Source organism: Callospermophilus lateralis, chromosome X (genome assembly GCF_048772815.1).
Source record: "Callospermophilus lateralis isolate mCalLat2 chromosome X, mCalLat2.hap1, whole genome shotgun sequence".
NCBI classification, from domain to species: domain Eukaryota; kingdom Metazoa; phylum Chordata; class Mammalia; order Rodentia; family Sciuridae; genus Callospermophilus; species Callospermophilus lateralis.
In genome coordinates this window covers 39,588,236-39,732,414 of record NC_135325.1, presented here as the reverse complement: position 1 = coordinate 39,732,414, position 144,179 = coordinate 39,588,236, and the positions used below count along the sequence as shown (strand labels likewise).

The window sequence follows — 144,179 nt, the reverse complement described above, 5'->3', positions numbered from 1 at the left end:
TAAATAGTTTCTCGGAATAATATTCTTCTCATTGCAGAGATCCAACTGAATCATTTAGTTTAGGAAATGAATGAAATAGAGAGAGGTTATCTGACTATATTTCCTACCTCTGTATCCTGAAAATCCTGAAAGACAAAGTTTCTCTTAGTCCTTTTGAAATGGGAGCAGTGGTGATTGTCTTCTAAGTTGCTATCTCTTCTCCTTTTCCTGCAAATAGATTGCAAAGAATTGATCTTTCGATACCTAAATTGCAAGCCTATGCCAATACACATTTTTGATTTCTTGTCTAAGAAATTATGTCTGCATCTGCTGCTCAAATATATTTACAGTTGTAGGTACATTCACAAGCACTCAGGAAAATTACAAACAGGAACACTCTGTATAGTGATGCTCTAAGTTTATTTTCCCCAGAGAGCTTCAGAAGTCACTGACACTTGTAAATGAACACATTTTTATGGCCAAGTTTTCAAAATTTATCTAAACATGTTCATTGTCTTCATTCCCTGAAATTACAATTCCAGGTTATGTAATTTTAACTCCCTCCTTATGATAACTCTTAAGACTTGTGTAGCTTCCAGTGTCTATTTGCTCTTAAAGCCCTTATAGAGTGGTATAGAGACACTGAAGAGACATTCCTTGTGTGTTGTTAAAACATTACTGTTGGCTCTGTCAGCAAGTATTATGACATAGAGTTTATTTCAATTGATTGTCTCCATGAGATTGTGGCTGATGACATCCTTAAAATATTCTTCTCTCAACAATGTTTGTAATAATGTTAAGATTACATCTTCAGCCCCCAATCCCCTGATATCAAGTAATCAGATTGTGGTGTTTACATTATAATTCTTGTAGACACCCTGTAACCAGACATTATTCTCATCCATTTTGCTAGAGATTACTTCTACATGTATGGCACTTCTAAGGATATATAGCACAATGTAGTAATTTTATGATTTCTTTTCTCTCTGATCTTCCTATCTATGAAATTGTACACAAAGGTAATCTTAGAGATCATGTAGATCAGCAGATTTTAAATTCTTTTCTAAAGTAAAACAAACAAAAACCTCTTTTATACAAAATAATATAATTCCCCTATATTTTAAGAAAAGGGGAAGATCTTTTGTTGAGAACAGGGGTTTCTTTAACCACACCCTTCCCTGGATCTGCTTCCCTGTGCCAACCACTAGTTTGGTCTGACTTCTCTTCTAAAAATTGAGGAAATGTCATACCTAGAAAATTAAAGTGACTAGATATTAAAATAAGTAAATCTGGTAGAGTTGAGACTAAAAGGGAAGTTCTCTTGAGACCTAGATCTCTGTGGTCAATTTTTAAATAGTAAATATGCTATATTGTTACTATAACCTCACAAAGATTACTACATAATAAAGAGTTTTGAACCTGAAAAGGCCAGGGCTATGTCCTGAATCTGTTAAGAACTAGCTAAATGTCCCTCAGTAATTGAAGTGGCAAAGCTATTATAGGAAGAGAAAATTTGTGAAGAACTGGATATCCAATCAAAGAATGTCTTTATCCAAAATAAGTTGTCAATATAAATAAATGACTTCAGATTTTTTGTGTGTGCTATGCTGCTTAAAAGGAAATTTTCTTCTGTAGGAAATATGTCATATTTCCACACATGTGCAGTATGCCAAAGGAGCAGTAGAAATATTATCTGGACTATATCACTCCTTGGTATTTATCCTAAAGAATTAAAGTCATCATACTACAGTGATACATGCATGCCCTGTTTATAGCAGCACAATTCACAATAGCCAAATTATGGAACCAGCCTAGGTGTCCATCAATGGATGAGTGGATAAAAAATATGTTGTATATACACATATTGGAGCTGTAAGGAAAAAATGAAATTATGTTGTTTGCAGGAAAATAGATGTAATTAGAGACATTATATTAAGCAAAATAGGCCAAACTCTAAAGGTCATGGGTCATGTATTTTCTTTCATATGTGTAAGCAAGAGAGGAAGAAGGAAGAGAAAGGTGAAGGTGCTGGGGTCTTATAAAAACCAATGGAGAGGGCTGGGGATGTGGCTCAAGTGGTAGCGCGCTCGCCTGGTGTGCGTGCGGCCCGGGTTCGATCCTCAGCACCACATACAAACAAAGATGTTGTGTCCGCTGAGAACTAAAAAAAATAAATAAATATTAAAAAATTCTCTCTCTCTCTCTCTCTCTCTCTCTCTCCCACTCTCTCTTTAAAAAAAAAAAAAAAAAACCAATGGAGATCAGTAGAGGAAAGGGACCAAAGAGTGGGTGGGATACAGGAAGGGAAGAGAGAAGTTTTAGCCAAGTTACATTATTTTATTGTGTGCATGTATTAAAGTGTAACAAAAAATTCCATCATTATGTATAACTATAATGCACTGATAAATAATGTGGAAAGAGGGAAAAATAAAAATATTAGGTGGACTTGGGGAAAGAAAGAACATTATCATTAAGACCAGGTCACTTCAAACATACTGTTTACTGTCAAGTGACTTGTGTTCTTACTTGCAATATCATTTTGGTATCTGGGCCCCTAAATTCTTATTAACATATTCTTTTTTCACCCCCTCCCTGCACCTGACCAAAATCAATAATCCAATGCAGCAGGCTAACTATAGTTTTTCAATACTAGATCAAGTAACCTTGAGATGCTTTTCAAAATCTCAGTTCTAAGAATTAACTATTATCCAGGATAGGGTTCTTGCAGGAAGATAGTCAATCAAAACATGAAATAACAATAAAAGTGTTCCTATATATATATCAAGGAAATTCTGCAGTATCTTATTTACTAAAACCTCACAAAGATTACTATCGGATGAAAAAAAAAAAAACTTTGATCCTGAAAAGACCAGGACTATGTCCTGAGTCTGTTACCAGCCAAATAAATGACTTTCCATAAGTGAACTGACAAGCCTGAAGCCAGTAAAAATTTTCAAGAAATGTGGTTGACATAGGCAAATGCTGACTACAAAATACTTAAGTGAAAAAAATAATCAGGCAGAAAACTATTGTTTATATCATAATCCAAAGTTATGAAAACACTGATTTTATATATGTGTGTGTGTATATATAATATATGCGTTCATATACATATAAAAATGACTGGAAATGCAAATATTATTTTACTCCACAATACTTATTCAGTGCTCAGTACATTCAAGGTGCTTTTCCAGGTGCTAAGGATAGAACCGAATCATCCACCACAGTTCCTACCCTCTTAAGGGTGAATGGTGATGCTGTCTTTGGATCATGGGTTACTGTATTTTGACCTAGAGTCTTACTGAAACTTTCAACATTTTACAAAATATTTTACTTTTTAAACAAAAAAATAACTAAAAATATAAAATGATTTTTCAAAAATGGAAAAATTAATTTTAAAAGCAGGATGTTTAGGTAAGATTCAGTATGAACCTCATTTTAAAAAATCTTATTAATAAAGTCCAGGGAAACATCCCAATCTATTAAAGGTTAACTCTGCATGATGGATGCATTGGATTATTGATTTGGGTCATGTAAGCAGGGCTGGGGGTGGGGGTGGGAATCGGGAGGGGGCGGTGAAATAAGGATATAGTAAATAAGAATTTAGGGGCCCAGACACCAAAACTATATAAAACTGGCTTTCTTCATTATATATTATTTGTCTTCAACAGTGAGAATGAATGATTATCATCAAGGATGAATATACTTATAAACGCCAGGGCCAGTTGGGGAAAGGAAACAACTAGACCTTTCAGAGATGCCAAAATAAAAGGTATCTAGGCAGCCTCACAGGAGAATTGAAAATTTGAAAAACAAAAAGATTTTGTTTCCTGATGGTGAATTTTCGAAAGGGCCTCCCATAAGAGAGCAATCCAGGCCCCAAAACCCGGTTGGCCTGGACACCGGAAGAACCGGCCTTTCTCCAGGAAAAGGTTCTGAGCCGCTTTTTCTAACGCGAGGGGCGGGCCACCAGGCGGGCCACAAGGCCGGCAGGCCACAACATGGCGCAGCACTGCCATCTGCAGGTCAGGGAGTCAGAACGACACCAACCCAGGAGGAAAATCCATCTTTTCTGATGATTTTCGGTCGAAAACTCGGAGATCCAGGCTAAGGAAGCCAAGAAGAATGAGCTGGTACCAGCCAGAATGGCTCCAGCAAAGAGTACCGGCTCAGCAGCCTTCCTCAGTCAGGCCTTCGGAACCCTAACAACAGTAACCGGAAGTTCCTGTGTCACCTAAAGCATACAGACCAGTGGGCGGGACTTGCCTAGGATTGGCTAGATCTGGGCCTACCCATGTGGGCACCCTGTGAGGTTGCTGCCAGTCTCCCTCTGGGAAACACATGAACTGTCCTTCCCAATTCTGATGTTACTCAGCTAAGGGATGGGACTGATGATGTCCAGAATTTGCTGACCCCATTCTCCACATTCAAGACCTGCACCAGTTGGGTCATTCTCCTCCCACTGACCTAGCCTTTGAATGCACTTCTCACGTGTCATATTCACTGTCTTCTACTCAGTCCTCACCCCTCTGATCCTTCCTTGCGACGTCAGCGCCCACAAGGCTGAACAGGCCACAGCCCAGAGCTTCTCTGTCCTAAGGGATATTCTCCTCTGTCCTCCTAGGTTTCCCTACCCATGGTCATGCACTAGACGTCATCAGGGGAATCTAGACATGTCCATGATATCCATTTCTCACATTCCCTCCTCTGATCACGCAGAGAACTACCTCCTGTTCTTCCAGCTCCCTCTCTAATGCCCCCTTATGGACAACCTTCTTTTTTTTAATTAGTTGCTCAAGACAATACAATGATCTTGTCATATCATATATTGCCATTCACCAAGGCCCGTCCTTATCCAGATTACCCAGAGCAATTAATTCTCACCTTCATACACATCCCTTCTGCTCCTTTTTCCCTCCTTCCTAATCTCTTGGTAACATCCCTAAATGGGGCTGGGGATGTGGCTCAAGCGGTAGCGCGCTCGCCTGGCATGCGTGCGGCCCGGGTGCGATCCTCAGCACCACATACAAACAAAGATGTTGTGTATGCCGAAAACTGAAAAATAAATATTGAAATTCTCTCTTTCCTCCCTCCCTCCCTCCCTCTCTCTCTCTCTCTAAAAAAAAAAAAATCCCTAAATGGACAAACTTTCTGAATCTTCCACATCTCTATTCCCTATTTTTTTTTGTTCTAAATAGTTATATATGACAGTAGAATACATTTTGACATATCATACATAAATGGAGGATAACTTCTCATTCTTCTGATTGTATGTGATGTAGATATACACAGGTCATGTAATCAAATGCATATAGGGTCATAATGTCCAATTCATTCTACTATCCTTCCTTACCCCCATGCCCCTCCCCTCTCTTCACTCCCCTCTATCTAATCCAAAGTACCTCTATTCTTCCATAGTGCCCCCCTTATCATGAGTTAGCATTCACATATCAGAGAAAACATTAGGCCTTTGGTTCTTTGGGATTGGCTTGTTTTTCTTAGATATTCTCCAGCTCCATCCATTTGCCAGCAAATGCCATAACGTCATTCTTCTTTAAAGCTAATTAATATTCCGTTGTGTATATATACCACATTTTCTTTATTAATTCATCTGTTGAAGAACACATAGGTTGATTTCACAGTTTAGCTATTGTGAATTGAGCTGCTATAAACATTGATGTGGCTGCATCACTGTAGTATGTTTGCAAATCACATTAAAAAACATTAAAAAGATAGTGCACCATGATCAAGTGGGGTTCATCCCAGGGATGCAAAGTTGGCTCAACATACAGAAATCATTAAACATAATTCATCACATCAATAGATTTAAAAATAAGAATCATATGATCCTCTCAATCGATGCAGAAAAAGCATTTAACAAAATATAGCACACCTTTGTGTTCAAAACACTAGAGAAACTAGAGATAGTAGGAATTTACCTCAACATTGTAAAAGCTATATATGCTAAACTCAAGGCCAACATCATTCTAAATGGGGAAAAATTAGAAGCATTCCCTCTAAAAACTGGAACAAGACAAGGATGCCCTCTTTCACCACTTCTATTCAACATGGTCTTTGAAACCCTAACCAGAGCAATTAGAGAGAAGGAAGAAATTAAGGGGATATGAATAGGAAAAGAAGAACTCAAACTATCACTATTTGCTGATGACATGATTATATACTTAGACTATCAAAAAATTAACTGGAAAGCTTCTAGAACTAATAAATGAATTCAGCAAAGTAGCAGGATATAAAATCAACACCCATAAATCAAATGTGTTCCTATACAACAGTGATGAATACACTGAAAGAGAAATTAGGAAAACTACCCTATTCACAATAGCCTCAAAAATACTTGGGAATCAATCTAACAAAAGAGGTGAATGACCTCTACAATGAAAACTACAGAACACTAAAGAAAGAAATTGAAGAAGACCTTAGAAGACAGAAAGATGTCTCATGCTCTTGGATAGGCAGAATTAACATTGACAAAATGGCCATACTATCAAAAGTATTATACAGATTTAATGAAATTCCTATTAAAATAATCTCTATTGTTTATCTACAGTAAGCCCCACAAGCATCAGTACCAAATCTTCTCATGATGTTCATTGGTATTTCCTTGAGAAAACATAAGCAATCAAAGAGGAGTTCATATCACTTCCCTACACTAGATCTGTACTTGTGACCTCTGCTGACCCTGTGGAAGAAGTAAAGTGTGGGGATCCTACCTGATGCCAGGCCCTTGACAAGTATTGTTCTCCTTGACCAAATTCTGATCAGGTTCTGAACTCAACTAGATCCTGACTGACTTGACTTTCTTTCTTTTCTTTCCTTCCTTCTTTCTTGGTACTGGAGATTGAACTCGGGGGCACTTCACCACTGAGTCACATCCCCATTCCCTTTTTTTAATATTTATTTTTTAGTTGTGGTTGGACACAATATCTTTATTGATTTATTTTTATGTGGTGCTGAAGATTGAACCCAGGGCCCCACACTTGCTAGGTGAGTGCTCTACAGCTGAGCCACAACCCCAGCCCTTCTTTTTATTTTTGATGTTGAGAAGCTGGTCTTGAACTTGTAATCCTCCTGCCTCAGCCTCCCATATTGCTGGGATTATAAGCAGGCACCACGATGCCTAGATTAAGTTCTGACTTGCTGCGCCCCTCCCCTGACTCAGGCAATGGCAAGGCCCTACTGAAGTATGAAGTATGAAGTATGAAGGAAAAAACATGACTTTCCCAATTAATGCAACTACTTCTAAAGAATAAATCAATGCCGCAGCCTGGCTGGGCACAATTCAGGAGCCACTTGTCAAAAGAAACTAACTTTATTTTTAGAACCACAGACGCCAAACAAAACAGCTCCTCAGGAAAAAACCCTCAGAGCCCAACTGCCACCACCGGCTTCCCACAAGCCACACACCGAAACCCAGCCTCTTCCTCCCACAATCCTCCTGCTCTTGAGGCCGATTGGCTGGGTCGCATGGGCGGAGCCAAAAAAGTCCCCCAATGAGCAGCTCCGTGGTCTGAAAGGGCAGGGAAACAGCCCAATGAGCATCACCACAGAGGAGCCAATCAGCTAGATGTTGCTAGATGTTGCTGGGGCCGCTGTGAGCCAATCATCAGCTGGTAGTCTGAAAGGGCAGGGAAACAGCTCAATGAGCATCTCCACAGAGGAGCCAATCAGCTAGGTGTTGCTGGGGCCGCTGTGAGCCAATCATCAGCTGGCAGTCTGAAAGTTTGCTGGAGCCCCTTCGGCTGTGGCTCTCAACAAATCTGTTTGCTCTAAATGCAATTATTCAGCTGTGGAATATAAATTGTTAATGTTTAATGAAAAAACCCCTGAAGGAAAAACAGTCAAGGAAGTTTTTGAGAAATTAAATTAAAATCTAGAGAAGAAGAATTAATGTTAAGAAGACAGATTAGTGCTTAATACTGGACAACTTGTTCTTGTTCCTGTGCACAATGGTTTGGTGCTCTTGCTCTTGTTTGATTAAAATTAGTAGCCTCTCTTTTCAAGTTAACCACTTGCCATAACCGTGGCGCCGATTCCAGTCAGTAAGTCAAGAAAGAATAGTGAAGGTATAGGCCAATAGTCTGGGACATTTCTAACTATTATTAAAAGCTAACTAAGCAGAAACAGCTCAAAGCAAAATTCGAACTGAAAGTAAAAATTCTTGCTTATGCCTAAGCCAAGATACATTCTTCTTATCTAATTGTAGCTACATAATATTTTGTTTCTTTGAGTAATGACTCCTGTTTTGTAACCAAAAAGTACTGTGAGCCTGCCAAAATGAAAAGTATACATGATTAACTTCACAAGTAAAGATTGGGATTCAGCATCTTCACTTTTGTGTCTGTGTTGTTTCTCCACCCCCTTTCGCTGACTCCTCACCATTCATTGTCTCCTGAGACCCCCTGTTGGAGCTGGACTCAGACACTGACTCTTGAGCTTCTGTGTTGGTTTTTGAATTGTCTAATTTTATCAAGAATCATGAAAAGTCATTTTTGCCAGAATTGCTTATCCTTGATATCTGATCACCCTCAATATCTAATCAGGTTTCTCATTGTCAACCATCATCCAGGTGACATCTGATCACTCTGGCCTATCTTCAATAAGAATCTTGTTAGGTTGGTTTAGCCAGAATTTGCCTTACACTGATATTTCCTCTTAGTAATTTTTCATCCATTGACACCCTCCCACACTCTGTTCCTTGGCAATAAATTTCTATTTTTCCTTGTTATAGATGGAGTTGATCCCAATTACTCTCCCCTACTACAAAATGTCATTGTAGTAGTCCCTACACCTATTCCAATGGTTCAGAATCAAGTTGTGCCCTACCATTCTTTAACAAAAGAGTAAATTGTTTTTAATAGTCATGGTGTCTACAACTCATATACAATAAAATTCATAATTGGACCCCTGGACTTGTCACCCAGGACCCCAAGTGAGAAACTTTGAAGCCTGACTTCACTCCTGAGTGACTGATTAGGAATCTGTTAGTGAGTCAGACTCCTAAACATTGCTCTTGGTAAACATCGGTTGAAGCTGGCAAGAACAGATTTTGATTCTTAAGATTCTGAGTATACTCTGCAGCTCAGTAAGAAGCCCAGGTTTCTTCATTTGAAAGGCACCTACTGGGCTGGAAGTCCTTCTTCCTGACTGTTTGCAGTGGGCTGGAAAACTCTTCCTAACTCTTTTGTTTCAAATAGGGAGCTACTTCCTGATTTTTGGTCTAGAAAATTTTTCCTGGCTTTTTATGAGGCTCCTCTTTCTATTTGATATTGTTTCTCCCATGCTGAGAAGTTCCTTATTGAATTCCTGCTGACTTATCTGTTCCTATTTATTTATTTATTGTGCTAGGTATTGAACCCAGGACTTCACACATGCTAGGCAGGCACTTTACCACAAAGCTACATCTCCATCCCTGTTAACTTCCTTCTTGATGGCATGTTTTGTTGAGGATAAGTTTGAACTTCAATGGCCTCTTTGGGAAACAAGAGCTCCCCAAACTGGCTTCTTTAAGACTCTCCCTTCCCATCATCTCTGCTCCTCCCTCCTCTTATTACATTAAATCCTCTCTTAAACTTCCTGGAATCTTTTGATATGTGCCCCTTCAAACCCCTACCTCCTCCATCCCTCTGTTTATTCCCGCCAGGCTTTTCCCTTCCCAATTCTTCCCCTTAGCTTTCTATAGGCATTTGAACTTTACACACCCTCTCTCCCCAACTGAGGTCTCTCAAGAGTACCATAAAAGCAACTGCCTGAGGCTGAAAAGGCAAAAGACTATTTGAAAATAGATACAATGTTTTATCTGGTCATATCAACTTTGGAGACATCCAGAAAACTTCATAATGCCACCCCAGTCTCTCCCGTAACTGTAGTCCACAGCCTCCATAAGATTGTATGTCAGAGTAAAAGAAAATATTAAAATTCTCCACAAATATTTATAACAAAAAAATTTAGCCCTTATAGAACTGGCAACCTCCACTTGTCCAGTATTTTTTTAGAAACACAATTCAGATAAAATATAAATAAACCTCAAACCTGTTAGAATGGCTACTATCAAAAAGATAGATGACAACATGTGTTGAGAGCCACAGCCGAAGGGGCCCCAGCAAACTTTCAGACTGCCAGCTGATGAGCTGAAGGAGCCCCAGCAAACTTTCAGACTGCCAGCTGATGATTGGCTCACAGCAGCCCCAGCAACATCTAGCTGATTGGCTCCTCTGCGGTGAAGCTCATTGGGCTGTTTCCCTGCCCTTTCAGGCCACGGAGCTGCTCATTGGGGGACTTTTTGGCTCCACCCATGCGACCCAGCCAATCAGCCTCAAGAGGAAGAGGATTGTGGGAGGTGTGGAGGCTGGTGGTTGGGGAGTGTGGCTTGTGGGAAGCCGGTGGTGGCAGTTGGGCTCTGAGGGTTTTTTCCTGAGGAGCTGTTGTGTTTGGCTTGTGTGGTTCTAAAAATAAAGTTAGTTTCTTGTGACAAGTGGCTCCTGAATTGTGCCCAGCCAGACTGCGGCAAACATGGGCTATCAAGGATATTTGTAGCCCTTGCAAACTGTTGGTGAATGTAAATTATTACAAGTATTATAGAAAACAGTATAAAGTTATCTCAAAAATTTAAAAATAGAACTTCTATTTGATCAGGAAATCACACTCTGGATCTATATCCAAAGAATATGAATGAGACACCTGTGCCCTATGTTCATGGTAGCACTATTCATGATATTTAAAAAATGGAAACAATGTAAGTGTCCATCAACTGATAAAAAAAGAAATTATAGTGTATATACACAATGGAATACTATTTTGTCATTTATAATGAATTATGGACAGTATGTTAAGTGAAGTAAACCACACACACACACACACAAAACAAATACTACACCATCTCATTCATATGTATAATCTAAAATATTTGAACTCAGAAGAGAGTAGCATGGTGGTTACCAGGGGCTTAGGTATGTGCACATTAGGGACACTGGACAAAGAATACAAAATTTCAGTTTTGTATTGTATTATATTTTGTATTTGTATTGTATTTTGTATTGCATTACTTCCTGGGTAGAGGGAATTCAAGAAATCTACTGTATAACATGGTGACTATCATTAATAATGTATGGTATTTTGAAAATCACCAATATTTTAAGTGTTCTTATCACAAAAAATGCTGTGGCAATGTATATGTTAAATAGCTTGATGAAACATTCTTTAATGTATACATATTTCAAAACATGCTAGAAATGATAAATGTACAATTTTCATCAATTATAAAATAAAAGTAACCATATATATATATATTTATGCACACACAAACACACATACACATGCACACATATGTACCTAAAATGCAGAGATTAATCTGGTAAGTTTTGTAGTACCATGTTAACCGATTAATAGCTAAAATTTTAGAATAAAGCATATAAGACCAATTTTTGCATCTATTCTATATATGTATACTTGTATATAAGTATGTTATAAATACATGATATTTCTCTACTTATGGATAGTATTACCAAATTAAATTATCAAACCCCTTAATGTGGTTCTATTCAAATGGTTTAGAGATTAGTGAGTGTTTATATGAGCTAAATACTCCTAAAACTCCCAGAAATATAGAAACTAAACCAAATGTGTTTCAAGTTCACATATCTTTGAAAATTATGAGTACTTTAACACTGTTGGCTTCATAAAAATAGTTGTGTTTTCTGAATTATAATGATTAATTACAATACAAATGTAATTTTATTATAGTTGGTTTTACCTCTCAAAGTTAATACGTCAAACCATAAGAATGGCATCATAATTAGAATAAGTATGTATGTATGTATGTCAAAATACACTTTACTATTAAGTGTATCTAAAAATGAACAAATAAAAAAACTGTTAAAAAAGTTAACAGGTCAATAGTTAACAGGGAAATAACTTGAGATAATGGCTAACTTGGTATTATAATTTCTCTGTTTAAAAATTGGTTTCCAAAGTCTTTTAGGTAACTTGTACCCTAAGTACTACGCTAAGTTAAATAAAAGATATTTGTTAAATATATGTCATTCCTAAGGAAGATATATTACTGAAACATTCATTACTAAGCATAAATTTAAGTTTATGCAATTTTGGCTTATTTTTATATGATATAAAATGGCTGCATATCTTTGTGTCTTTTAATAAATATGTTCTCTTTACCACATTAAATAATTGTACTATAAAGCAACATATTTGTCAAAATTTGTGAGATGATATATTCAGAAACTTAATAGTTGGCTATAGAATTCTGGCATTGAGAGATAATTTACAATTTACTTTTCAATTTTCAAATTGAAATTTTGTACAAATCATTAGAAATTATAATTAAGATACATATGTAAACCTACTAGAATCTATAAGAATAAGTAGAAATTATACTACATGAAAAGTATGTACAGAAAGTAATATGAAATTTTGTTAAGGGTACAAGAGAGTAACTTTTTTCTTGTAATAGAATGACTATTCCAGAATGAAGAGAAAAATATGTTAAGACAAAACTTGAATGAATATTTTTAGAAATTCTAGAAAGTTTGGGAAAAGGAATCTTGGAAAATGTATTTTGTGAGTAGTCAAGTGGGCTAAGATTTTAATGGGTTTATTTAAAATTTTATTAGAAAAATGAACTTAAACATGAAAGTATACTGATGCAAAACTAGAATGACAAAGTATTCTTGTATTAGTGGCCTATTGTTTTGTTGTTGTTTGTTTCATGGGTTTTTGTTTGTTTGTGTGAAGCCCTGAGTTCTATCCTCAGCACCACATAAAAAAATAAATAAATAAAGTTACAAAAAAAATAGTCTTTCTATGTAGCCTAGGCTCATCTTGAACTCATGAGCTCAATTGATCTTCCCAACTCAGCCTCCCAATTAGCTGGGATTTATAGGCCTTTGCTATCATATTGAACTTTATAGGCCTATTCTTTTATCTTTTTTATTCAGAGTGATTTTCTTTTTATTTGTTCTTTTATGAGAGTATTTTGACATGTTATACATACTATTCTTAATAAGAGATTGTGAGGAGCCATTCTGAATGACCATGCCTTCCAGTCCTGAAGCAGGTGGCTCTGACCAATGAATACATTTCGTAGTGACTTGGGTGTTGTTCCAGCTCAGATAGCAAGGTGGATCTTCAGGTGTACCTGCTGGGGTTGAGTTACACTCATCTATTCCCTTGTAATCCTACCCCTTCTGTCCTTTATGGGTAAAACTTTCTAAGAACAGTGTCCCCCCCAATAGAAGCTCACTTCCAAATGTACTATCCTTTCTCTCATCAGCCTCTCATTACTTTCTCTTGCTCTCACTTTTGGGAAGCTTGAGGCCGAGAGCCGGGGAAAGTCATCCTGAAGCTTGTGTAAAGGAATTTGTGTCTGTGTTTTATTTTGTCGCCTCAAATTCACATGAGCGACCTTAGTTCAGCTGCCCCTGCTGGACAGGGGTAGCAAGAGATTGTAAAAGGGGTTTCCTAAAAAGTAATCTGCCTGAGAGACCCAGATTCTGTGTCCTATCAGGAAAATTTCCTGTATTTTATGCTAACATTTATCATGTTATTGATTATTTAAGAGAAACTAAGTATTGCTAGTGATATGTGACCTTATTCATCAAGTTAACATCTTTTGATCAACCTCTCCATTTGAGTCAGCTGTTTTTTGTTGCTGTGACCAAAAGACTTGACAACAATTTAAGATGAAAAAAGTTTATTTGGGGCTCACAGTTTCGGAGGTCTCATCCACTGATGGTGGGTTCTATTGTTCTGGGCCAGAGATGAGGCAGAACATCATGGCAGAGGCTGTGGTAGAGGAAAGCAGCTCAGGACATGACAATCAGGAAGTCCAAAGAGGCTGGTCCATTCACAGGAACAAAATATGTACCCCAAAGGCATGTCCCCAGTGACCTACATCTTTCAGTCACACTGTATTTGGCCTATGATTACCACCCAGTTAAATCCCTTCAACTGGATTAAAGCACTAATTAGGTTAAGGATCTAATGATCTGATCATTTCACTTCTAAATTTTCTTGCATTATCTCACACATGAGCTTTTTGGAGATACCTCATATCTAAACCATAACATCCCCCAAATCAAATCCTAAATGAAATCTTCTTGAACTGAATTGGAGATTTCCCAGAGGTTCCCTGGGCAATCTCAAAGGATTTGTTCTTTTACCCATTAAGAAATAATTAGGTACATATGTTGAATTATACAAAAAAGCATTAAAGGCATTATAAAATAATAAGAAATTCTTAACTTCCCCTAGGGTATGATTAAAATATTGTTGCTGGATTTGTATGGGTTCCTAAAAATTTGTCAATACCCTTACTGACTAAGGAATGCCCTGATACGGCTTGGGATAAAACTTAGTAGTAAAGCACTCACCTAGCATTCGTGAGGCCCTGTGTTGGATCCCCAGTAATACAAACAACAAATAAACTTGTTATGATATAAGGCTATGGGTCATAATTCTGGTGTGTGTGTGTGTGTGTGTGTGTGTGTGTGTGTGTTACAGAAACAACTAAATTTTTAACCATAGGTATTTTAAAAAATTATTTTTGTGGGGGGTGGAGCAGCGACAGGTGCTGTAGTCCATTACCCGTAAGCGCAGCAGCTTGGGAGGCTGAGGCAGGAAGATCACAAGTTTAAAGTTAGCCTCAGCAATTTAGTGAGACTCTGTCTTTAAAAAGGGGAGGGGTTAAAGATGTGACTCCATGGTTAAGTGCCCCTGGGTTCACTCTCTGGTGCCAAAAGCAAAACAAAAACAAAAACTTTTTTTTTTGTAATTCACAGATAATTATTGTTTTATTCTGATGTCTTCCAGAGAGTCCTTACAAACAAACATGAAACATCTTTTCTCCCTGCCTGATCACTCCAGGATTGGGAAATTCTAATAGAGTATTCTTATTTTCATGGCAATAAAATTATCTGTACAAACTCAATAAGAATCTGTTCTCCCTGCAAAGGGATATAATTGGAAACATAAATTATATTAGCAAGGCTTTGATTAGAATTCTATATTTGAGAATGATATATAGAATCAGATATGATTAGGTAGTTTAAAGTAACTAGAGTTAAGTTCATGGAGCCAAAGTTTACAAAGCCCCTTTGAAAAATTGGTCTTATACCTGGTGTACAGGATTCTCAAGCTTACGTGAGTAATGAAGGTCACTCTTAGGTCAGTGGCAGCCCCAGAACCTCAAGATATACTGAAAACCATGAGAAAATAATTTGCCCAAATCTATACATACTGAAAACAAAATATGGTGGCAACTGTGTGGCTCGGCTTCCTGCCTTAAGAGGTTTTCAAAAATCTACCCTGAGATTTCTTATGAAAACATCCAGGTAAGCAAGCTCAAAAAAGACTATGAATCAGTTAACATTCTCCCAGTATATATGTAAATAATCAGGCCAAATCTAATGAGACAAGAAACAAAAATATCTTAATTTCATTATATTTCATCAGTAATGGGAATGGGTTGTAGAGAGAAATTTTGTTTCTGTAGAAAGAGACTCTAATACACCCTTGTGCCTTGTGGGTTATTAGATTCTAGCTCTTTTCATTGTCTCTGAGGTTTTGTTTTCTTCCTATAAACTGGATTGAATCATGATTTCTTCTAGTTTCTTCCAACATCTGGCTACAGCCCAGAAAATTAATGTTTCCAGTATTTTTCCCACCCTCCTGTGTGGGCATCACTAAGAACTAAAATTACCCTTTCCCTAAAGCCCCCGCAAGTTGAAACTGGATGACTTGATATAAACTTCAAAGAAATCACCTTTATGCCCACTGCTGTGTGGGTCACCAAAACAGAAAGTACACTGAAACATCTGAAATTATTCCCACAGACATTCTAACTGCAAACCAGGAAATTTAACAGATTGCCACTGCCATCCTCATGGCACCATCGAAAGATGCTATGAGCTCAAGTGTGGGAATTGTTTTGACTGGCTACTTGTCAGAGTCAAACTGGGTTTCCAAATATTAATCATTGTTTTTCTATTTTTTCATAGAAATTCCCCTCATTAAATACCTGACTTCTAACACCATCCAGCAAATATCTTCTACTACTAAGCCCCAGGTTGTACCATTGTTATTGAACATAAGACAAACACACAAAATGATTTATATTGCTCAGAGAAAAGTAAAATGTCTCTTCTTCTCTGGAAGAAGAGCGGAACTGACAAAGATTTTTTTTTTTTCTTTTGACAAAACTCCACTCAGGTTCCTCTAAACTCTCTTTTCTAGTTGGTTACTTTGACTTTGGGGCATCCATGTCTATCCTTGCATTGTACAATTTTAACAAGAATACTATTTCAGTTTAGTCAGTTTACCCCATCCTCCATATCTAATCAGGTTCATCATACTCACTATCCTCCAAGTGATGTCCAATCACCCTGCTTGCCTTCAACAAGAAATCTGTCAGGTTGGTTTAGTCAGAATCTCCCTTATCCCTAATATTTCTTTTTAGTAATTATCCAGGCTCTGACCCCCCACCCTGCTTCTTCACAATAAACTTTTACTTTTCCTTGTTGTATTTGGAATTGAGCCCAATCTCTTTCCAACCACTACAAAATCCCATTGCAGTAGTTCTATTTCAATGATCCTGAATAAATTCTGCCTTGCCATTTTTTAACGAGTCATGAATAGATTTTTCCTTAATGCTCTTTACCTAAATTCCACACATCTTTCCACATTCTAAAAGAGTAGGCTTTTGTGGTGATAATTCCTTGTATTTGGATCATGTTTTCCATGGCTGCTGTATGATTTAATCAGGGGTGGATAGAATTTGAGAATTTTGCTTTCTGGAGCTGATCTTGGTTTCTTCTATGTTGTAAAACTCCACTCAGGCTCTAGTCACTCTCTGAATACTGGCAGATGTAAGATGGTTACAATTCCTTCATGGAGAAATGCCTAGGATATGGAGCTTGGAGTCATAAAATGTTTGTAGAAACAAAAAAACACACCTGGAAGAAATGCAGAATGCCACTCTTTTTTAAATAAACTTTTTTGAGAATAATTTTAGATTTACAGAAAAATTACAGAGAGTCTCCATATATAATTCACCCAGTTTCCCCTATTGTTGTATCTGATATAACTATGGAACACCTTTCAAAACTAAGAAATTAATATTGGTAAGCTAGAGACTTTATTTAGATGTTCTTACTTTTTACATTGCTATTATTTTTCTCTTTTAGTATCTCATTTAGCTATCATGACTCCTTAGTCTCTTTAATCTCTTATGGATTATAAATTTTTCAGGATTCAGGGAATTATAAGAAGGGATACATATAAATATGATTTATTCCTGATTATTTAACTTTGATTGCTTGATTAAGGTAGTGTCGTTTGCTATAAAGTTACTATTTTTCCATTCCATTCTTTGTTATTTGGAAGTGAGTGATTTTCCAGACTACACTGAAAAAAGGAAGCTCTATTTCCTATAAGGGGATAGTGTCTACATCAATCATTTGGAATTTTTCTGTAAGAAAGATTTGCAAAGACATTTTTTAATTATCAGAATTATTTTTCTTTATTATTTTATCAGCATATAAATGGTGTTAGTTCCGTAGCAAGAAGTAAGAAATATGAGAGAGAGTTCCATAAATTTCCAAGAGAGCAAGAGATCCTCCCCAAAATGCCTATCCCTCATGCTTATTCCTAAGAAAATATATTTTCAGTAGAGAAGCTCCCTCACTCCCCATACCTGTGTTAAAATGAGCACCACAGAGTTTGAGCATCCCTCTGTTAAATCTCTGATATCAAAACAAACAAACAAACAAAGTGCTTTTTGGTGTGGTGGCACTCACCTGAAATCCCAGTGACTTGGGATGCTAAGGCAGAAAGATCACAAGTTCAAGACAGGCCTCAGCAATTTAGCAAGACCCTGTTTCAAAATAAAAATGGCTGGGAATGTAGCTCAGTGGTAAAGTGCCCCTAGGCACAATCCTTCAATCCCTAACACCACAAATATGCTTTCATCTACTGGGCATTGCCCCTTTACCCTTAAAAATGGCAAAGAAATGATGACAGACAAGGAGAATAAAAGTCACTCTCTGAATACTGGCAGATTTAAGATGGTTACAATTCCTTCAAGGAGAGGTAGCATAAATATGGACTTTTCTGGAATTGCTTTGATCAAAAAAATATAGAAGCATTGACACTATGCCAGTTCCAGGCTTAGTCTTAAAGGGAACTGTCAGCTTCTGATTTAAACTTTAGGAGCCCTGAGATCCCGTATGAGATGTCTGGCATACCTGAAGGAAAGAACAGGCAGAGAGGCCCTGAGATAGTAGAGAGAGACAAAAGGGAACAGCTTATCCCATCCTTATAAGCTTTTCCTTCCAAAGTGTCAGATATGTGAATGAAATCATCTTATATAATCCCCACCAGATCAGTGACCTGTTGAGAAACACTGAGTGCTGAGAAACACTGAAAATACTATTCTACAGGCAATACCCAGTAGAATAGAAGAACTGCCCAGTCAACAAATTCATGAGATGTAATACAATTTCAGTGTTTTTAAACCACTAAGTTTTGGAGTCAGTTTGACCAAAAAATAAAAAATAAAAAACCTAAAACACAACCATACTTCTACTACCATCCTATAATTCATTCTTTCCAATGTCACGCTTTTAAAAGTGTAGGTTACACTATCTTGTTTCATTTGATCATCTCTCCATTCATCTTCAATACACAACAATCTGTCCTCTGCCTCTCCAGTCCATGGAATTTTTCCTTCACACAATCACCAATTATTTTCTTATTGCAAGAGTTAAATGCTTTACTGTTGCCCGTATTTTACTTGATTTCTTTGTATTCCTGGGCATGGTTGAAATTCTTTTCTTTGTGAAATTTTCTCATTCTTGAACCTCTGTGACAGCAGCACCTTCCACCTCTAACTGCTTCTTCTAAGTCTCCTCTTTAGGTTTCTTTTCCTCCACTTGCCTAGTAAATATTATGGTACTCTGATATATATATTCATTCTAAGGATTATACCCAAAGTTTCCAATCATTGGATACTAATCACTATTTGTGCTGATTCCTTCCTCATCTCCATCTCTAAAGAATTATAAGCTGAATCAAATACCTTGTACAGCCCGGGGCCTGAAAGGCATCTTGAACAGGCCTTGTAAATTCATCAGATTGGGGAATCTCTCTTTCTCTTCCTCAGCTTTCCTTCCCTCCTTTCTTCCCTCCCTTCCTTCTCTTCCCCAGTATTCCCTGAATCTGCTCTGGTAAAGGTCAGGTATTATGAACTCTATATTTACAAATATTTGTGTAAGTTCTCTACCTGATGAGAGATCCAAAGTTCCTGATTAGGAGTTAACATCAAATAGTGTTTCCACTATGCCTTTAATGCCTTTTTGTACAATTCAACATATGTACCAAAGGAAACACTACACCAAATCCAGAATTGCAATGTATAAGGCACAGACAGAACAGAGAAAATGATAGGGTCTGTTGGATAACGAAGAAAAGTAAAAATTCATTTCCCATAATAAATCAGGAGATGTGACTAAAATTGATAATAAGCCATATACGTTTAACATTCAGAAATACGAAAGTAAATACCCAGAAGAAAAAAACTAAAAGTTTTAGGTGAAGGATATCAGGATAAGGAAGAATGGCACCAGAAATTGCTAATTGTAATAATTGCTAATTGTAATAATATTTTACCTTAAAACTTACACACCTTTATTAACTTGTTAAAATAAACATCTTGACTAAAAAATTCAACTTAAGATAATTTGTAAAAATTTAGCCAAGAGTAGTGGTGCCCACCTGTAATTCCATCTACTCGAGAGTCTGAAGCAGGAGGATTTCATGAAATTAAGGCCAGCCTGGGCAACACAGTGAGAACCCCCCATCTAAAAATAAGATTATTAGTAAGAATTAGCACAACTAGTATTTGTCTCTATCAAGTGAATTTGGAGCAATTTCAATTTTCAGGATAACTAACATTTTAGGTCTTATGCAATTTTTTTTAAAGAGAGAGAGAGAGAATTTTAATATTTATTTTTTAGTTTTCAGCGGACACAACATCTTTGTTTGTATGTGGTGCTGAGGATTGAACCCGGGCCACACGCATGTCAGGCGAGCGCGCTACCGCCTGAGCCACATCCCCAGCCCTCTTATGCAATTTTCTATTAAATGTTTGACCAAATTTGACAGTAACTCAGGTATAAAGGGTCTTCACAAGAAAGAAAAAAATGTTTCATTATTAAAGTGATTATTTTTATTTTCTATACCTTAGGATGTGGGACTTGAAGAACATCAGGTTCAATGTAATTGGGGGAAAATATTTCAAAAATGTCTAACTCAGAGTTTTGTATAGGTCTGATTTTTATTTTCTTTTTGAAGGTAGATTTTGTTTCCACAGCTGCCATCTATGCTTTCCATATATGGAGTTTTAATCTAATACCATTACAGGGCCACATTCCAGACCTACTAAATCAGAATCTCTGGGGATGGGGCCCAGACATCTCTCATTTCTCTAATGCACCATGGGAGATTATGTATGATGCATAGCTGAGATTAAAAACCAAAAGTATTCATTCTATTTATGCTGTCTTAATTTTGTTGATGCAATCTGATATTACTTCCCTTTTTATCATTGAAATGTCTTTTTCACGTTTATTTTATCAAAAATTTCCCATTCAAAAGCTCTTTTTGCTATTTAAAGAGTGTTTTAAAATAACATCCACCGTTATTGAAATGTATAAATCATCTTTAAATGGTTTCATTACTTGCTGCAAATATTTTTATCATATAGCTTGCTTACTTGATAGAAGACTGAGAGGAAGGATAAGAGCCTTACAGGTTGAAAGGGCTTTGGAATTCCGTTGTCTTAGTAACGGCTCTGCTTCTCATCCGCACTGGTTAACTTAGCTTAGGCAGGGGCCCCTGTGATTGAAGACCAGAGACAGATGGGGAAACAATATCCACTTCTCTTTGTAGTCCTATGTCAAGAGGTTGAAACAAAGAGCTAATTTTGGTTTCCAAGGAAACTGAAGCTGAGTCATCAAAGTCAGGAGGAGAAAATATTAAGTATAACACAAAATGGAAGATGGATTATAGTAATCCATCTGTAGACATGGAATTGACATCCGTGTGTTTATTCCAAGGATTCTTGTATATACACATACATGTATATACACAAGCAATGCTTCCTGCACAGTCACAATGACAGAAGTTGATCAAAGAAAATGTACAGGAAAAAGGGTGGGGCAAACAATGAAACAGGAAAAGTAGGTTACCCAGACAATGAATGGGAAGAACTACTTAAAAAAAAACTACATCATATCTTTCCATTCAAGATTTATTTTGACATTGAGTTCTGTTTTAACCTACATTTAGTTATCTGGCTAACCAGCATTCTTCCCTTTTTTTTAATAACTATGATAGGATATCTCTGAATCTCAGGATCCTATGATGTTTTGTGGTAGCCCTGGTGTTTATGAGATACTAAAATGACACCTCCTGCACAGGAGTTTCAGTCACACCAGTTGATCTTAATTTATGCAAGCCTATAAACAAGAACAGAAGGAAGAGTTTTGTATCCAGACTTACTTGACTATGGTGCTTCTTGCTGTTTCTAAACTATAACTTGCTTATACTAAATGCTGAGGGTGGGAGACAGAGAAGAAAATCTTTAGCCTTTTCTCTTTGTACTAATAATACAAATCTTGCAGCAGATGAGAAGGCACAGAGACAAACCCACAAAGAAACAGTAATCAGATCCTTGACAAATGCACAAAAAACATATATTGGAGAAAAGAAAGTCTTTTTATCAAATAGTTATGGGAAAACTGTATATCCATATGTGAAAGGATGAAACTAGATCCACATCTCTCACCCTGTACACAGGTCAACTTAACGTGGATCAAACACACAGAAATTAGACTGGAAACTTTACAACTACAAGAAAAAAATGTAGAGTCAATACTGATTGTGTTAAGGCTCTCATAAACCAACCATTTCACCTCTAAACCTTCTTGCATTGTCTCAACTTGAGCTTTTGCTGGACACCTAATATTTAAACTATAATAGTTAATTTGCTCATTGATTGACTGGATTATAATTTTGATGTCTTTATAGTTCCTTGATATTAATACCCTGTCACAAGTAGCTAGCAAAGATTTCCTGCCATTCTATAGGTTCTCTCTTCATGTTCTTAATTGTTTCATTTGCTGTGTGGAAGCTTTTAATTTGATGCAATCCCATTTATTATTTCTTGGTATTATTTCCTGAGCTCTGGGAGTCCTATTGAGGAAGCCATTGCCTGCACTTATATGTTTGAGTGGCTCAGTCCCAATTTCCTTAGTGGGAGAAAAAGATATGGGGAACATCTCAGCAGCCATCACCCCCGAAGATCCCAATGATATCCCCACCACTGAGAACATTCACTGTCTGGCCACTAAGTAACTACAATTTTCATCAACACTAACCTCATCTGACAGCTATGAATAAACACTGCACAGCTGTGCCTTCCATGATGCTAGAACCACCACACACTTTCCCCTAGCATATCCCTCACACATCATCAAAGGGGAAGATATTTCCACAGAGAAACTAGCCCATAAAGTCTGGATGAGGTGACTGCTCTACCAATGTGTAGATATCAATGGAAAAAAAAAAAAAAACCAAGAACACAGAACACAACCGAAAGAATACACTAATTTCTCAGTAGCCAACCTTGAAGCAAGGGAGACATACAAACTGCAAGTCAAAAAAATTTAAAATAATTGTTTTTAAGAAGTTTTGCAGCTGGGGATATAGATCAGCTGTAGAATGCTTGCCTAGCATGCATGAGGTCTTGGGTTTGATCCTCAGCACCATAAGGAAGGAAGGAAGCAAGCTCACTCAGTAAACATAGAGAAAAAACAAAAGGTCTTAAGAGACTACCATGAACAACAATCTGCCAGGAATAAAATAACCAAGAAGAAATGGATAAATTACAAGACACAGCCTACCAAGACTAAATCATAAAATAATAAAAAATCAGACAAATGCATATCAGTAATTAAAATGATGATGAAGGATAAAGAAATTAAAGAAAAGCCCAGGAATTCTATTTTCACTGCTGAATTCTACCAAACATTTAAAACAAAACTAATACCAATCCTCCTCAAACTCTTCCAAAATAATAAAGGAGAAGGAATACTTCCAAACTCATTTTATAAGGACAGCATTACTTTGATAGCAAAACCAAACAGGGATACTACAAAAAAAGAAAAAGGAAAGGACATTTTTCATATATTTGTTGGCCATTTGTATTTATTTTTTTTGAGAAGTATCTGTTTAGTTCTTTTGCCTATTCATTAATTGGGTTACTTGTTTTCTGGGTGTTAAGTTTTTTCAGTTTTTATATATTCTGGATTCCCTATCAGAGGAGGAGGAGGCAAAGATCTTTTCCCAATCTTTCAGCTGTCTCTTCATACTCTTAATTGATTCCTTTGCTGTGCAGAAACTTTTTAATTTGAGTCCATCCCACTTATTGATATTTGATTGTACTTCTTGCAATTCAGGAGTTTTGTTAAGGAAGTCAGGGGCTACACCAATATGTTAGAGTGTTGACTCTATGTTTTCTTCTAGCAGTTGCAAAGTTTCTGGTCTAATTCCTAGGTCTTTTATTCACTTTAAGTTGACTTTTGTGCAGGATGGGAGACACAGATTTAGCTTCATTGTTATACATATCCAATTTTCCCAGCATCATTTGTTAAAAAGGCTATCTTTTTTCCAACATATATTTTTGGCACTTTTATTTGGTATCAGATGACTGTATCTATGTGGTTTTGTCTCCGTGTATTCTATTGTATTCCATTGGTCTTCATGTCTATTTTGATCCTATTTGGTTATTAGAGCTCTGTAGTGTAATTCGATCAGGTATTATGATGCCTTCAGTATAGCTCTTCTTGCTCAGGATTGCTTTGGCAATTCTGGTTCTCTTATCTTCCAACTGAATTTTAGGACTGTTTTTTCTAGTTCTGTGAATAATGTCATGGGTATTTTTATGGGGAGTACATCAAATCTGTGTAATGCTTTGGGTTGCATGACCATTTTGCAATATTAATTCTGCCTATCCATGAATGTGGGGGAGTTTTCCATCTTCTAAAGTCTTCTTCAGTTTCCTTCTTCAGCTTATTCAAGTGGTACAAGCACAATGATGTTTATCACAGTGCAATTCATAATAGCCAGTTCTTAGAGCCAGTCCAGGTGCTTGTCAACAGATGAATGGATAAATATTGTTATGTGATGTATGACTATATATGAAGTTAACTGCTCTGTATCCACTAATTACATTCTCGTTTCTCCATTCAGCCTCATATTAATTTAAAAAAGTATCTATTGAATGCCTATAGGATTCATAAGCTAAATGCGATGGAAATTTGAGCATTGATATGGAATATTAGTTTGCTAGGGCTAATGTAACAAAATACCACAGAATGGGATAAACAGACCATGTAAACAACGGTGATCTCATGCGATTATATCAACCAGTAAATGTTGAGTGTAGCCATCTCAATTTGTGTAAGTACATCCTATGATGGTCACACAATGAAAAAAATATAAAAATTTCTAAGATTATCCTCCAGACTGTCCTACAAGATCAAAGTGGAAGAACTTGACAGGCAGACATGATAAGGTATGGTTTCTGAGCACAGACTTCAAATACAGGAAGATGTAAGTTTGTCCCTTCTCACCTTTAGGTATATCATCTATAAACTGAGGGTAATATCTACATCAGAGTGGTTGTGCAAAGGGTTATAGGAGGTATTACATGGAAAGTAGGCCTAACCCATGAGAATTAATTTCCGTATCAGAATTTTCTCAAACTGCAAAAGGTTATGGCAACTAAAATTGCCAGAAAGATCTTAATGTCAATAACATTTCTGTTTCCCCTAACTCCCACAAGTAATTAGCCTAACAGAATCAAAAAAATACCATTTAAAAGCTTTAAGATACCAAACTTATTGCATGTTTGTAATTCTCAGATGAAATAAACAATCCATGCCAGGCATGAGTGGTATATACCTGTAATCCTAGAACTTGGGAGGCAGAGGCAGGAGGATCCCAAATTCAAGGCCAGCCTCAACAACTTAACGAGGCCCCAAGCAACTCATCCTTTTTCAAAAAAAAAAAAAACTTAAAAAGCTGGGGATATAATAAATACCCCTGGGTTCAATATGCAAAACAAAACAAAACAACAACAACAAAAAAAACACCTTTTTTCCTCCCCCTTGTAAAACTCACTTTAACTGAGGCAGACTCATTTTAAATTCTAAGGTCTCTGTGGAGATCACATTATTAGAACACACTTGACATCAGCATGTCTTTTCTGAAATCATTTCAGAGTATATAAGCAGAGGATGATCTTTGTTAAAAATTGAACAAGGGAGACAGTATCAGAAAGTGGTTACCACAGAGTAGAATGCATTTTCCCATCAGACAAATCTATGTCCAGTGGTAGATTACCTGTTTCAGTTTTCCATAATAAAAAATTAACAGGCATATTCAATACCTTGAAAAATACAGATACTAGTTTAAACTTCGTTACTCAGCATTTGTATGGAAAAATACTCCTCTTATCTGCCTACAGCTGTTAAAATAATGCAGTTCACATTTGTTACACTTGGGGCAGCAATGTATAAGGAATGGTGATGTATTCTAATTACATTTGCATAGAACTCTCTGATACTTGACCAAAAATGAATACATATTAATTAAACATTGAAAGACCAGTACTTTAGTTAGATTTTCTGGGATTTTAGGAAATTTCTAGGGAGATATTTTGATGCTGAGACTTATATCTTTATGTTTCTAAAGCTAGCTGAAATTGTGCTTCTCCGCACCACCCCCAATTCCTTTCCCTCTAGCTGTCTGAGCCATGGACAGAGGCAATTTTACCAAGATTCCATCACGTTCAAATATGAGGCATATTGAGAGGTTGGCAGCATAGAGCCAGCAGAAAGAATGGAAGGTGACGGTTAGGATTCAAGGTCATTCCATACGGTGATTAAACCTATAGGAAAATCTGTGTTTTTCTTTGTGCATTTATATGTGTATGCAAAATAATTAAGGATAAATGAATCTTTGTTTATTTGGATTATACCCATCCTCCATAAGATTCTGCATTGTGAAAAGCAATTTTGTTTTATCTCACAAGCTCACCAATCAAGCATACTCAGCTTCAGTTTCCTTGGTAACCGACCTCTGCTTCCTGTCTAGACTTCTGGTCATGAGAAGAGAGAAAAGGAAAAACACAGAATGGGGGAGGGAGGGCTAGAAAATATTAGCCTTTATTCCCCCTCCTCTTCTCTATCACACAATCTATTTCCCTACCACTACCATCATCCTTTATTTTAAAAAAATAAATGAACCATCTGTTGGTGAGGTTGAGTGTGATTAATACCACCTGTATGTACTCCAACCCCTTTGCCTTCATCTCTGCATCAATTTGTTCCTTCAAAACCCTGGCAGAACAGACATCTTTCTTCATATCCCATCCTGCTTCTCTCTGCCTCTGGAACATAGTATTCTTACCATTAAGCATATACACTCCATCTTTTTTTACTCTTCTTCCTCTTTTCTTTCTGTCTACTGAAATAAGTGAGGGCAGGGAATAGTGGACCCATGGAAGACACGGAAGCCAGCATGGAATCACTAGGTGGAAACTATTCTAAAACCCATGCTTTGGGGCATTCCCACTATCGTATCCACATTGCACTCCAAAGCAAGTCTTCTTACCAGAGCCTTGCCCCTATCTTCTCCAGTTGAGCATTGTATTCTTGCTCTAAATAAGCTCCATGCCACTATTCCAACCCCAGTCTCCACCACCAATCTTCCCACACTTACCACTCTGTGACCCTTATCACATCCTAAGGGAGGGAGAGATTTCCGAGAATTCCAACTCTCTGCGATAAGCTGCAGTGCTGACAGGCCCCAAATATGTTTCTCTCAGACTGGCTTAATATTCTCCATTTCTGAGCTCTAATCCTTAGTTGCCACAGGTTGAAAGGAAACAGTCGGACTTCTCTTTCTTGGCTTAAAATACTGCTACCTATTATAGGTACCTGGACTTCAGGGGTTCCATACTCCTTCCCATCCCTTTCCTACCCTTTCTCCTCACAGTTCTTCCAGCCATAGCACCTATAAGACCTCAGGTGAGATATCACTGCTAATATTATCCCTGTGGAAAATAGAAGGAAAAAAACGAAGAGTAAATTTTGAAGGAAGATCTTGAATAGCTGACAGGTATGTACCCAAATTTCCCTCTACTCCTAAATGACCCAGGTGTCTCTACCCATACAAGTATGTCCCTGGCCACCCTTTCAGAGGCTTACCTGTCCATAGTCCCATACTGGTACTGAGACTCTACATGTACACCACATTAGCTTCACCCATATCCACAGGTTTCAGCAACAAACTTCTACATGATCTTGGGGTAAGTGGGAAATTTTAAAAATATAATTATATGCTAATTTGAACCAGCCTCAGTGAAATATTTATATTTCAAGTCACTTATATCTTTTTCTGTTTTCCTTTTAAATAAGAAAACCTAAAAGTAAATAAACTGAATTTTCAAAATGTTACAGTGAGCAAGTCTGAGAAAATAAAAACACAGAGAAAACATCAGTAATCTTTGTCCTACTAATGGATAAATGAATGTTAAATATTTGGGAGAAAAATATTTGATAATTATCTCTGAGATACATCAGAATATCTATTTTGTTCAGAAATTTTAAACATAAGGAAAATAGTTAACATAATGTACATTTGATTAGGAAAGAATTCATGAAAAGGAAATAAGCCACAAGGTAGATTATTCATCAGTTTGATTTAGTAAGTAGTGATTAAGATGCAAAGCAACCAAACATTTTATACACTGTTGATGGGAGTGTAAATTAGTATAATCTCTTCCAAAAACTCTTTGTCAGTATCTCCTAAAATTGAGAATATACATATTATATATAGTGCAGCAATTTACCACTCCAGCATATACCCAACAAGAATACATACATATATACCAAAAGATGTGTACATGAATATTCATATAACACAATTAACTTTCAACTAGAAACTTCTCAAATGTCCATCAACAATAGAATCAATAAATAAAATGTGATACATTGACACATGGATAACTATATAGTAATGAGAATGAAATAAACTCTACACAACCTGCAAGAATTTCAGAAACATGACATTGTGTTTAAAGTAATCAGATACAGCCAGGCATGGTGGTGCACACCTGAAATACCACTGACTTGGGAGGCTGAGGCAGGAGGATCACAAGTTCAAGACCAGCCTCAGTAATTTAGTGAGACCCTGTCTCAAAATTAAAAAGGGCTGGGGATGTAGATCAGTGATAGAGCATCCCTGGGTTCAATCCCCAGCACCAAAACAACAAAAAAAGTAACCAGATACAAAGAAGTGAATATATATTATTTATGTATTTATTTATTATATTATTTATTATATTATTATATGTATTATATTATATATTATTATTTATCTTATTTATCTCTAGTCCAAACACAGGCAAAACTAATCCCTGGTCTTAGAAGTCAAAACAGGGGAGTAGTCCCTATCCTTGAGAAGGGGGTCTTCTAGCATCTTCACGGCAATGAAAGACAACCTAGAAATAAAGCTGCCCTGATGAAGTCCCCATGGCCCCATGAAGACATGTAGGCAACCTGATCTTCACCAAAACACAGGGTTATCTCTGCTGGCTAGCCTGGATTGATGAACTCCCAAAGGAGTTCTGTGAAGCCTCCAGCAAATAGCATTCAACTTTATTTATTTATTTTGGTACTAGGGATTGAACTCAGTGGCACTTGACCACTGAGCCACATCCCCACTGAGTTGCTTAGCACCTCACCATTGCTGAGGCTGGCTTTGAACTGGTGATCCTCCTGCCCCAGCCTCCTGAGCCACTGGGATTACAGGCATGCACCACCATGCCGGGCCTATTTTATTTTTGACCCTCTTGAAACTATATTTTTAGGTCCCAAAGACCTTCATCTGTATAAGGAATATAAAGACAGTTCAATAAAAGAAACAAGCAGAAAAGATTTTCTCAACTATTGTGTGAAATAGAAAACAAACCAGAAGTAAGGTTTGCTGGACACCAGGCAATTACGCAACAGCTATCTTCAGAAACAAAAGGGGAAAGCAGAAATACCCTAGATGCAAGCAGTGACAAAGAACATGATAGAGTTGAAAATGGAAAAAAAGAAAAGAATGAAATGAAGAAGCACAAAGTAGAAAAAGTCATATGCTTCAAGAAAACACTCTGAATACTCCCAGGAGATGAGGATAATAAGGAGTAGAAAAACAAAAGTGGAAAAGAAGAGGCCTAACTATAATTATAATGCTTATATTAAGAGAAACTACTAGGTTATACGTTTGGTGGTCTAATGTTCTTGAATTTGATATGAACTACAACATAATCCTTCTTGTCATTGACAGAACCCCAGGTTGCATGTGATTATTCAGATTCCTCTGTGTTTTTTAAAAAGACATTTAGCCTTTTTAAAAAATATTGTTTTTAGTTGTTGACAGACCTTTATTTTAGTTATGTATTTATACTTGGTGCTGAGAATCAAACCCAGTGCCTCATTCATGCCAGGCAAGTGCACTACCACTGAGCCCCAGCCCCATCCCTGACATTTAACCTTTTTAAGGTTATTAATTTAATTTCTTCTTATTTTGTTGTATGAAATTGCCCTTAACCATTAAGGGTTATGAGGATATTTGCACAGATTTATACAGGTCTCCAATCCTTCTTATCAATGCAGTTATTATTCACCATTTTCTAGCTTTACCCTATCATATCAAATGCTGAGTTAAATATTAATTAGCATTTCTTTTAAATGACCACTCAACATAATGGTTAAGGATGAGATTTCCTCTCTGGGACAGAACCCAAGAACAAATTCTTAGATATACAATGTTGGCATACTGAAGAGGAAATTAAAATTGTCTTTTAGTTTTGAGGACATATGGAATGCTTAACAATTGTAAAATATCTATTCAGTATTAGAAATAGCTAGTTGGCAGCTTTATATTTCCCAAACTCATGTGGTTAGTACAACACAGACACAGTTTATACATGTAAAGTAGTGACTCTTTTTGTGTCGTTCAAAATAAAGACAATGATTCCCCCCCCAGGGCCAACAGCATTGAACTAATCTTTCAAAGTGGATACTTTAGGTTTTAAAGCTGGAATCAGAAGCGGCCTTGAGATTACTCAAATTCAGACAAGGAATTTACATGTAAATATAAACTTTTTAAATGAGTGGTATTCTTTTGGAAGTAGGATTAGGATAGTTAGTATTCATCTGTAAGTCATTATTATGTAAATATCATTGTTGCTGTTTTGATAATAGGTCATTTCATTAACTCCAGTTTACATTGAAAGAACACATTTAGAATTATCCTGGGGTTCTATTTATCTTGGAATAACTTTAATGTACGTGAGATTTATAGTTGAAACTTTATTGTAAAGACCAAGTGAAAAACAAATGTACTAGGGCTGGGGTTGTAGCTTAGTGGTAAAGCGCTTGCCTAGCGTGCGTGAGGCACTGGGTTCAATTCTCAGCATCACATTAAAAAAAAAAAAAAACGAAATAAACAAAATTAAGATATTGTGTCCATCTACAACTAAAAAAATTTGAAAATGTACTATTTCTACAAGATAAATGTACTGAAATGTGAGAAAACAAAATCAGAATAGGAGATGAGATAATCATTAAAATTGGACATAGTGGAGACTGTGGGATGATGGTCAGATTATGTTATTTTATCTGCATGCTGGTGACAGAAGTGTGCCGAATTCATGAAAATCTACTGACCTGTATACTTGTAATATATGCACCTTTTTATTAAAATGCTATACTTTAATATAAAGGGATTTTTAAAAGAACATGAACATTTAAAATACAAATGACAATCTCAAAAATATTTGTCCCATTTTGGAACTACAAAAGATAAAAATTATGAATTTTTAAATGATTACTGAAAATCAATAAGCATAATAACATTTCAAATAATGTGCAGATAGTATAAATCAGAAATTAATTTATAAATAGATAATACAAATGCCTGACAAATTATTAAAAAGTTTTGAATTTACCCATTAATATAAAACCTTGAAAACAAAATTAAGATATTACTTTTCTGGTCAATCTAGAAAAAGTTAAAAATAGTATGATTTTTAAATGATCAAGACTCTTAATAATTGTTTTTAAGTGATATGCAATTTTCCATTTAAGAATTTTGAGAACACAAGGTTTAGTAAAAGAAAATACATTTGTCTTGAGATTCATTAGTTTTCAAAATTTAGACAGTAAGCATTTTCCTGGTTAGAAATTGGGTTTCACATTTAAAAAAGGAAACTCACTTTTCTGATCATGTACATATATATGTAATTTTGTATTTTTTCTGGAAAGGGGCTTAGTCTATTCCTTTTGTGATGAATATTGTTTATTGAAAGGATAAACAAAATTGATAAACTCTTAGCTAGAATCAAGAAAAAGAGAAAACATTAAATAAATAAATTATATATCAAAGAGGAGGACCTGCCTCAGCCTCCCAAGCCACTGGAATTACAGGCATGTGTCCCCATACCTGGCAGTATTAAATCTTAAAGCTTGAGAATAGTCTTTGTCTTCCTATCCTGCCTTCCTGACACTGGGGCAGGGACTGGATTCCCAAGGCTCTAGGGGAACTGTGACCCAAGGCTTTTCTGAGTAAAGCCCATGCTACAGTTCTCATGGTTTGGAGTTGGATACCTATTCCTCTCCCAGGTTGATATTGCATGCTGGTGGCTCTTGTGAGAAATAGAAAGTTTGATGGTCCATTTTTCAAAATATAGAATTTAACCTTAATTGGGATGTAAAGCTCCAATCATAGTAGCCATTTTGTGATCCAGTTGTTACCATTTTAAGTATAGCCCTTCTTTTTATCCTCCCTAATTTTAAAATTATGTAGATTTTAACCCCAAGCTCTTCCTATCAGAGTAAGGGGCAGTGCTGCATTAGGGATAAAAAAGGTGGACTTCCACTCCACATATACTTGCTTATCAAGACTTTGTTCTGTAGCACACCCTGAGAAACCAGCCTCTACCTCAAATCAAAGCCTGTCCAAGGAAGGGGGCGTGAACCTTGTCCTTGGAAAGACCCACAGAGCACTCCTAGGCACATACCCACCCTACTGAGTTGTTTATCTATAAATAACAGGAGAGACCTTTGGAGCCAGGTGTCCCTGACTCAGTCAGGCTAGGTGAGAACCCATAGCAACCTCCTAGCAACCACCAATCAGCGTGAGACAGGAAAAATGCCTGGGATGTCAGATGACCCTCCCAGGAGTTTATGGTGGTTGATAACATGTTGGGAATCCATGTAGTTCAGCACGTACACCCCTCAAGGCTTAAACCAATCAGTTCAAAACGAATCCCCCTCCTGTACTAACCAATAACCCCTACCCAACTTGTTCCCGCCAATGAATGTGCTAATCAATGCTAAGAGTTGTTGTTTGATTTTTCCACAGTGTGTGATGATTTGCTAAGAGATGCTATGATGTATGTGAAGTCCCTGCCTTCCCCAAAGAGTATGTAAAGCTGCTTCAAACCCTGATCTCAGGGCCTCTCAGTGTCACCATTGCTGTGCTCGCAGAGGACCGAGCTACCTAGCAATAAATGCCTCTTTGCTGCTTACATCGATCTTAGTCTCTGGTGGTCTTTTGGGGGTCCTGAATTCGAGCATAACAACCCTTCTGCAGAAGTAAAATTTGCCTTGCTGAGCTACTTCCAAGCACATCTTTGATTCCTTAGGGCACCCCAGTTTTTCCAATAATCTACAGGCCTAGGATCTTGGTGGCAGCCCTTAATGAACAGATTCATTAAGCATCACTTAGTGGGGGCTCTCTGCAGTAGTTCCAACCCCACAATTTATGGCCTGGTCTTTGAGGTTCTTTGAGTCATTCTTTGAAATGTAGGTAGAGATAGCTATGCCTCCTTAGCTCTTGCACTTTGCATGCCCACAGAATTAGCACCACATGGATGCTGTCAAAGCTGACACTTTATGCCTTGAAGAGTGGTGGTCAAAGCCACACATGGGACCTCATGAGCCACAGCTGGAGCATTCAAAGAACACTGCACTGAAATTCAGGAAGAAGAAAATTGACAAGGCTCCTGGCAGAAGAGTCCAGAGCTCCAAGATGATATGTCCTTCTTTACAAAGTATTCTGCCTTAAGACCCTGGCACTCTGGGCCTGTGATGGGAGTGGCAGCTCAAAAATCTCCAAAATGCCTTAAGGGTCATTCTTCTATTGTCTTGATGATTAGCACCTGACTTCCTTTTATCCATAGTAATTTCCTTAACAAATGGTCTCTTGGCCACATCTTTTGGTTTTCTCTTTGGAACATAAAATTTTATTCTTTACATGGTCAGGCCGAAAATTTTCTAAATTTTTATATTCTGCTTCCATTTTGGTTATAAACTCCATCTTTAAATCATTTCCCTCATCTCACATTTGACTATAAGCATTTAAGAGAAGCCATGCAACTCTCTGAATACTCCCCCTAGATAATTCTTCCTCCAAATATCCTAGTTCAATGTTTTTAAATGCTGTCTTCCATAAAATACTAGGACACAGCTAAATCCTTTGCTACTTTTGGTACTAATGGTTTTTCCTCTAGTTTCCAATAATATATTCCTTATTTACATCTAAGACCTCATCAGAATGGCCCCTACTGTCCAAATTTCCACCAAAGTTCTGACCACAACCACTTAATAATCTTTAAGATGATTGAGGCTCTGCCTATAGATCTCTCCTTCTGACCCCTGTTGGAAATATAGAGGGTCCTGGCCACCCCAGGACTTGAAACAAACACTTGGAGACAAATCATCTCAGTCAGCAGGGCAAGAACTTTTACTTCCACGTGCAGAAGGGCATACATCAATCAAAAACAAAGCAGGTGCACACCGAATAGGCAGTCTGCTCAATTTATATCCCTGACACACAAGAGGATTTGGCCATTGCCCATTGGTGGAGGCTGACCAAATAATCTTTGACATCAACAGTTACTGAGGAAAGGGACACTTAGCTATTGCTTGTTAATTGGGACTGATTGCCCTGTCTCCCATTGGGTCATTCAAAATAAATATACCTTTAATTATCCCCACCTGTCTGTTCACAGCAATACAAACTTTTTCTAGCCTGTTCCTCCAAACTCTTCTAGCCCCTACCCATTACCCATTTCTAAAGCTGATTCTACATTTGTAGGTATTTTTACAACAGCACCCCACTCTCAGTATTTCTGTCTTAGTCCATTTGTGTTGTTACAACAAAATATCAAAGATTGGGTAATTTATAAATAATAGAAATTTATTTACCATAGTTACAGAGGCTAGAAAGTTCAATATCAAGGCTCCAGCATGTTTGGTGTCTAATGAGGGCTGCTTTCTGCTACTAAAATTATGCCTTCTTGCTGTATTTTCTGGAGGAGACAAATATTGTCACATTGACAAATACAAAAAAATTGACATGGCAGAAAGATCCTTCACATCTTTTTATATGGGTGTAACAGAAAAGCAGGGAGCTAAAACTCCAAACCTTGGTTCTTGTGTTCCAATGAAAGAATATTTAATGTCAGACACTAAAAGTCATGCAAGAGGGCTTTATTAGAAGTGAAAGTGAGGTGAAGGTAAGTAAAAGCAGAAAGCACTCTCAAGGAAGAGAGTGGGCCAACTCTGAGCAGAGAATGAAAAAGGAGACAATGCTGTCCCCAATTTTATTACGGTTTGATGCTTACCAGGAGAACTGGGGACCACCTTCTGTACTCTTGACCAATCAGCTGGTCAACTCCTGCTTCACATCATGTGGTAGTGTTTTTGACCTCAGTTCATTCTCTCCAGAACTGTCATGGTGGCCATCCTATTTAGGGGGGCTTCATCTACAAGTCAATCCCTTGTTAATGGGTACTGGGGTTGATAGATGGTCAAAAGTTACCTTAGTGCACCTGCACTACTAAAGGAATCTTCCTTCCCAGACAATTGGTGACACTTACGGCCATAATTCCTAGCTTTACATCAACATCAATGGACCCTGTCAAAAAGTTCGTCCCATTAATCCTTTTCTCTTATCATATTTCCCAATTAGCTCCTTTTGCTTCTGTTTATTTTCTACAAATTAACTACCTCCTTTGCTTTCTTGTCTACCTTGGAAATAGTTTAAAGAAAGACCCTAAAGTAATTTAAAGAACACTTGTGACCTTGCCTGCATTTCACTGCTCATTGCTAGCTACTACCTAACATGGACATAAATAATTCATCAGGTTGGAGCCCTCATAGACTAATTATCTTCTAAAGGCTTCACCTCTTAATACGGTTGCACTAAAGATTAAGTTTCAATATGAATTTTGGACTGGACACAAACATTCAAACCATATTACTTCCTTAGAGGCCATGTCTCATAATTGGAGCCACACTAAGGGTCAGGGTTTCAACATATGAATTTGTTTGGTGGGGGCATTCAGTCCATAACAAAGTATAATTAATGTATACATTTGAAGGTGTATACCCTCAATATACAATCAAATTTATAAAAACTTGTTTAGATATTGCTTAATATTTGTTATTTTGATGTCTCATATAAGCAATTATCATAGGAGATGTCTCCAGAGAAGGGTTGGAGGAGTTCCCAGAGGAGAGGGGTAACTCAACTCAGGAACAGTAGGGTCTTTGGCATACATCATGGAAAAGAATTTCAACATGAGCCAGACAAAGGCATAGATAGAGGTTTACTTAGGAAAGTAGTTACACATTCAAGGAGAATATGTATCTCGAGATTAAGGCTATCTCAAGAATAAGCAGCCTTGACTTGGGCTGGAAGTCTAATATTTATAGAACGGCTATATCAGGAGCCGGACAGGAGGTGGAACAAGGGTGGAGCTGCACAATTTTGTGCCAGTTTTTCCTGTACTTGTGTGTTTCCCTCATTTTACAAGGGCATGGGTCGAGGGTATGTTGCTCAAGATTTACGACTGTAATTTCATCATCTCAATGCCTTGTGGGTGTTTCCTTTAAGAGTCAGTATTTCTCTCTCTTCATCCTAAATCCCTATCTCACAATCTCTTTCTTACTTGGTTATAATACAAAATGAATCTTTTACACATTGCTGTGGTCTGAATGTGTTCCCCAAAATTCATGTATTGGAAACTTAGTCCCCAATGAAACAGTATGGTAAGGTTGGGCCTTTGGAAGGTGACTGGGCCATGAGGGCTCTGCCTTTGTTAGTGGATTAATGCTGCTATAAAAAATGGCTTGAGAGAGTGAGTTCACTCTCTTTTGCTCTTCTACCTTCCTCCACATGAGGACACAGCAAGAATGTCCTCACTAGGTGGACTCTGTTGTAGCAATACAAAATGAACTTACATTGACTCTTGCACACACACACATATTCTGTCATGAACTTACACTCTCACTCAGTTTGATATTGCACATGAGGACATTCTGATATTGCATACACTTAGATGTTTCCCTCTAAATGGGATATCACCAAAACATGAGATAATCAGGCACACATGCACACTACTATGCAACATAGGCATCAAGAAATAAAATACTGAAGGAAAGACTTAAAGATGCCTATGACAAGCCAGGCATGGTGTCCCATACCTGTAATCTGAGCAGCTCAGGAGGCTGACGCAGGAGGATCACAAGTTCAAAGCCAGCATCAGCAATGAGGCCCTAAAGCAACTCAGTGAGACCCTGGCTCTAAATTTAAATATATATATATATAAAAGGGCTGTGGGTGTGGCTCAATGGTTAAGCACTCTTGGGTTCAATCCCCAGTACCAAAAAAAAAAAAAAGATGTCCATGACAGAGGAGTGATGTGGGGTTGAGTGAAGAACACAGAAAAATATGAATACATTAGCATTCAGTTCAGATGTAGAAAGGCCAAGCATTACAAGTAACACACAATTCCCAGGGTAAATGCCACCTCATAGTACTAAATTCAAAATTTATATATATCCATCCTAAGAGAGAATTAAAGCAAGTTTGACAAGACCAATAAGATACAACAAATCTTAACTAGTAATTTTACTGATAGAACAAAACTGAACAATCTTCATGAAAGATGACAAACCTACATGTCAAACAATGCATCATTCAAAAAGTACTGCACACATTTAAAAAAAATTCTAGACATGCCAAGGGAAAAGTGTAACATAGAATCAACAAAACCTGAAACTAATGGGATCAGATCTCAAGATGTCTAAACTGTTTGAATTAGTGGAGAAGTTAAAGAAAATTTGGCCTTCCTCTTATACTCTTGCCACCACAACTACAACCACGGATCCCTGTGAATAAAAGAAGTTTAATAACTTGCCAAAGGTCATACAGCAAGTGGTGGAGCCATGACTTGACCCCAGGGAAGTTTTTACACTCTGCTGACATTAATAATAATTTTTTTTTAATTTAGACTCTTCTTCCATGACTAGGAGTTTTGAAAACAAGTTTCTTATTTTACATTCCATAAGATAAAATAATAAACTAAAAATTGTTTTAGATCTAATGTTTTATAAAATTTACTTTTTTCCCCTTTTCTGGTGAAGTTTGAACCCAGGGCATGGCACATGCTAGGCAAGCACTCTACTACTGAGCTACATCCCAGCCAATAAAGTTCACTTTTAATACAATGAGAGTCAGAGAGAAAGAGAGAATGCACGTATAGTTTATTGGCTCTCTCCACACTCACAGTGGTGTTTATCCCTCTGCCTCTACTTCTTGTGGGCCTAAATTCATGTTTTTACCTGATAAGAAGACTAGCTGGCTTTGTTGCCTGAGAAATACTGACTTCAAGTGGTTGCATCATTCCATGTATGGATTTATAGGTTCCTTTTTACATATCCTTTTCAGAAAGCAACCCTCCAAGATACAAGGGAAACGGTGGAAATACATCAACTGTCCAAATCTAGTGTGAGAAACAAGTAGGGTCTATACCTGACTCATTCATCTTGATATATACTACATTCATTCCCAGGAAAATTCTACTCTCCTGGGCACTGAGCAGGGATTCAGTACCAACTAAGATACCATACCATAATGAAGTTTAAAATTCAAGAGCCTTTACAAAATATCCAAATGCAACATCTTCTTCAAGTTAATACCCTTTCAGGTGTCTCTATGAGATCTAACATTAAATCATGATCCCTCAAAAGAAATTTGTGATGCTAATCCTCTCCTCATCTATCTCTCTCTCTCTCTCTCTCTCTCTCTCTCTCCACACACACACACACACACACACACACACACACACAGGAAGAGAGGTAATTATATCAGCAAAACAACAGAGTAGGAAGTTAAAAACACAATTTACCAACAGAGACATCAAGGAAATAAACAGAAGCTGCCTGTACCAACTTTGTAGGTACTCTGGAAAATAATCAAATGTTTACAGCTAACAATCAAGAATAAATCATCTTCAAACAGAAGAAAAGATTAGTGGCATTTTTTTACTCACCATTGTCCACTCCTTCCCAGGAATGCTATCAGTTTAGATCTTGAGCAATGGCAACCTGGTTCCCAGTTTTATTTCTCCTACTAGAGGGAGCAGAACAGACCTTATTTGCAAATCATTGTGTACATTTGTTCTAATATGGCTGAGGATACCTGAAGAACAAACTTGTTCATCTTTGTCTCAGATAATCAGAATGCAGGTGGAAAAAGTGATGGGCACTGCTTATAAAAGCTATAAGGAGCCTTAAACACCTGCAGATGTCTAGGGAAACAGGTTCTGATTAGAGACTACAATAGACCATCTAAGGTTGAGAAAGATAAAAGGAGCTTAGCATTAACAAGACAGAAGAAACGCCTTATAGACAAGGTTATCAGCAAATTAGAAACATGAGATCCAGAAGATTATATATATATATATATATAAAATCTCTAGATTATATATTTAAAGTTCTGAAAGAAAAAAAACTGTGGACTGAGAATTCTATATCCACAAAAAATGTTTTTCAGAAACTAGGGAGAAAATAAGACATTTCCACATTTAAAAAGAAGGAAAAGAAGCTGAGAGAGTTCATTATCACCAGACTTTAACCTACAAGAATGCTAAAAGTTGAAATGAAAGTTTGCTAGAAGTAACTCAAAGCCATATAAAGATATAAAGATCTCTGGTAAAGGTAAATACATTAGCAGATATAAAGGCCATTATTAATATAATCTTAGTTTGTAACACTACTTTTGATTTTCTATCGGATTTAAAAGCAAATACATAAAAATAATTATATGTCAACATTATTGAGCATACAATGTATACAGATGTGATTTGTGACTTTGGAAACATAAAGGAGATTCAGAGCTTCATAGGAAAATAATTTTATATAAAATTGAAGTTTTTGATTCCAATGCAATAGTTAAAATATTAAGATGGTATGAAACTCATTATAATCATAAAGAAAATATCAATAAAATATACACAAAAGGAAATAAGGAATCAAAGTGTGTCACTACAAAAAATAAATATGAAATGAATTAGTAGTAGAAGAAATGATGCACAAAAACCTATAAGATACACCAAAGACAAAACAGCAAAATGACATAAATAAGTGATTCTTTATCAGTAATTTCTGGAAGTAAATTAAACTCTCAAATCAAAACGATTACCAAAGTGTATTTTTAAAAACATCCAACTATTTGAAAGAATCATTTTATATAAATGGCTAACAAATATATGAAAAAAAATTTCAACATGTTTAGCAATTAGGAAAATGCAAATAAAAACTACACTGAGGAAGCTGGAGACGAAGCCATTGTTTAAAGGGTACAAAAGTTCTGATTGGGTGAGGATGAAAAGTTCTAGAAAGGACAGGTGAGGATTATCCACAGTGCCAATGTACATAATACTGAAATGTGTTATTCAAAAATGGTAAGTGGTGGGGCTTTCAAGGTGGCAGAATAGGTTGCTTTCCTTGCTGCTGCATGGAATGAAACGAAGAAGGCCCATGGGCAGCTTCTCAGCACAGTGGGTAAAAAAAAAAAAAAAAAAAAAGAAGCAGGGGGATTTTACTGGAATTTAAAAGAGGACATTCAAAGCAGATCCCCTGGGGACTCAGGAGGTTGGATACAATAAAATAAGGAAGAAATCCCCAGAAGCACAGCTGTTGTGGCAGCTGGGCCGGAAGCACCAGCCAGAGGGGTTGCTCCATGAGGAAAGTGGAAGGATAAGAGCTTGATGGCACATTCCTGTAATCCCAGTGGCTCCCAGAGGCTGAGGTAGGAGGATCACATGACCAAAGCCAGCCTCTGCAACTTAGCGAGACCCTGTCTTTAAATAAAATATTATAAAAGGACTGGAAATGTGGCTCAATGGTTAAGCAGCCCTGAGAAGTTAACAAAGAGTCTGGTGTAGAGTAAGAACTCAATCAACATTAGCTGCTATATATTTTTTTAGACTTTAATAGGTATTCTCTATAAATGATGTTATTGAATTGTTATAGCATCCTGGTTCCTGAGATAGTCCCATTTTACAGATGAGGAATCTGTAGAAGTTCATAAGCACAACACTGTATTCTAGGTTGAACTTCAGAGCCCTTCCCACTTATACTACCATCATTCCTGGTTTTTGTTGTCCTCCTTTAATTGTTGAAACTGAGGGACAAAGAGGTGGTTTTGCTCAAGGTGCCCTCATGGGTGGTCTGATCCCAAAGACCAAATGAGCTCATTTTGGAGGGAGAGGAGACAGAAAATAGAGAGGGAAGAACCATAGCTAGGGGAGGAGAAAGGCAAGAAGAGACTTCTTTGGGTTTTATCTCTAGCAGCGGCCTGAGATACCTTTGGGGCCAACTCAGGGCCAGGCCAGCAGAAGGCGGGGTGGGTGGAGCTGAGCCAGAGGGCAGGAATAAACACCAGGTCCAAACCCAGAGCACTCACCCGTCTTTAGTTCGTCCTCAGTGCAGGGCAACAGGTAAGCGCTGCTTTCAGCCCGGTGCCTTCTCTTTGGCCTCTCTGCTCATCTCAGGGCTACACACACTGTCTCTCTGGCCTGATTAGATCCTTTCTTTATCTGTTTCTTAAAAACTGTCTCTGCCATTTTCTTTTTTCTCCCCCTCTCTCTTCCTGTCTCTCCCTGTTTTCAGCTTTCCCTTGTTTCTTTTTCCCTTGTTTTCTCTCCTTTGTTAGTTTTCAAGATCACTAACTTCACTTATTCATTCTGATATTCCTACTTTCTCTTGATTTTCCTTTCACTGAGCTTTCTGACTTTTCCTTGAATTTCTTTCCTCAATTCTGTAATCTGTTTCTCTCTTGTCTCTTTCTGTTTCTCTCTGTCTCTTCCTCTCCTTTATTTTCTATCAAGAAAGACATTTTAATGTTTCTTCCTGATATTCTCTACCTCTCCTTCCGTTTGACCCCTTCTCTCTGCTTGGCCAAGAACAGATCTCAAAGGGTCAGAGCCTAGGTGATCAGATTTGGAGCCGGGGAAATTGATGGGATGAGGAGAATGGAAATGGAGAATTGTTAAAGAGAGATTTGGGGGAACTGAGTGGTAAATAATTAGAAAGAAAGGGAGAAGATGGAGGAGGAATATTGTATCATATGCAGAATGTCAACAGATTTGTATTCTCACTCTAATTCACTGTATGGCCCTAGGAAAGTCATTCATCCTCTAAAGAAGGGTTTTGAACTGTGATTTCCACAACTCTTTCTAGTTTGATTTTGTGGTCTTCTGAATTTTTCTGTTGAAGAATTTCTAACTCTCTGATTCCAGGTATCTAAAATTCTCTGTGATTCTTCAGTGGTAGGAAGAGGGTACCAGGAAGGGAGGCAAGGCCTGATTCTTCCAATTCCTGAAGAGATCAGTTTCCCCTCCAGATGTAACTGATTCTTGCAAAACAGGCCACAAATGGGATGGGGGTGTGTCAAAGAATGCTATAATGAGTGGTTTGAGTTTTCTGCTTGGGTGGAGTTTTGGTTGGCCCTTCTGACCTCTGGGAATGCAGGATTGAGTGCTGATATGAAATTGAATTTTAATTGATGCAGGGAAAACATTTGAGTAATGATCCATCACTTGGCTGGATATTTTACTCTTTGATTAAAAGCATTGTTTTGAGAAGATCCCAGGCAAGAATTTCCACATAATAGATGCATAAACTATTATATGGTAGAATGAATAAATGGATGTTCAATAGTACCTGAAATCCTACTTCAGTTAGGGTGTGTTCCTTTGGTAAAGGAATTTGGTCACAAAAGGCAAATGTCCTGGAAAGTGCAGCAAAGGAGATGAATGTCTGGAGTTAAGTCCTCAGTTAAGAAAATATGTAATAGTATTTGAATCATGGATCTGTGTGGTTATATTAGTGGTCTCTGAAGCCAGATTGCCTAAGTTGAAATCCTGCTTCTCTTTCTAGCTCTGTGACCTGGACAAGTTTCCTTATCAAAAGGGTGTCATGAGGATTAAATAAGTCAATGTGTTTGAAGTATTTACAATAGGGCCTGGCACAGTGAGGACTCTGTGAGGTTTGACTATCAGAACAAGATGGGATGTTTGAAATTATCTTGTTCAATGTCTGTGGAGAAACTGAGGCCCAGAGAGAAGAAGTACAGAGTCAAAATTCACACAGTAAGTTGTAATAAGATTTGAGATAAAATCAATTATCCAGCTTTCCAGATTTGGCTTGATATCCTCATGATGTGACTTTCCTTGACAGTACCTCCACTTTCCCTACATAGAAAGTGGAGAAAATAAAGATAATAGCTAACACATTTTCAATATTGCTCTGAGATAGGTATTCTTCTAAATACCTTATGTGAATTATCTTACTGAATGTTTACAATATTCCTGTGAAGTAGTTTGTCCTATTTTTTTCAAGCACTTATTATGCAAGTGTTTTTCTGTCCTGTTATTATCTATAAGTTTATAAATATAAGACATATAGCAGGGAAGTGACTCTCAAGCTCACCAGACTAGTGAGTAGTGGAGCCAGGATGCAAACTCAAGTAATCTGGCTTAACAACACAGAGCCTGTGTTCTTAATACCCTAAACTGCCTAAATTCTTCCTTGATTCAATTTAATACACTCCAGTCTCATGGTAGGTAGTGGCATGGAATGGACACAAAACCAAAGATACCTAGAATACAACATTATGGGTCATAATGATGGCTGGGCAGATTGAGGCAAGGCAAGTTCCAGGAAAGGAATATTAGAACAAGAGAAATTGGAACTATAGCTTGAAAGAACTTGAGAATTCAACAAATTTCAAGAAGTAACCTATATTTTCCCAGAAGCCTGAGCCCTTTAAAGTATTGAACTTTCTCCATTTTTATACATGCAGTGTAGGCATTAATTCACTATCATCCCAAGGTAGGACAGGATTTTGTCCAAATGTGGGGGCTTTTCTTCTCACTACATACTTCAATGTTGTTGTCATTATTGTTGCTGGTGTTCATGTTGGGGAAAAGAGTCTTCAGGAACCTGGAACCTGTCCATCTGCCCCACCTGCCTCTCCATAGGCTATCCATCTTTGCTTACCATCCACAGTCAGGGCAAGCCCCAGCCAGATATGCAGGCATGGTTCCAGGAAGGGGCTCCTGTTCTCTCTCATTCCCTGCACTCAGTTTGGGGAGTGGTCAGAACCCAATGGTGATAAACTCTGGGAGCTTTATCTGTGGTCTGCAGGCTAAACCCTGAATGCTTTGGTCTTCATGAGCAGGCAGGGGAAGGGAAACACTTATCTCCAGATATGAAGTAGGCATTGGATCAAATTAATGACCTTCCATGTGAGGTAGGCAAACCTCACATTTGACAGCTGATGAGAGCCAAGATCCAGAGAGGAAGTGACTTGCCCAAGAACATCCAAGAAAGGAATTGGGGAGCTGGAATTTAAATAATAAAAGCTAACACTTTGGGCTGGGGATATATCTCAGTTGATAGAGTGCTTGCCTCATATGCACAAGGTCCTGGATTCAATTCCCAGCATTCAAAAAAAAATGCTAATACTTATCAAAAACCTACTATGTTCAGACACCATCCTAAAGGCTTGACATGGGTTATTTCATTTAGTAATTCACCAATTCTGCCATTCCCAATTTCTGGGCCCACATGCCCTGGCCCCACATACTAACACAGTATGCTATGACAGACAGCCTGTGAGATTAAGGGCAGATGATCTAAAATGTAATAAGGGGAACAGATTGCTTTGTGAAGAAAAGGGAGAGTACTTGCTTTATGAAGTCAGGGAAGTAGGTGAAAGAGGTTGCCATATGAGGACAGGGCTATGAGTTCCTCCTACTCATTTGTCCCTGACATCATTAAGTTTTATACATACTGAGGATGCTATTAGATTCTATTCAGTAGTTTGGCAGTGCCAGGAGCTTAGTCTTCTGACAATCTCCCATCTCTCTCCCATTGTACTGTCCCCTTATCTTGTCTCACCCTTTGATTCTGGTTCTACATTTTGCCCTTGTTCTTTCAATCAGTCTCTCCCCTTTGCTCTCTCTAGCTGTATGTATTTCTCTTGGTATCTCTTAGTCTTCCTTCCTCCCATCCCTCTTCTTCCTGCTTTAGCCAACTTTATGTCTTCATCCTTTGCTTTTGTGATATTCTTTACTTCCTTCTCTGTGCCACTCAATTTCTCTCTCCTCTCCCTCAATAAGAACATTCTCCTCTACCTCTTTTTTATAGTTTAACTTCCCAAGCATTTCTCCTTTATCTTTTTTTTATTAGAGAGAGAGAGAGAGAGAGAGAGAGAGAGAGAGAGAGAGAGAGAGAGAATATCTTTTTTTTTTTGTGATGGACACAACACAATGCCTTTATTTTTATGTGGTGCCAAGAATCGAACCCCGGTCCCGCTGAGCCACAATCCTAGCCCTCTCCTTTATCTTTTTATCTGACTTATTCTCTGCCTTTCTGAATTCTCTCCTTTCCTACTGTCAGTGATAGGAATCTTTATATATTCTTCTAGGCTCCTGGATTTCTCCTCATGTCCCTTTTGTGTCCCTCTCTCTATTTGTCTGCCTCTATCCGCCATGTTCTCTGACTCTTTCAGTTTCTCTTTCCCTCATCTTACTCTTTTTACCCATCCTTATGTATTTCACATCATCATTTTTTTCACATCATCTTTTTGACCTTTCAGGACCCATCTTCCTTTCCATGTTCATTTTCATCTCTACACTGTCTCCTCTCCTCTGGCTTTGATCTCTTTTTCTCCCTCCATTTCTCTTCTAACTCCATCACCACACCTGTTTTCTCTCTACTTTTCTTCTTTTTTTTAATCTTTTCTAAGTTTTCTTTTCTTCTGGTTTTTCCCCTACATCCCTTTCCTTTTTCCCAGATGCTATTCAGTCACTAATTTGCTCCCAAATTCAATAAATATTCACTAAGTGCTATGTGTCATTTCTGATCTCTCTGGCCCCTTTCTTTCCTTTTTCTTGGCCTCCACTCTTTCACTGGCTCACAGACTGCATCTTTGTGCCATGTCTTCCAGTCTCCTTGTATTTCATTTTCATATCCTCCTTTATCTGTAATTATCCAAAAATCAGGAAAAAACCCAAAGACAGTAAAATACCAGCCTGGTGACACATAGTCTATATGACCTAGGGCCTTCCCTTTCTTCTTGTTGCCTGAATCTCTTTAAGCTAACTGGCCTTGAGTTCCTTCTCCTTCTTTGGCAGAACTTTTTCAGAAAACATTCTGGGACAAGCCTCAGAGGTTCTAGTTAATGGCATCTATTTGCATTAGCAGGGTGATCCTTCACTTGGCTAAGGCCAATATTCTTAGAATTATTCTTGGCCCTAAGTATTGATGAAAGGGTTGGTTTTGTCAAATCTCATCCTGTTACACACAAATTATACTTAATGATTCTCAAAACCACAGAGGTCAGTGCAGAGCCTGAGTCCAGACTTTCTCATCTGCAATTAGAACTCTTTCCTTCACACCTTTTTCTAGTGGTCAGTTTCCCATTTCTTCCTTTCTGGTGACCTGCTAGTACATTTTAACACTGAAATAGAAGTTATTTCCTGGGAAGGACAATAAGGACATTTTTGAGGAAGTTTGGGTGGGAAGCTAAAACCGAAGAATAAAATACAAGAATGTGCCTTGGCTTTGGGCTGGCTCCTCATGATGAAATCTCATGCCTTCCATGTGTTCTGCAGGACTTCAGTCACAAGATGGTGGCAGCAGCTGTGTTGCTACAGTGCTGCCCAGTGCTTGCCCGGGGTCCCACAGGCCTCCTGAGCAAAGTGGTTAAGACTCATCAGTTCCTGTTTGGTACTGGACGCTGTCCCATCCTGGCCACCCAAGGACCAATCTGTTCTCAAATCCACCTAAAGGCAACAAGAGCTGGAGGAGGTAAGAAAAGATTTCTGGAAAAGGGGGGATGTCTGGGTCATAGTGACAAGGCTCTAAGTCATACTAGCCATTGTTGCCTAATAATTAGGAGACTTCATGTGAAAATGTCAAGGCAGAATGAACTAGCCTAAAAATAAACACAGAAAATGTCTTCTTCCAGGTTTTCTAGAGTCTCACTCCCATATTCTTCACACACTATATTCCAGCCATACTAATACTACTTAAAATAGCCTGAACCAACCCTATTGTCTCAAGATTCTGTAACTTTGCTACTGCCATATTACCCTCTCCTATACCAAGTACCAGAATACCTTATACTTCTCATTCAACACTAAGTTTGAACATCATGTCCTCTGCAAAGCCTGCCTACACCTCTAGCCTATTCAATACCAAGTCTGGGTTATAATCCCTATATCTTATGAATTTCCATAAAACCTGTCCTCCCTCACATCCTAGAATTATTCACAATGTGTCTTCAGTGTGTGTCATTCCTACTAGCTTGAGAGATCCTCCCGCATACAGACCAGACTTATCTACCCCTGTGTCTCTATCATAGCTTGAGATAGGAATTTGGGATTTGGTAGCTCTCAGTAATAATTGTTGTACTGAAGTTATGGCTAGGAATGCATCCTCAATTACTCTCTTGACTTTGCATAGACTCTCCATCCTGGGCCAAGGGCCACTGTCCCTTCATGCTATCAGAACTCCAGGATGGGAAGAGCAAAATTGTGCAGAAGGCAGCCCCAGAAGTCCAAGAGGATGTGAAGACTTTCAAGACAGGTTGGAGTCAAGTTCTACCTCATTTGACCTCTACTCCTAATTATTGAACCACTTCCTCACCCCTGAGCTAGGCTAAGCCAAGGGCAGCTAATTCACAGCCCATGTTGGGATTTTGGTCTTTTCCAGGGGAGTCATGGTAGACAGTAGTTTAGGGTGTACTGAAACACACTCTTCCCAAGACACATGCACAAGTTCCCATAACTTAGCTATTAAACTAAGAAGAGCCCTCTAGATTTCTGCCTCCTCTCTCCTAGGTGATTAAATAGATCCCGACAGGCTGGTATCCCATTTAAGACTACATTGTGAGTGTCTGGATTTGCATGAATGAAAAAGGGTTAGGAATAGATAACCTTTTATTTTTTCATATACCATACTCCTTTAATTAGCCTTGTTTTACTGAAAAATATCATGCATTAGTAGTTTTATTAAAACAAATTCAAATGAAATATTGTTCTCAACCAGATACATCCTTTAGAAGGGTGTGGAACCCTAGGTCAACTCAACTGGAAAAGGCCACCCAAGATAATCACACTTGAGTGATGGCCATACTGTTGACATCTTTCATAAACCCTTTTGGGATATCATTATGGACCAAAAAAAATCCAAAATTGAAATTTGTTGATGTTGAGAAAAGAAGAGCAAGGTAAAGTGGCCTGATTCTGTCTCCCAAATGCAGGACCCAGGGTGACTGCCCTAGTTACTTCATCCAAGGGAAAATCTTTGTGAGAAGAAGTGTGGCTCATGTTATAGAAGGTTTCTTGATATTATAGGATTTGCCACTTGGGAAAATGAATAGGAGCTTACTTTGCAGATTTCTTCTCTTTGTAGAAATCCTCTAAACTTTAAAAACTTAAATGTCTATACATTTCATTAAGCCCAAAGAGGACAATACATGATTTCTTTCTTTTCTTTCTCCCTCTCTTCATATCAATGAATCCCATACTCCACAGACCTGCCAATCTCCCTGGCCTCAGTCAACCTGATGAAGCCATTCTTTGGCCCACAGGATCCAGAGCAGATTTCAGGGAAGCTTACACACCTGATTGAGAACAATATGGCCGGTAAGTTTGCTGAAGTGGAAATAAGGAGGTTGGAACAGGGAAGGAGTATTGAAAGGGTATCTGACACAGTACAGGATAAAGTACAGAGGGGCTTTGAAACCAAAGAGAATCTGAATTTAAATTTCACTGCCGACACTTATTTGGGTAAATAAGTCACTTCCCTTAGGTGGAATTTGAATACCTATCTTAAAATTATATTTATGGCATGGAGTACAGCATTTCTAGTTTGTTATGTGGTCTCATTAAATATTAGGTTTAATCCCATTATTTCTTCTCCATGCTTCCCTCAAAAATTCCCACCCTTTGTGGAGCCTTTTTTGCCCCTCTTGCATGTGTTCATATTCATGTTTTATATGGAATTTACTCTTTTTTTGAATATTGAAATAATATGATTCATTATCAAACAATTTTCAACAGATACAGGAAAATATAAATAGTGAAATTTAAACCAGAGTTCTACCATCCACTATTAATTTTTTGTTATATTTTTTTCCAAGTTCCTATAACTAAACACACATACATGCACATGCATGCACACACACATAGAACCTCCCTTCCACTCTCCTCATCACACATCTTTTTCATAAGTAAGATCTACCAGAGTTTGTTATGCTGCTTTGTTCACTTACCAATATGGCCTGAGCATCATTCTATGCCTCTAGACATAGAGCTGCATAACAACTATTAATGACTAAAATGTATTTTGTATTGTGGACACAACATCCTTCAATTAATCAAGCACTTATAATTTAGGTTGTTTCAAATATCTTTGCATTCTTCTTGTTTAGATTATATGTTGGCTTTACATATAATACAAATGTACCCAAAGTATCATATTACATTTTTCAGTTGTGTGTTTTTTTAATGAGTCACTTATTCGCTGGACACTTATTTACTATATGACCTCAGTCAAGTTTACTTTTTATGTCTCAGTTCCCGCATCTGTAAAAATGTAAATACTAATAGAATTTTCTCTATAATTTTGTTGTGAAGAATAAATGAAATCATATTTTAAAAATTCCTGGAAGTGGGGCTGGAGATGTGGCTCAAGTGGTAGCGCGCTCGCCTGGCATGCGTGCAGCCCGGGTTCGATCCTCAGCACCACATACAGACAAAGATGTTGTGTCCGCCAAATACTAAAAATAAATATTAAAATTCTCTCTCTCTCCCTCTTTCTCACTCTCTCTCACTCTTTCTTTAAAAAAAAAAAGTTCCTGGAAGAGGGTCTTATAATGCATTAGATATTCATTAAATGTTGGCTATAATAATATAATTATTACATATGTTATATATTAAAAATTATATGATTATAAATATATATATTGTGTATTAAATATAATAATATATTTAATTAATATTAGCTATTTAATTACTACAATCACTACTATTATTTTTTTTATTGGTTGTTCAAAATATTACAAAGCTCTTGACATCTCATATTACATATATTAGATTCAAGTGGATTATGAACTCCCATTTTTACCCCCAATACAGATTGCAGAATCACATCGGTTACACATCCACATTTTTACATAATGCCCTATTAGTAACTGTTGTATTATGCTACCTTTCCTATCCTCTACTATCCTCCCTCCCCTCCCCTCCCCTCCCATCTTCTCTCTCTACCCCATCTACTATAATTCATTTCCCTCCTTGTTTATTTTCCCCTTCCCCTCACAACTTCTTCTTATTATTATTGCAGTAGTAATAATACTACTATTACTATGTACCAGATGTTAGTATGGGTGTACTTGATGCTATTTGTCATCAGATGCTCACAATTCTACTTGGAAAGTATTATTAGTCCCATTCTACAGATGAAGACATTAAAACAAAAAAAAAAATAGCCAGGCATGGTAGCACATGCCTGTAATCCTAGCAGCTCAGAAGTCTAAAGCAGGACACAATTTCAAAGCCAGCCTCAGTACTTGGTGAGGCTGTAAGCAATTTAGTGAGACCCTGTATCAAAATAAATAAAAAATGGGCTGGGGACATTTTTTCTTCTCCATGCTCAGTGGTTAAGTACCCCTGGGTTTAATTCCTGATTCCTGATGTGTGTGTGTGTGTGTGTGTGTGTGTGTGTGTGTGTGTGTGAGAGAGAGAGAGAGAGAGAGAGAGAGAGAGAGAGAGAAAGTATGACTTTCTCAAGGCCACACAAATAGCAAGTGATAGAGACATGACTCAAGACTAGATCTGTCAATGCTGGAGACTAGAAGTAGTAATTCCATTAAGGAGGCTTCCACATTAAACCTGGGAAGAGAGAGATGAGACCATACCAAGAGTAGGAAGCCTGAGTGACTGTGTCAATGAACTATTGAGTGAATAAATGAATAAAAAAGCAAAAAAGATGGTTGAATGAAGTAGGGGAGAGTTAGTGTGATCCAGCAAATCAATTACTTAACAAATAAATGAATACATGGAAATGGAATTATACAACTAAAAATCAATGACATGAATAGAATATAGATCAGCTGGGAAGAGATTTGAAATGAATTCTTTACATCCCCATCTCTACTCCTACAGGTGAACATGTCTTTGGTTATGACCAGTTTTTCAGAGATAAGATCATGGAGAAGAAACAAGACCACACCTACCGTGTGTTCAAGACTGTGAACCGCTGGGCTGATGCATACCCCTTTGCCCAACACTTCTCTGAAGCATCTGTGGCCTCAAAGGATGTGTCTGTTTGGTGTAGTAATGACTACCTTGGTATGAGCCGGCATCCTCGGGTCTTGCAAGCCACACAGTGAGTAGTAAAGTCTGGGCTTAAGATATGGGGACATGCCTAAAGAATATCTAGAGCCACATATGGAAAGGAAAGGAAGAGCTGCAGTGTAAACCTGGGTTCTACCACCATCCCTTTTGTGCAAGATATTCCAGCATGTCTACTCCTCAGATATGAGCTAAGTCAGCCAACACACAAGGTTTTCTAAACCCTTGGTTGTCCAGTGCTATGGAGGATAGCAAGGCCCATTTTCCATGAGATCTTTTTTGGGGGAGCAGTACTAGGAATTGAACCCAGGAGTCTGTAACCACGGAGTTAATCTCCAGCCCTTTTCATTTTTTATTTTGGGACAGGTGCTCACTAAGTTGCTTAGGGCCTTGCTAAGTTACTGTCATTGGTCTCAAACTTGCAATCCTCCTGTCTCAGCCTCTCCCAAGTCACTAGGATTGTAGGCATGTACCACTGTGCCCTGATTCATGACCTCCAAATCCAACTGTAGACTGAGTATTGCCAGAGATGGTATGTGACCTCTTTTAGGTTTCCCAAACTTCTATAGCTCAATCTTTCTTCTCCTTCTATCCCTGAGTGCTTCCAGCTCTGGAAGAAAGAAGCATGTCTCCCTATCCTCCTCATCCTCCCCTCTACTTGGTTACATAGGACACATTTCACACAGGACTAAATCAACACTGACCCCCATCACAAAAGGGAAACCTACCCAGTTTCTCAGTGCATGACAAAGGTTTTTCTCTTCTCTTCATCTCCCTTCATTTTCTTCTGACCAGGGAGACCCTACAGCGTCATGGAGCTGGAGCTGGTGGCACTCGCAACATCTCAGGTACCAGTAAGTTTCATGTGGAACTTGAGCAGGAGCTGGCTGAGTTGCACCAGAAGGACTCAGCCCTGCTTTTCTCTTCCTGTTTTGTGGCCAATGACTCTACTCTCTTCACCTTGGCCAAGATCCTGCCAGGTAAGCCTGAGGCCTGAGCTTTGTTCAAGGCTGGTGTTCTGCAATATGGCATCCAGTCACACTGCAGCCATTGCTCAAACCTCTATTCTGAGTTCACTTGCTCCCATTGTTCTTCCTTCTTTCCCACCTTGTAAACCCTCAACACTAGATAATTATATTCCTCTGCTTCTTCTCTTCTGTGCCTAGCTGATGAACATCAGGGAACAGACACTCAGAAGACTAACTATAAATTCCTCACCTCCCAACTCAACTGGGATCTTAACACTCATTAATAACACTTCTATGTCTTCACAGAAGCTTTTAAAACTTTATTTCATCCCTAAACCTTTTAATTCCTTCTTCACTTTTAAAATGAGTAGCCACATTTAAAAATATATATTGTAGTTGTAGATACACAATACCTTTATTTTATTTATTTTTATATGATGCTGAGGATTGAACCCAGTGCCTCACACATGCTAGGCAAGTGCTCTACCACTGAGCCATAACCCCAGCCCCTCACAAGCAGCATTCTTACTTATTGTTTTCTTACTCTTTCCCTCCTGTCATATTGGAAGAGATGTCCTTTTTCTTGTTGACTATTCCTTCCATTACCCACTAACTCTTTTTTTTAAAGAGAGAGTGAGAGAGAGAGAGAGAGAGAGGGACAGAGAGAGAGAGAGAGAGAGAGAGAGAGAGAGAGAGAGAGAGAGAGAGAGAATTTTTTAATATTTATTTTTTAGTTTTTTTTTTTTTTTTTTGGCGGACACAACATCTTTGTATGTGGTGCTGAGGATCGAACCCGGGCCACACGCATGCCAGGCGAGCGCGCTACCGCTTGAGCCACATCCCCAGCCCCAACCCACTAACTCTTCATGAGACTTGGTCTGTTAGCACTTTCTCTTTCTCCTATATCTTCAGCCCCTCCCCCTCTTTAAACTTGTTCAAGCTTCTTGCATCTTAAAAAACCATTCTCAATCCCTCATCACTCTCTAGCTATGTCCTTATTTCTCTTTTCCTTATAACATGCAAACCGATTGAGAGAAGTTTCCATACTTGCTGTCTACTACTTTTCAGTATATATCACCAATACTACATGTTTTTACCACTAAATCACTTTTAGTGGTAAAAACTTTTTGAGGTCACTCATAACCTCCCAATAAACTCAACATCTTTGAGGTTTTTCTTGTCAATCTCATCCTCCTTGAACTTTAGAATTCAACTTTGTTCTATCTCTATTGCCACCATCTTAGTCTTAGACCAATATCTTTTTCTTGATTTTTATCTTTGCTTTCCTACAGTCCACTCTTTACAGCAATCAGAATGATGTTTTAGGGCTGGGGATGTGACTCAAGCGGTAGCGCGCTCGCCTGGCATGCATGCGGCCCGGGTTCGATTCTCAGCACCACATACATACAAAGATGTTGTGTCCGCCAATAACTAAAAAATAAATATTAAAATTCTCTCTCTCTCCCTCTCTCACTCTCTCTTTAAAAAAAAAAAGAATGATGTTTTAAAAATGCAAACTTATCTTTGTCACTCTACTGGTCAAAACCCTTGAATGGAGCCCCATTTCAATTAATCTAAACTCCCTATTATGTCTTCTAAAGATCTCAGTAATCCATCTTCTACATATCTTTTAACCCTCATCTTTTGACATCTTCCTTTCACTTCTTCATTTATTTATGTATTCATTCACTTATAAATCAGTCATTTTGTGTTAATTCATTAAGAAATATTTACCTAGCATATACTGTATACTTAGCCTTATAATGAATACATGGAATAAAAAGATAAAGAGATGTTGTTGCTGCTCCCAAGAAACTCCCAATCCTTCAAGCCATGTTCTCTAAGAAACCATAAGTCAATTTTCTTAAGTAGAAATTCTCTTACTCTTATGAAAGAGATAAGAGTTCCTTGATACCAGTACAAAGTGAGGGTCCAGGAATCAACTCCCTCCACCAATTTCCCACCCTACCAGCACTCCCAGCATCGCCTAGTATAAGTCCCTGTATTCCTGTATTCCTCAGATTCTAGAAAAATGCCTTTCTCTCTCTGGAGCTTAGCTTTCTCCCCTATATAGTAAAGGGTCTGGATCCCATAGTCATTAACTACCCTTCTTGTTCTCACATGCCCTGTGCATATGATTCCAACAGTGAAAGCTGGATAGGTATCCAGTGAAAGCTGGATAGGTATAGATACCTATAACTATAAAATGCCTATGCCTATAACTATAAAAGATGGATGCTACCTGGAAGATGTGGGGTTTTATCTAGACCAGGAAGAATCCAGAATCAGTCAAAGTCTTCAAGCATTCCCTGGGATAAATCCCTTTCCAAGTATTGATCTTAAGTTCAAGGAGAATAAACCTAGGCTCTGTCCTCTAGAAATTCTAAAGCTTCCTGGAAATTAAATTTTCCCTACCCCAAGACAGTCAGAGGCCAGACCATAGTTGGAAATGAATGTAGGAAAGAATATTAGGGTCAGAATTTCAGGGCAGGGGAGCTCTTCCAAAGGAGAGAGGTGTCACAAAGGCTTCCAGAGGAGGAAAAAGCAGAGCAGGGTCTTCAGTGTGAAGAGGGGGTTGATTTACTTCCCCTGCCAGATCAGATCTGAAGGTTGAAATAGGATTACTGAGACAGAAGCTTAAGAATTATAAATCTTGTTCCTCAGGGTGTGAGATTTATTCAGATGCAGGCAACCATGCTTCTATGATCCAAGGTATTCGGAACAGTGGAGCAGCCAAGTTTGTCTTTAGGCATAATGACCCTGACCACCTGAAGAAACTTCTTGAGAAGTCCAACCCTAAGACACCCAAAATTGTGGCTTTTGAGACTGTTCACTCCATGGATGGTATGTATATGTGTGAGTGAGTGTATTTTACTAGTATTGGTCTTACAAAATCCATGATGATGATGATGATCATGACAACTAACATTCACAAGGTGTGAAAAGCAAAATTATCAGTATAGTACATGTATTAATTCACTTACATCACAACAGTTCTATAAAGTAAGTACTGTTATTATTTTAATTTTTTACATGAGGAAACTGAGTAATTTTGTTGTTGTTTTTTGCTAATAGGGATTGAACTCAGGGGTGCTTAACTACCGAGATACATCCTTAGCCCTTTTGATTTTCTATTTTGAGATAGGGTCTCACTAAATTGCTTGGGGCCTCACTAAATTGCTGAGGCTGGCCTTGAACTTGCAATCCTCCTGCCTCAGCCTCCTGAATCACTGGGATTACAGGCATGGAGCACCATGCCTGGCTGAAGTAATTTACCCAGGGTTACATATGGTTAATATATGGTTAATATATGCCAAAAGATGGAAGAAGCTATTACACTCATCTTACAGGTAAAGAACTAAAGTTTAAAGATGGCATCAAATTTGTCTTCAGTGGTACAGAAAATTGGTGCCAAAATGAGTAATTTCACTCTAGGACATATAACTCCAATTCCTTTGCGAGACACTCCTTCCATTAGAAATGACATGCAAATCAAATATCCCAGTGTTTGATTTCTACAATGGAAAATTTCACATTTTCTAGGACATTTTCCAAGATTTGTTATGAAGCTTTGAAATCAAATCAGGTTTTGAAGTCATTTTAACACATTTAAATTTGGGTAACTCTTTAAATCTTTGAGCTTCATTTTTCCCCAAGGTAAAGTATCTGGCTATAAAAAATAGAGATAGCACTTTATTATGCTTTCATAGAAATAAATAACTTTACTCTCTTACCTTCTTTCTTCTTCCAATTGAAAAAAACGCCCCAAAGTTTCTGTTGCTGGCCCTATTAAGCAGAAGTTATATGTTTTAGGCATCCCCTTCTGTTATTATTTAAGGGAAGAGGTTCTCATTTCATTTCAATATGTCACTTCCCAAAATGAGACAGGGGTATTTCCTTAGTATTCCCTAATTTAGTTAATGTTACATACCATTAGCATCATGTAATAATTATGTGTGCAGCCTCTGATACCAAACTGTCCATGTTCAAATTCCAGTTTAACAATTTATAACTTAGGCAAGTTTCTTAAGTTCTCTGTGACTTCGTTGCCTTATTTGCAAAATAGAGGTAACAATAATAGAACAGCTTTGAGAATTAAATGAGTTAATATATGTAAGGAACTTACTGATCATGCCCACTCCCACATATCTTCAACCATCAGTAAAGTAAAATCATTGTATTTGTGTATTTCTAACACTTAAGACTATTCAAATTAATTCTCTAGTAGAAACCATGTTGGGATTCATACTACTTACGTTTGCAAATGAATTTTGCTTTTGTTTTGTTTTATTTTGTTGTTTTGTATTGGTGGAAGTTCTGCCAAAACTCTCAATTCTAGAGCGGAATCTCTTCCCACTGAAATATTTGAACCATCCCATTGTCTTCTTTATCTCAGGATCCACTTCCTATACATGGCTCCTCTTATGTTGTCCTATCAATTGCTCACATACTTTAACCATGGTCTAGAGTCTGTTTCCACCTGCAGAAGTTTCTTCTGTATTCTAACTCCCTGTATATCAGCAGTTCCCAGGGAGTACAGAAATGGGGAATGGCAAAAAGGTGTGGGTTCTTATAATATGCAGAGTGACCACAAAGTATATATAAGAGATTCATAGCCATCCAAAGACCTTACAAAAACTTTCAACATAGATGATGTCTAGAATAACAGGAAAAAAATGGTAAGTCTGTAAGAACAATGGCAGAGGATATACATATTACTTTTAATTTGCTATCATTTGATAGATTATGACTAAGCTTGAGGAAAGAGTCCCTCAGGGAACTATATTGATGGAAGTGAGAAAAACACTCCCATAGAGACACAGAAAAGACAAAGATGCCAAAATGCAAACTTAGAAAGAGACATAAGGATACTGAGAAAGAAAGTCTGGGCAGACAAAAAGAAACTCCACCAGTAAGAAGAGAGGAAATGAGGCAGAGAAAGAGGAAGAGAGGGAGGGAAGAGGAGAGAGGAAAACAAAGGCAGAGTCAGAAAACTAGAGGCATAGAAACAAAGATGGGAGTGAACACAGAAAAGGATATAGTGACAGAAATCTGGAAAGACAGAAACAGAGAGGGTTGGTGAAGAATAAATATATTGACAGGACTCTTAGTAATACCTGTACAAAGAAGTTGAGTGGCAAATGAAATCAGAATTGTATTAAGCTAGAGCAAAGGATGACTTTTTCAACTTATTTAAACAAAGGCATCATACAGGCTAGTGCCAACCCAACACAGAATAACAAACACACAGAATTGAAGGAGAAAAAATTCAAAAGTTGCTAAGAATGGTAGAAACAAAAGGCTAGCCAGTCAGAATGGAGTAAAAATAAAGACAGAGAGCCAAGCCTTGATCCCAGGCTTGGAAAAACACCCCCCCACACACACACACACACACTCACACACACACAGAGTTAGGGTGTGGGTGGGGTGCAGGTGATTTGGAATAGCCCCAAGTGTGGGTGCACACACTCCTCTCTCTATATAACACCCTTTTCCAATCCAAAGTAGGTATGAATGGGGAATTCCCCACTGGAGATAGAACTGGGATGGGTTATAATCCCTTACCCATATCCTTTGGCTTTGCCCAGGTGCCATCTGTCCTCTTGAGGAGTTGTGTGATGTGGCCCACCAGTATGGGGCCATGACCTTCGTGGATGAGGTCCATGCTGTAGGACTGTATGGGACCAGGGGTGCTGGGATTGGCGAGCGTGATGGAATTATGCACAAGATTGATATAGTCTCTGGAACTCTTGGTAAGTGAATGTCTTGGGCCTTTCTTATGTGCAATTCCAGAGATGAGACCCCTTTTCTTCTTCCTCCCCAAATCTTCAAAAGCTAGGCCAAATAGCCAGGTTCAACTTAAAGAAATGAAGAGCTGTTTCCCTCCCCCCAAACAGCCCCAAGCTTCATTTTAGCTCAACTCCTTGCCCTAAACAGCTAAATGGCCCCACCCTGCTCCTGCCTATCTAATCATTACATATGGCATGACTTGAAAGTCCTATCTCAGAGCCACAGAATTATTAGCTGTCTGCCTTGTCATGGACAGAAGAGGTGAGCAGAGGCTTGGGAAGGGAATTTAGAGCCCCAGCTTCTGGTTTATTTCCTTGTGTTGCCTGGGGAATGATCCTGTTCTTCTAGTGAATGTTTACTGATTACAGGGTGTGAATCTTTCTCCTACCTGTCTCCAGGCAAGGCCTTTGGCTGTGTGGGTGGCTATATCGCCAGCACTCGTGACTTGGTGGACATGGTACGCTCTTATGCAGCAGGCTTCATCTTCACCACTTCACTGCCCCCCATGGTGCTCTCTGGGGCTCTAGAATCTGTGCGTCTGCTCAAGGGAGAGGAGGGCCAAGCCCTGAGGAGGGCCCACCAGCGGAATGTCAAGCACATGCGCCAGCTACTAATGGACAGGGGCCTTCCAGTCATCCCCTGCCCCAGCCACATCATTCCCATCCGGGTGAGAGCCCCACCCTCTCCACTGCCCTCCCCACCTACCTCTTCTGAAAGCCTTCCCACCCTAAGCAAACCCACACCAGCTCCTGTCTTCTGCTCTGTTTTCCTGTGAACATCCTCCTTATTGCCAGGTTTGTTCCCCTTTTTGAAAACTTATCAGCCATTCTGGATTAACAAATCTTTTTTGTGCATCACCTATTACCTCATGATTATTAGAGTGTCCTGAGCCTCACAATATTGAGTACTTAGAGTCTATAACTCAGTGTTTTTCAAATAGTTCATTAAGAGCAATAGTGTGTTACATAATCAGCTTGGTGGATTATTAACTTTCATTAAAAATTAGAAAAATATAGAATAGGAAATGTAGGAGTACACCACACATAGTAAAAGGTATCAGTTTGTGAGGAATTTGTTGTTTTATACGTGTGTGTGTGTGTGTGTGTGTGTGTGTATGAATGTAATGTAAAAATGTGTTAATTATTGAGAATTGAGGTCAGGAAAGTAAAATCCAAAGCCACATAACTAGGTGCTATTTTGTATCCCCAACTATGTTTGCATGTTTACAGCCTTTAATAGTGAATTGCTACTTGTTTTTTAAATAACATATATTTGTGTGAGTCAGTAAGTCAAGGTGAAGAAAGGACACTTGGTTGTGACAATTTTGTAGATGAAAAGTATAGTTATCTCTCAGTACCCATGGGGATTGGTTCCAGAACCCTCCATCAATACCAAAAATCTGATTGTTCAAGTTCCTTATATAAAATGGCACAGTATTTGCATATAATATCTGCAATACTCCCATATACTTTAAGTCATCACTAGATTACTTATAATATCTAACACAATGTAAATGCTACATAGTTATTAAACTATATTGTTTGGGGAATAACAAGAAAAATTCTGTACATGTTCATGATGCACCCAATTTTTTTAAAAAAATATATTTTTGATCTGAGTTGGTTGAATCCCTGATGTAGAACCTATGGATTGAGATCCAACTGTAGTAACTGCCATAGGATAACCCAATATTCCCTGGAAAGACTGCTTTTTAAAATAATTTTTTTTTGTTGTTGTTGTTTTTAAAGCACCTCAGAAGTGGATTTGGTAGGTTTGTCTTCTCACTGGGAACCACTCCAAGTTAACCAATGTAGTTGCTTTGCAAATAGCTTCAAGACAAGGCCTCACTTCCACCCCTCCTTCAATTTCAATTGCTCTGAGCATCTCCCTGATAAAAATTCTGGAGCTGCCACTTAAGAAATCCTTTATGAAAACAAAGTCCCCAAATTTAGTGCTGTTCCTTGATCTGATTACCTTCACTTGCTCAATGGAACTCATGATGGTGGGTCCAGGGTAGCAAGTACTGAAAGTTCTTTCTCTTGGGCCCAGGTGGGTGATGCAGCTCTCAACAGCAAGATCTGTGATCTCTTGCTCTCCAAGCATGGCATCTATGTGCAAGCCATCAACTATCCGACTGTTCCCCGGGGTGAGGAGCTGTTGCGCTTGGCCCCCTCCCCCCACCACAGTCCTCAGATGATGGAAGATTTTGTGGGTAAGTCCTCAACATGGTTTTTTATAACAATTATCCACATCTCAGCCCCAAGATCTGAAGAGGCCAGATTTCATATATTATAAAAATTTCTCTAACATTTACCATGTGCCAAGCCCTATACTTGGGTCCCAAATGAATGAGAAATAGCCTATAGACTAACAGTGCTCTAGTTTGGTTGGGGACATGATGGCATACATGACATTAAGGGGTGATCAATGCTTAACAAAAGACAGTGTGTGGGGGAACTGTAGGAGCTGAGAGGAAGGGCCTGATCCTGCCAGGGATTTCAAAACAGGCCTCCTAATGGAGATGACATCTGAACTGGATCTTACAAGGTAAAAGTGATATTGGGCCAAGAGAAATAAAAAAGGTGTAGAAGAGGGAGGTGTTCCTAAAGATGAAAGAGCACAAAGAAAGGCAGGAGAGTGAGAAGTATCTTGAGATATATCAAAAACAATTAGCAGGTATTACTGGAATGTGGGTAGTAGGAATAGAGTTGGGGAAGAAAGAGTCAATCTATGGGTCTATAACAACAGCACAAGACAAGGACTTGACTGAGAGGCTTAAAGAGCTGAGTCATTATGGCAAAAAGATGCCAATTTAGTCAATTCACTTAAAGTTTACTGGACTTCTGTTGGGGATAGTTTTTAACACAGGGCCTGGCATAAAGCACATGTTCATTCCAGGTCTTCAGGATAAAAGATATGTAGACAGTTGCTGGTCTAGAAGAGGAGTCAGACAAAGAGAGTACTTGTTCAGTGTAGTGAGTTCTAGTGTTCCGGGAGCTGGATGGAGAGTTCATTTATGGCTAGAGAAGGTGGGAAGGGTGACACTGGAAAGGCTTTGTGCGGGAGGAAGTCTTTGTGGTCCAAAGTACATGCAGATATGATGCAGGATATTCGACAATAAGGGAATTCCAGGAGAAATAACTTAGAGATAGGAAAGCCTGACTGATAACAGTCACTGTCTGGAACACTGGAAATCTATAAGAGTTCAAGGAAAACAAGATATATAGGTACCGTTACTCATTCGCTCAAAAACATTAAATAATTCTGGCTTTTATTAAGTACTTACCATGTGACAAGCACTGTTCTAAACACTTTAAATGTATTAACACATTTAATTCTCACAAAACCTTCATGAGGTAGAGTTTCCATTTCTATTCATTTTCATTGTGTCTATGTGGAAATTGAGACAAAAATATAGTTGCTAAAGTCATGTAAGTAGTATTTTGGGATTTGTGTGTGGGGGGGGGGGCTGTTTCTATCTTCATGGTCATAACCACTGGGTCTACAGTCTCTCTAAGCTAATAATGCAGACTCTCGGAACTTCTCTTCAGTGTTCTATATTGGTTTGTGAATCAATTCTAGAACTTTCAGGTCTCTCAATGTTTACTTAGGTTGGGATTTTGCAGGAAAGGTACATGAGACACATCCACCATGAGTCCACAAATACCACAATCTCACAGGCAAATCATCTTCAAACTGCAAATCTTTATAATCTCTCTTAAATCCGTTTTCCTTTATTCACTGCCACTTCTTTAATCCATTACAACATAATTTCTTCTTAATTTCCGATTCTCTCTTGTTCCCCTTTAATTCTTTCTCCATACTGACCACTATAGGGATTTTTCTAAAAATCGGACAATATTGCTCCCTTGCTTAAACATCTTTTTCCCCTATTATGTAGACTCTGGAGCAGTGGCCTCTACAGTAAGATATTCAAGAAGATATACAGGGCAAGGGAATGGAATACAACATTTTTATGATTATTCTTATCTTAAAAATAGGAAATTAAGGGACTGGGGTTGTGGCTCAGTGGTAGAGCGCTCACCTAGCACATGCGAGGAGCTGGGTTCGAGCCTCAGCACTACATAAAAATAAATAAATAAAATAAAGATATTGTGTTCAACTACAACTAATTTTAAAAAATAGAAAATTAAGCTTTACTGATACTGATTTCAATATGCAGGCTCACAATAATACATACATACATACATACATATATACATATATATATATCACAAATAAATATACAGAGATTGGAGATACATGCTTAATCATCTGTACGGATTAGGTATGTTGAGTCCAAAGTTTGTAGACCCCTGGTTTATAGAAGAGTTGAAGCTCCTTGGAATGATATGCAATACCATTCACACAGTGATATTTATGCTCTCTCTTCTTCCCTACATGCATTTTCCTCTAGCTATTCCAAATCACTTTGGGTCCCCTCATTTTATTGTTCTCTTACCTCTGAGACTTTGTTAATGCCTCTTCTGATTGGAATGCCCTTCTTCACCCCTTCTTCTGTATTACATCCTTTCACCTTCTAGTTTTAACTCAGGCATCCTTTCATTTATTCTTTCAACTAATATTTATCAAGTACTTATTGTAGGCCAACACTGTTCTAAGTGTCGGGGATTCACTAGTAAACAAACCAACACAAAATCTTTACCTTCCTGAAGTTTATATTCTAGTAGAAGAGGATAGTTAAACCATTTTTAGAAATAAACAAATTAAATGGTATGTTAGTTCTTAGTACTATGAGAAAAATATAAAGCAGAAGTATGGAAGTATGGGGGTAAGGCCTAGTTTGGGAAAAAAAAAAACATTAGAAAAAGGTATTAGAGTGGCAAGTACAGAGGTCATTGAGGTAACACTTGAGCAAAGACTTGAAGAAGGTAAAGTAGTTAACTGGGCAGATATATAAGGGAAAGGTATCCCAGGCAGAGAGAAGGGCATAAGGCAGGGAAGACCCTAACAGAGGAGTATTCTTTTTCTATTTCAGGAACAATAATAAGATGATTGGGGATGTTGTGTTGTAAGCAAGTAGGAAAAATACTGAGCATATAGAGGCAACAAGAGGCCAGATTGTGCAGGGTACTGTAGGGCATTGGAAGGATTGCGATTTTTACTCCAAGATCTTTTGGAAGGATCTGAGCAGAGGATAGACATATCTGACTCAAATATCATCACCATCATTATTATTATTGTTGTTTTGTTGTTATTATTGTTATTATTATTATTATTTACCAGGGATTGATCTCAGGGGTGCTTAACCACTGAACCACATCCCTATCCCTTTTTTTTAAAAAAAAAAATATTTTTTGATACAGGGTCTTGCTAATTTGCTTAGTGTGGCTTAGAACTTGTGATCCTTCTGCCATAGTCTTCTAAGCTGCTAGGATTGCAGACCTGCACCATTGTGCCTGGCTTGACTCAAAATTTTAACAGAATTGCTCTGACTTCTATGTTGAGAATACACAGAAAGGAGAAAAAGTGAAAGCAGGGAGACCAGTAAGAGGCTACTGTAATATCCCATGTTAGAGATGATGGTAGTTCAAACTTGATAATAGCAATGGAGGTGATGAGAAGTGGTTGGATTTTGAAGGTAGAGCCAATGGTATTTGCTGGCAGAGTGAATGTGGGATGAGAGGAAAAAAAATAAAGGATCACTCTGAAATTTTTGGACTGAGCAACAGGAATTGCCACCAATTGAGATGAGAAAGGCTGAAAGCAGAACTCGTTTGTTGGAAAGTAGGGTCATAAGTAGCTCAGTTGTACCCATATGAAGTCAGATATGCCTGTTTGATGTCCATGTGGAGATGCAGAATACTACTCCTACTGGATACACAAGTCTGGGAAACAAGAAAGAGTTCTGGGTTGGACAGGAAAATTTCAGAATCATCCACATAGAGTTGGTGTTTAAAGCTGAGACTAGACAAGATTATCAAAGGTTTGAGCATAATACAGGTTAAGGACAAAGCCCTGGTACACCCTAAGATACTTCTGATAGCTAGGTCAGATTTCCTTCTCTAGGTTCCCATTGCTCCTAGTAATGCCCCATACACTGTGCCCCAGCCTCCCTGATCGAAACACTGATGACATAATGTGGGTACTCTGTCATCCTCTTCACCACACTAGGAGTTTCCAAAACAAATAGATCCACTTCTCAGTCCACACATATCCTGCACTTATGGAGTGGTCCAGGCCAAGACAGAATGATTTCAAATTGTATCAAAGGAGTGCTTTCCAAATCTTCTATTTATACAGCCCAGCACCCAAATGGTAACATCGCAGCTCACACTGGAGCAAACAGATTAAGCTACTTTTGTCCCTGAAGAACCTCAAAAGGCTGAGGGGATCAATATCATGGTGTATCTGTACTATGACACAGGGATTTGGAAGACCAAGTCTAACCAATTTTTTCCCTCCCCTCTTTATTACCTTCAGAGAAGCTGATGGTAGCCTGGACTGAAGTGGGGCTGCCCCTCCAGGATGTGTCTGTGGCTGCCTGCAACTTCTGTCACCGTCCTGTGCACTTTGAGCTCATGAGTGAATGGGAACGTTCCTATTTCGGGAACATGGGGCCCCAATATGTCACCACCTATGCTTAAGAAGCCAGCTCCATTGGATGCCCATGCCACCTGTACTTCATTTGGGGTGGGACATCCTCTTGTCCTCTGCTTTGTTATATGCCTCTAGCTTACTTGAATCTGAAAATAAAGAGCAAATTGCAGCATTTTCACCCTCTGTTGGACAGACAGCAGACAAGTACACTATTCTGGAAAACCCTGGACAAGTGCTAGACCCATAATGAAACCAAATATCACTTGTTATTCTGACCACCCCACTTTACTGACAAGGAAACCCAGATGTGGAAAGAGGAAAGAAATGCCTCATAATTACTTATCATGAATTACACAGAGGGCTGAAACTCTTGGCAGATATAAAATGGTTTTTCCAATTGTTTCAACAAAAATCCAGGAATTGACTCTTTACTTGTAGGCCTGAAATCTGGGGCCCACGTACTCTATAAAGCTAGGAGATGGTAGATCCTCACTAAACGGCCTAGAATGAAAGAGTAGTTCCCCAGAACTGCATTCAGCAGTACAGGGAACCACTACAGCCCAGCACTGTTCTCCTTCCTCCCCACTTCCATTATGTTAGGCTACAAGCATCTGGCAAACCCATTCTGAGATGGCTTCTTTAACTCAACTTTCTGAGCACATCCAAAATTTTCACTCAATGTAGTACACTGAATTTTTTTAAAAACAGACTTTATTTTGAACATATTTCCCCGCAAGAAAAGAAGAGGTTTTAAAATCATAACTTCTGAGGGCAGCTGGTTCTCATGAACTTCTGACAGGAAGGTAGGAAGTGGGGTGAGGGACTGGGTCACAGCACTAAGGCACAAGAAGCTCACAAACAAGGACGTAGGCAGGAAGACAGAGGGAGAGAGACCTTGGAGGAGGAAGAGGAAGTTGAGATAGAGGGAGGGACACCTTGGGGGAGGAAAAGAATGAGAAGGAAGATAAAGAAGAAAGAGGAGACCTGGCATGGTGGTGCATGCCTGTAATCCCAGTGGCTCAGGAGGCTGAGGCAGGAGAATCACAAATTCAAAGCTAGCCTCAGCAAAAGTGAGGTGCTAAGTAATCAGTGAGACCCTGTCTTTAAATAAAATACAAAATAGGGCTGGGGATGTGGCTCAGTAGTTGAGTGCTCCTGAGTTCAGTCCCTGGAACACCCCACACACACACAAAAAAAAAAGAAGAGAAGGAAGGGAAGCAAGGAGGCCTTAGGGAAGAAGGCAGCATAGAATGGGTGATCATGCCAGATATCCCTAGGTCTCCATGGGTTCAGCTGGGCTTGCTCCAGAGAAAGAAGTTGCAGCGGGAGGAAGGGTCACTGGGAGGACCCCGGGGCCTGGCACACATGTAAAAGTGGCGGCCCAGGTTGGGTCCTGGCTTTTTTACAGTTCGCATCACACATGGTTCCCTGTGGCCACCGCAGAGGGGCATGGGTGAAGGTCCCCCAAGCACAGACTTCCAGAATGAGGTCCGTAACTCCTTTTCTTCTTTACTCTCTGAGTGCTTGGCCTGCCCTTCTACCTCTCTGGCTATCACCTCCTCTTCTAGTGTCTTTGGGGTTGTGAGGTTGTTCACCAGTGGCAAGCTAAGTAGCTCCAATTCAGGAGAAGTTTTGGAATGGTTGGAGGAGGGCTGGAAGTAGCTCATCAGGTTTGTCTGGCCTCTTCTGGAATTAGCCTGACTTGGCCGAGGCCTGGTTGAGCGCACACGGACTTTGTTTTGCTGCTTCTGTACCTGTGTTTGATTGCTGAGCCGCAGCGCTGACTTTTCCAACACAGGTTCTTGTTCACGAGCAACTAGGAAGCGGAGAATCTTGAGCTGGGTACCTGCAAACTCAGGGAGAAAGCGGGTGCACAGAGGAGGGCACTGTTTTGCAGGCACAGAGGACACATTCAAGGTGGCACCCACAGGGCAGTGGTCAGAGCCCATCACTTCAGGTAGCAGGAAGGAGTTCTGGAAGGTACCTATTACTAGGGTCCTATCCCCCAGCACATAGTCAAGCCTAGAACCATAGTTGAGATGTCGGGCACCACTAACCACGGACCAGCAGGTGAAGGCCCTTTCCTGCTTTGGTTGGAAATAGCGGTAGCTATCAATGAAGGGCCCTCCATGGGATCCAGCCTGGCACCCCAGGTTACTGAGTAAGCCGTCCATCCATTTGCGTCCTGGGTCCTCTTCAAAGCATTCCTAGATACCCAGAAATGGAAAATCTGGTTGTTCCAAAAAAGACTACTGCTCAAGGTCACACACTTGAGAACTGGTAGAGTTGGGATTTGTATTCTAATTTTCTGATTTCCCTCCATACCATGGTACACTTACCTTGCACTGGTCCATAAATGTCAAATCTGAAAGTCTGTTGTTTTCTTAATCTAAACAATTCCCAGAAATGCTTTTTGAAAGAATGGAAAACAGGAAAAATAGTTGCCTCTAGGGAGTAGTGGGGCAGAGATTAGGAGTTAAAGAATGTTGGCTTTTCCTTTAAACCCTCTGGCACTATTTGGTTTATCTTGTGTGGGTCAAAACTCTCACTGACCATCCCTTCCTCCTGAAGTCAGAGTCCATAGAGATCCATGTCTGACTACTTCCTTTGGCTCTGATCCCTGATCCATCCATTCATCTATCTAATCTACCCACTCACACATTCAATACAACAATGTTCATAGAATACCTATTTTGTCTCAGGCATGAAGCTAGGACCAAAGTAGATCTAGTCCTGGGGATGAAGGAGGCTTCCTTTTGGTAAATGACCTGGGGCTGAGATGTGAAGACCAAGTGGAAATAACCTAGGCAGAGAGGGCTCCAAGTTCTGAGAGCAGCCTCTATGATGGGCCTGTGAAGGGAAGATCAGATGGGGGACACCAGTAGAAGACAGCCACCATAGTCCATGCAAGCTAGAGATAATGGTCACTTGGACCAGGATGGTGCTAAAGGAGGCAGAAAAAATAAATTGAGATGATTTGGAGGTAGAATCAATAGTACTCACTCACCAACTGAATGTAGGAAAGAAGGTAAAGAAGGACAGTAAGAGCATAGTTCCCAGGCTTCTAGTTGGAATACCCAATAGGATAATAGTGGCATTTAGAGACAAGATGATTAGAAGAACCATTCTGCTGGGAAGCAGACATGTTCTGCCATTTTGAATACTGTCTTTGTCGTCTGAGCTGGTAGTTCTCTTTTCTTGGAAGAAAGAAAGAAGGAAGTGCACTAGAAACATCTAGGATAGCCCTGAAATAAGTTGAGAAGGCATAAAGGTATACAATACTATCACAGGAAGTTGAAGGAACTGACTAAGTAAATTACTGTTGAAAAACAAAGCAGGGAGGAACTGAAGCCTTGTAATGTTTACCCCTGTACCCACCATACCACCACCACCACCACCATTCTCTCATTACTTCAGTTCTGCTCATTTTCCCAGCTCAGAGCCATATCCACGTTTGTGTTTCTCTCCTGCAAACTAATAAGAGATTTTCCTAGAGCCCCTTTCTGAGCCAAGTACAGGGATGAGTAACTGTACCAGCACTGATGACCTCTGTGATATCATGATACATATATTTTGGTTTTCACCTCTGGGTCCTGGCTCATTAACTCCCTTCTAAAGATGTCAACAGAAAGTAGAATTTCTCTTCCCCAAGGTAGGTCATAGAAACTGATCTTCTCAGCCTTCAGCTAGCCATTAAGGAATTCTGTGACCTGTCTTTGTATAATAGTAGGCCATAAGACCCTCATGCCAGAGGGGTCCTGCCTGAACCAGAAAGGAAGGAATGCTAAGAATCTGAATGTCAGACTTTGTTGAGTTTCCCCACCCTATGCCTATATGCCTATATGCATAATGTATATAGGGTAAAAATGGGAGTTCATAATCCGCTTGAATCAAATGTATGAAACATGATATGTCAAGAACTTTGTAATGTCTTGAACAACTAATAAAAAAATAATAATTATGTGCCAATTAAAAACACAGAAGAGTATTTCACAAAAGAAGCTGCAAGAACTCAGCATTGGCTGGCTGACTAGACACAATCACAGTCAGGAAGAGGGCCAGAGACTAGAGGGACCCTTACCAGGTTGACTGCATCACAGTGGTCAATGCGGCGGTGTGCTGTATTCAGGTCACCCAAAATGATCACATGGCTGAAAAACACAAGGTGGGGTTGTCAATGGGAATTCAAGAAAGGGGAGCAGTTGTCCTGAACCATATTTTTTTCCTAAGCCTAAGGGCTCAGATAGGCCACCTCCCACACTGAGACTAGCCAACAGCTACTTGCGTTGTGGCTATCTACCTCTGCCACCATGCCACAACCTGAATTCCTCTACAGCTGACCAACCAAATTCTGTGCTCCAAAGGTGACAGTGCTGTTTGACATGAGCACCTCAATCATGTCTACCTAATGCCATCTTTGTTGTACTTCAAAACTGAACTCAGGTAACACTTCCTCTAGGAAGCACCCCTTGATTACTCTAACCCACCCTCATTTTCCTGTCCTTCCCAGGAACAAGACTTTCATTTGCTTCCAGACACTATTACCACCCTCATCTCATTTCATCCTTAAAACTATTCTGTGAAGTGGGCTTTCATACACTCATTTGACAAATGGGGAGAGGTAGGGATAGCCTTGGTATTCATAGGAGGAGCAAGGATATGTGTTCAGAATATAAAACTCATGGGCTGGGGTTGTGGCTCAGTGGTAGAGCACTTGCCTTGATGTGTGAGGCACTAGGTTCGATTCTCAGCACCACATATAAATAAATGAATACAATAAAGTCCATCAACAACTACAAAATAATTTTTTTAAAAAATATAAAGATCATGTTTGTGTCCCTTTACCTTGTACACACAGCTCTTAAGAGAGCAAGGCTTATTCAGGTGGGCATAGTGATGTCTGCAACTAGGCTTTGAAGGAACAGAAAGACTGAATATAACTTCCAATGGAGCATGACACAAGGTTGGGCACCCAGGACAAACTCAAAGAAGCCTTGCTGCCCAGATTTCCAGTACCTGCCAGCTGCCAAGAGGGCTTCTGCTCGGATCTGCAGCAAACGATAGAAGCGCATCTTAAAAGTCAGCCGCTCAGGCTTCCCAGGGTCTGCGTGGGGGCAGTACACGTTGATAAGGGTCAAGGTCCTCTCTTTTCCTTCCCAAGTGCTAGGGAGAAGAGAAAACCTCAAAAAGGGTCAGTTTCAAGGCTTCCCCCACCACACCACATGACTTCTACTTAATGGTTATCCACAGGATAGAAGAAAAGGATTAGAAAAACACTGAACTCAGAGGACTTGGGGACTGACTACAGATGAGTCAAGGAAAGGGGCATGTAGGATGCCAACCAAGTAAACCAGGTGATGATGCTACCATTCATTAAAACAGGATACCCAGAAAGCGAGCAACATGGGTTTGGTATTGGCTATGTTGTTTTTGGGGTGCCTGTAGTAGTAAAAGGGCTGGATTTCCAGGCCAGTCCCCCACTGTGAGAACTCAAGGCTCATAATGGTACATAATTTGCCAGGGTCACATAGTGAGCAGCTCAGTCACAACTAGAGTCCAGAAAAGGTAAGTTTGGGAACTTTTCTATAATGAATGCATGTTTATAAAGTGAGCTCTCCACATAAAGACTAGAACCAGCAATGCTCAGTGGAAGGGGGATATGGGCTATTACCGGATCTTGTGCTGTGTAAGGAGGGCCCGGCCCTCATTATCCAGAGCTCGGAGCTCCTCTTGTGTGAACTCATCCGTGATTCCGTAACAACCCACGTCCCCATTCTGGGTGGCAAACAAGCCACTCAGGCCTTCTTCAGCAGCCACTGGGGTAGCGCTGTCCTTACAGAAGGTAGCTACACCTGGGGACAAAGAGGATATCTGAACAGGACTGGCAACCAACAGTCTGTTGTGCAGCCTGTCTCATTCCAATTGTTCCCACAAAAGTTACCTGATACTCTTCATAAAATGTGGCTCACTATTCTTTTAAGGCATTGACAAATTTTCCCAACTCAAGAGCCACGGATGGTTCCCTTGAATGTAGGGCAATTTAATACCTCAGAGCCTCAGTTCCTTCATCTAAAAAGCCACAGAATAATAACAGCTAATGTTCTAAGTATTTTACAGGGACATATGGTAACTGCTCTTAAGTTATTATGTATTATTATTATTACACATTACCTATCCTAGTTTTCCAGTTGAGAATTCTGAGGCACAAAGAGATAGTCTTTCCAGAGGGTACACAGGGAGTGAACCATAATTTGAACCCGGGCAGTCAGGATCCAGAGCTCACAAAAATAACCACCACACAATTGTACAACGTACAATTGTACAAACATACAACAAGATAATTTTATACATAAAAATACACTTCGTGTAACTTAAATTTTATGGGGCTTTAGCTCTTTGGACTAAAAATCTAAATTTCTTATTACCTTCTCAACAAATATTAGAAACCCTTTCTTCTTACCTGCCTCTATCACTAACACTAATTTAAAATCCCCCAAAACCCAATTTACCAGAATAGCCACTTCGGCTGCGGCTGAAGCTGAAATAGGAGTTATAGCCCTCAACAATAGCCAGGGGCTCTGTCAGCACATCCCCTGAAAAAAAGTATAACATTAAGTCAAAGGTAATACTAGGACCCAGAACACAAAAAGGCCTGAAATTACAGTTGTAGGCTAATAGTATTGGCACACATCAGAAACAGCATAGGAAGGAAAAATGAAGTATCTATGATCAAAGATAATCTAGAAAGGTAGAAGAGTCAGAGAAGGAATTATATCAATATCAGAAGGCAGGGAAGTGGGGACAGCCCATGAAGTGGAAGGTGGAGAATTAGTGAGTGAGGAGTGAATCAAAACTAAGCCTAGGGGTCTAAATGATTGAAAGGAGCTAGGAGTGGGAAATGGGAACATGGAAAAGGAAAATGGGAATCTGAACTGGGGTGTAGGAAGATAGGAAAATAGCAGATCTGAAATGGTGATGATGAGAGAAGAAATTAGGGATCCTGAGGGAGTGGGGGAAAGGAAATTAGGTCTAAACTTGGGGTGGGAAATGAGGTGGAGATGAGGGTTGGAGTAAATAAAGGGAACTGGAGGTCTGTGGTGGAGAAAATTATAAAGTATGAGCAGGAGGCAAAAAATGGGGTGGGAATAAGAGAGGGACAGAGAACAGAGGGGTCTGCCTTGGGGGTTGGAGATGGACAGTGCATAGGAGGGGGAATTCAAAGGACTGAGTTGGGGCAGTAGAATTAGTGGGAATCTGAGTGGATTTGGGGATTTCACAGGCGAGGCAATTAAAGTCCCGTAGAGGATAGGAGATGGGAGTGGGAATTAGGGGATCTAGCTGGGATAGACAATGGCGGTTAGGGAGGGAAAAAGATTCTGAGCTGGGTTTAAAGGACTCTAAGTACGGGGAAGTGGGAGAGTGAAATGAGATAGAGCAGAGGACAAAAGTTAGCGGGAAAATAAGAATATGGTAAGGATTTTGGATTATTGAGTGCTCACTAGTCACTTTGGTCTCCTGGAGACAGACAATATCGGCATCCAGTTCATCCAAAATGCGTCTCATGGCCATGGAGGTACTGTTGCTGCTTTCCTGGCACACCACCCCTTGCAGGGGACTTCGGATTCCATTTATGTTCCAGCTCACAATGCGCAACATCCTAGTAAACTGCAATACCTCTGCCACATCCCGCGTCTAAGGAGCGGGCAAACTGCTTGGCGCTCGGAAGTCGGTTAGACCGCGCGTTTGCGCGTGCGTTTGCGCAGGCGTTCTTGTCCTTGCCACGGAAGAACTTGCCGCACGTCTGGCGGCGCCTTGAGTCCCGCAGTTCTCATTGGCCAGAGACGTAACTACGCGCACAGCGAAGGGGCGGGGCGAACGAACGCTAAGAAAGAATGAATGGCGGAAAGCAGGTCCGCGTTTGGGTTCCTAACTCCTCTGGCCGCGCCCTGGCCCAGACATTTGCGTCTGACTGTGTTTCTCCTTTATTCAAAAGTTCCCTTGGTGCTTCCGGTTACTTAAGAATGGGATGTCGCCACTTTTTAGGCGGGAAACTCTTTGGACCCGCTCACTGGCCTAAGCCCCACCCCCAGCACGGCAGATAGCCCACCTAAGAGCCCTTTTGGCTTAGGCACTTGCGCCCTGGGAGTTGCAGACGCCCTGTGTTTGCACGCTCCAGGGATGAAGGGAACTTCACGGTTGGAGGAGAGAGCGCTAAGAGCTTCTCTACTGAGATAATATTTTAGTAGGATGACCTCTGGCATTATTGAGGCAGAAGGCAGGAGGAGACTGTCTCAAATCCGCCCTGTGCCTAATTTGTCTTGTGTCTCAGAGTCTAGAAGAATGTGGCCAGACGTGTATTTGCTCTTGGCTCCATTTGTCAGATGAATTAAATTGAGGCCCAGAACATTTAAGCTCCGAAGCAGCACTGTCTGTCCCCTGATGCAGCTGTGTTTGTCCTGTATACATCATCTCTTTCATTCCCAAGTAAACCTTGGAAGGGGTGTAGAAGTTGAGTGAATTCACTTCAGTCTCACAGAAGTGATAGAGCCAGGATTCAACCTCTTCCTTAATCAGGTCAAGAATTACTTTTCTAAATAAGATTTTATGAACTACACACCTATCACCGAAGTCTTCCCCTGGGTCCCACAGCACTCTATGGTTCATGCTGTCACAGCATTTATCACAATCAGCAGCTATCATTGATTTCTATTTCTGTTGCCATTAGACTGCCAGCAACTCTAGAGCAATGACATATGTATGAGTCATCTTGTTAGCTCCATTTCCTATTACTGGACACAGTATATCTTAGAGGGGATTGAATATTTGTTAGACGAATGAACAAAGGGCAACAGCAACAGGTTCATTTTTTTTTTTTTTGAGAGCCCAAAAACAGAAGTGATACACATGCTTAATATCCACGGGAAAATATAACATTGTATTTTTAGGTTTCTTATCCAGAATTGCAACATAGTTATTTTTTTCCACAGAATTTTACAGTCTTAAAGACATCATCTTCTGTGCCTGCAAAAAAAGACCTAGCAAACTGCTTTTCCTCCCAGAGGACTTAAAGTTTACCTACTACTTGTTGCCATCAGAAAAGAGCTCTGTAATTACAATGTGTGTGAGTATGTGTGTTGTGTGTGTGCACACGCTTGCACGTCTTGAGCTTTTTCATGCTATGGGATTTGCTGATTTGGTATTGAGTCCCAGGAGTGGGATAACTAGGACAAAGGAAATGAACATTTTTATTGCTCTTGCTTCATATTGCCAAATTGCTTTCCAGTAAGGAATTGTGCCCATTTACACTCAAGACTGATCTGAAACTCAGCCCCAAGGAAAGCCAGATCTTGCTTGTCTCAATAGCTGGTTTTAATTTCCCCATTCTGTCGTGGCTTGTTAATATTAGTTCTGACCTTTGGGGCAAGGTGAACACATGGTTGGACTGAAGAGAAAAGGCTCAGGAACTCCTTTGGCACTACAACAGCTGATATTTCAACAGAGTGTACACTACACCCCTTAACAAGGGTGCTTCCTCAGCCTTCCCAGGAACCAACGAACATCTCCAGGTTCCCTCTTTGATGTCTCCCACTGGACCTGCTTTGGGGGTCTGTAAATGCAAGAGAACTGAGTGTTGGATAATTAAGGATGGAAGAAAAAACCTCTAAGAGAACAGGTAGGTGAGAAGGAAAAGTAGAGAGGAGTTACACAAATCTAAATCCATTCTTTGGGCTCAATGGAAAGTTTTGTTTGCAAGGTGTTTGTTTGAGGTATGCATTAAATGGTATGAGAGAGTTGGGAAAAAATTATTTCTATATCTAAACTATCTGTATTTTTAATCTACTTTTGCCTGAATTTGTAGGACAGCGACCTAAAGGGCAATTCCGTAGCGCCATTAGAAGTATCTCCAAGTTACTCTAGTACAATTTTGAATGAAATGTGTGATAGAGATATCTCTTCCCTCTCCTATAGTATATAAAGTAGGGTTGATTTGCTGTGACACTTTGAACAAACTTTCTAGTTTCTCCAGGTGTCAATAGCTCATCAATAAAATGGAAATTAAAGTCTCTAGCCTACTTCCCTCAGAAGGTTGCCTGAAGATCAAGAGGGGGCAGAAGGACATGATCCAAAGCTCTTTGGAAACATTTTAGGATTTTCGTACTCTGTGTGAAATTAGTTATCATGCTTTGTACATAGCATCTACAGGCAATACAACCCACAAATCTCTCACTGCTCTTCTCCCTCAGTGACTATAGTGTATGGAGAGTTACTCCTAGGACTAGGATGCAGTGAGCTTTGAGTCCCAAGCTTGGGGCTGAAAATAGGGGGATGGTGGCCAGGGCTGAGGCTGCAAAGGAAGTGGATCATAGGCTACTGCCACAGAAGGCCTGATATGTACTCATACATACACATCTAACCTGCAAGTATGTGGCTAACCTCCCCCTCAGCCTCCCACAAATTCATCCATACACACATTCCAATAATTATCAATTGTGATTTTATTGCCCATCAGTACTGTCTATATACTTTAAGTAGGATTCCTTCCTACACTCAGTACTTGGCAGAGGGGTGTCAGGGTCTGTGGATCTCTGGAAATCACATTGTATATTTTTCTTCCCTAAAGATAGCTACATTTGGACTTTATGGCTGAGCACTCAGTTTTGAGTAAGAATCTGATACTGATTAAACCCTATCCCTGCAACCAATTCATTAGACCCTCTCAGATGGGGCTTTATTCTTTTGTTTATTCTGTTCTGCACCATTCAAGGTTGAGAGACATTTCTAGATGCCACATTCTACCTTTTAACAAGTCAGTTCTCCCATCCACTTCCCTACACAGCTCTTTGTTTTAATACTTACCTTGATAGAATGGTGTATCTCATCTAGAGCAGAAAAATGTAGACTGTACCAATATTCATTGGGCAAATGTTTCCTCTGTGCTAGGGCCTGAGCTGGACACTGGAAATATATCACCATGGTTCATTTCCTATCTTCATGGATTCCACAGTCCAGCATGAAAGCAGATGAAGAAAACAGTGGGGATAATTGCTCAGATAGATGAAGGCACATGGGCAATATGAGAACTAAAGACAAAACCTCTCCCAAGGATCCAGAGTCAACTTCCCAGAGGAGATGAATGTTGAATCAGACCTTGAAGAATGAGTTGGATTTCATTAAGAATGGAAGGGAAGGAAGGTATTCCAGGATACCCAGAGATAAGGGGGAAAGCCCAGAAATAGGAAAGTACATGGTATATTTTGGGTCCCAGTGAGTCAGTCAGTGCAATTTAAATGTGGATGTTTAAGGGAAATATGGTTGGATAGGTAGGTTGGTGCTTAAATTAGAAGAGGTTTGAAGGCCAGGCTGAGGATTTTCCATAAAGCTTGTTTATTTCTCCTTCTGAAGTCAGGATTGGTAATAATGGTAAAAAGTCTTATAGTTAGTTTCAGATAATATTAAATTTGAGTTTTCAAGCCTAGACCCCAAGTTTATCCTTTCAGACCTTGTCAAAAATCCACTAGCCACCCATCTCAGATTTCCTGCTACTAAAATTATCTTCCTGCCTCTTGGCAGGTTCATAAGGACAGAATTGTAAACATAAAAAACATATTCATATGACCGACTAGATTACCTTGGACAGTCCACTTCACCTCCCTAGATTTTAGTTTCCTTGTCATGTGAATCAGATGTGTGTAAGGAATAAATAGGATAAAGGATATGTTATTGCCTCATGGGCAATTGAATACATATGCAAAAGAGTTATTATTAGTTATTAGCATTAACAGAGTTTTACCAATTAGTAATTAATTGGTAAATATTAGGATTAGGAGAGTTGTATCTCTTCCAAAGTCTGTCTCTGAGACTCTACAAATTCTAATCTAATCTGTAAGGCTACATTTTTAAAATGTCTAATTTTTATTGACACATAATTGTACATATTTATGGAGTATCATGATATTTCAATACATGTATACAATGTGCAATTCTAAGATCAGGGTAATTGGCATATCTATCACCATAAAACTTTATCATTTCTTTGTGTTAGGAACATTCAAAATCCTTTCTACTACCTATTTTGACATGCACAATTAATTGTTGTCAACCATAGACAACAGTGTGCTATAGAACATTAGAAGTTATTCATCCTATCCAACTGCATCCTGTACCTTTTAACCATTCTCTCTCTATCCTACTCCCCTTCTTAGGCTCTGGTAATCAGTGTTCTACTCTCAACTTTTTGAGATCAACTTTTTAGTTTCTGCATATAGGTGAGAACATGCTGTATTTGTTTTTCCATGCCTGATGTAGTTCACTTAACATCATGCAAAATACCACATTCTTAAATCAAGCTAGCTTGATCAATTAACCAAAGAAAATCCCTGGAGTGGGAGAACTTAGGTTCCCACTGTTCTACTCATGACTTGGTGACTGATTCTCTTTCTTTTTTAAAATTTTTTTAGTTATAGTTGAACACAATATCTTTATTTTATTTATTTATTTTTATGTGGTGCTGAGTATTGAACCCAATGCCTACACCAACTAGCTGAGCACTCTACTGCTGAGCCACAATCTCAACCCCTTGCCCATTGATTTTCTATGTGATCTTAAAAAACCATTTTCCTTCTCTAGACCTCAGTTTATTTGTTTGTTTTCACCTGAGAAGATGAGATGAAATGATCTATATGTGGCTTCTCAACTTTAACATAAGTCTTGACATAAAACCAAAAAGGTATAAATGAAATCATCTTTCTATTTGATTCTCAGGAGCTCTTTATATCATAAATGTTAACTCATTGCCATAATATTGTAAGTTTCCTTTACTAATAAAAGTCACAGATTAGTCTAAGTGATTAATCATTTACTTCATAGAGTCAATAACAGTATTATTTAGCATTTTCCAGATGCCTTACACATATTAATGTATTAAATCTTCAATAACCCTAAGGGACTAGTTACTCTTATCATTCCCACATTACAGATTGAAAAAAAAACTGAGACACTGAAAAGTTTATCTGTTCAGTGTCTCATAGGCAGAAGTAAGAATCCACTCAGGTAATGTGGCTGTAGAGCCCATTGCTCTTAATCACTGTTATCCACTGTAGATTCATTTAGATATGTGGGCCCTGATGTTGAAATTCTGGTATGATTTATACACAGCAGCTGGAGGAAATCTAACCCTTGTGTAGACTAGGGCTCTGAGAATATATTTTAGGGAACTTCTTAAAAGGCAAAGTTGAGCTGGGGAGCATTTGAGGGCAGAGATTGGAGATTTCAACCCCCAAGTGGTTGCTCTTGTGTAGCCCAGCTCAGTAGAAGAAAGTTGAACTTCCTAATAGCCAATCACTGGAGGTTCATCAGGGGGTGGGAAGGTTGCAAAAGAATGAAGTAAGAGCATGCTTGGACATATTCCAGGCAGGCTGGGCAGTTACATGAGTTCTACAGATAAAAGTCTCAAAATAACCAAGGGGAAGCAGGGAAAGCAGGCCCTGTGAAGGGAAGAATTTTGGGTGTGATGGTTCTGGCCTATGAATTTGTTCTATTTAGAGGACATTGCTTCTTTCTACCCACGCTCAACCTACTGCAGCCTCTACCCTCCAAAGCCATCATCCCAATGGCTTACATGAAAAACTTTAGCCAGGTTGTTGAGCAGATAATAATGTCTTTATCCCTAGGGCATCTCATGGCAGCTGTCAGCCATCTGAGCAGTGCTTACCATGTCTCCCTTCAGCAATGGCTGTGCTCACTTCTCTTCTTGAGGTGTCAAGTTTTACTGTGATTTGTTTAGCCTTGGCTAGAGAGAGTATAAAAATGATCAGATAGTGCCCATCTCTCCAAGAGTGTCATAGGCATCATATTTTAGGAGGAAGAGGCTCTGTGACAGGGAATCCAACAGTATTTAGGCGAAGACAAGGGTTGAGATGCCATTTTGGGTCGGGGTGACCTGTGAGGTAGTGAATATTCCACTTCCAGTTTACCTTTTTCATTTGGGACTTGGTGTTTGTGCTTTTGTTCTTTGGGGCCTTGAATTTCTGATGTGGATCTTTGTTTTTGAGTTGGAGCTTTACATTTTACTTCAGACCAATTTTTAATTTCAAAGCTAATACCTCTACCTCCATCATCTTTGCTTGCCATTTCACACAGGATGCAAGCACATGATCTTTGGTCTTTTATTTGCATACTCTACTAGTCCTGACTTCATTGGCGGGAAGTGACTGGCCAGACCTGGGCTGTCTTGCTGGCTGCCTTCCTTGCTGGACTCCAACTTATCTCCTATGTACACAGCCCTTGGAGTTCAGAGGCCTCTGCCGACTTCTGCCCAACCTCTTGCTCTCAGCACCCAAGCCCCCCCTGGTATACACAGGAGCAGAGGTAGGCTAGGAAAAAAGAAGAGGGCCTGGAGACAGGTGGTGAGAGGCTCAGAAGCCCAGTGTGCCTTCATTCCAGCCCTGTCCATCTGCTGCTGTGACAACATCACGGAAAGGACAACTAGGAAGATAGAAAGTGAGGCTTGATACCTTGTGAGCAGTGGTGTCATTAACTGTGACATCTAAGATGTCTCGAGAGATGGGAGAGCTCACCCAAACCAGGTTGCAGAAGATCTGGATTCCACACAGCAGCGGCAGCAGCAGGCTGCAACGGCGAAGGGGATGTAAGTGGGGTTTACTTCTGTGGGCTCAATGTGGTGGTGATAGAGTGGGTATAGAAGAGCAAAGGATGCCTGACATCCACTCACGCCTTAACCTGAAAGTTGGAATAGAGAACAGCTGAATGAAATAACTGTAGGATAACAAGCAGTCAATGTCAGGAGAGGTGAGGAAAGAGAGAAGAATAAGGATTAGATAAAGACCATCTTGATCACAGGGATCTTTGACTAGAAACTTCTCCTTTTGTATGTAAAGCTTATTTGTAATGTTTCATGTTTGGTCTAGTTTGGGACTTTTCAGTGCTAACCTGGAATATTTCATTTTGGTTTGTTCTGTGATGTGTCTTGAAATTGGTCTTGTTTGATTATGCCCAGGTGAAATAAGGTGATAGTTCCTGGCATCATTTCCCATAGGACAGGTGCTGGATACACAATCATACCCTCTCATTGGCCAGCATCACTCCTCCCCTTTCACAGGCCTCTTCTAAGAAATCTATACCTGACTGGGCTGAGAAAGGCCGAGTGTCACACTCTCACATTGCCTTCTTGGCACATACAGACCCTCTCCCTACTCCATTTGAGGGAAAACATATGCAGTCTCTCAGGACAAGCCTACTGATGCAGTGTGTTTGCTTTGAAATTTTAAGAAGGAGCATGGACAAAGGAGAAGCAAACAAAACCTGTAAATAAACTTTTTAAACTGTGGTATACCGTTTTCTATAGATAACGGGACAATTGCATACCAAGGTGTTTTCATCGCAAGTATTATGGCCTAAGGAGCCAGAAGGTGGGTGAAGATAAGGCAGCTGTGGACTGTGAGACCCAGACATCTCAAGGACCAGATGAGCAGGCTTCCACATTCCCAATGCTAGAGGCATTCTAGGCTCTGGGTTATTGGGGGAGCAGTGGTTGCTTAGAGGGTCCAGGAAGATAATGTGCATTAAATATAGTGTGTAGGATGTAAGGTATGGATGGAGGAATAAGAAAGAACAAAACCAGCTAAATCAGCCATTTCACTTACTCATCTGGAGATCTAGGAGCCTGGATGAGACAGAACTTCATTCCAACCATATTCCTGGGGACTCTTGTCTTTCAGGTTGGAGTGATAATATACATTCATCAAATGATATAGTCTCTGTCCTATGGAAGATACAAAATCAATATGTGCTCACTTTAGTTCTGAGTCTCACTTTCCTCAGCTATAACACAGAACTAATACCTACCTCTTAGTGTTGCTGGGATGATTTACTGATTCAGAGGTTTTGGATACAAGATTGGCCAGGTTTCACTCCCATTTTTTTCCACTTCTTTCCTCTGTGACTTTGGGTAAATCTCAACCTGTCTGTGCTCCTATTTCCTGACTTGTGAAATGAAGTTACTAATAGTATTGTTGTAAAATTGGATAAACGAAAGCATGTAATGTGCTTAGAAGTGTTCAGCACTTAGTATGCAATCAATATAATGCTATTATTTAAATAAGAATATGGTTATTATTAACCACTATATCCCCAGCATCAAGTCCTGAACCTGGCACATAGCAGATACCCAGTAAATAATCACTGCTACTTCCACTCTGCCATTCACCATAATCAGCTATGAAGCTCTGTGTATACAACACATTTACTCTTTAATGATTGGCTGAATTTTACCAGACCACAAATGCCAAAAAATTTGGATGATGGTTGCCAAGACCTGCCCCAAGCAGTGTCTGTCTCACTTCTGATTCTGGGGAGGCCAGGCTATTTGACCCCAGAAAAGTCAGAGTCAGAAAGGAATGCTTGGAGCATTCTCTCTAGAAGACATGCAATCACTTAATGATGTTCTGAGTATTAATTGCATCAGCATGTGTAAAGGGTTTGAAAAATTGTGTATGTTATTTTCTCATCCAACATATGTTTATGTGAGCCACCTATATAATGGGTTTTGCATCTTGTTTATTCACCTTGCTGTGTACAATTACATTTTGTAAATGTCCTGCAGTTTATCCATCTTACTGTTGATGAGCATTTAGGTAGTTTTCAGTTTGGGATTATGAACAATAGTGCAATGGACATTCTTGTACATCCTTTTAGAGCAAGGTCCTCCATCTTGTCCTTCTTACAGAGTCTTAGCTATTCTTGGACTATTGCTCTTCCCCATATATTTTGGAATCAGATTTTCAAGCTACACACACAGACAAAACTTTTAGGAATTTGATTGTAATTACATTCAATCTGTAAATAAATTTGAGAGTTAACATCTTTGTTTAGGCATTTCTAAACATAGTATGTCTTTCTATGTAGTTAGTCTTTTTTATGTTATTTAAGTGACATTTTATAATTTAATCTACAATGGACTTGCATATCATTCAAGTTTATGTTCTTGCTGATTTTTGTTGCTATGGTAAAAATACCTTTTTAGAAATTAATTTTATAGCAGGTTGATGCTAATGTACACAAATATAATTTTTTTCTTGTATACCAAATTCATAACTAGCAAACTTGCTACAATTTTTTATGAGTTCTGGTAATTTGTATGTGTCAGTTTTCATCTCCCCCTCCAATACTTTTTTTAAAAAAATCTCTTTTTCTTGTATTTCTACACTGCCAAGACCTTCCACATCCAACAATGCATAGTACAGTTTTGAATAGAAATGTTAATACTGCATAAACATGTTCAGAGGTTAAAAAAAAGAAGTGTTAATACTGCATGTTCTTATGTTGATCCTGATTTTAATGGGAGTGCTTTTAAAGTTTCACCACTGAGCAAATTTGAATTTTTTTGGTAGATATCATTTAACATGTTAAGGAATTTCCCATTTATTTCTAGTTTGCCAGTATAGTTTTTAAAAGATGAGTGGATGATGAATTTTATTAACCTGTTTTCTGGATCTTCTGAGATGACCTGATGATTTTCTATGTTAACCTGTTAATATGGTTCATTGCATTAGAATTTTTCTTATGTTAAATTAATCTTATAGTCCTGAGATAAATAAAAAACTTTTAGTCAGTTCAATAAAATTTTGTTCAGGGAGGAGACTGGCCTGCAATTTTTCCATTCTCATGTTGTTCTGTCTGGTTTTGGTGTCAAGGTTATACTAACCTCATGCAATGGGGTGAGAACTATTTTCTTTCATTCCGTTCCCTGACAGTTTGTCCAAGGAACTATCTGTTCCTCAAATATTTGGCAGAACTTCCAGGTAAACCAATCTGGGCCTGGCATCTTCTTTAAAATTTTAACAGATACAATTACTTTAATAGGGAATCATTTCAGTTTGCTATTTCTACTTAAGTCATACTTGTTAAGTTATGGTTTTCTAGGAATTTCTGTATTTCACATCAGTTTTCTAACTTATTTGTGTAAAGTTCTTATCTTTGTATCTGTTAATCTGCTCTTATATCCTCTCTTTTTTTGTTCTTACATTATTTGTGTTTTCTTTTTTCTGTTGATAAATCTTGCCAGAAGTTTTACCTGTCCTCACATTTGATGTTCATTGGAAGGAAGCCTATAATTCCAATAGAGGAATATGTATAGTTTTTAAAATATATTTTATTTATTTACAGTGCTGGTGATCAAACCTAGTGCCTCAGACATGCTAGCCAAGCACTTTTCTATTGAACCATACCCCCAGCCCAATGTTTAACTGATACACACAAAAAAACATTAAACTTGTACATATTATTGGGGTACAATGTGATGTTCAATACATGTATAACATTGTGTGATGTTTATATCCAATTTAACCTATCTATCTCCTCAAATATTTATCATTCTTTGTGTTGAAAACTTTCACAATCCTTTCTTCTAGCTTTTTGAAATGAGCAGTGCATAGTTATCTGTAGTCACCAGTGTAGTACTTTAGAGTTTCTTGCTCCTGTCTAATTATAGCTTAGTGCTCATTGATCAAACTTTTTCCATCCCCCTACACTGTCCCAGCTGGGATAGTAACCACCATTCTACCCTTAACTTCTGTGAAATCAACCTTTTTAGATTCTACATATGAGTAAGATCATGTAACACTTATCTTTCTGTGTCTAACAAATTTCATTTAACATAATGATCTCCAGTTCCATTCATGTTGTCAGAAATGACAAGATTTTATTATTTTTATGGCTGAATAGTGTATATGTATATGTACATTTTCTTTATCCATTCATGAGGGGTTGTTTCTATTTAATCACTGTTGTGACTAGTGCTACAGTGAACATGGGAGTGCAGTTCTATTTTCAAATTTTTAGGAACTTCCATATTGTTTTCCATAATGGCTACACTAATGTACATTCCTACCAACCATATATAAGGGTTCCCTTTTCTCTACGTCTTCACCAGCACTTGTTTTCTTTAGACTTTTGGGTACTAGTTATTCTTACTGGGGTGAGGTAAGATCTCATTGTAGTTTTGATTTGTATTTCTCTGATAATTAGAGAGGTTGAACATTTTTTTCATGTGCCTGTTGGCCATTTGTTTGATAAATATCTTTGTTTGATAAATATCTTTGATAAATATATTTATCTTTTGATAAATATCTACTTTGATTTATTGCCCATTTTAATAGCTTTTTTGTTATTGCGTTCTTAGAGTTCCTTATATATTCTGGATATCAACCTCTTGTCAAATGTATATAGTGTGAATATTTTCTCCCATTTCGTGAATTGCTTCTGTACTCTGTTGAGTGCTTCCATTACTGTGCAGAAGCTTTTTAGTTTTATGTAATTCTATTTGGCTATTTTTACTTTAGTTTCCTGTGTTTTGAGAATTTTGTCCAAAAAATTCTTGTTCATTCCAATCTCCTAAATAATTTCTCCTGTTTTATCCTAGTTGTGTAATAGTTTCAGGTCTTACATTTAAATTTTAATCTATTTTTAGTTGTTTTGTTTTTGTAATGTTGAGAGAGAGATGTTTAGTTCCATTCTTCTGCATATGGATATCCCATTTTTTCCATTACCATATTGAAAATATTGTCCTTTCTCCAGTGTGTGTTCTTAGTACCTTTGTTGAAAATCAGTTAGCTATGGATGTGTGGGTTTGCTACTTGGCTCTCTATTCTGTTGCTTTTATCTATGTGTCTGTTTTAATGCCAATAACATGCTGTTTTGATTATTGCAGCTTCATAATATGCTTTGAATCAAGTAGGATAATGTCACCTGCTTTTCTCATTCTGCTCAGAATGGCTTTGGCAATAATCTTATTTGTTTTGTTCCATATAAATCTTAAAATTATTTTTTTCTAGTTCTGAAAAGAATGTTATTAATATTTTGATAGGGGCCTGGTGATCCCAGCCACTCAGGACGCTGAGGCAGGAGAATTGGGAATTTAAAGCCAGCCTCAGAAACTTAACCAGGCACTAAGCAACTTAGCAAGAACGTATCTCTAAATAAAATATTTAAAAGGGCTGGGGATGTGGCTCAGTGGTTGAACATCGTTGGGTTTAATCCCTGGTACCAAAAAAAAAAAAAGTATTCTGATAGGGGTTGCATTGAATCTATAAATTGCATTGGGTAGTATGGACATTTCAACAGTCTTGATTCTTCCAATGCATGAACAAAGGATGTTTTTCCACTAATTTATCTCCTCTTTAATTTGTTTTATCAATGTTTTTATAATTTTCATTGTGGAGATATTTCACATCTTTGGTTAAATTTAAGAAATTTGTCACTTATCCTTTGAAATAAACAACTTTGCTTTTTTGAAATGAGCAGTGCATAGTTATCTGTAGTCATCATACTGTGACTTTCTGTAATCTTTATTTTCTGTTTATCCTCCATGGGGATAAAGAGGCTTTCAAGGCTTTCAGCCTTTTTCCAAAAGGTTTTACGTATTTATTACCAAAGTAACCTACCTATTGTAGATGATAGAACAAAGATAATAATCAGATTCCCAATAAAACATATCTTATTGTCCAGACAGTGGTGATCTTCTTAGCTTGGTATGATAGTGACCTTGATACATCATAAATATGTGTGCCATCTCATGTGCAATTCTTTAATGACCCAGATTGGTTGTTCCCCAATGTCTCCTCTTGGAGTTATACCTGATTTTATTACCTGTTTTCATTGGAATACATTGGGGAATGGGACAGTTTTGTTTTTGTTTTTTGGCCATAAGTTGCTTGATACTGGAAGATCTGAAAAGATCTGGTGAGGAATAGAGTGAGTGCATGCCATAATGGCAAAAAAAAAAAAAAGGTATCCTTTTATTTTTAACCAATCTCAGTCTTTTTATTCAAAATGTATTTTGTGTTTTTATCCATTCTGATACCTCTGTCTTAATGGTATATCTAGATCATTTACATTTAAAGGAGTACTGATACAGGTGGATCAAAATATACCACCTTTAATGTTTTTTTCTACCCATTACATTTGTTCTTTTTTTCGGCCTTCTCTGGTTTTAAAATGGGCATTCCATGTGATTCAGTTCTATTTCTTCTCTTGTTAGTTACATTTCCTTTTCTAATCCTTTTAAATAATTCTTTTGCTATTGGTGATTGAACCCAGGGCCATATGCATGCTAGCAAGCACTCTCCCACTGAGCTATACTCCAATCCAGCGAACTTTTTTTTTTTTTTAATGATTACTGTCTTAGCCTGTTTTGTACTATTATAACAAAATGCCTGAGACTGGGGAATTTATAAAAAACAAAAATTTATTTTCTCACACTTATAAAGGCTGGGAAGTACAAGATCAAGGCACTAATTAGTTTGATTATCTATTGAGGGCTGTTATCAGGTTTCAAGATTGTGACATGTTGCTGCATCCTCCAGAGTGGAAGAACACTGTGCACTCACACAGTTGAAGGTAGAAGGAAAAGAAATATTGCTTGAAACCTCTCTTATAAAGGTCTTAAGCCTATTCACAAGGAGAGCAGCCCTCATGACCTAATGACCATTTGAAAGACTTATTTTTTAATACAATCTAATTGGCCATTAAGTGTCAATACCTGAATTTTGGAAGGCGTATCTTCACACTATAGCAGCTGCCCTAGCAATATATACTTTTAAATAATTTGAATTCATCATCAAATAGCAATACCACTTCATGTGTAGAGTAAGTGCTTTATACCCAAGTATTCCCAATTCCTCCATCCTTTCCTTTGGGACATTGCTGGTATTCATTTCACTTATCCATATAGTATCATTGCTGCTATTATTGCTTTTAAAAATAATTACCTTTTATATCAATTACGAAAATGAAACATTAGATTTTACCTCCATTTGTTTATTTCCAACTCTCTTCTTTATGTAGATCCAAATTTTCTGAACTATATCATTTTCACTTTACATAAAGAACTTTTAACATTTCTTGCAAAACAGATCTGCTAGGGATGAATTCAGTTTTAGGAAAATAGTGCTGAATATAGAATTCTAGTTTGGCAAATTTTTCTTTCAATATTTCAAAGATTTTACTACACTATCTTCTTGTTTCCATGGTTTCTGATAAGGAGTCTTCTGAAAGCAATAATTGTTCCTCTGTAGATAAAGTGTCTCTCCCCATCTTCTTTATGGCTTCCTTCAAACTTTTTCCTTTGTCCTGATTTTCCTCAGTTGATTTCAGTTTTAGATAACAGAGGCTTCAAATTTCCCTGAACACCGCTTTTTGTCTCTCCCCTGAGCTTTTGAAATTCCTTTTGGGTTGCACTTTAGAGAGTCTGTCTCTCTCTCTGCTCTCCCAGTAGTAATCACTGTTATTATTACTGGGCATTTATTAGCAAATAAGTGTATGGGGGCAATAAGTTTAAGTGTTCTCTGGACCTCTGATTAATTAAATTTCAGTTTTTGAATTGTACAGTGGGCCTGTGTCTTGGGGCTGTGAACATCAGAAATATTTCTGTCCTTTTCTTGGCTATTGCATTCCCAATCTATTTCCTTAAAGTCCTCTCTTCTGTGGACTATGGCTTTTTTTCCCCCTTGGACAAGACATGAAGACTGGAAAGGGCTGATGTGGGATAAATTTCTCTTTCTCTAAAGAAGAGATATTATGAAGTTTCAAAATTGCTAAGTCCTTTCTTCTGAACTCAGTCCTTTGTTAGGGAGAAGAGCCAGCCAGAGAGGAGCTCACAATGGCTATACTTGCCAGTCTTCAATCAGTGTCACATGGGAGCTTCCTTTTATCATTACCATGACAACCTGTGGCATTCCTTAAAGAAAATGCTGTGGAAGTATGGAGACCTCTAAGACTTCAACTTCTAGGAGTTTCTTACTCTCATGCCAATCTACACTCAGCCTTCAGCAGTTTGTCAAAATTACTATTTAGGTATTCCTATTAGCCTCTTGGCATTCAGAGCCTTCTGCTCCAGGGAAGCAAATCTTCCTTATTGCCTCTATCTAAAAATGCTTGACTCTTCACATTTCAAGGTGGCATTTTTCTCTATTGCTTCACTTCTCTGATGGGTCCATGAAAGTCATTGAATTTCAGTTTGACCAAATTTTCCCTGTAAAGATGATACCAACAACTTCCAAGATCTTGGAACTGAAATTGAAAATTTCTTGGTTCTTTTTTAACCTCACAAATTTGGCATTTTTATTGATGTTTCTCAAATCAATGTTGGGTTAGCTTTACCCACATGTTTACCATTTTACTTGCTCTTCATTCGTTTATACCTCCCAGCACTTCCTTCTGTGACTATTTGTTGTGTTCCTGAAATACATTTCATAGAATCCCTCTTATTGAAGGTTTATTGGTAATAAATTCAGAGTTGTCTGACAATGTGTTTATCACATCATCATTCTTGAAAATTTTTTTCTGAGTACATGATTCTGGGTTAATAGTTATTTTCTCATAGAACTTTTTAATGCTATTATTCCACTGTCTCAATTTTCATTATTATTGTTGACATGTTAACTGTAAATCTAATTATTACTCTTTTTTTATATTTTATTTTTTAGTTGTAGTTGGACACGATACCCTTATGTTATGTTATTTATTTATTTAGTTTTATGTGGTGCTGAGGATCAAACCCAGGGCCCTGCATGCGCTAGGCAAGCACTGTACCACTGAGCCACAACCCCAGCCCTAATTATTACTCTTATTACGTAATCTTTCTATTATCTCTGATTGCTCTTAAGACCTATTTAGCATTATAATTCTTAATTTGATTATGGTTTTTCTAAATGTTGCTTCTTTTTGTTGTTGTTTTTTGAAATTGGATTTCCCTAACCAGAAGACTGAAATCTTTCATCAATTCTGAAAAATTCTGTCACATATAATTTATTTAGATATTGGTTTTCCAACATTCTATATTTAGTTGGACCCATGGCAGACTTTATCATTCTAGTCATATTTTAAAATTTTTATTTAATATTTCTATATCTTCTTATTCCTATTCACATTGTATGTAATTTCTTCAGATTTATTTTCCAATTCACTAATTATCTCTTCACCTCTAATTTGCTGCTTAACCCTGTATAGAGGTTTTAGTTTCAATACTTTTTATTTTTAATTTCTACAAGTTTTATTTGATTCTTTTAAGAACACATGTGGTCTTTTTTTGACAGGCTCATGTTTCTTTACCATACTTTTGATTAACTTTTCTTTCTTCTTCCATCCTTTTTGTATTGGGGATAAAACTCAAGGCCTCATGCATGCTAGGCAAGCACTCTACCACTAAGCTATACCTTCAGCCCTTTTTCATTTCTTTGAAAGTATCATACATATTTATTTTATAGTATGCAACAGTCTTTGCAATTCCAATTTATTCGTAGTTCCTGTGGATTCTTGTTCATATAGGTTTTTCCTGTGTGCATGTGTGTGTTGTGCTAGCTAGAGAGTCCCCTTACACAGGTAATATACATTGCATCCCCAAATCACATTAATGTAGGATGTGGTTAGAAATTCTTCCCACTTTGAGCCCACAGAATTTTATTTATTATTTTTTTGTACATGTTGTCTCCTAAAGCCCACATTCAGTGACCCACCAAAGAAACATGCACTTTGCTACTCAATAAACACCCAACATATGTGTGTGTGTGTGTGTGTGTGTGTGTATTAATATTAATTTAAACAAAAATGCCTTTTTGGACCACTGTGTTTTTTAATATATTGTTGTTTAACAAATTACCACCTCCCAAAATTTCATAGCTTAGAACAATAAACATCTATAATCTCATAGTTTTTGTGGGTCAGAAATCAGTGCACAGCTTATCCGGGTCCTCTTGCTCAAACTCTCTAAAAAGGCTACAATCAAGGTATTGGAAGATTCCCCCATCTACTGGGGGAATCTTCTTCCAAAGCTACTCATATGGCTGGTGGCAAGATTCAGTTCCTTACAAATGTATTAGAATGAAGCCCTTAATTTCTCAGTGGCTGTTGGTTAGAGACCCTCATCAGCTCCTTGCCATATGGACCTCCCAGTGGGAGCTCCCAGCATGACAGCTGACTTCCAGTGAAGAAAACTAAGGAAAGAGCAAGAAAAGATTTTAAAAAGATAGAGGTCAGAGTATTTTTGTGACAAAATCTTGGAAGTGATATCCCATAACATTCTACTAGTCTGTTTTTAAAATATTTTTATTAATGCATTATAGTTATACATAATAGTGGGTTTAATTTTGACATAAGCATATATTCATGAAATAAAATTTATTCCACTTAAGTCTCTAATACTTCCTCTTTTCCTTCTCTCCTTCCTTCCCCTGTTCCATTTCTCTATTCTACTTGTCTTCCTTCTATTTATTTATTGTTTTTTAAATTGGTACTTTATAGATATACATAAATTAAGCTGAATTCCCTGTGGTATATTCATATATGTACATAATATAATTCAGTAGATTTCCTCTGTAGTTCCCACATTTTCCCATCCCTTCTCCTTCTCCCTTGTTTTCTGTACTCTACTCCACTGATCTCCCCTACTGTATTTGTTGGGCATTTTAGGTGTTTTGAAGTGGGAAGAGTTATTTACAAATATAGCCTAAAATATTGCCAGAAATTGAAATATCTCTTATAAGTTTTATCCCATTTCCAAATTGAATAAGATGATACACTTCTTAAAATTACCTGGAAGTTTACAGAATGCTTGTAAAGAATGTGACTGGCTCTCATACAATTCTTTTCTAAAAACAGTAATTCATGGTGGTAAAAACAGAATTTTATTCACCCCAAAGGACTGTTTGCACCCACATATGCTTAGTTTCACCCATTTTCAATATCCTCCACCAGAGTGATATTTGGGTTTCTTTTATGTTGTTTATTGTTGCATTATAGATGTCAGTGGTATTTGTTACAATTGATGAACATATATTGATACACCATTATCATCCAGACACCATAGTTTATATTAGTTTTTTTTTTTTTTAATACTGGGGATTTAATTCAGGGACGCTTTACCACTGAGCCACAATCCCAGCCTGTTTATATATTGTACTTTGAGATAGGATCTCACTGAGTTGTTTAGGGCCTCGCTAAGATGCTGAGGCTGGCTTTGAACTTGGGATTCTCCTGCCTGAGCCTCCCAAGCCACTGGGATTACAGGTGAGTGCCACCACACTCAGTTTATTTTTGTAAGATTAAAGGAAGTATTTCTCCCTGGGATTACAGGCATGCACCAAATCAGAATAGTTTGCTGCCCTTAGAGGACTTTGCTTCTATTTATCCTTCCCTTCCTCTTCCCATGCTCTTTTTACATGCTCTCATTCTCCCCATTTTTAAAGCACTTTTTAAATTTTTTCACAATAACCAGATTCCCTAGCCGTTTCTCCATAGAGCCATGGTTCCTTTAATTGAAAAATTATATCTAGAAACCAAGATCTGAGTGACAGATATGCTGGTTACTTCTAAGTTGTTACTACTTCTAGCCCTCTCACCAGACAGAACTAAAAACATTTGTGTGCATACAGACACATTTATATTTTGGTGTATTTCTATTGATATATATGCTGATCAATCATGAGTTAGAACTGATACTTTTTTTTTTTGAGAGACAGTCTCACTAAGTTGCTGAGAGTGGCCTCAAACTTGTGAACTTCTTGACTCAGCCTCCCAAGTAACTGGAATTACAGGCATGCAACACTGCGACCAGCTCAGAATTTATATTTCTGACCCTGAACCAATACTATGGTCTGGAGTTTCTCCTTTGTTTATTGTTAGCTTCTTTCTCAGACAGTAAGATACCTGGCTTCAATTATCTATTATTCATTCATTCATTCATTCATTCAACCCTACTGTACTGGTAGTTTCAGCACTATTAAACCATATCTCAGTGAGAAATAAATTTATCAACACAAGTACAGTGTATATACAGACCTTTTCTATTATAGTTCTTACAGTATCAGTCAAACCACTATTTTCCATAATTATTTATTTGTATTTTCACTGCCTTTGGTGAGATTACACTGTATACTTGTAATACAGTTAGATCCATTCATCACAAACTGTAATCAATATTGGGTAACCCAGATATTTCAGTTGATTTTTTTAAAAAACTTAAATACATAAAATTCAGTTCTGTGACTTTTGATAAATTTGTGAAGTCAGCCATCCATGTACACTGTACCCAACAAAACAATTCTATTACCCTAAAAATTCTCTTGTCCATTCCATTATAATTAATCCCTTTGACCTCCCTTAGCCCCTGGAAACTACTGGTCTGTTCAATTCCTATACTTAGTTTTGCCTTTCCAGAATGGCATATAAATGAAATTATACCACAGTGGCAGCTTTTGAATTTTGCTTCTTTCTCTTAATGTAATGCATTTTTAGATTCATCTCAATTATTGTGAGAAGTAATGGTTCTCTTAAATGCTGAATGCTATTCCAGTTTGTGATTGTAACAGTTTGTTTATCCATTGATTAATTGAGTGACATCTTGGTTATTTCTGGTTTTTAATGATTTTTAATAAGGCTCTATAAACATATGTATTTTTGTGTAAACTTAAGTTTTTCAATTTACTTCATAAGAATTTAAATGAATTCCTGTACTTAGGCATGAAAATGCTGTATCATATGTCTTTTTCATTTAGTTTTAAAAGTAAGTGCCAAGCTGAGTGTGATGGCACATGCCTATAATCACAGCAGCTTGAAAGACTGAGGCAGGAGGGCCCCAAGTTGAAAACCAGCCTCAGCAATTTAGTGAAACTCTAAGAAACTCAGTGAAACCCTGTTTCTAAAAAAATATAAAAAAATGACTGAGGATATGGATCAGTGGTTAAGTGCCTCTGGGTTCAATCCTCAGTACCAAAAATAAAAAATAAATAAAAAATAAAAAGTAAGTGCCAAATTGTCTTCTGTTTTCCAACATGCCCGAACCAGTTTGGATTCCTACTAGCAATGAATAAGAATTGAGAATTGCTTTTGTTCTGCATCCTGGCTAGTATTTAGTATTGTCATGTGTGTATGTTTGTGTATGTGTATAATTTTAGCCATTTTAAGAATCTTATTGCCTTTTTGTGGTGCAGGCGACTGAACTGAGGGCCTCAGCATGCTAGGCAAGCACTCTAAGTCGCACTCCAGCCCTTATTGTATTTTTACTTTTCCCTAATGATTGATGCAAGCTTCTTTGCCATCTGTGCTTTTTGGTCAGTGAAATATTTTTTCAGATCTTTTGCCAATTTTTTTTCAGTGCTGGAGATTGAATCCAGAGCCTCATGCATACAGGTAAGTGCTCTACCACTGAGCTACATTCCCACCCTTTTAAATTTTTTTTTTAAATATTGAGACAGGATCTCACTAAATTTTCCAGTCTGGCCTTGAACTTGCAATTTTCTTGCCTCTCGAGTAGGTAAGATTGTAGGTGTGCCACCAAAGTTGGCTCTTTTGCCAATTTTTAAAATTACATTTTCTCTTATATACCTCAGTTTTAAAAGTTCCTTATATATTCTGCACACATCAGATATATAATTCACAAATATGTTCTTCCAGTTTGAAGCATTTCTTTTCATTTTCTTAAGTGTCTTCACAGATAAAAATTTTAAAATAAAAAAAATTATAGATAAAATTTTTATAATCTAACTTTTTTTCCCTTCTTCATGGATAAGATTTTTGTAATAAAATAAAAAACTCATCAACAAACCCAGTATATGCAGATTTTCTCACATGTTCTCTTTTAAAAGTTTTATTGTTTTTTCATTTTCTAATTAGGCCTATGATAAAATTTGAATTACTTTTTGCATAATGTACAAGATATGTGTTGAGGTTCATTTTTTTTTTTTTTTGCTTTTGTCCTAGTGCTATTTATTTATTTATTAAAAAGCCTCATTTTTCTCCATTGAGTTGCCTTTGCAAGCTGTCTAAAATCAGTTGACCATATTTGAGTGGGTCTATTTCTGGCATTTTTATTCTATTCCACTGGTCTGTATAGTTATTCTTTTGCCACTACCATACTGTCTTGAGTATTGAAGCTTTATAGTATATCTCAAAATGAGGTAGTGAGGTTCCTGTAATGTTGATTTTACTTTGCAAATTATTTTAGCGATTAGAGCTCTTTTCTATTACCATATACCTTTTAGAATCAGTTTGTATCTAAAAAAAATCCTTGTGGGAATTTTTATTGGTATTGCGCCAAATCTATAGGTCACTTTGCAAAAAATGGACATTTTTTTGTTGATTTTTTTAAAATAAATGATAGCGGAATGTATTACAATTCTTATTACACATATACATTTTTAATATGTTAAGTTCTCCTATCCATGAATACATTTTGTAGTTTCCAGAGTATAGATTCTATACTTGTTTTTGTTACCTTTATACCTAAGTATTTTATCTTATTAGAGATACTATACATGAGGCTAAAAAGGGTTTAAGTTTTAATTATTAACTGATTGTATATAGGAGTCTGATTGATTTTCCTTCAGTGACATTTTATCCTGTGTACTTGATAAACTCACTTATTAGTTCTGGGAGAGATATTTGTAAAGTCCCTGGGATTATCTACATAGATAATCATGTTGATGATGAACAGGGATAGGTTTTTCTTCCTTTACAATCATTTACTTCCTTTGTTTGCCTTATTGTTTTGAATAGGAGTTCCAGTACTACATTAAATATGAGTGTTGAGAGTGGACACCCTTGCCTGGTTCCTGATGGAAGAAAGCAGTTAGTCTGTCAATATAAAGTATAATGTTACCTATAAGGTTTTTGTTGTTGTTGTTTGTTTGTGTGCTTGTTTGTTTGATGCAGTTCTGAGGATCAAACCCAGGGCCTCATGAATGCTAAGCAAGCACTCTACTACTGAGCCACTATAGGATTTTTGTAGATATCTTTTATCTGGTTGGGGAAGCTCACTTCTATTTCTAGTTTGATAAGAATTTTCATCATGAATTGATGTTGTATTTTGCTAAAAATTTTTTTATTTACCTGCTGGTATATTATGGAATTTTACTTCTTTAGGATGTGTTATATTGATTGTTTTTCCTATATCAAACCAGATTTTAGATATATTTTAGATATATTCCTTGACTATGATATATTAATTATTAATTTTATATATGGTCACATTTGTATCACATTTGCATGATATTTATGAGTATTTTTATGCCTGTATTCATGAGGAATGTTCATTTGTATTTTTCATTTTTTGTAGAATTTTTTTCTAGTTTTGAAGTCAGGGTTATGCTGGCCTTACTGGATAAGCTGAGAAGCACTTTCCTGCCTTCTTGTTTCCTAATCAGGTTGTGCTATTGGTGCTATTTCTTCTTTAAATGTGTAGAAAAATTTTCCCACAAAGACATCTGAAGTTGAGGAATTTTTTGGACAATTTTTAAATTACAGATTTAATTTTAGTAATAGTTATAGAATTTAGATAATATATTTCATTTTGGGTGAATTTTGGTAATTTGTGCTTTTTTTCTGAAAAATTTATATGCTTGGAGTTGTTTATTATAATATCCTTCATTTTAATATCTGTGTTTATATTTCCTATTTCATTCTTTTAAACATTCTTTTAGTTATCAATGGATTATTATTTTATTCATTTATATGTAGTGGTAAGAATCGAACTCAGTGCCTCACACATGCTAGGCAAGCACTCTACCACTGAGCTACAACCCTAGCCCTCCTATTTCATTCTTGATATTTTAAATTTCAGATATTATATTTTTAGTTCAAAATATCCATTTGATTTTTGTTTATATCTTCCATTTTTTTGCTGAATTCTTCTACTTTTAATATTTGTTCCAAGATTGTTATTGCTCATCAATCATATTTATAATGCATAAATTTTATAACACATAATTTTAATGTCTTATTGTTTTTAACTATTGTTTGTCTTTTTCCACATGATGGAGATTTTCATGGTTCTTTGCATGCTGATTTTATTAGTTAGCTTTGAATTACTACCATGAACTATCTGAGGCAGCTAAATTATAAAAGAAAAGTTTATTTAGCTCCCAGTTTTGGAGGTGCTGAACATTGGTTTGGCCTCTGTCAAGAGTGGCAGATGGTACCACATCATGGTGGCAGTGCATGTTGTAACAGCAGTGGTCACATCTCAAACAGGAACAGAAAGAGTTGATGGGTAGGGCCAGGTTTGTTCCTTTTATCACAATCCACCAGGAATTCAAGGGGTCACATGAGAACTACCAAGCAGTTGCACAAAAACTGCCTTAATATATTCCCAATGACCTAAGGACCTTCCACTAGCCATCCCCTCCTAACATTACCAACCTTTTAACCAAGCCTTCAATCACAATGTACCCTTGGGAGACATAATAAAATCATATCCAAACCACAGCACTGATAGATTTTGTATTCTGGAGATTGTAATTATTATTTTGATATTATGAATCTTGTTTACATTGTATGGAGAAGGTTGACATTTTTCTTCTAGCCTTCTGTGTATCATAGTTCCAACATCAATTCAATTTTCAAAGCTTTTGCAGTAGTACTATTTAGGACTGTCCTATATGTGCACCACCTAGTGGTCAGTCTGGTATCTGGATAAAAGTCTTCTTGCTGGTCCTGGGGCTGGGGCTCAGTGGTAGAGCACTTGCCTAGCATGCATGAGGTACTGGGTTTGGTCCTCAGCACCACATAAAAATAAACAAATAAAATAAAGGCATTCTGTCCATTTACAACTACAAGAAATTTCTTAAAAAGCCTTCTTGCTAATTGAATCTTCAGATCTTTGGTATAGTAATTAGGATCAAACACTCACAGGTTGCAGATAAAATCTTGACTCTTCCCTGTCTTTTTGGTACTTTCCAGTTCCCTAGGATCCCATTTTCTGTCCTCTACTCAGAAACTACTCATTGTCATGTCCAGAAAAAGTTGCAAGAGGATAGAGGAAAAACTTGTATGAAGTCTACTTGTGTCCTCCTGACACTGTCTCAACCTACAGAAAGAATCTCATGCCATGGTGGAGTTTTGATTCCTGGAGGCTCCATTCTGGGCCACTCATGTTTCTGGCCACTTTTCCTATTGCCACCTTTACTGTGGAACCGAACAAGTAGAGTAAATAAAAACCCAAGGGATTTTAGGGGAAATTTCTCTGATCTCAATTTCTCATTTCCATATCTTAAGCTCAGACTATAAGCTTTCTTGTGCATCTGACTGTCTGCTAAAGAATGCTCACTTCTAGGTTTCATGCCATATTGAATTCAGGCTCAGGACACTGAAGAAGAAAAATATAATGTTGAACTTCCAACGGTTTAAGTGGTCCTTTATACATACTCTGGTGTTCTTCCCTGATTCACCCACTTATATGTATATTTACTTTTCAGTATTAATATCTGTGTCCAGAAATTCTATCAAGGTTTTATATTTGTGTTAGTGAGAGATTAAAGAATGTTCCAGAATCAGATCCAGCTGTATGTTTTATAGACAACAACAAAAAATGCACTGTTTTGTAGTTGGATCTTGCTTTTTTATCCAATAAGACAATCTTTGTCTTTGGTGTGGCTTTAGGCAATTCATGATGAAAGTGATTTTTATATAATTGGATTAAAATCTACCACATCGCAAACTGTTTTCTATTCATTGTATTTGTTCTTGCTATTTCTTATTCATTGTATTTGATTAGGTTCTTTTTCCCCTCTTTTTTCCTTAACTTTTCTCATTATATTTTGTCATTTAAAAATTTTAAACTGATATACAAAAATTGTACAGTTTCCGGGATGCCAGAAATAAACACTGCACAGAAAAATAAGTACCACATGATTTTACTCACATGTGGAACCTAAATGGTTGTGCTCATAGATATTGAGAGCAGAATGGTGGTTTCCAGAGTTTGGGGAAAGCAGTGGGATGGAGTAAGGTTGATCAATTGATACTAATTTATAATTATAAAGGAGCAGGAAGTTCTGGTGTGCTATTGCATTGTGAATATTTGATCATTTTTATGATCTCATTTTATCTCCTGCATTTACTTAATATTCAAGTGTTTTGTGGGTTGTTTTTTGTTTGTTGGTTGGTTGGTTGGTACTGGGGATTGAACCCAGGGATGCTTAACCACTGAGCCACATCCCCAGCCTTTTTTTTTTTTTTTTCAGTAGTTGGACACAATACCTTTATTTTATTTATTTATTTGTATGTGGTGCTGAAGATCGATCCCAGGGCCACGCATGTAAGACAGGGTCTCACTGAGTTGCTTAGGGGCTTGCTAAGTTGCTGAGGCTGGCTTTGATCCTCCTGCCTTAGCCCCCGCTCCCCCCCCCAGCTGTAGGGTTTACAGACATGTGCTAGTGTGCCTGGCCCTTCTTTTGATTTTTGAAATATAGTTTTGTGAATTTAGAATTCTAGATTGGCACTTTTTTCTTTCAACACTTTAAAAATTTCATTCCTCTGACTTTTTTGCTTATGTGATTTCTGACAAGAAGTCTAGTATAATTCTTCTCCTTGTTTCTCTGTAGGTAACATGTTTACCACCTACCCTTTCCTTCCTGGCTCCCTTCAAGATTTTATTTTTTTTGTTATTTTTGTTTGTTTGTTTGTTTTGGTACTGAGAATTAAACTCAGGGGCATTCAACCACTGAGCCACATCCCCAAACCTATTTTGTATTTTATTTAGAGACAAGGTCTCACTGAGTTGCTTAGTGCCTCGCTATGTTGCTGAGGCTGGCTTTGAACTCACGATCCTCGTGTCTCAGTCTCCCAAACCACTGGGATTACAGGCATGCCCAGCTCAAGATTTTATTTTTGTCCTGATTTTCTGCAATATGAATTTGATATTTATGGGTGTGTTTTTGAAATTTACTATGCTTGGTGTCCTCTAATTTTTTAGATCTATTTTTTGGTGTTAATCACTAATTTTGGAAATTTTTGGCTACTATGCTTTCAAATATTTCTTCTGCCCTGCTATTTCTTCCCTCTCTGTTTTCTAAGCACATATATGTTACACTTCTAGGTATTGTTCCACAACTATTATTTTGTGCAGTTTTCTTTTTTTCATTTCTTTCTCCTTTTTCCTCCATTTCTTTTGCACTTAATTTGATTATTTCTTACACTTTCCATCCACCTTCTGAAATCATCTGTGTGATCATTCATGATTACCTTTTCCAATAGAGCCTTTAACACATTAATAATATCTATTTTAAATCCTCTGATAAATCAAAAATCTTCATCATAACTGAGTCTGGTTCTAATGACTGCATTGTCTCTTTGGACTTTTATTCTATCCTAGATTCTGCCTTTTGGGCTGCTTCCTGGAGACAATCTATCTCTTGCATCTTTTATATATATATTTCACTATTTCACTCCTTTTTCTTTTTGGTATCAGGGATTAAACCCAGGACACTTAACTACTGAGCCACATTCTCAGCCTCCCCTTTTTTTTTTTCATTTTGAGACAGGGTTTCACTAAGTTGCTTAGGTTCTCACAAAGCTGCTGAGGCTAGCCTTGAACTTAAGATCCTCCTGCCTCAGCCTCCTATGTCACTGGGATTACAGGCATGTGCCACCATGCCCAACTTCACTATTATGTTTAGCCTGGTAGTGAGGAATAGGAGACTAGAGCATTCCATGTTATTCTGATTAAGTCAGTCTTAGGCAGGTTTACCCTGTGTGTTGGAGGTATGACTTTCACAAGTATTTCTGTCCCTCCTCCAAATATAATGGTGAGCCTAGCATATTTTCCTGCCCCTCCTGGATTATAACTCTTTCCTTCATTTCTCTCCCTTACATATACAGAGTTTTCACCAGTGCTCTCAGTTTTGTTGCCCTTCCTTCTGCAGTTTAAGGGGGTTTCCCCCTCAGAAGAATAGGGTAGATTTGTCTGGTATTGACCGTTGCACTACCAGCAGCAGTGAGTTTCCACCAGTGCTCTCATCTACAGATTTTTATTGCCTTTCTCCATAAATATTAAGGCTTTTTTTAACCCCATAGAGAATATAGAGGCAATGGTCTCAGCAGAATTTCAGCAATGGTTATTTGTTCCATTTTCCTCCCCAATCCAGAACTACAAGATATCTTTCTCAGGATCCTTCTCAGTCTTCCCTGACAGCACCTGGTAGAATTCCTGGAAGAAAATAACAAAAGGATATGAAACCATCTATGTCTACAGACCCTATGTGCTTCACATTCTCACATTGGCCCACAACTAGCCTTTAGCAATTCATTTATAAATTTTAGTTGCATCTTCTTAGGAGTTTATATGTTGCTCATCAGTATCTGCCCCAGGTAAGTAAATGCCTGTGTCCTCTTGCTCCCAGCAGATGCCTGTTTTTACATGTTTGCGGTTAGCTATTTATCCTGCAACCTCAGTTTATTATGAGTTCAAAGAGAGTCATTAGTATGCAGTTTTCAGCTTTTTTTTTCCTTTGTAATGGTGGGAGAGATGTTCTTTTCAACTCTACATCTCTGAGCTAATGCCAGAATATTATATAGTTCTGGGGATAAGCTTTTGACTCTCTGTTTGTCTTCCAGCATCCATACCCCAGTTTACCAATTCCCCAACGATGGTGATCATGGTGGGTTTACCAGCTAGAGGCAAGACCTATATCTCCACGAAGCTCACACGATATCTTAATTGGGTAGGAACACCAACTAAAGGTATGTCTCTGAAACCTTCTGTTATATATCCCTCCTGCAGACACTGGTAGAAAACTGAGTAAGGTAGGAGGCCAAAACCCTCAGTATCAAAAATGCCTCATCACCATTATTACCTGGATTGCATTACTACCATTATTACTACTAATACTATATCACTGCCACTACATTCTTATACATTTTATAATTTCTTGAGTATACTCTATGCCCAGTCCCATGATGGGTGGTAAACACACGAAAACTAGTATTAAGACTTAATGCTGCTGGGCATGGTAGTGCACACGTATAATCTCAGTGGCTCAGGAGGCTGAGGTAGTAGGATTGCAAGTTTAAACCTAGCCTCAGCAACTTAGCAAGACACTAAGCAACTTAGTGAGACCTTGTCTCAAAATGAAAATGAAACTATAAAATAAAAGGGCTGTGGATGTGGCTCAGTGGTTAAGCGTCTCTGGGTTCAATCCCTGGTACAAAAAAAAGACTTAATGCCTGCTCTCAAGATGTTTCATGACCACAAAAACAACCTTCTGAGAGCAGTATACTAGTTTTATTATCATTGCTATAATTGCACTGCCAACATCACTACTCTTATTAGCATTATCACATCTTCATATTTTCATAGTTGGAGAAATTAAGGCCAAAGAGATGAAATGCCTTGTCTAAAGGCAAATAGCTGTAAGTGACAGAACCAGGATATGTTTGACTCCAAGCCTGACACTTATTGTGCTAGACCTAATGCATTGGCCCTACTGATAAGAAGAGAAAAATGTTCCTATATTGGTTCTGTACTCTCCTTTTCTCTGTTCACTTCCTCTCTGTATTTCCCTTGCCCATCCCAACATCCTACCCATATACCCTTTTCCCTCCATTCATCTTTCTTCCCTTTCTTCAAGTTTTCTCTCACTGCTTGCAGTTGAACCCAAAGCCTAGTACATGATAAGCACACAGTACTGCTGAGCTACATCCTAGACCCCAGATCCTCTCTTCGCCCCCCTCATTTCTTCTTTCCCTACTCCGCCAATGGAGAGTTTTCCAATAGTTTTCCATGTGCCAAAACACATGCCAGGCATTGAGGATGAAAAAAACAGAATAGACTGTGCCCTGTCCTTAAAGAGTTCTTAACTTGATTATGATACATAAGAATACCTTGTATCACCTAGAAGTCCCTGAGCAAGGTGCTTAGGGGGCTTAGAAATGAAATTGTCAACTGGAAGGCAATAAAAACTTCCTAGATTGGGTATATTTATGCTAGGTCATATGAGAGGAGGGTAACATAGCAGAAGGGAAGGTGAGAAGGAACCACTCTCAGGGAGGACTACAAGCTCTGAGGAACCTATGCTGAGTGGAGGGACACATGGTACTGTGGCACATGGGTCTTTGCCATGACCCCCCTCTTCCTATCTGCTCCATTCTACTCACTCCTCACAGAGGCCTACATAGTCTTTTTTCAAAGCACAAAGCAGACATAACTATAGCCTTTAAGAGTCCCCTTGAGCTGCAGGTTTAAACCAAGGCTCCCTAGCCTGTCATTCAAGGCTTCCACAATTGGTCCCTTCTAGCCTCTCAGGCCCCAACCTCAGTGGATGACACACCATCCACAAATAGTCTCATCTGCTGATACTATCTATACCTTTGCTTGAGCTATTCTTTTCCAGGAATGCCCTTGTTCCCTACCCTCATTTCTATGCATACCTATAAAAGGCACCTACCCCAGTAAGCATGTTTCAATGCCACTTTCTCTAAGAAATCTCAGATCAATCCAGATGGAATTTGTCTCTCCTTCTCCCTCACTTTTTTGCATAACTCTGTTGTTCGCCAGAGCACTTAACAAATTACATGGGAACTCTCTCTTTACTGGTTAATTTGCTGTCCTACCTGCTGGTTTGTGAGCTCCTTGAAGGCCCCATCATGAAGACCTGGTTATTCTCTGAGATCCAGAACTCATATCCTTCTTCACAGAATTGTCATCAATAGTATTTGTTAGATGAAAGAGTGAAATATTCCCTGCTTTGCTTCTTATCCTCTTATCCTTCATTCCTTTTCTCCCCTATGACTTTTCACCATTACACGTAGGAGAGTATGGACTAGAGATTTAGATTTAAATTCTTTGTCCTGATACAGAAAAATGAAATAGCACTAGGCTAGGAGTTAGAAGGCCTAGTGTATGTCTGTTACCACCTCACTCAGTTTAACCCTGGTGATTGATTGATTTTACTTCCTGAATCTCTGTCTCTTCATCTTTCCAGTAGAGTAAAACATTGAGAAGGTTGCAGTTTATGATAAAATATAATAATTTAAGAGCCAAACATACTTGGGTTTCAATCCTAGATCCCTACTTTTTAACTGTGAAAGTTATTTTCTATCTCTGAACTTCACTTTCCTCATTTATAAAGTGGGAGTGGTCATCCATATAACTTGCAGGGCTGTTATGAGGAAAATAATGGGCTGGTAGTTTATAATTTGAATTTTTACATGCACATTTTATTGCTTAAAATTCTTCTACCTCTGAGTTGGGAAGATCTTCCCAACCTCTTCACTAGGGCTCCCTGCTTTCAGTGTTTAATTTAGGCCAGTATCGACGAGAGGCAGTGAGCTACAAGAACTACGAATTCTTTCTCCCAGACAACATGGAGGCCCTACTTATCAGGAAGTAAGTACCCAACATATTACGGACCTGTGCTACCCGTTGGCTGAGGGAGGCCTTTCTTCAGATCATGGGAGAGTGGGACAGAGTAACCTGGGTAAGAGACAAAGCCCTACTCAAAGGGTAATTGGGACATCCCTGCTCAAATCCTGCTAACCATCTTCTTATCAGGAACCTTTTATATTCTTCTACTTCTAACAGGAGAGTAGAAACTTCTTAGCCTAGCATTTGAGATGAAAGTCTAAATAGCTTGGCCAACCTTAAGTTCTCTTTCCCATATGTGATTCTGAGTACTTCCACAATGGAGCCTGGGTCTCATATATTAATCCATGTCCTCACCATAGAACCTAGCTACAAGTAATCACTAAAGAGATTTTTTTTTTTTTGCTGAAAATACATTGCCACTGTAATGCCTACACTTAAATATTACTCATGCCATGACATGACTTTAACTTTAAAGACCACACACCTAAGCCCTACTTGGGTTGATATGATATTTAGCTTGAGTTTCCTTATCACAAGCATTGAAACACTTAAAATTGGGTCTGCTGTCATTACTTAGACTTTCCCAAACATGTCACTTTATTCCTGCCACTAAGCTGTACACACAGATCCAATTACAACTGTTTAACCCCTCTGTGCTTGGCATGGTGCCTAGAACATAGTACATCCTGTGTAGATGTTCAAAAGATGAATAATTTAGTGTAAGATATATGAGAGATGGTACAAACGATAATGCAGAAAAAGAGAGAGAAAACCATCTTGGAGATAAGGGTTGTCAGTTTCTTTCTGTATATTTTTCAGGCAGTGTGCATTGGCAGCCCTGAAGGATGTTCATAACTATCTTAGCCATGAGGAAGGTCATGTTGCGGTAAAGAAATTTCCATTATTTTCTTTGGGCATCTGCTGGAATGGAAAATAGCTAATATATACTGAGAATTAACTATTCCATATATTATTCTAAGTACTTTGCTCATATTAATAATTTAGTTGCACACTACCCCCATGAGATATTGTCATGCCCCATTTGAAAGCCTGGAAGAATGGAACAGAGAGATTACATAATTCCCCAAGGTAGCACAACATGTATATGGTAGGGCCCAAACTGAAATCCAGATTGTGTAGCTTGGTAATCCCCACTCTTAACCACTGTGTACTACTAATGAACCCCTAAGAATTCAGCAGGGCTCTACTGGAATATAAGACTACAGTACAAACATTTTTGAGTTCTAGAGATTTACCTATACATCCCCAATTTCTAAAGGAGGAAAAGATTCTTAAATTTGCAAAGGGTCTGATCTAAATTGCTGAGATTAGGGAGTTGTTTCCTACTCTTAAGGACTTTTAAGTTGATAAGGAAGGAAGAGGCCTCATGTAGGACTTGAGGAAACCAATAGCTCTGCTCTGTCAGCACTCTTAGTGACTAGTGAAGGTAAGTCTTTCTTCTATGCCTAAATTACTCCACCTGTAAAATAATCCTAATAAAAACCTACAGTTTTTCTTTTGCCTTATTATACTCACAGGATCTGGTACATTTCTGGGCAGACAGAAAGTGCTTGATAAGTGTTTGTGAAATTGAGATAAGTTAATTCTTCCTTTCCTTCAAGATCCTCTAAAAAGTCTACCACTTTCTAGAAGCCCTCCACTTAGCACAGACATGGAAAAAGAGTGAGTGTTCTGTCAATACTAGATACAGAGTAAGCCAATTTCATTACCTATCTCTAGGTTTTTGATGCCACCAACACTACCAGAGAAAGACGGTCACTGATTCTGCAGTTTGCAAAGGAACATGGGTACAAGGTACAGTAATAGTTCCATTCTTGTCTAGAACCTACTTATCCAGTACAAACTCCAAAGAAAGACTAAATAGGATACTCAGAACAACCAAATTGGCCACCATAGGCTCAATATATTCATTTGGTTGTCTGGTTTTCCGGAGCATAGTCAGAAGCAGCAAAACAGAATAGGAAAGGAGATGTACCACATTAGGCAATGGAAAATGGTTACTGACAAGTCGACACTGAGGGTGGGGTATGACAATGATGAAGGAGTTGAGAACCACTACAAAAAAATACAACAGACTTAAAAAGCACAGTAAAAACACAAAACAACAATCCAGGGTCATTTAGTTTAAGGCCAGAATAGCTCATAAAACTCAAGCCTGAAACATCACTGTATGAGATTCTATTGTCAGACATGCCCCTGGAGATCACTCAAGGGGGAGACAGGATCCATCTATGTTTGGCTCCTACCAAATATAATTCCCAGTTGGAACATCCCCTTTCATAGTTAGAGATCAAACCTCTGTCTCTCTTTCTTTCTATCTTTCAGAGCTGGGTTTAAACCCAGCTTGCATGCTAGGCAAGACTTTTACCACTGAACTACATCCCCAGACTTAGACATCTTTTTTTATGTTTCTCTTACAGGTCTTTTTCATTGAGTCTATATGTAATGACCCTGACATCATTGCAGAAAACATCAAGGTAAGGAGCAACAGTTACTTTTCCTTCTTAGTTTTTGCTGTCTTAGTTTTGGCTCCTACCTAAAGATCTCTGTAAGATTTTTTTTTCTTTCTTTCTTTTTTTTTTGGTGCCAGGGATTGAACCTAGGGGTGCTTAACCACTGAGCCATATCCACACAGCCCTTTTTATTTCTTTTTTTAAAAATATGAGTCAGTGTCTTGCTAAGTTGCTTAGTGTCTCACTAAGTTCCTGAGGCTGGCTTTGAACTTGCAATCCTTCTGCCTCAGTCTCCTGTGCTCCTGGGATTACAGATGTGTGCTGTCATACCCAGTTTATTTCTGTAAGATTAAATGAAGTACTGTTACCTGAGCTTTTGCTTTCACTTTGCATAGGCACGATTCTCTGACCATCCTGGCCCACAATAACCCTATGGAATTAGGTAAAGCCAATATGTAAAGAGCCTGATAGAGGCACAAAGCATCAAATTTTTCTCATTTTTTTCACAACAAACCTGCATATTAGGGATCATTTCTATGTTACAGAGATGAAAATAGGGTTCCAAGAGGATAAATAAATTGTCAAAGATTTATACAGCCAGAAAAAGATAGGAGTGCTAGCTCTGCCTTGAAATGGCTATCCACCTAGAAAACCTATGTTCTTTATTCTGTACCACAATTCATATAAGAACTATCACCACTTTTAGAATCTAGCCATGTGTTTAGAACTAGATCATTCACAACATTTTGTTGTTCCCTACCTCATTAAGTTACCGGAGCTTAGGAATATAAGATGCCCTTAAAGATCATCTCCTACAATCCTCCATCAGGTACTTGAAATCTCAGTTAAATGTTTGTTTAGATTTTATTTTAATACATGCAAGGACAAATAGCTCACTGCCTTCAACATTGTAGCCCAATCAAACTGAAACCTTCCTCCCTGTAATTTCCAATCATTGGTCCTAATTTTTTTTACCTCTTGAGACATAGAACATGTCTAGTTCCTCTCTTAGCTCTTCATCTACCTATCCATCTATTTATTGATTTAATATAAATTCATTATATATCTAGGATGGGCCATTCTTGGCAATAGAGACATAGAAATGGTTACGTGAAAATCCTTCTCTTAAGTTTATGGCCACATGAAGGAGACTGGAAAGTATATAGACAGAACTCTGAGATCAAAGCTGATATGAGGAAACGGGGGAGAGCGTCAGAATACAGTAGTAAGGGTATGTCAGGGAAGGTTTCCCAGTGGAGGTAATAGTTGAGATGCACCTTGAAGAATGGATGGGAATTTACTGGTAAAGAATGGGAATAAGAAAGAGCTTATACTAAGTATGACATCTCTGGGAGCTATAAATAGCTTAGATTGGCTACATCAAATGTGTGATGGAATGAGAAGCAGTGAGAAATAAAGACTAAGAAATAATTTCGGTCTTACTCATGATAAGCTATGAGCCACGTGCTAAAAATAGTTGACACTTTGGGCTAAAAGATATAAGGAAATGGCGATGGGTTTAATGGGTTTTAAACTGGAGAATACATGATCAGATATGTATGTTAGATATACCCTTCTGGCTGCTGGTATGGTAAATATATCAGAAATAACATGGCTAGACAAATTAGTCAGTCTCAAAGCCTTAGTTAGTACAGGCAAGAGAAAATGAATATTTAAAAGGGATTGGAAAGGATTTGGTGCCTGCTAAGAGATAAGGGATAATAAAAAGAAGCATCTGGAATGATTTCCAGATTCTGTGTAGGCTAACATTACTGGGAGGGAATGGGATGGGAAATGTGAAAGGAGAAAATGGATATTGGGGGATAGGAACTGTTAGCCCTTCAGAAAACCAAAGAGAATATGTCACATTCTTCCAGTAAAGGCTCCAAATATGTGAGCCATTATGATTCCAAGCCAAGATTTCTGCTTCTTTTTTCTGTAGCCATTTTTTTTACATCACAATGTCTAGTCCTCTTATTAATATGCTTCCTAAACAGTGTGTGCTGTGGCAGTGAATGCAATAAAATAGTCCTTTTTCTAACCACCTGGAGATAAGAAATGAGGAGTTTCTAATCTTTTCTTCACTTAACTGATTTTTGTAAACTCTGGCAAGGTTCTCCAAGTTTCAATTTTCTCACCTTTATAATAAGGGATGTTGTATTCAGTGGTTTCTAAGGGCTTTTCCCAAGAACACTTTCAGAGTCTTTATCTTACAATGTATCCCTTGGACCCTCTGTTCTTCTCCCTTCTTCCAGCAAGTGAAGCTTGGCAGCCCTGATTACATAGACTGTGACAGAGAAAAAGTTCTGGAAGATTTTCTAAAGAGAATTGAATGCTATGAGGTCAACTATCAACCCTTGGATGATGAATTGGACAGGTAAGAGCCCAACATCCCAAAGTTAAGACCTGGATCCTTAGTGTAGTTTTGATGTCCTTATATGGAAACATCCTCCTTCCCTGGGCCTCCAACCTCTCTATTTTTAACATCAGGGGAACAACTTGATGATCTGTCTTCATGGCAGTGTGAGGTATTCATGAGATGACTGAAATAGTGCCTTCCTGAGCAATATGGACAGATCAGAACCTTTATTTCTGAAAACAAATGCCTCCTTCCCATGGGTGTTCGCTACTATTATTGTAAAAGTATTCTTCACACTCAATAATACTTCAGTTTTCAAACATGTTCCACTTCTTTCTTTCATTGAATCCCACACAGAAGCCCTGTAAAGGAGACTGATAAATATCATCATAAAAATTTTTAAGAAGAGGAAATTGAATTCTTAGAGGATTGAAACTACTTTCCCAAGCTCCCAACACAAGTGAGGGGTAGAACTAGGACTCTAACCATATATTCTATCTTCTTATCATGTCTCTTCTCACAACACTCACATAGCTCTTTAATCAGCAATCATTTGGCCCCTTTTGGGCTGTGGTGTATGTAGACATTATAAACAGGGGGAATAGAAATGGGTTCTATTCTCAAAAAGCTTCCATAATATGTCGACATATGGGAATATCCATGAAAAATAATATGTTTTCCATCATAATACCAGCTAAAGATAGGAGAGGTATTAACTGTCAGTCCATAAGAGATGTGAGTTTAGATGTAAACTGTTCCCAGAACCCTGCTTTCTTTCAATTGATTAAAATAGGAAAGGATCCTGTTCACCTACACTCTTTGAGGCTCAAGTATAAATTGTAAAGAGGACATAAATAATCTTCACCACCCTAAGAAGTTTACATAACATTCTTTCAGCTTTACCCAACTGAAGTACTAAGAAATGAGCATTGTTATTACTCCACTCCTTAGAAGGGAAAACTGAGGCCCAGATCAGGTTAAAGGTTTACCTGAGATAATACAATGAGTCAGCAGCAGAGCATAAACTGAAACCCATATTCCCAAACTTCCAACTGGTTTTTCCTTTCTTATATCCCTATAACATAAAAAAAATGTCAGATGGGGGAGTTGACAGTGCAAGGACCATGGCCTTTATGTGCATTTTCACAGCTTTGCTTCATTCAACTTCACTCTAGTGTGGCTCTGTATGCTCTGAGGAAAGTATAAACTTTTCAAATTTCCACAAACGTACCATGTGGACTAATAGCATATGGTTTTAGGAGATTAAAGAAGGGAGGCTGAAGTGAAAGAATGGCATCAAGAAAGCCCCCAGCTCTGGGTCTAGACTACTACAAGTGCTCTGTTATTTTTTGATGTATTGGTTTGGGCCTAAAGAACTAAAGACGACATATATAGTAGGCCAGATTTATTTCATTATATTTCCATCAATGAACATTTATAGTTTGTGCATTAAGGACAACCTTAGCTGTGCCTAAGGAACTCCAAGAAGGAAGGGATATCCCTGCTTTGATAGAATTTCCAGTTTGTTGGAGAGGACAGTCTATACACAGTTGGTCACAATTTTGGGGACAGAAAACCAAGTGATGGTTGGAGGATGGTTCCACAGAGGAGGAAACCTTGTCGAACTTGCAGGAAGAGATCTAGAAAAGCTGGGTTGCCCAATAGACAGACTAAACATGTGCTTAGAGTACTGGTAAGGTGGGGGCTTCCAAAAATAAGAAAACTATCCTAAAAACATTTCATACTTAATATAAAAACAGCATCAAGGTAGTCAAAATGGAAAAACATAAAATCAGAATTTGGTAGGACCTACTTATATTTTCATAAGTTTATAATTTTTATTTTAAATTACACATAGTGGGGGATAGGAATGAGCTACTGTAATACTTTTGGTGTTGAGCACTTCTAAATGATTTTACATGACCCTGGGCTCAAAGGTGACTTTCTGTAGAGAGTTAGTGTACTGATTCTTGAAGGATGGATGCATAGGAGCTCAACGAGGGAAATATGGCGAGGGACATCTTTTAAGCAAGAACAGCACTTTGTAATGGTCCAGTTAGAAATCTGAGTAAGAGGAGAGAAGTACAGAGAGATATTCCAAGGGTACAACAAAGACATGAAGATAAGAATGAAACAAAGAAGCTATGGGTACAGCTTGGTAACATGAGGTAAGGTCAGCTGGGGCTCATGTGTGAAGGCACATAAAATGTCAGACATAGCTGAGTGATTTGGAAGTTCTCCTAGAGACATGCTGTACCTAGTGTTAGGAACAGAAAATAACTAGGAAACAATGTTACATCAGATATTTTCTACTCCTAGGCTCTAAGGATCCTAGGAGAGATGATTAGAGAGAGGACCATTCTAGAGTTAAAGCCCAAGTCTACTCCCTAAGGTGACCTTAGGCAAATAGCTTTATCTTTGTGTGTTTCGCAGAGATAATAATCTCTTCTCTGTATGACAGTCATAAGGATTCATGCACCTTAAAATCTCCAATTCCTGCCAGATGCACAGAAAATTTCAACAAATCCAAGGGCTCTGTGGGAATCATTGGACATGGATCATAGGTCTGGGCATAATGAGTTGGTGTAGACATAAAGGACTTCTCTAGGGAGATCAAGGGAAAAGTTTCCTGAATTAAACTTCTCAATGACTTTGGGCTAGTACAGATATTTCAGTTCACTTGATTTTCTTACTGTGCAACCAGTGTTGGTGGCATAGCTCCAAAGCCCAGCTTCCCACACCTGAGGAATCTCTCTGAACTCCTTACAATCTAACAATCAAAGGATTAATGACTGGTACATCAGTGGCCTCAGAAGTCTTGCTCCATGGTTCTAATCTTCTGATTAGTCAGTATCTCCAACTTATTCCTCAGCTCCTCCACAGATAGGTGGTTGAGGAGCTTGAAGCAGGGACCACAAGTTCTCCAATGATGTTGTGGACCACCTCTATATCCCTATGCCCCAGTGCTTGGCACACCTTCCAGTGAGTATTTGTGAAATGAATGATGAACATTGATTACATATTTCCAAGTATATGTTCCTGACTGGCCTAAGAGTTCCCAAAGGGCAGATGCTGGGTCCCACCCCAATCACAGTGCCTAGAACAGAGGAGGGTGTTTATAGACTGCATGGAAAATAGGGAAAACACCCAGTCTAACTCCATTTTCTGAGTGTGGAGAGATAAACAGGCACATGTACACCCAGATGTAGAATATAAAGTACACTGTATCATGGCAGGAATGAATCAGACATCGTACTTTCCTACGACCAATGTAATTCTACATCATGTACACCCAGAAGAACGAGAAGTTATACTCTCTATATGGATAACATGTCAAAATACATTCTACTGTAATGTATAACTAAAAAGAACAAATAAAACATTTTAAGTAGCAAAAAAAAAAGAAACAAAGAGGGGAAGACTTCAATTAGTATTTAAAGGGGAGGAGAAATGAAGCTGCCAATGAAATGTTGATTTCAGAGATACAGAAGATCACTATTTCTGATTATTGCAGCAGTGTGAATCACAGAGAAGAGAGCCCCAGCTGCTTGATTTGGGATGAGTGAAGGTAAAAATACAGCTTGGCTCAAGCTGAAACTGAGAAAAGGAGAAAGAGGGGTATGGTAGTAGGCAATAAGTCCTGTAGGATAGTCAGGAACTAAGACTCTAGAAGAGATACTCAGAATAGGGCAAACCATAGAATCTTGTTAGTTAAGAGCAGAATTGCAGAGGAAACTTGAAAGCAAGGTGTGTGGCTGGGGTTTTTCTCTTGGGATCAGCCCTCCCTACCATCAGACACTGATCTGCCCTTCTACTTGTGTCTGGCCCAGCCACCTGTCCTACATCAAGATCTTCGATGTGGGTACACGCTACATGGTGAACCGAGTACAGGACCACATCCAGAGCCGCACAGTCTACTATCTCATGAACATCCATGTCACACCACGCTCCATATACCTATGCCGGCATGGTGAGAGTGAACTCAACCTCAGAGGCCGCATCGGAGGTGACTCTGGCCTCTCACCTCGGGGCAAGCAGGTAGGGAAGGCACCATGCACTAAGATGGGCTGCCTGAGCTGGCCAGGTAGCATTGCCAGTACCTGGGTCCTGAGTAGGGGGTACCCAATGATGGGGTAGAAGCAGATTCAGGTCACTCATGCCCTTCCATACTGTCAGACACTCAGTGTTGAAATAGCAACTTAATAGCTTCCAAAGGCCAAATGCTCCTTCAATCTGGTAGCTTCACTCTGACCTGCCCAAATCTGGCTGCTTCTCCATCCCATCACAATGACCACCTTTGGCCCTTGAATGATAGGTCTCCTCATCTTTCTCACAATTCTGTGCCTTTGTTCATACACACCTTGCTACCTTCCTCTGCCACTCTGTCATCTGGCAATCATCATGTGCACAGACAGCTCCCTTGAGAGACCTACTTTGAGTACCCATTCTTCCCAACTCAGGGAAAATGCTATCTTCCCTCCTCAACCCACTGCAGGAATCACACTGTCATTAATTGTCCCCACTGCTTACTGCATCTTCCTGCCTCCCCTGTTCCCTTCCAAGGCACAACTCTTGCTCCAAGATCTGGATCTCCAGGAAGCCCCCCGACAACTGTTAACTTCTTCTAGGCAGGTTGCCAAACCCTGGGCTTCATCTCTCCCTGATCTGGCCTATCTCTGACTCTCACAGGGCATGAGTGTCCTCCCCCAGTGAGGCATAATGACCACATTCTGGATGTTGGCTGCACAAACGGATATATTTCCTCTGTGTGTGTGTGTGTGTGTGTGTGTGTGTGTGTACACATTTGTGAGTGTAGGAGACACACATGTGGAGATGGCCACGTGTCCAGCTAGGCTGTGTGGGCAGAGCAGGGGCTAACTCTAGTCAAAAGATTTCAGGTACAAGTAGTGCCTCAGGGCAGAATGACACTTCCAGTGGCCTCTGTCTTTGCTCTGAGGAGCATAAGTGGGTGTCTGATCAAAGCTTACCTCATGGTCCAATTGTCTGGGATTTTTAGCACAGGTATTGCTTGCTGGGAGGATTCACTTTGGCTGAAACAACTGGGAAATAAAGTGCAGGAGGGAGATTCATTGTTATGCACAGTCATGGCGCCATCTGTTTCCACATGTGTGGCCTGACTTAATTTTAAAAACAGGTCTTTGGGGTGACCAGTACCACCACCAGTTTATAGATGAAAAAGGTGAGATTCAGAGAGGAGCAAAGAGGTCCCCCAGGTCGCAGGTCCCACAGCTGATACAAGACAAAGCAAAGACTGAAAACCGGGCCTTTCTTCTTGATTTCAACAACCCTACTGGAGATATGGGAGGTGTCCCAGGTACACTGTTGCCCCAGGAGGCCTGGACCTCGGGGCTCTTTTTATTTTATTTTTTTACCTCCAGACTGGCAGCCTCCCATTGAGGTAGACTTTGATCTGACACTCACTTCTTGTGCTCCTCAGAGCAAAGATAGAGGCCACTGGAGGTATCACCCTGCCTGGATGTAGCACCCTCCCCTGTGGCACCACCTGTACCTGGAGTCTCTTGACGGGAGCTAGCCCTGCCCTACCCACACACCCAGAGCCCAGACGGACACATGGCCATCTCCATCTGTGTGTCTCCTGCACTCACAATCACATACACACACACACACACACACACACACACACACACACACACCCCAGGCCCATCCTGCACTGTTATGGGCACAGTGCACCAGGTCTGGTTTAAAAGTACTTTCTCATCAACTATAATCCCATCACTGTAACTCTTACTTATGCAGCACCTACTGCATCTCAGGGAGTGGTATTGTTGCTCCTCACTTATTGTGTACAGTGACTCTCACAGAAGATAGGACTGATGATCAAATGCTACTTTTAGGGAAAAAAAAGTCAGAGAAGGGCAGGGATGTGTCTGAGTGGCTGTGTAAAGGAGTGGGGGGTAGGGGTTAACTCATGTCTCCTACCTGCCAGGCAAGAACTTTTTTAGCTAGAGCATATTGACTGATGACACATATCCATCATTAAGTGTATATTTGTGATGTTTATATATGTAGATACAAATGTGCACTTGCACACATTTGTGCAAATATTTCTAGTACACACCATCTATGATTAATGACACAACTATTCACAGAAGGAAAGCTGATCTCTTGGTCTTCTGAGCTCCCACAGCCCTTTGCAGTTGCTGCCATTGTTTCCTACCATGGACTGGCTGTGTTTTGAGAATAAGAACATCCCAGCACTTAGCAAAGGCCCCATATCCTCAATATATATGTGAATTCCCTTTAAACCTAGGTACTAGACCTGCTGAAGCAATGAGAATTCACAGCATCAAAGAAATGTCTCCCAAATCTTACCTCCCCATTCCAGACCACTCTCTGGGTATCTTGAACCTTACCATCTTTAAAGACTGGGAATTTGTTTCTAGTGCCTACATGGGCCTGTCTGAGAGTCTGACCACTTGAGGACAGGCTGTGTCACAGAAGTTTATACAGTCTTAGGGCAAATGGTGGCCAAGGGGTAGAGCATAGGAATTAGTAGAGGTTGGTGTGAAGAGAACTTGGTCATGTGACTTGATTGTCCACAGATATGTACTCAGGCCATATAGAAACATAGGATGGTGCCCAAAATGGAAGGAAAAGGAAGAAGCATTTTGGGTGGTATGCCAGCATTTGTATTCTTGTCCTGGGCTCCACAAGTGTTAGAGGTGGATCTGTTTGAATGAGTGAATATCCTAGTAGGGTATTTAGTGAGCAAGCATCAGTGACTGCAAACACATACAGACACATACATAAGTGCAAGCACACATACTCTTTTCTGTTTCCTTGACCTTTAACCACGTGGGAAAGAGTATGGCTCTATTTTGTTTTACACTTTGTAATTATGCATATGCTTATCAAGTACAATGTGATGTTTCAACATACATATACATTATATCTATATACTGCATATTGATCTATCTCCTCATGAATTTATCATTGATTTGTGGTGAGAAAATTCAAAATGTTAGCTATTTTGAATTATACACATTTTATTTTTAATTAATTAATTTATTTTTTAGTTGTAATTAGACATAATACCTTTATTTATTTTTTATGTGGTGCTGAGTATCGAACCCAGCACCCCACACATGCTACACAAGCGCTCTACAACTCCAGCCCCACAACATTTTATTTTTAATTATGGTTACTCTACTGTGAAATAGAATGCTGAAATTTATTTCTCCTGTCTAACTGTAATCTTGTATTTGTTGAATAACCTCTTCCTATCCCTCCCTTCTAAAGGGTATGCCTTTTTATAAATTTGGGACATCTCCACTCTACAGTTGGTGGAAGATTTGAGCTTGTTTTCATGGATACATTATCTTTCTCACCTTTTCCCCTCATCTTTTCCTTTGCACCCCATCCCTAGTATGCCTATGCACTGGCCAACTTCATTCAGTCCCAGTGTATCAACTCCCTGAAAGTATGGACCAGCCACATGAAGAGGACCATCCAGACAGCTGAAGCCCTGGGTGTCCCCTATGAGCAGTGGAAGGCCCTGAATGAGATTGATGCGGTGAGATGGAAGGGGTGAATCTCCTGGCAGAGTTGGGGGTTTGAGTATGGGTTTATCCCTGGGGTTGTCTTTGCTCCAGTTCTTATGGGGAACCTAAACAATTCAACAAACATTTCTTGACAATCATCTAGTGCTCAACACAATTCTATGTCTCAAGGATCCCTGGAAGGCCTCTACTTTTAGAGAGCCCAAAGGCAGACAGCAAGACTCTGTATCTCAGTGTGACATAAGTTTCCGAGAGAGGAAGTACAAGGGACTGTGGAAGATCAGAAGATGAGGGTATCCCTGACCACACATGTGAGAGAGATTTATAAGGAAAGATTCATGAAGGAAGCCAAGGATGAGAAAAGAAACATGCAAAATGGGCTTGGAGTGGAACAATAAACATAGTTCAGAGATGGGGAACTACTTATATGAAGGCTCAGAGGTGAGAAGAGACCCTAGCATGTTTAGGGAACTAAAAGAAAGAATGACAGAGATTCTGGGACAGTGATAGTGAGGTCTGGGGAGAAGGGAGATGAGTCTGGAAAAAGACCTAGGCTACAGGGTCTTATAGTCCATGTTGAGGATTTGGATCCTGTCCTAATATCGATGGGAAGCCTTTAACATGGTCTAAGTCAAGGAGATTGGTCTGAATGTAATTCCCATTTTTAAAGCCCAGTCTGTACATGCATAGAGACTAGGTGAAAACAATGCCAGGATGAGCATGTAGACCAGTCAGGACAGGTGGCTGCATTAGTGTGGCAAGAGGCAAAGGCATGTGGAACCAGAATAGTGGTATGAAGATGGAATGAAGAAGGACTTTGGGAATGTTTCCAACATAATAGGGTCAATGGTACTTGATGGTGTAAGGAGTAAGGAGGAGGGAGAGGTGAAGGAACCAACTCTGGTGACTAGGAAATCTCTTTCAGGGTATCCTTCTCTTACCTATGCTATAGGTACATTGGCAATGGGTGGTACTTCACAGGTTATGGTTGATAAGGCCCAACATAAGAGCTTCACCACAGGTGTAGATGACTTGCATGGGGTAGGTTAACATGCTAGAAATGCTTCTATAAATTTAGAAATGTATGTGTGTGCATATTTCACATATACATATGTCAATATAGATGTACAAAGGAACACATATTTAGAAAGGGGCTATTTAGTAAAACATACATGTGCAAATATGTAAACTTGTCATCATAAGAGTTTAGTTGATGTTGTAAAGAAGAATGAAATTATGACATTTGCTGGTAAATGGATGGTAGAATAAAGGAATAGATTTGAGAGAGATTTAGGAGGCAGAATCTCAGGAATTGGCCAGAGGGGGGGGGTGAGTAAGGAAAAAGCAAGAATTTGCAATGATGCCTAAGTTTCTGATTTATTTTCTATTATTGATTACATTATTAATGCTTAATTCCATCAATTGAGTCTTTTAAATGTACCTTGTACACCCTGTACTAGTATCTTTTACATATACTATCCCTAATATCCAAAACACTTCTACAAGGTAATTGTAATTCTCATTTCTCAAAAATGGAAAATAAAATTAAGGGGAATTAAGCATTTTGCCTAAAGTCAAGAGAGTGTCAGTGGCCATTTCCCACAGGCAAAAGGCTCCCAGCTTGCCTCAAAATTGAAAGTTGAAGCCAATCGGGAAGGACCTGTGTACTGAATAGGGTACACATTCTTCCATGGGCAGTGTCAGTTGGAGAAGGTCGACACTGCAGAGCTACTTATAGGTTGTGACAAGGGTTCGGTTCCATAACCCTGAGGCAAGCCTGGTAAATGACCCAAAAGACAACAGAGGCCACTTTCCCACTTCAGGAAGGTTTAATTGGAATTTACATACTCAAAAGGAAACTTTAGAAACCCAACATCACTTGCCACTACCTCCAGCAGCCACCTCACTTCTGGAGATTTCTCAGCCGACTTGGAAGCTCTTCTGTGCTTCCAAAGAACTCATTACTTCCTTGGATAAAGAGATTTAAACCCATTCTAAAGCCATTAGAAATTTACTAGTTTTGCTCTCTGAAATTTCTGAAATACAGACACCTGCTAAATACAGACACCTGTTAAAAAATAAGGATCAGTCACTTATTTTTCTATCTAAAGTAGGGGTCGGGGTGGAGGGATAGCAAATGCTATAAAATGGAAGAATATGACTATATTGTGCTCATGCATGTGTATTTGCATATAAAATCACAGATATCTGCCACAAATATGTTTATGATTATACATATTAACTTCACACACAGGGACTTTCTTCTACCATCATGCCTATACCACACATACATACACATGCCTAGAGATTCATATGGACACACTCATTATAGACACATGCAGCCCTATATATACCCCACATGGACACAGAGGAGCATATAATGAACATGAACATAAACATAGCATAGATACAAAACCTCAAGCATATTACTGCAAATTCACACAGGCCTCAGACACAGGAATAGAAATATACATACAACAGAAACACAATGAAAGATACATATTCATGGATACAAGTGCTGCAGACACACTTAGATGTGCATGGATACACATACCACAGAGACATCCACACGGGCATAACACACACACACACACACACACACACACACACAAATACAATACATATGCAAGGCATAAGTCCTTTAACAAGCATGCTACATACATACTTGCAGATACAACCTCAAATTCTTATGCCTATATATTTATAAAAATACATAATTATATGTATATTGTATACTTATTTACCTACTGAGACAATCATAGAAAAGCATCATATACTCAACCAGAACACACCCCCATCCACACACTATTGTTTTTATACTCACACAAGTACACACCATGCACACATATATATTCACATACACACCCACAAATAACAAACACAACTCCATAGCTGTGCTCACAGAAGTCCCAAGTACCATATTATTGGTCTTAGAACTATGGCAAAGGCTGCTGGATTTCACCAGCAAATGCTTGTGTCCCCCAATACTTTCTCTTAGGGTGTCTGTGAGGAGATGACCTATGAAGAAATCCAAGAACACTACCCTGAAGAATTTGCACTACGGGACCAAGATAAATATCGTTACCGCTATCCCAAAGGAGAGGTAAGTTTTGGAGGGTGGCCTAATTCTTAGAACTCCTCCACAGTGTCTCCATTCCAACTTCCAAAATTCCAGTTTCAAAACATTTTTAGAAACAGGGTAAAGCATGTTTTGCAACATCTGCCATCTTACAAGACACCCAGTGATTTGACCATTGGCCATCAATTCGTGGCTATATGCAACAGATTCCTCTTATTAAAAAGCTACATATATGCTAGGCATGGGGGTGCACACCTGTAATCTCAGCAGTTTGAGAGATTGAAGCAAGAGGATTGGATTGCAAGTTGGAGATCAGCCTGGCAACTTAGCGAGACCCTGTCTCAAAATTTTAAAAAATAAAAAAGGGCTGGGGTTATAGCTCAGTGGTAGAGCATCCCTGGGTTCAATTCTCAATACCTCTCCACACACACAAAGCTACAATGCTTTCTCTCTACTTTTAGGAGGACCCACTTTATCCTACACTTTATCTCTGGTCACCTCACTGGAGAAACTTGAAATACTTCAACATACTCTAATTTTAAGACATTTTATTGGCAAGTGCACTACATCTCCAGTCTCTCTGGGCAGTTGGTATCATCCTAAAGGACAATAGGTACTACTTTGATCAACTTCTTTGCCATCACATGAGCCAGACCATCATTTTCCTATTTGCATATGAAATGACTACTTATTGCTTTCTATCCAACCCCCACTTAGCCAGTTCCACATTTTAGAGCATTTGCTCATCACACTCCATTTCTGAAACAAACTCCTATGAACAATTATCAGAAAACCAGGGCATCTGGGAAGACAAAACAATAGATACTCTGTTCAGTTAAAAAGAACTTTCACATTTTATCTTCATCCTCAGCAATGATAATGTAAAGTCAGGCTTAATTTGCCATCATTTTCCTTTATATATATTTGAGGCTTTGTTAAAAAGAGACATACAAAAAATTTTTGGTTTGTGTCTCTTATAAACAGCTTATAGTTGTATTTTGCTGTTTCTAATCCAAACTAAAAATGGTAGTTTCATACCTTTACTTTTATTTTAGTTACTGATTTTTTTAGTTTATTTCTATTATCTTATCTTGAGCTTCCCATGCTTAATTTTTTCTCTTCTCCTGTATCCTTTAGGATTGAGTTTTTACATCTATATTTAAGTTATATAATGTTTACATTCTTTTAGAGGTTGTCCTTAACATATTTAAGATATTTCATCATGATTCTTTTTATTCTTGCAGATATTCTAATAAGGATATGAGGTCTAAATATTATACTTCAGAATCACTCAATTCATTGCTATGTGTTGTTATGCAACTGACTTGAACAATTAACATTTTAATGTGTTATTAACAAAACCTACAATCAACCTCTCCACCATCACTCCAAATAATAAAAGAACTTTAAAACTCTGGATTCTCCTTCTCCTAGTTTGCATGTTGTTTTATATTTTAGTTCAACCTTGGTCTTAACCCCCAAATGAATTACCACTGTTGTTATTACCACTGCATCTAGTCAATGTTTATTTAATTTTTTTTTGTACTGGGGATTTAAACCAGGGGCACTTAACCACTGAGCTACCTCATCAGACCTTTTTTTTTTGGGGGGGGGGAGGGGTCTTTTTTGGAACCAAAAAAAAAAAAAGAACCTAACCCTTTTTATTTTTTGGGACAAGGTTGCCTAGGGCCTCAACTCACTGATACTGGCTTTGAACTTGCAATCCTCCTGCCTCAGGCTCCTGAGTTGGTAGGATTACAGGCATGTGCCACAATGCCCAGCCTGTCTATGTTTTATTCTTTTTATTTGTTTTTTTAGTTATACATGACAGTACATTTTGACGTATTTTTACAAACATGAGGTATGTTTTATTCTAATTAGGATCCCAGTCTTATGGATGTACATAAGGTGGAGATTCACTGTGGTGTATTCATATATGTACATGGGAAAGTCACGTTAGATTCATTCAGTTTTCTCTCCTACTCTGATTCCCCTTCCCTTCCCTTCATTCCTCTTTGTTTAATTCACTCCACTGAACTTCTATTCTCCCCCGCTTGTTGTGAGTTAGCATCCATGTATCAGAGAGAACATTCGACCTTTGGTTTTGGGGGGACTGGCTTATTTCATTAGCATGGTACTCTCCAGATCCATCTATTTACCAGCAAATGTCATAAAGTCATTCTTTTTATAGCTAAATAATATTCCATTGTGTATATCACCACATTTTATTTATCCTTTCATCTACGAAAGGGTAACTAGTTTGGTTACATGGCTTAGCTATTGTGAATCAAACTGCTATAAACATTGATGTGGCTGCAAACTAAAGTATGCTGATTTTAATTCCTTTGGATATATACCAAAGAGTGGGATAACCAGGTTAAATGGTGGTTCCATTCCCAGTTTTTTGAGGAATCTCCATACTGCTTTTCAGAGTAGTTGCACCAATTTGCAGTCCCACCAGCAATGTATGAATGTACCATTTTCCCTACAATATTTGTTGTTGCCTGTGTTCCTGATAATTGCCATTCTGACAGGAGTAAGATAAAATCTTAGTAGATTTAACTACTTGTTTATGAAATCCTTTGATCATTCTTGCTTCTTGTAACGTGAAGACTGCTGAGTTCTTTTTTCCCTTCTTTCTTTGGAAGTTCCTTATTTTTTCTAAAAGTATTTGTGGGGGATGTCTTCAATCACCAATGAAACTTTGGTGTGGAATAAAACTCTAAGCTGACAGTTGATTCTCAGCATTTTGAAGATATTACCATTCTGGCTTCTAATCTAAGAAACTTGGTTAGTTTTTTTTTCTTTTGCTGCTTTTTTTAAAAAAATTGTTTTAGTTGTAGATGGACACAATGCCTTTATTTTATTAATTTATTTTTAATGTGGTGTTGAGGATTAAACCCAGTACCTCGCACATGCTAGGCAAGTGCTCTACCACTGAGTCACAACCCCAGTCCTCTTTTGCTGCTTTTAAAATCTATCTCTGTTACCTTTGAGCTTCACAATTATATGGCTAGATATCAATTTCATTTTACTTATCTAAATTAGGATTCATTGAATTTCCTGAATCTGAAAGTTGGAATTTTCATCAGTTCTAGAAAACCATCAGATATTAAATCTTCCAAATTCTCTCACATTCTTTCTGTTATTTTTTTTCTGAATACAGTTACATATGTTAGTCTTGCCTTTATCTTTTATATTACCTAACTTTTCTTCTTATTTTCTAGCTGTTTGTATATCTTTGCTGCATTCTGAGTAATTTCTTCGGCTTTCTCTTCCAAGTCACTCATTCTTAAGTTACATAAAATGCTGTTTATACCTTCAATTTAATTTTTAATTTTTTGAGATTTGGGGGACTGAATTCAGAGTGCCACATAATGAGCAACATCCTTAGCTCTTTTTTATTTTTTATTTTGAGATACAGTCTAGATATGTTGCTGAGGCTGGCCTTGAACTTGCAATTCTCCTGCCTCTGCCTCCTGAATATCTAGGATTACAGGCATGTACTATACCATACCTAGCTAGTTTTCAATTTTAATGATTACAGTTTTTATTTCTGAACTTCTGTTTAGTTTATTTTGAAATCTGCATCATATATTTGATACCATCTTATTTCTTACAGTCTATCATTTTATTTCTTAAAAATTCAAACATACTTATTTTATATGGTGCATCCTTTAAGTTTTTAGAATTATCTTCTTGTTTTTCTAATTATTCTTACCCATACTAGGTTATTTCCTCGTGTATTTGTGAGAATTTGTTTTGGAAATCCTAGGTGGCCTGAGGTGAAAAAATCCAGAAAGAATTTCCATTTGTTTCTTCCATGCACTCCCGGGAGTTAACAACTTGAGACCACTTTTTATTAAACTCTCATCAAAACATTTTCTAACCTACATGGGGAGTGTAATTCCATGTCACCAACCCACCTATAGGAATACTTGCAACTGTAAATTCTTACAGAAGGCATTTCCTAATTTTTTTCCACCAAAAGTCATGGAGAGACTGATACATTTTCTTGTTGCTTCCCTTTGCCCATGGATGAACTCTTTCTATTTTACATTTTACATAGGGTATAAGGTTTGCCCTTTAAGGGACTCCCAGTTATGTTAGAGTTATCTTAGTCCCAACTCCCCACAATGTGCACACCTAAGGCCTTATATCCTGTTTCTATAAGGAGTTAAAAACTCCTTGATTACTATGATTGTAAAATACACTCAGGACAGTGATAGCTTTTATACCCACTTCTGATTCTTTTTACCAAGTTTTCCATTTTGGAATCCTATAGTTGAAATTACCCTTATTGTTTTGAAGTGTCAACAGTGTAATTAAGACATCTTGTAGTGGGGAGTATTATTATTGCTATTTTGCCCACTATATTGATTGCACCCATTTAACAGATGGGAAACTGAGACCCTATAAAGAAAATAAGTTACCTAAGATCACACTGCATGGTAAACAACTCACCAAGCCTCAGAATCAAGTTTCCTGATTCCTAGGTTTGATTTCTTCCTCGCTGGGCTAATATGCCTCATCCCCCTTATCCAAAGATTTCTCTTACCTTTAGTCCTATGAGGATCTGGTTCAGCGTCTGGAGCCAGTTATAATGGAGCTAGAACGACAGGAAAATGTATTGGTGATTTGCCACCAGGCTGTCATGCGGTGCCTCTTGGCCTACTTCCTGGATAAAAGTTCAGGTAACATCTTCCTTCCTGTTCCTGGTGTGGGGAACTGAATGTGATTTTATATGCACAATTGGAGGTTTATTTCTTAGTAGTTAAAAGCACAATATCTAAAACAAGGATGCCTAGATTTAGATTATTTGTAACTTATTATTCCTAACTGTACTTCCTTTGGCGAAGTACTATAACCCTTCTGGCCTTAGTTTCCTCATCTGGAAAATGGGAAGAATAATGATGAAATTTCATTAAATGTGTAAATAGCTTAGAACACTTCATAATACACTGTGTGGGCCATATAAGTGTTTGGGGATATTATTAGCATTATTCCAATGTAATGTTTTCAAAGCTGACATTAACAGTCTACATCGCCTAAAATGCTGAGTCAGTATCTCTCTGAAGCATGGTGTCCTCAGGTGATAGTGGGAACTTTCATGGCCTCATAATTCTAATTATAGGTTTTCCTAATTATAGGTTTCTGCTTTGCTAAAGGGATCATTTCACCAAGACAGTGGTTCTTCTTTCATTTTTTTTCCAAAGGATAATTTATTTTAAAAAATCTAGACATGGCGTCTACAGAATACCTATACACTGACAGTATACACTAAACTTCAAACTAAGGCAGGTGGCTGGGCAAGGAACTGTTGAATTACCTTCACATATAAAAGTCTATTTCTAATATAGATGCTGAAGCTTTGGCATTTCTAGGATATTTTGAGGGGGGTTGAGAGCAATGCAAAATTGTATTATATGTCTATAATATTCTGATCTTTTTTATGATGCTAGTTTCAAATGAAAGAACACTCTGGATAAGTCATTTCCTCCACCTGGTCTTAAACTTCCTCACTGGTAATAAGCTATGGGATGTGTGATAAGGGTCCTTGCACTGCTAGATTTCTGATATGTTCACATCAGGTAGACACTACATGATTTCCTTTTTTCTAGATAAGGAAATAAAGGCCTAGAGAGGTGAGGTAGCTTGCCAAATGTCATAGGGTCACATAGTGGCAGAGATCAGAGTTGATCCAAGGTGTATGACAGAGGCCCTTCCCTTTCAAATGAGCACAGAGTATGTGAGGAACATTTGCACCTCCTTCTTTCTCTACTTCTACCCACCTTCACACATAGGCCATGCCAGCTGCTTGCATCTGCCCTAGGAGCCAGGTTGGACAGGGCTGGGCAGATAGTCTTTCTCCTGTTATTCAGGTGAGTGATGGGACAAGACCCAGAGAAATGATATGGCAAGAAATGCAGACCCACAGAACTATAGGGCTGTGACAGCTTCAGGTACACCCAATCCAATCCTGTCCTGTAATATGGGGACAATGAGGACCAGAGAGAGAAGTGGCTGGGTCAAGGTCACTAGTTGAGGTAGTAGCAGAGCTGGGTCATAGACCTTAGTCAAGTTGCCTTCCCTTCTCTGAGTCTGTTTCCTCATGTAGACAATGAGGGTGAACAGGACCACAGAGCACTGGTGAGGGTGCAGTGAGATCATGCACAACAGCCCTTGGCCCAGGGGCTGCTTCTGCTTATGAAGACAAAAATGATAAGGAGAAGCAGGATGAATGCCCAGGACAATTCCTAATGTCTCAGGAGTTTGGGAAGGACGTAGCAGGCCTTGAAAGCCTAGAATGGGCCTAAGGGATGGAAAGCCACAACCATGTTCCAGCTAAATGAAAGGAGGTAGGGAACTGTCTGTATTGCATCCTGGGGTTTTGGGAGGGTGGGATTCAGGAAAAAGTGCCCAGCAAGTGTGTATGTTACCCCCAGGATGCTATGAGCCCCTCTCTGGCAGCAGCTGCAGACTGCAGGGGCAGAGCAAGCTCTTGTACTCAAAGGGTCCTGGTTTTGAGTTCTTACACTGCCATATTCTGGCTGTGTGACCTCAGACTAGAAGCCCCAGTGTCCTAATCCATGGGCTGGGCCTAATCACTCCCTCCTCTCAGGACTACCTGATTAATGGAAATATAGGCCCAGAAAGGAAATTGTACATAAATATTCAAAACAACTTTCTGCATAATAGTAACTGGAAATGAGTGAATCAAGTGTGATAATAGGAGAAATCAGGCCTAGGCTGAGGAAAAGGCTGTGGGAGGGGTGAGGTGCCTCTGCCACATTGGATGGTCACAGAAAATACTTGCCAATGGGAATTGTGAGCCTTTGTGGTGGGAGGTCTGTGGATAGTTGCCTGGGCTAAGCTGGAGTGAGGCCTGTCTTGATTTCCTATTGTCACTGAGCATGAGGAGGTGGCCATTTCTGCATAGCCTTCCCAACTCTCCTGTGGGACACATAGTATGCCTGTTTTTCAAGGGCTATCCTTCCTCCCTACTCCTAGGCTGGCCTAGATGCTCCCTTTCTTCCTGTGTAGATTGCTCTGAGTACTGTCCTTTGCAGAATGTGAGGCATGCACCCATGGTGAGCCCCACCTGAGGAAGGGGAAGTGAAAGGGGGAGCATTGAGAAAGCCTGATGGCCAGAGAGGTGGTGTCCTGCCCAGTACTGTCTCTGAGGTCTGCTTCCTACTCCTCTCCTTTCCAGATGAGCTTCCCTATCTCAAGTGTCCTCTGCACACAGTGCTCAAACTCACACCTGTGGCTTATGGTGAGTGCCCCATCCTCATCTAAGCAAAGGTACATAGAGGCCATGAGCATGCCTCTATTGCCTACCATTTGCCCCAGAGTCCAGGGAGTGGGCCCCTGGTTGGTGGTTGGACCTTCTGCTGGAGGCGGGACTGGTGGAGGTAACATAATAGGGAAGAACCAGGATGGTTTCTAAATTCCAGGTCTGCCTCCAGTTTTCTGTCTCTGCCAAGCACTGAGCATAGAACACTGAAATGTAGAAGGCCAGAGGGGGTCCCCAAAAGGAACCAAAGTTATGTTGACCAGTCTGGGTAGTTGATATTCTGTATTGGGACATTAGTTAACTATGAAAGGTTCATGAGGAGGGAGAAGCCAGAATCAAATCTGGTTGAGGGAGTGAGAAGGAACAATGCCCTACTGAAGCCTGCAGTAGGGATGTAGCCTACCCATAGGAATGGATCTAAAGGGACTTCTATAAGAATTGGGCCTCTTCTGCCAGCCCCAGGCCCCACTGATGCATGTTCCTCCTTCTTCAGGTTCCCTTGAACTCCTTGTGATCTCCACTCCTCTAGTGTTGCCATAGCCACATTGCCCTCAAAATAAACTTTTCTTGGGCCTAATTGCCCAAGGCAGAGGCCCAGGACTATTTCACCTCCACTGCACCTAGCATAACTTGGAGGATCCACAGAGCTCCATCCTTCGTACATAGATTAGATCACTGTCTCACTGGCCAAAAGAGTTTGGGGAGGCCATACAGATCTGCTCTCTTCTCTTTCCCCATGTTCAAATGAGCATTGGAAGTCAAGAGAACTTAGGGAAAGAGCTAGGATGATGCCCTATTGGCAGCCTCTTTCTTATGTGGCATCTTCCCAACATATCACATATCTCATCTGAATTCTATTCCCTACCAGCAGATACAATCTGTATACAATATGGAGCTGGGGTATGAGTGATAATGGGTGGGGGTAGGAATAAAACTTTAGGAAAGACTTGTGCTCACCTTGGGGGCTTACAGACACATGGGTTATTCTTTTCTGAGGCTGCAAAGTGGAGTCCATCTACCTGAATGTGGAGGCTGTGAACACACACCGAGAGAAGCCTGAGGTAGGTAGATTCCACACCCAAGCCCACTGTGGACACAGCACATGGTAAAAGTACCCTCCCAGATCCTGGGTGTTTCACATCACCAGAAGGAAAAAATCCAGAAATGTAGGAAATACAGCCAAGACCTAAGACACCTAGACAATCCCTGCCCCAAAGACCTTACACTGAGATTCATCCCCCAGGCCTTCCTAAGAAGAGGGTCAGGACTCAGAGCTGATTGAAAGAGGGGAATCTGACAGTAAGGACAAGAGGCAGGGGAGGTCCTAGGGCCCCACACTGCTGTCTCCTTCTTTCTTATTAACCTTGGGCACTCTTTTCTCAGAATGTGGACATTTCCCGGGAACCCGAGGAAGCCCTGGACACTGTCCCTGCCCATTATTGAGATCTTTCTGAGATGTCAAACTGCTTCGGTCCCATCTTCCACCTTTAGGAACTGCTGTCCTTGCTATTCTCCTATTTTGAGAAGATTGTGGCTTTGGCCTCACTGGGAGAAGAAATCCTCAGCAGCTCCCAAACAGGTCTCAGTTCCTAGCTACTACCAAGGAGCAACCTAGCTCTGGATGAGGCTCTTTCTTAATTCCTATTCTCTGATCAATAAAGACTTCTCTTACTGCCTATAGGAGGATAGGAGAAGGTCATAGGGAGACTTCTCCCATTGTTTTCGAGATTCTGATCCTGACCCAGTTCTGATGTTGTGGATGTGGAATGGGTGAGGAGTTCCTGAGAGTTTGGGGTAGTACCTGCAAAGATGGGGGAGAAGACAGGTCCCTGTGAATGCTGGTGGAACTTGTTCCTTGGTGGGTGATGTAAATGGGGGCAGGACACCTTTATCCCTATTTTCAGAGAAGAACCTGGCACTTGGGCAAGTGATCATCTTCTCTAACTCGTCGCTATCCTGAGTGTTTTCTGTCCATGTGAACGACTGACCATCACACAGGCCTCACACTCTGATCCCCTCAACTCCAGTGATCAACACCCTATTATCCCATGGATCTTGGCATCATCTCCTTGGTCTGACCTTGAATTCAAGCATCCCACTCTCATTCATGAGTCTTCACAACTCTGTCATTCATAGGGTCCCTAATAGCACACCTCCACACAGTAGGCATACATGTGGTATTTCTTAATGGGCAGTATTTGTACATCAAGAGTATAGTCCTTTGACTTCCCCATTATCTCCCAACCCATCAGTCTTCTGCCTCAGTTTTCTTCCATCCCTAACCAGCTTGGGTCCTATGGTCTGCCTCTTAAGTTAATGTCTATACATCAACTATGAGACAAGCACCAAGTGACCCAGCAGTAAAAAGTCTTCAAAAGACTTTATTTTATTCACACACTTGCTGCCTTTGTTCTCTTGTTCTTTCATCATAACCACCCAATGAGATCCAATACCTAAATAATTCATACCTTCATTTTTGTTGAGACCTACTACAGGTTGTAGATCACTGCTTAAAATGATGATGATCTATATTCATCTGCTTCCATACGCCTAAATCCTGTTCAATAGTCATGTTCTATTTTCTGGTACCTTATCCCACCCCACCCTCTTGGACTACTTCTGTCAATTCCTGACTCTTCCATCTACCTTCTGGCCCTCTCTATTGGTTTTGGTGTCATAGTCTTTACAATATGCTTAAGACTTTCCTAATCCAGGAAAACTGTCCCTTGTTCCCATGTTTACCCCTAGTTGCCCCCATTCTGTCCCTCCATTCTTATACAGATAATTCAAAATGAATCTGTACTTACATTCTAGAACTCTTTCTTTTTGCATTCTGCTTTTGGCTTCCCCCCTTTGTATTTTTTTCAAGCTATTATCCTTGGGTTTGCCATGCTTTCCTAGGCTTCCCCCCACTGAAGAAATATCTGCCTTTTAGCCTGAAGCTGGACCCCATATTCCCAAAAGAGCTATGCTGATCTCTAGCTCTTCTACAAACCCAAAGTGTCACTCACAATTACCTAAGCAAATTAAAAGAAAAAAACTCCAATTCATTTTGCAAATTTAATAACTCTAATACCAAAATATGACAGCACACAGAAAGCAAACAAGAAAGCAAGAACAGCGAACAGATTTTTTTCAAAGCATGTCACCCTCAGCTGATTGGTAGTAGCTGCTTAGGACTGCTGTGTGGACAAAGATTCCAAGGCTGTACCTTGGCTCCATGGGAAAGACTGCTGCAATTTATTAGTGGTGTCTGTAAACATGGGGAATAAACCTGAAAACGAAACACCAAAAACATTTTAGGACCAAATATACTGTTTTCTTATACTTCCTTCATTGCCTTCATCTTCCCAATCAGCCCCCCTCCCTCATGGTTTCTTCTAATTATAATATCCCAAATATTATACCCAACCCCATGGACTCTGGCTACGGAAATATGGCATTCACCTGAAACTTCATTAGCCGTAGGAGAAGCCACAGGCACCAAGGCTATTAGGTCCACCACCAAAGCCAGAACCGGTGCTCGGTCCACCGCCGAATCCAGCACTGCTGCTTGGTCCACCACCGAAGCCAGCACTGCTGCTTGGTCCACCGAAGCCTGTACTGGTGCCCAGTCCACCACCGAAGCCAGCTCCGGTGCTCGGTCCGCCAAAGCCAGCTCCGGTGCTCAATCCACCACCAAAGCCACCAGTGCTTGGCCCACTGCAGAAGCCAGCACCAGTGCTCGGTCCACTATTGAAGCCAACAATAGAAGTGGGTCCACTATTGAAGCTGGTGCCGGTGCTGGGTTCGCCAGTAAAGCCAGTGCTGGTGTTGGAACCACTGCCAAAGCCAATGATGGTACTCAGTCCTCTGTCAAAGCTGGCATTAGGCCCACCGCCAAAGCCATCGCTGGTGCTGAGGCCACCACTAAAACCCACACCAGTGCCAAGTGTGCTGCCAAAACCAGCATTGGTACCCAGTGCACTACCAAAGCCATCACTGGTGACTAGTTCGCCACCAAAGCCAGTGCTGGTGCCCAGTCCGCCACTGAAGCCAGCACTGGTACCTAATCCACCACCAAAGCCAGTGCCGGTGCCTAGTCCACCATCAAAGTCAGTGCCAGTGCCTAGTCCGCCACCGAAGCCAGCGCTGGTGCTTAGTCCGCCACCAAAGTCAGCACTGGTACCTAGGCCACCATCGAAGCCGGAGCCACTGCCTAGGCCGCCACCGAAGCCAGTACTGGTGCCTAGGTTGCCACCGAAGCCAGCACTGGTGCTCAGTCCACCTCCAAATCCAGCACTGGTGCTTAACCCATTACCAAAGCTGAAACCGGCACTGGTGCTGGGTCCATCACTAAAACTGGCACTGGTGGCACCACTAAAGCAGGCACTGGTGCTAGGAGAGCCACCAAAGCATAGGTTGGTGTTAGATGCACTGCCAAAGCAGAGGCTGGTGCTGGGAGCTCCACCAAAACAGAGGCTGGTGCTGTGAGCACCACCAAAGCTGACGCTGGTGCTGGGAGCACTGCCAAAGCCAATGCTGTTGCTGTGAGTACTGCCAAAGTCAGTAGTGGTACTAAGTGCCCCACTGAAGCCAGCACTGGTGCTGAATGCACCACCAAAGCCAGGGTTGGTGCTTGGTGCACCACTGAAGCCAGCACTAGTACTGACAGCACCATCAAAGCCAGCACTGGTACTCATGGCATTGCCAAAGCCGGCACTGCTGCTGAGTGCACCTCCAAAGCCGGCACTGGTGCTGATGACACTGCCAAAGCCAGCACTGCTATTGAGTGTACTGCCAAAGCCAGTATTGGTGCTGATGGCACCACCAAAGCCAGCACTGGTGCCAATGGCACTGCTGAAGCTGGCATTGCTGTTGAGTGCACCACCAAAGCTGGAGCTGGTGCTGATGGCACTGCCAAAGCCAGCATTGCTGTTGAGTGCACTGCCAAAGTTGGCACTGGTGCTGATGGCATCACCAAAGCCGGCACTGGTGCTGATGGCACCGCCAAAGCCAGCACTGCTATTAAGTGCACCACCAAAGCTGGCACTGGTACTAGGAGAGCCACCAAAGCAGACACTGGTGCTTAGTGTACCTCCAAAGTCAGGACTGGTGATAGAAGAGCCACCAAAGGAGACACTGGTGCTTAGTGTACCACCAAAACCAGTGCTGGTGCTAGGAGAGCCACCGAAACAGATACTAGTACTGAGTGTGCCACCAAAGCTGGAACCAGAACTTGGAGAGCCACCAAAACATACACTGGTGCTAAGTGTGCCTCCAAAGCCAGTGCTGGTGCTAAGTGCGCCAGTGAAGACAGTGCTTGTGGTGGGTGTACTGCCAAAGCTGGTGCTAGTGCTAAGTGCACTGCTAAAGCCAGCTGTGGTGCTGCTGAGCGTGCCTCCAAAGCCAGAGCTGGCTCCACCACTGAAACTGGCACTTGTACAAGGTGCACCACCAAAACTGATGCTGGCTCCACCACTGTAACTAGTGCCGGTACCAGGTGCACCACCAAAGCTAATGCTGGCTCCCCCACTAAAGCTGGTGCCGATGCTGGGTGCACCACCAAAGCTAATGCAGGCTCCTCCACTAAAGCTGGTGCTTGTGCTGGGTGCACCACCAAAACTAATGCTGGCTGTGCTGCTGAAACTAGTGCTAGTGCTGGGTGCACCACCAAAGCTAATGCTGGCTCCTCCACTGAAACTAGTAATAGTGTTAGGTGTGCCACCAAAGCTAATGCTGGCTGTGCTGCAGAAGCTGGCACTGGTACTGGGTGCACCACCAAAGCTAATGCTGGCTCCACCGCTGAAACTAGTGTTAGTGCTGGGTGCACCACCAAAGCTAATGCTGGCTGCACTGCTGAAACTGGCACTGGTACTGGATGTGCCACCAAAGCTAATGCTGGCTGCATTGCTGAAGCTAGCACTGGTGCTGGGTGCACCTCCGAAGGTAATACCAGCTCCACCACCAAAGCCATCACTGGGGCCAGGTGCACCATTAAAGCTAATACTAGCACCATCACTGAAACCACCCCTGGTGCTAGTTCCTCGGTTGAAGTTGACATTGGTGGTGGCATCTGCATTTTCTTGGGCTCTCGCCTCAATTTCAAATGAAAATCTGCTCCAGGCCTGAGCATCATCACCTAATTCTTCCCTTGTTAGGCAGTCGATATCCATGTCATCCCAATTCCAAGGCCCAGCCACAGCTTCCTCTCCAATCCCCATTTGGGCTCTTGCCTCAGCCCTGGCCTCAGCCTCAGCCACAGCCACAGCTGCAGCTTGGACTTCCATCTCCACTGCCTCCCGATACTGAGCAGCCCAGTCTTTGGGGTCTTTCTTCTGCACCTTAAATGGAAATAATAATCATTATAAAGAAAAGAACCTTTGTAATGATATGTGAAGCACCTACTAAGAGCTTTGGATAAAATTAAGAGCATTAATTTTTTAAAATTCTTATTAAGGCTCTGTCATGGGTCAGTCCTGGGATCTAATTTCAGCTCTGATAACTTAGGAACAATAAAATTATGGACAAGTTATTTAACTTTATTGAACCCAAGTGTCTTCATTCATAATATGGGAAATGACAGTATGCCCAGTGTGACTGTTTGGGGAGATAGGGCTGTTACAGAGGTAATTTATAGTTAGTTAATAAGGTCTTAAGGGTGGGGCCCTCATCCAATAGGATTAGTGTCCTTCTAAGAAGGGTCACTGCAAGAAGGCAGCTTTCTCTAAGCCAGGAAGAGAGCCCTCACCAGAAACCAACTGTGCAGGACCTTGATCTGGGATTCTCAGCCTCCATAACTGTGAGAAAACAAATTTCTGTTTTTAAACCACTCAATTTATGACATTTTGTTATAGAAGCCTGAACTAATTAATACAAAGCATAGGAATGAATAAAACAATGTAAACTATATTTCTAGCAACATTCTGGGATATTAATGAGGCTTCATATGTTTACATATAAACTGCAGGTTGTTCTGTACCTGTCTATTATTACACACAGGCTTTGTCAGCCAGAGACATGCCATTCCCTTAACATGCCAAATCAGGCAGCTATGTTACCTTGCATGCAAACTTGAGGACTTTCATCTTGCTAGTCTCATGGTAAGAGCGCAGGCCCCAGAAGAACTCATACTCAGGTGGTCTGCTGTTGGGGACCCTCTTATACTCCAGGTACCTTGGAAAGGAAACAAATCTTACTTCTAGCCAAGCAAACCTGTTGTTTAACCACTAGGTCTCATATGACAACCTCTTCTACACAAATGCTAAATAGCCCCTACAGAGGTATTTCCAAGACTCTCCAGTCCAAGATTCATTCCCACACATAGTTCATGGTCTTGGCCTTCCAAGACCATTTCCCAATGACCCTGTGCAAAGGCACCTGGGGTATATATATAGGGCATGATGTCACAGGAAGGCCAATGTATCCTGCCACCTGTGAGGAGTAAACCCAGATTGCTGTTGGGTGTGTTGTAAACAGAGAAGCCATTCTTCAGGCCCCCTGCTCTGAGCACACCCCATTGCAAGGGCATTGTGTTGGTCTGTTCCTAGTCCTGGATATGTCCCTCCATGGGAATTTTAGACAGGACTCATTTTTAGAACTCAAGATGCTCATCCCTCTAAAGACAGCATCAAGAAGGCACTGACTAAGCACTTTCTGAACTAGACTAACACCCCCAGAACACATCATGGTCAAATAAAACCCCCAAACACCACTTACTTTTGCTTCACAAATTCGTCTGTGATGAGCTTCCTCACTTCCCCAAAAAGTGAATGTCTCACCCTGGCAATGGGAAAAATAACCCATGAACACAGACCAAAACTGCCCAGATTAGTGCAGAGGCATTTCCCAACTGGAAGGAAACCTCTCTAGCACATGGGGCAGTCTCAACGAAGAGAAGAAAGTAGTGAGCACATAGCCACTAGAAGAAGCAAGCAGCCGGAGGCCAGATGGCTCTTTCTCAGGGATCCCTGAAGGTTTATCTTACATCTCAGCTCAGAACAGATGGAGGACATAAAGGAGAAAGGGAGTAAAGAGTTCAGAATCATTTCCCCATCCACCCAGCCCAGCACCCCCCACCCGCGCCACCAGACCACCAGGCTGATGCAATCCTGAGACCGTCCTCTCTTGCCAAAGGACAACACGGACAGCAAGCGCTGAGAGAGCCCAATCATACCCAGGGCGTAGCCCCAACTTGCGCAGCACCTCCCAGATGACAGCTGCAAGGGGAGGCAAGAGGGGACAGGGACAGAAAATGAACACATGGAATTCAGAGCACAGCCACCCATTCAGCTGCATGCCCAGCCACTCACCCTCACTGGCCTTGTTGCCATTCATAAAAATGACACTCAGAATCACCATGAGGAGACCCAGCTTGGGTGTATCCTTGGTCCTAAAGGAATAATAGGACAGAGAAGGTTTATGTCCTGGAGCCACATACAAGACACACCAGCCAGTCAAAGTCTAGACTCTCCCAGATCCCTCAGATTTTGGAGAATTCTATCCTGTCTGTGCTTACAACTCCATGTGACTCCAGGCAAGGCACTTAAGACCCATGAGTCAAAGTCTCACATTCAGCAAAATTGGAAAATCATGTTCTACCTCCCACCCCAGGTTGCCATGAAAATGAAGGAATGCCTGTCAACTGGGCACAACACAGGCACCCAGTCAATATGAGTCCCTTGTCTCCCAGAGCCCTCATACCTGAGCAAATTCTAGGCAGAACCCCAGTGATGCCACTTCTCATGATCTTGGGAGGTGGAGCCATGATATGGTTTCTTTCATGTGAGTCTATAGTGATTCTGCAATTCTGATTTCAAGTCTAAGCCATGAGTCTATTCGTGGTCATTCCTTGCCTGAACTGGTTACCTCCTAGGGGTAAGTCTAGCATTCTCAGTTAGATTGTGTACTCCTTGAGGACAGAGACAGCAATTTTTTCTTTTCTAAATCCACAGAGCTTGGAAAGAAGGAGTAAGCACTACACAAAGATATATATGCAGAAATATATTCCACCTTTTCTTGTCCTTGGAGCATCATGATCCACCTACATTAGGAAGCCTTCCCATGAGAACCATTCTGCCAAGGCAAGGCCAGGCACTGTAGGAAGAAAACAGGCAACAACAGGCCTGGTTTCCTGGGAAGTTTCTATCTGGAGAGACAACTAGCCTGATAGCAGGATGTCCAACCCAGCCTCCTACACCCTTCAGTCTATCATAATCATGAACTACTATTGTGTATGGGTTTCCAACCATGAATAGGAGCTGGCACAGGGTCTTTTTAGGATCCATCTTTCCAATCCTCTAAGAGGATGTTGGAGGAGAGAGCAAGAAGAGGATGTTGGAAGAGAGAGCAAGAAAGGGGTAGTGATATGGATGAAAGTAGAAGCCCCCTCTGACCCCAGCCCTTTCCCAGCTTACGTTCCCAGTATGCCTGCAGAGGATTCCTGAGTGCTGATCAGAATATACAAGCTACTTTGCTTATCGATTTCCTTCAGATTGACTCGAAACATCTGTCAAACAAAATAATAGCTTGTGAGATCACAAATTTTAATTCAGTCATCAATGAGTTTCTCAGGCATTAGGCAGCTTCCCATATAACTGGGGGTTTTGTATATATGCACAATCAGTGAGGTAATGCATATAAAGTACATAACTAAGTGCCCAGCACACTAAACATGCAATAAATGTACTACTGTCATCAACATTATCTTTGTGATTTGTGTGAATCTAAGGAGACACAGAGGTGAGCATGTGAAATATTCATCTAGCAGCAGAAAGAAGCCAGGACTAATTTGAATGGCTTGGGTCTTCACTGCGCTTTTTACCACTGACTAGCAGTGCGACCCATAGCTGGTCTATGCTCCTCTTTGGACCCATCTGTACAGAGATAACCTCTGTGGTTCTCCCCAGAAGGAGATTGTGATTGTATACCTTTGTTCCATTCAAGGCTTCCTCAGTGCACCTATACCCTAGGCTGCCCATTTACCTTTTCCAGAGCGTAGCTTGCTCGTTCAATGATCTCTGGGAAATATTCATCATATTCTTGGATGACATCCTTCAGCATGTCTACAAGAAGGGAGAGGTAGGAACACCTGGTCTGAGCATGGGCCATAGAGCTACAGCCCTTTTTAAAAAAGAATGGGTTTTTTTGGCTGTTGATGGACCTTTATTTATTTTTATTTTTACTTATATGTGATGCTGAGAATCAAACCCAGTTCCTCACACATGCTAGGCAAGTGCTCTACCACTGAGACACAACCCAGCCCCAACTATAGCCCTTTTGTCAGCCCAATGGGGTCAGTGCAATCAGAGCCTTGAACTAGGTTATTAAAAGATGCTAGCTCTGATGATGTAGGAGGAAAGCAATGGTAGAGATATTAGAGAATAAGCAAGTCATAAAGGTAAAGGATTAACCCCAGACTATGGGATGGGGTGGCTCAAAGAGGAGGATTGGTAGGACACTACCTGAGCGCTTTATGGGGATCTTTGTTTGATCCTTAACCAACAGGTATTTCACCAATTTATTTGCCTGAAAAAAGGGAAAGATGGTGAGATCTCAATATACTTGTAAGATGGCAGAAAAGAGGCAGAGGAAGAAAACAGAGGAGGCACCATTGGATTCTTACCCTTTCTTGCAAAATGGCCACATCTCGTGGTGGCGTAGGCCTCCGGCCCCATGGGATCCGCCTATAATTACTGCCACTTCTCTCATCCCCATTTGGATGTTTGGACTTCATCACGAGAAAGAAGAAAGGTCCAGAGTTACCAGGTGAAAGATATGGCTGTCTCTTCCAGCAAGTCCCCTTCAACTCCCCCCTACAGTGGGGCCTGACCCTGCCATTGGCTACCCAGAGTCCTGGGATTTTCTTCCACTGTCTTACAGGCAGAAATTTAATTGCCCTGTTCAGGCTAGAATAACCTAAGGACCTGGGACAGCTCTGCTTCCTTGGGTATAACTAGACTCTGCTAGCTGTACTCCCTGGACAAGTAACTTCACTTTAGTGGGACTCAGTTTACTTATCTGTAAAACTAGAACTTATGGTCCCTGTATCCCTTTCAAGATATAAAGGCATGGCTTTTGTAAATGTACCCAACCCAAAGTCTGGAACATGGTGACCACTATGTAAATACAAGGTGAATTACATACAGGGTATATATAAGTATATAGATATCTTATTTCTCCACCACTCTGTGAACTGCTAGTGGGTCACAAACTATATTCCATTCTTATCAGCATCTCCCATATCCTATATGAACACAGGGACTAGTAAAAAGGCTCAGTAAATGTTTATAGAAGAAATGAGCAAACAAGGAAAACAGGAATGGAAAAGAATTACAAACTTAAGGATGCTGTCAGAGATCTCACCTTTCGGTTTCTCTTGCCCCGGGTCCTAGTTGTGGGCTCCAGACTCAACTGAGCCAAATAGTCATCTGCCAGGGCCTGGACAGCAGCAGCAACCTGAGTTTCAAGGGCGCTTATGCTGGTCTGAGAGGCAGCCATCTTCACCTGAGCCCCCTGGTCAGCAATTGGGGTCTGGCTTTCAGTTACCCGAGCCTTAGTGGCAGCCTTTCGAGCCCTAGACCCTCTCTTGACTCGAATAGTAGCTACTATGGTTTGGTTTGTAACCATCTGAGTGGTGGGTGGAGCCTCAGTGATCTCAGAGGCAGAATTTGGGCCCTTATTGACAACCTTCTTTCCCTTGGGCTTTTTGGGCCGGAGAGCTGCTGCTGTGGCCTCGATCTGCCTGCTCACTGCCTCAGTAGAATTTGGAGACTCTAGATGTTCTGTGTCAGTATTTGGGGCCTTAGCAGTTGTCTTCTTGGCCTTGGGAGCTTTCTTGGTTCTGATAGAGGCTGCTGTAGCTTGGATATTGGCTGTCTCACTGGTAATTTGGCCTTGGGTAGTAGCTATGTGGATAGTAGGTGGAGCTGGTAAGATTTCAGTGGCACTAGCTATGGTCTTATTGGCAGCCTTCTTGGCCTTGGAAGCTTTCTTAGGCTTGGTAGAGACTATCAAGGCCAGGGAACTGGCTGACTCACTGGCAACTGGAACCTGGATAGTCTGTGAAATCACTGGTAGGTTTAGGGTCTGCAAGGGTGACTTGAGTTGGGTAGTAACACCCTCACTCCCAGTTGGGGACTGGGAGCCTTGGGCTACCTTGGCAGAAACTCTCTTTGTCTTGTTGGCTTTCTTAGGCTGAACAGTGACTGAAGAAGCCTGAATATTGGCTACCTCAGTAGTAGCTGAAGACTGGCTGATCTGAGTGAGCATGGGCAAGTTTAAAGCCTGTAAAGTTATTTTGGGCTTGTTGGTGGCAATCTCATTGGCAGTTGGGACTGGAGAGGCAGCAGGTGCAGACTTAGTAACAGCCTTAAGAGAAGTCTTCTTGGTCTTGCTTTTCTTAGGTCGGTTGGCAACAGGTGGGTCCTTGGTTGCCGCCAACAGGGTATGCATCAGCAAGACACTGTCCTCTTCTGTGGTCTCAGTCTGTACATCTGGAGGGAAGGGAAGCCCCAGGCTCCCAGAGGGAGGCAGAGGGCCCTACACACTTAGGATTATGATCCTTTGGGCTACCTGCCTCCCTATGCCCACCCCTTTCCAGAAAGCTTCTCTTTCTTCTGAACAGTGTTTGACTGAAGGGGGTGATACAATCAGGCAGGTTTCCCACTCCTCCCCCTCCCCTTCCACCATGCATAGGAGAACTGAGACAGATTAGGCAGGCAATTATGCTAATACAGGGTGGTGGGGGGGGTCACATGCAATTAACTCAGGACAGGGCAGATAGCCTGATAAGAATGCAGAGAGGCCTCACCTGGAACACGGTTGTTCTATAACCATAGTCATTTCTTCTATCCATCTTTCTGGAAAGCCAAGTAAAAGCTGAGCCTGAGAGAAATAGGCTGAATCTGGGGAGAATGATAAGGAGGGAGAGAATGAGAGGGAGATTCATCAGAGGTTTTGCCTCATTTGAAGGTAGGGAGGGTCTCACCTAACCTTGGACCCCAAACCGTTCAACTCCTGGGTTCTCATTACCTAGAAACCCAGGCGGTCTGGTTTCCGGCCACCAGCAGCGTTTTTATTTTTCCAAGATGGCAAGTCAGTTCTATGACAACGCCCCTGCACCTACGAACGCCCCCTACTGCAATTTGAGAGTGCGCATGCGCACCAAACAGAGCCCCCACCTTCGGCACACCGCTTTCTCAGACGAACCCGTTCGAGGCCCCCAGTGCGCATGCGCCTTGATGGACTGGACCGTCTCTAGCCCCTGCTCTCAGAGCAACAAAACACCTCGGTCCCACCCCTCACCCCCTCTTTCTAACTGCATCACAACCCAGTCCAACCCTTCCCCCAACACTGGCTCCTTCCCTCGGATCTGCAGTACTGCTTCGCACCACCCCTTCCCCAACACCGCCCACCCCTCCTCTGCAGTACAGCCACGCACCACCCCTTTCGGATATGCCCCCTCCCTCTGTTCTGCAGTACTTCTCCGCACCTCCCCTCCCCTCCCCTTAATAAGCCCCCTCCCTCCGTTCTGCGGCAAGTCTCTGCACCGCCCCTTCCCCAACACAGCTCCCCCCTCTTTCCACGTCTGCAAGTGCCCGGCCCCGCCCTTTCTGCAACATGGATACCCCACCAACAAATCCAACGGTATTAACCTGTGTGTTCCCTGTTCTCCAAAAACCCTACCAGGTTCCATCTCTTCCCTTCTGCAAACCAGAACCAACCGGATTCTAGCCCTTCCTTTCTCCCTTCAGAGCCTGGTCCTTTCAGCCGCTTAATTAAAAAAAAATAAATAAATAAATAAAGGAAAAAATCCTGCCCCCTCCTTCCTCAGTACCGACCCCTTCTTTCGTTAGCCCAAACTGGGTCCTGCCCCCTTTCTCCAGCCTGAACGGGATCCCGCTGTCTGTCTCTCATCTCCCTCCCGAACTGGGTCCTCCACCCTTCTTTCTACCGCCTGAAATATTTCTCCATCTTTCCTTTTCTATGACCCCAAGCAGGTCTGCATCCCACCTTTCTCCCGCGTTACCGAGTTCAGACCTTTCTAGTGCCCACAGGGTATTCCTCCTCCTCCCTTTTCCCATGAGAATCGGGTCCAGGCACCGCTAAACACAACCACTTCTATGCGGTTAGATCCCAAACCCTGAGTAGGGTTTCTTCAAACCTTAAGGCTGTATGGAGTCAGGAGCCTTGAAGCCTCAGCCCAGAGGCCCCCAGAAGTTCTTCACTAAAGCTGGGCACCTCAGCTCACCTCGTCCCCTGGAGTCCAGAAAGCGTCTGCTCTCTCCAAGCCTCTCCTTAGGTCTGAGCCAGTCCCCCGCCTCCCTGGCCGGAAGTGGTCCTGCCTCTTTCCGCCTCCGGAGGGGGTCTCGGTCCCTGCTGGTCTGCCCTCTCTCCCTCCCCCTCCCTACTTCCAACTTTCCATTCTCCTCAGTGTAGCTCCTCATTTCTGTTTACTGCCCATTATTCAGCAATCACTCGCTCCTCTTCTCCATTTGATTTCCCTATTCTCCATTCTGTATCCCTGTTCCTGTTGGATTCTCCTGTTCCTTCTAGAGCTCCCACACCACCCCTTCCTACAGCCCCCTCTAGCCCAACAAATTAGGGTATTTAGAGTCTAAACATTAAAAGATAGGATGCTCCCTCATCATATATATTCAGAATAAAAAACAACAAACATAAGAAAGCCCACAAAATATTTTTATTTATCCTGCAATTACTATGTTGTTGCTGTTAAAAAAAAATCAACTTATTTGAAAACTATTGGGGCCATGTTCCTTCTTCACTGATAAACCAAGCAAGTATTTAGATTTGTTTCTTGTGACACAGTGCATTGGTAGACTGTGCAGAAAACAATTTCACTTATTTGCTTGATCTTATGTTAGACATCATAGACTTGAAGTCAAAACCATAAAATTAAACAAAAAAGGTCATTATATCATGATAAAGGCATCAATTCATCAGTAGAATATGTATGTACGTATCTATATATATATATATATATATATATATATCCAACATTGAAGCATTTATACATATGAAGCAAATATTCATACAGCTGCTGGAGGGAGAGATACACTACAATAAAATAATAGTAGAGGACTTCAATACCCTACTATTGACAATACACGGATCATCCAGACAGAAAATCAATAAGGAAACATTGTACTTGAACTACACTTCAGACCAAATGGACCTAACAAACATCTACAGAACATTCCATCCAACAGCTGCAGAACACACATTCTTCTCCAGTGCAAACAACATTCTCCAGGATAGATCATAATTCGGGCTACAAAACAAGTCCCAACAAATTTTAATTCATATCAAATAACTTACAACCACAATAGCATAAACCTTGAATTCCAAAACAAGAGAAACTTCAAAAATTCTTAAATACATGGAAATTAAATAATGTGCTTCTGAACAACAAATGTGTCAAAGGAAATGTAAAATATCTTAACACAAACAAAAAGTGGATCACAATATATTTAAACTTATGGGATGCAACAAAAGCAATTCTAAAAGAAAATTTATAGTATTAAATGCCTTCATCAAAAAGAAGAATGATACCAAATCCAGAACCTAATAGTATGCCTCAAGGAACTACTGAAAGAATTAAGCCAAAATTAGTAGAAGAAAGATCAAAATAAAAATAAATGAAATAGACACTAGAAAAAAACAATAGAAAAGACAAATAAACAGAGTTCCCCCCCCACACACACACTTTTGTTACTGGGGATCTAACTCAAGGTGCTTAATCACTGAGATACACACATCCCCAGCGCATTTTAATTTTTTTACTTTGATGCAGGGTCTCACTAAGTTGCTTAAGGCCTTACTCAATTGCTGAGGCTGACCTTTAACTTGCAATCCTCCTGCCTCAGTCTCCTAAACCATTGGGATTACAGGCATGTGCCACCAAGCCCAGCGAGTTGCTTTTTTGAAAGGATAAAACTGAAAAAACTCTAGCTAGATAGATCAACTAAAACCATGACATAAGACAAATTAAAAATGTAGATATATTACAACCAATAGCACAGAAATACAAAAGATCATAAGAGAACACTAAGAAATTTGTAAGCCAAGAAATCAGAAACCTAGAATAAATGGACAAATTCCTAGATACATGCAAGCTACCAAAGCTAAATCATAAATAAACAAAATCTGAACAGACCAATAATGAGGAAGGGGATTAAATTAGTAATAAAAAGTTTTCCATCAAAGAAAAGCCCAAGATCTGGTGATCTTACGGATGAACTATGTACAAGCAACAAGTAATAAATATACATCTTTCTCAAACTCTTCCAAAAATTAGAGGAGAGGGAGTATCTCCAAACTCATTTTGTAAGAGCATCACGACTTTGACATCAAAACCAGACATGGACATTAAAAGAAAAAAAGTATTATAGGCAAATATCCCTGACTAACATAAATGCAAAAATCCTCAACAAAATACTTGCAAGTTGAACAATATCATGTCAGAAAGTTTATACATCATGATCAAGTTGGATTTATCCTAGGAGTGCAAAGATGATTTACACATACAAATCACTAAATTTGATACATTACATTAACAGAACAAAGGATAAAAATAATATGAGCCTCTCAATAGATGCAGAAAAGTCATTTGAAATAGTTCAAACTTTCATGATTTAAACAATGTTCAAAATTTAGGTATAGAAGGAATGTACCTCAAAATAGTAATGGGTGTATGTAAAGAACCCACACCTAACATCATACTGAATAACAAAAAGTATAGATTTTGTTAAGATAAGGAACAAAACAAAGATGACTACTCTCACTTCTATTCAAGATGGTACTGATATCCTAGCCAAAACAATCAGGTAAGAGAAAGAAATAAAAGGCATCCACACTGGAAAGGAAGAAGTTAAATTGTCCTTTTTGCAGACAACATGATCCTATGTGTAGAAAATACTAATGATCACACAAAATCCTGTTAGAACTAATAAACAAATTCAGTAATCTTGCAGGAAAGAAAGTCAAAATATAAAAATTAGTTGTATTTCTATACACTGATAACAAACTGTCAGAAAAGGAAATTAAAATTTTATCAAAAACAGAGACCAATGGAACAGAATAGAGAGTCATAAATAAATCCATTAATTCATGGTCAATTGATTTTTGACATTCATACCAAGAACATACAAGGCATAAAGGGCAGTCTCTTCAAATAAGTGGTGCTTGGAAGACTGGGTATCCTCATGAAGAGAAATGAAAACAGATTCTTATCTTCCATCACAAAAAAAAATCAACTCATAATGGATTGGTCTTAAACATAATACCTGAAGTTGTAAAAGTACTGGAAGAAAACATAGCAAAGAATTTTTTGATATGACACCAAAAGCAGTCAACAAAAGCAAAAATAAACAGGTGGAACTGTAAAACTAGACAGCTTCTGCACAGCCAAGGAAATAATGAATATAGTGTAAACAGTGTACGGAATGGGAGAAAATATTTGCAAACCATATATTTCATAAAGAGTTGCTATACAAAATATACCAGGAACTAAAACAACTTAATAGCAATAGCAAGAAAACAATAACAATTAAAAATGGACAAAGTACCTGAATAGATAGACATTTCTCCAAAGACATACAAACGGCCAACGGATATGTAGCAAGACACTGAATATCTCTATCATCAGGGAAGGCAAAGTAAAGCCACAATTACATATCACCTTGATTGGTGATTGATCATCAAAAAGATGAAAAATAACAAATGTTGTCAAAGATGCAGACAGAAGGGAACCCTTGCACAACTTTGGTTAGGCATGTACATTATTGCAGCCAAAATGGAAAACACTATGATTGTAAAATTAAAATAAAAGCACCATATGATGGAGAAATCCCAGCTATATATATCCAAAGGACATAAAATCACTATGCTAAAGAGACATTTGCATTCTCCTGTTCATTGCAGCATTATTTACAATAGCCAAGACATGGAATCAATCCAAGTGTCTGTGAGTGGACAAATGGATAAAGATGGTGGGGTATACACACACAATGAAATACTAGTCAGCCTTAAATAAGAAGTAAATATTGTCTTTTGCATTAAAATGGATGGGACTGGAGGATATTATGTTAACTAAAATAAGCCAGGCTCAATAAAATAAATATTGCATTATCTCACTTATATGTGAAGTCTGAAAAAGTTGAACTCATAGAAAAAAAATAAAATAATGGTTACAAAAGATTTGGGGGTTGGGGAGACATTGGTCAAAGGACACAAAACTTGAGTTAGGAGAAATAAGTTCAAAAGATCTACTACTGTACATCATTGTGGCTATGATTAATAACAATATATTCTATGTTTAATTTTCTAAGAAAGTAGACTTTAAGTGTTCTCACTAAAAAATGACAAGTATATGAGGCAATGCATATGCCAAATAGCTTAATTTGGTAGGCATGTACATTATTACAGCTATAAAGCAGTCAACAAAAGCAAAAATAAACAGGTGGGACTGTATTAAACTAAACAGCTTCTGCACAGCCAAGGAAATAATGAATGTAGTATAGGAACAGTGTATGGAATGGGAGAAAATATTTGCAAACAATATATCTAATAAAGAGTTGATACACAAGATGTACATAATGCATACACATATCAAAGCATCATGTTGTACATCACAAATGTATAAATTATTATTTCTCAGTTAAAAATATATACAAAACAATTGTATAAAGATTGGGTGAAAGGTTCTATGAGCAGGACCAATCATGTCTGTCAATTCTGGTTTTAAAAATGGAGCAGTTATGTAAATCGAACTTTTTGTATATCAGGATCTAGTACCCAGGTTTAATAAGACTGATACTAATAAGTACTGTTTATTATATTATGAATATTAATATTCATTCATAAAAGAAAGCATATACTGAATGAAAGAGAAAACTATAGAGTATAAGGGTGTGTTGTCTACTTTAGAAATTCTCAAAAATGGTTCTACAAGGAAAGATCAGTTGAGTAGGAGACTGGCAAATATGAAAACCAATAAGCAAGTAACTGTGGAAATGCAATTACCATTAATTGAGATACCATTTT

The 144,179-nt window shown here is 39.4% G+C and overlaps 4 protein-coding genes and 1 non-coding gene across 13 annotated transcripts; 2 read left to right on the top strand and 3 right to left on the bottom strand.

Moving 5' to 3' along the window:
* Nucleotides 1-40,945: 40,945 nt before the first annotated feature.
* On the top strand, nt 40,946-64,376 carry Alas2 (5'-aminolevulinate synthase 2). The gene is made up of 11 exons (XM_077107094.1): nt 40,946-40,984; nt 46,169-46,364; nt 47,022-47,144; nt 48,095-48,205; nt 50,729-50,951; nt 51,713-51,897; nt 54,550-54,729; nt 57,474-57,638; nt 58,074-58,342; nt 59,725-59,887; nt 64,120-64,376. The coding sequence occupies exons 2-11, from the start codon at nt 46,184-46,186 to the stop codon at nt 64,281-64,283; spliced, it is 1,764 nt and encodes a 587-aa protein (XP_076963209.1). The 5' UTR covers nt 40,946-40,984; nt 46,169-46,183; the 3' UTR covers nt 64,284-64,376.
* Nucleotides 64,377-64,947: 571 nt separating this feature from the next.
* Nucleotides 64,948-71,987, bottom strand: Apex2 (apurinic/apyrimidinic endodeoxyribonuclease 2). 2 transcript variants are annotated; one of them, XM_077107095.1, is made up of 6 exons: nt 71,736-71,987; nt 70,746-70,829; nt 69,908-70,088; nt 69,253-69,399; nt 68,318-68,387; nt 64,948-66,443 (listed from the first exon to the last, which is right to left on the bottom strand). In XM_077107095.1, the coding sequence occupies exons 1-6, from the start codon at nt 71,890-71,892 to the stop codon at nt 65,526-65,528; spliced, it is 1,557 nt and encodes a 518-aa protein (XP_076963210.1). In that variant the 5' UTR covers nt 71,893-71,987; the 3' UTR covers nt 64,948-65,525. The 2 variants fall into 2 exon arrangements, with proteins under 2 accessions (XP_076963210.1, XP_076963211.1); XM_077107096.1 differs by lacking the exons at nt 70,746-70,829; nt 71,736-71,987 and having other exon boundaries at nt 69,253-69,340; nt 69,908-70,083.
* A 1,553-nt stretch (nt 71,988-73,540) lies between these two features.
* On the top strand, nt 73,541-128,463 carry Pfkfb1 (6-phosphofructo-2-kinase/fructose-2,6-biphosphatase 1). 8 transcript variants are annotated; one of them, XM_077107409.1, is made up of 16 exons: nt 73,562-73,909; nt 92,402-92,436; nt 93,802-93,873; nt 99,637-99,762; nt 102,313-102,406; nt 103,205-103,271; nt 104,126-104,200; nt 104,827-104,883; nt 107,115-107,236; nt 111,049-111,256; nt 114,627-114,773; nt 117,758-117,862; nt 122,403-122,532; nt 125,052-125,114; nt 126,132-126,196; nt 126,519-128,463. In XM_077107409.1, exons 3-16 carry the CDS (start codon nt 93,861-93,863, stop codon nt 126,576-126,578), a joined length of 1,332 nt encoding a protein of 443 aa, XP_076963524.1. In that variant the 5' UTR covers nt 73,562-73,909; nt 92,402-92,436; nt 93,802-93,860; the 3' UTR covers nt 126,579-128,463. The 8 variants fall into 8 exon arrangements, with proteins under 8 accessions (XP_076963523.1, XP_076963524.1, XP_076963526.1 ...); XM_077107411.1 differs by having other exon boundaries at nt 93,802-93,892; XM_077107412.1 differs by lacking the exons at nt 92,402-92,436; nt 93,802-93,873 and adding an exon at nt 99,168-99,390.
* A 130-nt stretch (nt 128,464-128,593) lies between these two features.
* LOC143639218 (uncharacterized) lies at nt 128,594-139,401 on the bottom strand. The gene is made up of 12 exons (XM_077107415.1): nt 139,366-139,401; nt 137,926-138,019; nt 136,479-137,654; nt 135,739-135,843; nt 135,578-135,641; nt 135,099-135,178; nt 134,531-134,622; nt 133,427-133,506; nt 133,291-133,333; nt 132,834-132,896; nt 132,176-132,290; nt 128,594-131,458 (listed from the first exon to the last, which is right to left on the bottom strand). Exons 2-12 carry the CDS (start codon nt 137,968-137,970, stop codon nt 128,594-128,596), a joined length of 4,728 nt encoding a protein of 1,575 aa, XP_076963530.1. The 5' UTR covers nt 137,971-138,019; nt 139,366-139,401.
* On the bottom strand, nt 132,504-132,632 carry LOC143639590 (small nucleolar RNA SNORA11). Its single transcript, XR_013154736.1, has one exon. It is a non-coding gene; the product is annotated as a small nucleolar RNA SNORA11 (small nucleolar RNA).
* Nucleotides 139,402-144,179: the final 4,778 nt, after the last annotated feature.

Excerpts from the sequence above, each read along its gene's own strand:
- Alas2 (XM_077107094.1), top strand. The coding sequence starts at position 46,184 with ATGGTGGCAGCAGCTGTGTTGCTACAGTGCTGCCCAGTGCTTGCCCGG. Across the intron at positions 51,898-54,549 it reads CTTGGCCAAGATCCTGCCAG|GGTGTGAGATTTATTCAGAT; the intron begins GTAAGCCTGAGG and ends CTTGTTCCTCAG. Across the intron at positions 59,888-64,119 it reads GATGATGGAAGATTTTGTGG|AGAAGCTGATGGTAGCCTGG; the intron begins GTAAGTCCTCAA and ends TATTACCTTCAG.
- Apex2 (XM_077107095.1), bottom strand. The coding sequence starts at position 71,892 with ATGTTGCGCATTGTGAGCTGGAACATAAATGGAATCCGAAGTCCCCTG. Across the intron at positions 69,400-69,907 it reads CTTACACAGCACAAGATCCG|CACTTGGGAAGGAAAAGAGA; the intron begins GTAATAGCCCAT and ends TCTTCTCCCTAG. Across the intron at positions 66,444-68,317 it reads ACTGTGATGCAGTCAACCTG|GAATGCTTTGAAGAGGACCC; the intron begins GTAAGGGTCCCT and ends CTGGGTATCTAG.
- Pfkfb1 (XM_077107407.1), top strand. The coding sequence starts at position 78,787 with ATGTCTCGAGAGATGGGAGAGCTCACCCAAACCAGGTTGCAGAAGATC. Across the intron at positions 117,863-122,402 it reads ACCGCTATCCCAAAGGAGAG|TCCTATGAGGATCTGGTTCA; the intron begins GTAAGTTTTGGA and ends TCTTACCTTTAG. Across the intron at positions 126,197-126,518 it reads CACACCGAGAGAAGCCTGAG|AATGTGGACATTTCCCGGGA; the intron begins GTAGGTAGATTC and ends CTCTTTTCTCAG.
- LOC143639218 (XM_077107415.1), bottom strand. The coding sequence starts at position 137,970 with ATGGATAGAAGAAATGACTATGGTTATAGAACAACCGTGTTCCAG. Across the intron at positions 134,623-135,098 it reads CAAGCTACGCTCTGGAAAAG|ATGTTTCGAGTCAATCTGAA; the intron begins GTAAATGGGCAG and ends TTTGTTTGACAG. Across the intron at positions 133,334-133,426 it reads TGGCAACAAGGCCAGTGAGG|CTGTCATCTGGGAGGTGCTG; the intron begins GTGAGTGGCTGG and ends CTCCCCTTGCAG.